Source organism: Capra hircus, chromosome 6 (assembly GCF_001704415.2).
Source record: "Capra hircus breed San Clemente chromosome 6, ASM170441v1, whole genome shotgun sequence".
NCBI lineage: Eukaryota > Metazoa > Chordata > Mammalia > Artiodactyla > Bovidae > Capra > Capra hircus.
The window spans coordinates 35,178,116-35,322,294 of NC_030813.1; the positions used below are offsets into that span (position 1 = coordinate 35,178,116).

The 144,179-nt window shown below is 37.4% G+C and overlaps 1 protein-coding gene across 1 annotated transcript; it reads right to left on the reverse strand.

The window, feature by feature from the left end:
* MMRN1 (multimerin 1) lies at positions 20,062-118,505 on the reverse strand. The gene is made up of 9 exons (XM_018049309.1): positions 118,380-118,505; positions 102,084-102,920; positions 69,884-70,003; positions 66,692-66,798; positions 54,558-54,659; positions 52,746-52,919; positions 39,872-41,857; positions 22,510-22,662; positions 20,062-21,206 (listed from the first exon to the last, which is right to left on the reverse strand). Exons 2-9 carry the CDS (start codon positions 102,671-102,673, stop codon positions 20,785-20,787), a joined length of 3,654 nt encoding a protein of 1,217 aa, XP_017904798.1. The 5' UTR covers positions 102,674-102,920; positions 118,380-118,505; the 3' UTR covers positions 20,062-20,784.

The following is a 144,179-nucleotide window of genomic DNA, read 5'->3' on the forward strand; positions in this document are numbered from 1 at the left end:
TCTCACATTCATACATGACCACTGGAAAAACCATAGCCTTGACTAGACGGACCTTTGTTGGCAAAGTAATATCTCTGCTTTTGAATATACTATCTAGGTTGGTGATAACTTTCCTTCAAGGAGTAAGCGTCTTTTAATTTCATGGCTGAAGTCACCATCTGCAGTGATTTTGGAGCCCAAAAAATAAAGTCTGACACGTTTCCACTGTTTCCCCATCTATTTTCCATGAAGTGATGGGACCAGATGCCATGATCTTCATTTTCTGAATGTTGAGCTTTAAGTCAACTTTTTCACTCCCCACTTTCACTTTGATCAAGAGGCTTTTTAGTTCCTCTTCACTTTCTGCCATAAGCGTGGTATCAGGCAGCAGAAGAGGGGGATACACATCACGGAGGATAACACAGATATGAGCTTTTTAGCAGTATTAGCCAAAGTAGTGTGTTGCTAGTGGGGGTTCTGCCTCCCCACTCTATTTCCTCTCACCCCCACTAGCAACACACCACTTTGGCTAATACTGCTAAAAAGCTCATATCTGTGTTATCCTCCGTGATGTGTATCCCTCTCTTCTGCTGCCCAACTTCTTTCTTGCCAATACTCATAACAACCCTGTTCTCTTATCCTTTTGATGCATTAATTTGGCAAAATGACAACCCTAAATCAACATAATCCCACCTTTCTTTTCTCATTCAGGAGATACTGAATGCTCACAACTACATAGACTAATACTATAGCAAAATCATGGTGTTCAGTCTTGATAGAGCAGACTCCCGTTGTTGACTGCCAGTGATTCTATGAGTAATTCTGTAAATATTTCAGTTCAGTTCAGTTCAGTCACTCAGTCATGTCCGACTCTTTGAGACCCCATGGAAGGCAGCACTCCAGGCCTCCCTGTCCATCACCAACTCCTGGAGTTTACTCAGACTCATGCCCATTGAGTTGGTGATGCCATCCAACCATCTCATCCTCTGTTGTCCCCTTCTCCTCCTGGCTGCAATCTTTCCCAGCATCAGGGTCCGTTCCAATGAGTCAGTTCTTTGCATCATGTAGCCAAAGTATTGGAATTTCAGCTACAGCATCAGTCCTTCCAATGAATATTCAGGACTGATTTCCTTTAGGATGGACTGGTTGGATCTCCTTGCAGTCCAAGGGACTCTCAAGAGTCTTTTCCAACATCACAGTTCAAAAGCATCAATTCTTCAGTGCTCAGCTTGCCATACACGGCTTGGAAAAACCATAGCCTTGACAAACGGATCTTTGTTGGCAAAGTAATGTGTCTGGTTTTTAATATGCCGTCCAGGTTGGTCATAACTTCTCTTCCAAGAAGTAAGCGTCTTTTAATTTCATGGCTGCAATCACCATCTGCAGTGATTTTGAAGCCAAGAAAAATAAAGTCAGCCACTGTTTCCACAGTTTGCCCATCTATTTGCCATGAAGTGATGGGACCAGATGCCATGATCTTAGGTTTCTGAATGTTGAGCTTTAAACCAACTTTTTCACTCTCCTCTTTCACTTTCATCAAGAGGCTCTTTAGTTCTGTGCTTTCTGCCGTAAGGGTGGTGTCATCTGCATCAGTAAATATTTATCAAGTCTCTATTATGTACCAGGAGTTATTCTATGCTCTGGTCAGGTAGCTGTCATGAAAACATAAGCAGGTCCCTTCCTTCATGACACATTCCAGTTGAAGAGATAGAATATAAATAAGTGAACCAAAAATAAAAGGAGGTGTCAGCTATTGCTGAGTGCAATAAAAGTGGTCCCCAGGATGACAGGATGGAGGTGGAGGTGTATGAAGAGTGCCCGTGTTGGTCATGGTCAAGGAGGGCCTCTGTCTTAGAGGAGACAGCATTGAGTTGAGCCAGAAAAGCAAAGAACACAGACAAGACATCTCTAGAGCAAATAACTAGATTTGTAATAGAGCCAGGACTTGCAAAACAAGGAAATGAGGCCAATGAGCTTGGAGTAGAATATATAACAGCAAGCTGAGTGAGCAGGACTGATCAATGAGAATATTATTCTGAGTACAAGGAAAAGCTTTTTAAAGGGTTTAAATAACATTTTCACTGTCAAAGGAAGAGTTTACCAATAGCAAAAGGTGAATGCCAGAATGAACCATGTGGTACTGAATTAAATAGAAATCAGCACGAACTAATTGCAAATATCTATCTGCAAATAGGTAGATAAATAAACATAATTGTATGTGTGTGAGTGAAGGTTCAGTGTACATACATATATTATCTAGCTCCAAGCAATGAGAGGATCTAGAAGCAGTGACTCTTTCCAAAGAGTACACTTAGTGTTAAGATCTTGATTTTGAATATATTCTCCAAGAAGAGAACCAGAACTCCTTGGAGAAACTGTGATTCCAGCGCTGTGTTGAGAAAAATGCAAGAGAAGCCTAGAGCATCTCATTGTGCCAGCATCAAATTGTGCCAGTTTGTGTGTTTTACAAACATGCTAAAAGAAGGAAAATAAAAAAAGTTTGGGTCAGATTGAAAAGACATAAGATTCAGTCTGAAAGAGTTCCTGATGGCCATATCTGGACCTATTGGGGCAGTAATGTAATTAACTATGGTATTGGATTAAAATCTGTAAGATTATTAACCACTATGGGGGCAATCTGGTTTTAAGGCTGTTTATGGTTGACCTGTGTTTGATGCTGGTTTTCACTCTTGGAAGTTTCTGTGAGGAATTGCATAATGTACTTTTTTTTTTGCATGAGTGGTATATGACTTAATGAGCTGTTGTTGCATCCCCTCCTCACATCTATCTTTTTACTTCTGTGGTTCCTTGTCTTAGGCAGTCACACTCTCACGGAAGGTTCCTTTCAAGATGACTCTGGCTCAGGGAAAATATTAATCCTGAGCTCCCCTGCATGCCTAGAGATGTAGTTTCTGGTTTTGTTTCCAATAGAGTCACCTCTGTTAACTCTAAGATCAGAAATGCCACCTGTCTGTAATAGTTCATTTAAAACTTTTCCAGATGTGGATAACACTGACTTAGTAACTCCCTGAAACTCTGAGCAGTACAAATCAAACTCTCTGAGTAGTCCTCCTGACTGCCATCTCGATTTGCTCATGGTGAAAAATGAATAGTCTGATCCTCTCTTTTGTTAACAGAAAAGGGAAAGGGAGAAAAAAATGCTGCAATGCTTCACCAGCTTTCCTCAAAGAGACTCTGTCTCTTCCGTTCATTCAACTTCAGACGTTTAGAACTCAAAGAGGGAACAGCATAGGAAGAGGTATTGGCTAAGTGTGTAAATGGATTTTTGACCACCTGCCTTATATGTCTTGCATAGATGCCCAGCACATCACTATGCAATGCGGAAATACTTGCAACCTATGTGTTAGTCCATAAACTATCAACAAATTCTCAAGCTTTTGCATTCCTAGTATCTTTCAGACCCCAAAAGTCCTGTTTGCTTCTTATTTTTAAAAACATTTTTATTTGCACACAGGATAATAAACTGTTGTGGCCTGTGAGAACTTTAGTTGTGGAATGTGGGATCTAATTCCCCAAACAAGGATCAAACCCAGGCTCCCTGAATTGGGAGTGCAAAGTCTTAGCCACTGGACCACTGGGGAAGTCCCTGTTTTCTTATTTTTTCACATAAAAATAAACTTGTCTAATAAGAACTAAGTTCTGTTCTCCACAATTCAGAATTGAATAACTTTCCAAAAAATTCTGTGGACTTCAGTAGAAGACCTTACCTTATTAGAAAAATGAAATCCGAGAGAAATTACTTCAATTTTTCCAACTCATCTACTTTTATCCATCCCTTCTTTTCATGGAGTGTCCAAATTAATGATTTAAATAAATCAATACCTAGACACATAGTGAATATTCAGAACACTTCTGGAGAAAGAGGAATATCTGTAAGCATCCAGAGAGGAAGAGAAAACCAAAAAATAGAGGGCCGCTAATAAAGAATGATGGGTCAAAACAATTTTGAATTTCTCCATGCTCACACAGAAAGCTAACAGGGTCATGGATAGTATACTAAGAGAGCTGAAGGAAATTGCTTTAAATTGAGAATTTTAAATCAAACAACTCTGCAATCAAGGATAGAATAAAGATATTTAGTCATGTGGAGTAGCAAAGAATTATGTCCCTTGTACACTTTCTATGAAAGCTGGAGAAATTGATTCTTTCAAATGAGAGGCAAAAAACAGACACAGGAAAACACTGAATAGATTCTTTTTGGAAAGACATGAAAAGAATCCCCACAATGAGAGTACAAAGAGTCCCTTGTATGACAGCTGTGCATCAGGCCTAGAGGGCAATGAGACTAGAGTGGAGCAAAAAAATGAAACTAACATAATGACTCATAAATCTGATCATTTAGGAGAAGATATTTAAATATTTGGCAAACGGTTTGGGATTGAATTAGTGAAGAGTATAGAGAAAACTAAGCAAACAAACAAGATGATTAACTCTAGAGAAAACTCATTTGTGACTAGCATTTGCATAATCATCATAATGTAAACAAAAATATTAATCTAATCAACATACGACATAGCTATTTGGGAGGGTTAGTGGTGGGATGGTTGTGTATTTGTGGGGCACGTCTTCCACAGTAGCAAGTGATCGAATGATTCCTAAAACTGAAATGTCAAGAAGTAAGATTACCAATATCACTGCCTATGAAAAGGAGAAATGTGTGAAAGACATCCAGGGGATTGCTTTGTTACCAACCTTATGCACTTATTTCTTTTTAAAACTTCTGTACATGTAAAAATGTTAATTACATACAGTAAAAACAACACATTACCAAAGGCAGGTTCAGCAACCCAGAATTTCTTCAAATTCCTTTGTTTAACCATTCTCCAAGACAGGCTTCAGCAATAGGTAAACCGTGAACTTCCAGATGTTCAAGCTAGTTTTAGAAAAGGCAAAGGAACCAGAGATCAAATTGCCAACATATGCTGGATCATTGAAAAAGCAAGAGAGTTCCAGAAAAACATCTATTTCTACTTTATTGACTATGCCAAAGCCTTTGACTGTGTGGATCACAATAAACTGTGGAAAATTCTGAAAGAGATGGGAATATCAGACCACCTGACCTGCCTCTTGAGAAACCTATATGCAGGTCAGGAAGCAGCAGTTAGAACTGGACATTGAACAACAGACTGGTTCCAAATCTGGAAAAGGGGTACGTCAAGGCCGTATACTGTCACCCTGCTTATTTAACTTATATGCAGAGCACATCATGAGAAATGCTGGACTGGAAGAAGCACAAGCTGGAATCAAGATTGCCAGGAGAAATATCAATAACCTCAGATATGCATATGGCACCACCCTTATGGCAGAGAGTAAAGAGGAACTAAAAAGCCTTTTGATGAAAGTGAAAGAGGAGAGTGAAAAAGTTGGCTTAAAAGCTCAACATTCAGAAAATGAAGATCGTGGCATCTGATCCCAACACTTCATGGCAAATAGATGGGGAAACAGTGGAAACAGTGTCAGACTTCAGTTTTGGGGGCTACAAAATCACTGCAGATGGTGATTGCAGCCATGAAATTAAGACATTTACTCCTTGGAAAGAAAGTTATGACGAATCTAGATAGCCTATTCAAAAGCAGAGACATTACTTTGCCAACAAAAGTCCATCTAGTCAAGGCTATGGTTTTTCCAGTAGTCATGTATGGATGTGAGTTGGACTGTGAAGAAGGCTGAGCACCAAAGAACTGATGCTTTTGAACTGTAGTTTTGGAGAAGACTCTTGCGAGTCCCTTGGACTGCAAGGAGAGCCAACCAGTCCATCCTAAAGGAGATCAGTCCTGGGTGTTCATTGGAAGGACTGATGTTGAAGGTGAAACTCCAATACTTTGGCCACCTGATGCAAAGGATTGATTCATTGGAAAAGACTCTGATGCTGGGAGGGATTGGGGGCAGGAGGAGAAGGGGACAACAGAGGATGAGACAGCTGGATGGCATCACTGACTCAAGGACATGAGTTTGAGTGAACTCCGGGAGTTGGTGATGGACAGGGAGGCCTGGCATGCTGCGATTCATGGGGTTGCAAAGAGTCGGACCCAACTGAGCAACTCAACTGAACTGAAGGTTTTTATGGAGATTCTGTTATTTAGGCATGATTGATCAAATCACTGGTTGACAGTGATTAGTTAGTCCCTTTCCCTTCCCTGTAGGTCTACTGGGTAAGATTGTAAGTTTCAGCCTTCCTCTGGTTCTAAACAGAACCTTATCTGGAAAGCTATCCAGGGTTTCAGTAACTAGTCATGTAATTAGCATATATACTCAGATATAGTTGAAAGGGACTTATTATGAATTACAAAAAACAATCTGCTCAGCCTTATCACTCAATAAATCTTGAAAGTTTTAGAAGCTCTATGCCATAAACTGGGGACAAAGACCAAATATATATATTTCTTTTACATCACATCATCATAAATGGATTTAATCACTCTGTATAATAATAAGGAGATATTTTCTGAACTTCTGTTTGAGTAAGTCATCACTAAATCAAGTATGCAGGAATCCATGTGGACAAAGTCTGAAATCTATGACTTACCTGTACCATAGACTAGATATTTGAAAAGATTCAGGAGGGCAATAGACATAGGAAGAAGTCATTTTAGCACTATTTGAATGTTTATGTTCTACATTAACTTACTCAAGAGATTCTTAATAAAATATTTCCTGTGAGAAGTATTTCAAGTGAGGTTATTATAAAATATTATAAATTATAATAATAACCATGAAATATTTCAAGTCAGATTTTCTGAGAATCTCATAATCTTTGTTTAAAGTGAAATCGCTTTGAGATTAGAAGTAAATAAATGTTAGATAATGAATTGAGGTATACATCTCTGGGCAACAGTGTACTGATGCCAAAGAAGTTTTTTTAAACTTTGAGATTATTTCAATTATTTTACCTTTAAGTGAAATTACAGATACCATAGTGAATATTTCAAGAATACCACTTATGTGCTAATTAGTATTCTCAGTGCTATAGGTCTATTAATTTAATCCCTGCACCAATCCTATGAGGTAAATAGTATTACTGTGCTTCACAGAAGATGAAACTGAGCCTCACAGAGGTTATTAACTAACCTAAGGCCACACAGCAAATGGCAGAGCCAGGTTTTGAGCCAAGCAATCTTACTTATAACCACTATGCATTCTAGTTCCTTCATAAAAGCTTTTATTTAATTGCTCTGCTCTGCTTTTACGTTAGGATTTTTTCTAATGTCCTTGGAAGAAAAGTTATGACCAACCTAGATAGCATATTGAAAAGCAGAGACATTATTTTGCCAACAAAGGTCCGTTTAGTAAAGGCTATGGTTTTTCCAGTGGTCATGTATGGATGCGAGAGTTGAACTGTGAAGAAAGCTGAGCACCAAAGAATTGATGCTTTTGAACTGTGGTGTTGGAGAAGACTCTTGAGAGTGTCCTGGACTGCAAGGATATCCAACCAGTCCATCCTGAAGGAGATCAGCCCTGGGATTTCTTTGGAAGGAATGATGCTAAAGCTGAAACTCCAGTACTTTGGCCACCTCATGCGAAGAGTTGACTCATTGGAAAAGACTCTGATGCTGGGAGAGATTGGGGGCAGGAGGAGAAGGGGACGACCGAGGATGAGATGGCTGGATGGCATCATCGACTCAATGGACGTGAGTTTGAGTGAACTCTGGGAGTTGGTGATGGACAGGGAGGCCTGGCGTGCTGTGATTCATGGGGTGGCAAAGAGTCAGACACGACTGAGCAACTGAACTGAACTGAACTGAACTGAGAATAGGGGAAAATATTTTAAAAATTCTTACTTTAGATAAGACAAGAAATTTTGGTGAAGCATTTTATGACTACTGAACTAAACAATTCTGAGCAATATAAAATTATTTTCTTAAGCTTCATGGGATTTTGATGCATTAGAACAGTTCATGAAGTTCAATAGCTTTAATTTCTACATGTTATATGTGATCTGTCATTTTGACACTATGGTTAATATAATCTAAGAAGGCTGGAATACTGCTACAGTAAAACTGATTTTAAAAAGCCATTTTTCCAGCCTAAAACTGTATTTAACTGTTTATACACTTGAAACTAACATAATATTATATGGTGATTATATCTCAATTTTAAAAAACTTACTTATGTGAGAAATTCTTTTTCATTTTGCCATTTTTTCATATCCTTTTATAGTTAAACATTTTTGCACACCTTTGCAAGGTCTGTGTCACTGTGACATACAGGTGACAAATTAATACAGAATTTGAAATTCAGCAAATAATTTTCTGCTACATTTTTTTCTTCACATGACCTCATTTTCTGTTTCCCCCAAACACTGATGTATTACCTCAGGCTAAAGATATACTTCCTTTCAGAATTATTCAGTCCAGTGTGCAAGGCTTGCTTTGTATTTCTTTTCCCTTTCAGATTTTCAGTCTGTCACAGATGAGTATGCAAGTTTATTCTGGCAAAAGGGCATCTTTTGTCCTATCCCTTTTCATAAGCTTACTCTCATTCTGTTTACTGCTTTTCGTTTTCCTTGTTAAAAGTTGAAAACAAGAATAAGCAGTGCTTGAGAGCTTGCCACTTGTCTCCTCCCCTCCTCTGGGCCTTCCCCTTTACTCTTCATGATCTTTCCAGCAGCACGGTGTTAGCCCATCATTTAGTGAGTATTTCCTAGGTGCTAACCGTGGCTTCCACGGTGGCACAGTGGTAAAAAATATGCCTGCCAACACAGGAGACGCAAGAGATGTGGGTTTGATCCTGGGGCCAGGAAGATCACTTGCAGTAAGAAATGGCAAGCCACTCTCCAGTACTTTTACCTGGAAAATTCCATGGACAAAGGAGCCTGGCAGACTACAGTCCAGCGGGGTGCAAAGAATCAGACAGGACTGAGTACACAGCCACACAGCCACTGTGTTTAGTGTTTTACAAGCATTGTCATAATTAATCTCTATAAAAATCTTAATAATACATGGGAACTGTTTTTATGTCTATTTGCAGATAAAGAAAATGAAGCACAAAAGAGTCCAATACTCATGACTGAGTTTGAACTTAGTAATTTCTGCCTATAAAACCGGCACCCATAATAGACAGCCTCTCCCATGAAATAGATGTGACCTCTGGGATTGACTGATAACTGATTTCAGGCCTTGTTATCAAAGAAACCTCTGACCATCTTGGGACCTAAATCTGTGCTTCATTCTGGTCAGAAAATTTGATTTAAGGTAAATAAATAATAAAATTAGAAATTTTAGTTAGCAATATGCAAATAGTCAAGGCTTCCCTAGTGGCTCAGTGGTAAAGAATTTGCCTGCAAGGCAAGAGCCACAGAAGATGCAGCTTCAATTCCTGGGTTGGGACGATCCCCTAGAGAAGGAAATGGCAACCCACTCCGGTATTCTTGCCAGGAGAATCCCATGGATAGAGGAGCCTGGCAGGTTATAATCCATGGGGTGGCAAGAGTCAGACATGACTTAGCGACTAAATCACCACCAAGCTGTAGTTAACAAATGATTTTTATAACCTTTTATTCAGAGTTAACATAGTTTCATAGATTTAATTGTTACATAGGCAGATTATGGGAAACATCAGTTATATGAGAGAGATTGTTTTCATAAACTTCAAATATTACACTGACTATTTCACACTCTTGCATTTATAAATTATGTAATATGGCATCATTCTGTATGAAATAATTTTAGCTTCTTTCTTAGACAATGTGAAACATTTGTACACACCTAAAACTTGTGCATATGGACATATTACTCATTTATTTTCGAGTTAAGTGTTCAGTAAACAAATACTAAATAAATATCTACTATACATGGCCACTGGGTTAGTCCTTGAGGATATTATAAACAAGAAAAACCAATATTAACTCTCTGTAAAATAGCTTTTATAAATATAAATGTAAATGAACATTAAACATTTTTGATTCTGGGATTTTTTAATAGTAGTTATGACTGAATGAAGATACCAAATATGAGAGTTTCTTTGAATGAAAAGCAACACATATAGGGTTTCAGAAATCTTTTTCTGTTTTAAAATCTCATCCACTTGCAAAATAGGTTTGATTATTTAGAGAGGTCTATAAATTACCCTTTATTCAAAATGTCTATAGTTTCAATCATGCTATTTTAGTTCCAATAGATTGTAAATTTGCAATAAAATAACAAGAGGGGAGGTTGTAACAGATGTTCTGTCAGCACAAGTGATTTCATCTGAGATAATCAAGTATTCATCTTGCTTAATCTTCATCAATTGAAACATACAGATTTTCAATAATGTGAGCTCTGTACATTCAAAGGGCTTCTGATACTTAGGAAGAAATTTTTTTTTGACTAGGACTTTTTTGTATAATGGCTAATTAAACCCAAGGGTTGCTTCATCTCCTATTACAAGTCAAATTGTTTTATTTAGTTGTATTTTTTTTAACTTGATTATAAAGGTGGCTATGTACAGACTTTTTTTTTTTTTTTGTAATTCATTCCATACGTTTATTTGCACAAGACAAACATTTCACTTAAATAAGCAAGGTAAATAAGCAAGATAAATATTTCATTTAAGTAAAATCTATGCTTAAACTAATGGCAATTTGTAAATAATGATGTGAAATAATTTCCTTTAAATATAATACTCAGATGGCAGTTTAATTGGTTTAGATAACTATAGAATCCTGTTGAACAGAATATTAATAGTAACATTTTCAAAAAGAAAATATAATTAGGCCTTTCTCAGGTCTATATGGACTTCCCTGCTGTCTCAGAAAAGAGTCTACTTGCAATGTGGGAAACCCAGGTTCCATCCCTTGGTCAGGAAGGGCCCCTGGAGAAAGGGAACGGCTATCCACTCCAGTATTCTGGCCTGGGAAATTCCATGGACAGAGCAGCCTAGCGGGCTACAGTCCATGGGGTTGCAAAAAGTCAGACACGACTGAGTGACTAACACTTTAACTTTCAGGATAATTACTACTTTTCTTTCAGGTCTATATACAATGAAAATAAATTTCACTGAAAATACAGTATTTCCTAGAAAGTGTTTTAGAGTATTCTTGGACTTTACAAAATATGGGGCAAAAAATAAAATAGGAAAGAGTTGGAAAATAAAATACTTTTCAGAATGTCTTTCCATTTATTCTGAAAAAAAATTCTCACTTTAATCTGGATGATGTTATGAAATATTTCAGAAGGGAAAATCAGAATTATGTGCCTCTGGTATCTGTTCTGAGATTTTACAAAGAACTTCCTCTCCCAAACTCCACCTCTGTGATTATTTAGTTATATATTTGTTAATCAAATTCTCTTTTTCTAAAAGAGAGGCAGGCTGAAATCAATGAAATTTTATTTTAGATGGAAATTTATTTCTTTTTATCTTTTAAGAAAAAAGAGATTTGGGAGGAGAGAAAAATGCATATTATACATATTATGATAAATTATTTTATGATTAATATTTATACAGAACATACTTTATAGTAAGAGCAATCTGAATTAAATACAGATTCATTTTAAAGCCACTACTCTAATTAAAAAAAAATTCTGCAGCATTTTCTTTGCTTTTAGAGCTCAGAAACACATAAAAAGTTTAAATATATTTGCCAACTTCCTACACTTATCAGCAGCAATGCCAGTATAGAAACTTGGCAGTTCTTGGTATTACCAGAACATAAGCTTAATTTGTTGAAAATGTGACCAATTTACGCATTCATGCCTTTTGTTTTAAAGTGCAGACCTTTAAATGGGACTTCAAATAATATGCTGAATAAACACACTGACAATCGTTTTATACTAGGAAATAATCTTAGAATTCCACTAAAAGACAATTTGTAGGAATGCTAACTTTTTCTCTCGTTAGACCCATTGCCAAGTTTTAAGAACAAAAAGGAAGAATATGAGAACACTATCATTCAGAATTTTTGGAATGAGAAAATAATTCCTTTTCCCTTTGCTTCCTATTTTGTGAAGCTGGTATTACATTACTCAGAAAATCAGTTCAGTTCAGTTTAGTTGCTCAGTCGTGTCTGACTCTTTGCAACACCATGGTCTGCAGCACACCAGGCCTCCCTGTCCATCACCAAATCCTGGAGTCTACTCAAACGCAGGTCCATTGAGTCAGTGATGCCATCCAACCATCTCATCCTCTGTCGTCCCCTTCTCCTCCTGCCTTCAATCTTTCCCAGCATCAGGGTCTTTTCCAATGAGTCAGTTCTTCGCATCAAGTGGCCAAATTATTGGAGTTTCACCTTCAGCATCAGTCCTTCCAATGAATATTCAGGACTGATTTCCTTTAGGATAGGCAGGTTGGATCTCCTTGCTGTCCAAGGGACTCTCAAGAGTCTTCTCCAACACCACAGTTCAAAAGCATCAATTCTTTGGCACTCAGCTTTCTTTATAGTCCAACTCTGACATCCATACGTGACTCAGAAAATAGCACTCCACAAAGTTCAAAGGACAGCGTTAAAATTTTTCAAGACAAAGTTACTGGTTTTCTAAATGGCAGCTGGAGCAAGTAGATACAAATAGGTTTCAGGCTTTCTCTGTGGGTTTTCCCTTTGAAAATAGTGCGTGAAACACTGACCAGCTTAAACTGGTGTTGCCTCCTTATATAGTTGATTAATCAAACTTTGAATTATTTTACATAGACAGCTCTGGGTGTATACTGGATGGGAACTCATATTTCCAGGATAACCCCAGAACCAAGGGTCTTGTTCACTCTACCAACTCAAAGAATAGAAGCATTGCCATCAGATCCTTTTCAGGTCAGTTCAGTTCAGTCGCTCAGTCGTTTCCCAGTCTTTGCAACCCCATGGACTGCAGCACACTTTAGGGATGAAGAATTCCTTCAATAAGGAAAATGTGGCTTCCAGCAGCATGAGTGGCTTATATGTACTGATTTGAGACTAGGCAATCAGCTTCCAAGTTTGAAATTCCCCTAACCCCTAACTATTATTTTGAAGTCTGAAGCAGAAAGACAGCTTTGAGCCCTGTCTCCTTGCTGGTGGACCTCAAAATAAAATTCTTTTCTTTTTTCAAATATTAGTGCCAAAGCATTTGTGTCTACTTGTGAGGGGTACTAAGCTCTTGCTGGGTAACAATGCCATCTGGTCTGGGCTCAGAGGTAAGTTGATGACAATATACTGTTATCTTACAACTCAGATGGTTTTCAGTCCCCAATGCTACATCACTCTGTGTCTGACCATAGTCTATCTCTCAATACTAATCGATTTGGCTCTTTAGTTGTTACTTCTGCTCCCTCTCATCACTCTCCCCCTCTCAAGGGCACCCTCCTCCTCCTACTCATCTTCCTTTTCCTCATTCTTACTTCTCTTTTGATCTTTCTTCTTTCTTTTGTCTCCATACATTTTCTGTCACATAGTTGCCAGAAAGAAGCAAGAGGGAAAGAAAATATTTAGGAGCTTTCTCTCTGTAGCTGGTGTTGTGTTTGATTTTACAGTTCTGGGGAAAAAAATGATGTTACAATTTTTAAACTTTAGTGATATAAAGGCAGTGAGTAGCTTATGTGATGTGTACTTCAAGAAGAGAACTGCAATTCAAATTCTGTATAATTACTTACTGGTGAGAGAAGTCATTCTTCCTGAGGTAGTAGCTATTTTGCCTTCTTGAAAATAGTCTCCTCACAAGGTCACTTGCCAAGATCATTTTTCCATTGGCATGAAGAATACAATTGTTGGCACAACTGCATCAGTGTGTTAAGTATGTAGCTAGGGCAGGTAAGTAGCTATTTGTTACAGCCCAGAATGAGATTATTTTAAGAAAATTCAATGCTTTCATCACAGGCCTAAAACCTGTGTCTAACAAAGATAATAGCCTTAGCCAAATGTAGATGTCACATATTAATTTTCTAATTAAAAAAAAATAGAACTAGTTTTCGTACTGGTGATCACAAACTTGAATATTCAAATTATTTTTGTTCCATCAAATTAAATAAAATGAATTTTACTAGAAAACTTTCTAAATTAGTAAAATGTAATTAATAAATTTAAGACATTTAGTCCTATTCAGTTCCCAGTATGTTCTGTATATTTACTGATCTCAGTGATCTTCCATTAGTTGCAGTGCCAAGAACTTTATTGATGGGCAAATGGTACCCAACCTCACTGGGTACCATTTGGAATTGATACCATTGGGTACCAATGGGTACCATTGGAATTCTAAGATTCTCTACAGGCATCTTTGTCTGCCCATTTTTCAGAATACACTACAAAATCAGTTTTCAGATACCAATACTGCTCCAGTGATATTTAAAATATATTTCTTAAGTATAAAAGCAGAGGTTCTTTTGTGATACCCAAGAATGCCCTTAGGATATTTTGGTAGTGGTTGTTGATTATGATGATGCTGTTGTTGCTTTGTCGAATATGCCACATGGGATGAAAGAAACCAAAAAAATAATAGAGAAATTCAGTAATGGTCTTTGTTCATTGCATGGGATAGAGTTCAGTTTGCTGTTAATACGGAGCTCTGTGAAAAGGTAAAACCCACGAATAACCTATCAGTTTGCTGACCATTTAAAGGAAATAGAATTAGTGTTTATGAAATAGAATCATGATTAAAAACCTTAATGACAAGCTTCAGAAAGGACAATGAAAGTAACATTAAAAAGACATGTAATCCCCGGAGAGTCTTTTAAATTTCTTCTACAGAATAATTTCCACACTATTTAACTGCCTCCTCAGTAGGATTAAAGAGATCTAAACATGTTCGTTAAACAGCAAATCTATTAATACAATGGTGGGATATGGAATCAGGTGCAGAAGGGGGTTAAAAAAGGGCTTGAGACAGTGGGAGGCATCTCTGTAGATTTTTTCTTTGTTAAACACAAGGTGACTGTGACAAATAATGAAAATTAGTGCTTATGAGTATATCTAAAAAATTAGGATACAAAAAGCACATGTTCTTGACATATAATGGATGTTTAAATAGCAAGTATGTTTGTCAAAGTTAATATTTTTCCTATCATATTATTCATCTAGCTATCTCAAATGATTTTTGGAAATGGTTAGGTAGTACAAAGGTATTTTTCTACATACGTGTTCTGGTAAATTGTCATCCTTAATTCACAATTTTCATATAGATGAAGAAATAGATATGTGGTCCTCTTTATACAGATTCTGCACAATTAAATGCTTTGGTGATGGTGACAGCAAAGATCAATGAAGGGCAGTAAGTTACCAAAACAATTTTAACACTATCTGCAATTTTAGAAACTCTCTGTAATTGTCTTTTTCCTGGTAAGAAGAATCTAGTCAGTCAGTTTCTTCTCTGCTGGCTAAGTAAGCAAAGTAGAGTAGTTTTTATAAGAATGCCCAACCCTCGGGTTGTGTAATGTAGTATTTTCATTCTTAACTTGAGTGGACTTGATACAGTAGTTGTTCAATTTTAAAAGATAGGGAATTCAAGTATTTTAATCCAAACTTTTGGATATAGATTTAAATACACTGGAAAAAACACTGACTCCTAGATGGTGGTCTTATAGCATTTTAATTGTAATCTTCATTGGGCTTGCTATAAGTATTTATTTGAATATAATAGGAAATCACTCCTGGGTGTTCTTTGGAAGGAATGATGCTAAAGCTGAAACTCCAGTACTTTGGCCACGTCATGCGAAGAGTTGACTCAATTGGAAAAGACCCTGATGCTGAGAGGGATTGGGGGCAGGAGGATAAGGGGACGACAGAGGATGAGATGGCTGGATGGCATCACTGACTTGATGGACGTGAGTTTGAGTGAACTCCGGGAGTTGGTGATGGACAGGGAGGCCTGGCCTGCTGCAATTCATGGGGTCACAAAGAGCTGGACACAACTGAGCGACTGAACTGAACTGAACTGAATAGGGAATCATGTTACAAACCAAAATCTGCTATAGATTGATATTTTTAAAATATGCAAATAACATTTTAAAATATTATAAATATTACTACATCTGACCCTTGTTTTCTGGGAAATGTTTTGACCAAAATCTGGGTTTTGATATTTCATGAAGAAACCCATGAATAAAAATAACTAAAAATCCTAAATTTGGGCATTTCCAGAGTTTGGGATTGTTTAATTAGCATGGCAGCCCAGAGAAATGAACACTACGTTGTTATTGTTTTTCCCCCCAGCACAAATCCAATATAGCTGACTGAAGATTCTCACTGATCTCACAGATCAGTGAGAATCTGCATTATAGCACTTCTCGGCTCATTGATGAAGCACTGGGTTTGAAACCACTGGGGCAGCAAACATCTCTGCCTCTAACAGGGAAGATCAACCAACGTAAATGTGCAATCTAGAAAGAGTGGGCTATCATTTCTGCTCTGAAGTGTCCCACATGTGCTTGCAAAGATAGAGAATAGGAAAACAATTTTGAGAAAGGAGTGTTTCATTGCATTAAAAAATTGCCCTTGAAAGCAAAGATTATTACTCAACTAGTTTCTAATGTGAAAAAATTGACAGTAATAAACTGTAGCAGTTATTAAAAAAAGTGCCAAGTTGTCAACCCATTTCCTTCAGACTTGGATGAAAAGTTCATGATAAAAATCTTAAATTTTATATATATGATACAAATAATGTATATATATAGATATAAAAGTATTTAGACATATATTAGATAAATGAAAACCTGAATTTACATATGACCAAATGTATGTGTAATGTAAATATCTATATATAAATAATGTTTATATATAACTGAACTTCTACCAATTAGAAGTTCATTCAGTTCAGTGAGTTTATATTTTGAAACAGATGAACAACATTAAAAAAAAATTCCCTTTAAGAGCATTAATTAGTCAAGTGAAAATCAGTTTGGCTTATTTTTAGCATTTCCTGATGCCCCAATGGAGAAGGAAATGGCAACCCACTCCAGTATTCCCATGAACAGAGGAGCCTGGTGGACTACAGTCACAAAGAGTTACAAAGAGTCACAAAGAGTCAGCATGGGATCACAAAGTGTTGGATGCAACTAAAAGACTGAGCACAGGGCCCTAATGATCCTAGCCCGTTCTCCAAAATGAGCAGTTTGGTAAGATAGTAAGAGAGAACAATTTAGGCTCACTTGGCTTTGAATATGAAGTTTCTTTATTCCTGGAGTGAGCCAAAAACAAGTAATGGAAGTTTATCAGAGGTGTAGAAAATAGAGGGAGGTTGGTTATTCAGTTCAGTTCAGTCTCAGTTGTGTCTGACTCTCTGTGACCCTATGGGCTCACAAAGTTGCCATCACCAACTCCTAGAACTTGCTCAACCTCATGTCCATTGAGTCAGTGATGCCATCCAACCATCTCATCCTCTGTCGTCCCCTTCTCCTCTTGCCTTCAATCTTTCCCAGCATCAGGGGCTTTTCCAATGAGTTAGTTCTTCACATCAGGTGGCCAAAGTATTGGAATTTCAGCCTCAGCATCAGTCTTTCCAATGAATATTCAGGACTGGTTTCCTTCAGGATTGACTGGATTGATTTTCTTGCAGTCCAAGGGAACCTCAAGGAGTCTTCTCCAACACCACACTTCAAAAGTATCAATTCTTCAATGCTTTCTTTATAGTCCAACTCTCACATCCATACATGACTACTGGAAAAACCATAGCTTTGACTAGACAGACTTTTGTTGGCAGAATTCGTTATTAAAGATACATTTTCCATTCTTATGGAACTATTCATGATTTTGGTGAGAGTAAATCTCAGCATGACTCTGAATAATGTATTTCGAATGCAGTTATCTGTCTGTACTGATTTACTTGATATTTATCTTTACCTTACTTTAATATATGATTTATCCTGTCTGTTACAAAGTGGCTATTTATTAAATAATTGATGAATGAATGGGTATGAAATTGTCATCACTAATTAGGGTCTGAGTATACTTTGGGAGTTTGCTAGGCAGGAAGGTCTGGTGAGAGAGAATAGCTCTGGAATTCAACCTGAAAAATAATATCCATTAAAGTCTACTGTGTGCATAAGAAAAATCAAGAAAATCCCAGTGTTCTTTTTTAATATATGGAAAAATTTGATCATGACAGTTACAAATATGTTGCTAAGCTGTCCTGAATAATATTGTATGGCTTTTAAAAAGATACACAAAGAAGTTCACAGAAACTTAGTGGCCACAATGCCTTTTGGTAATTGTTGGCAATTTGTCATTTAATTGTGCATTTCTACAAATATGCGTAAAAATATAGGATAAAATTGGTAATTAAAACCCAAACACTAAAGCATTATTTAATGCTAAATGTTCTAAATTATCTAATTACAAAATCAGAAATTAAATTGTGCGTGGCAATGACAAATATTATCAAATGACTCACTTCCTACTGTTCTTGCTCTTACAGAAAAGGCAGTGCATTGAAATCACTGGTATCTGCTGAAAAGTATAATTGGAAAACAAAAATTCTGTTTAATCTAGGAGTATTTGAAGTAATAAACATTTCAGATTGTGATGTTATTTTAGGCATGGACTAAGGAAATTATCAAAATTCTCCGAATACTTTTGAAAATAACACATTTACACATAAGAGGAGAAACTGTCAGTCATTCAGCCTTCGTTTGTCAGCAGTTGACTTCCACTCTTCCTGGTGTACTGAGGCTGGGCTGTGAGGTCACAGCAGTTTTGGCTCAACATGACACATTCTGCTGGGCAATGCACACTTCACACTTACCTGCAGGGCTGTCCAAGTTTCATTAGGCTGCAGGTTGGAATCTTGACAGATTGGCATAGAGTATGTGCTGTGGGTTCCTTCCTTTATACTGATTGGCAGTCCTCTGCTGTGTGGATGTATCTGAGTTTGCTTAAATATTCATCTGTTGCCTAACATGTGGGTAAAACCTAGTTTTTGGCTATTACATACAAAGTTACTGTCAACATTTGTATACACCTCTTTGCTTGGACATGTGCATTCAAGTTTTAGAAAATTTGAAAAAAAAATTGTTTCTGCTCTGAGGAAATAATATTTTCACTTTTAAGATTGGCAGCAGTTTTAAACGCTGTAAGTTTTGATTAGTATGTCTTTCTTGGGGGCAATGAGTACTCCTTAACATGAGTAAACTGGATAACAATCTTCTCAAGGGCCTTTTGATAGAACTTTTAGCAAAGTAGAAATATACGCTTATCTTTTGTTCTTGAAATTCTCACAATTTCCTGAACTACTGTGAAACTTACTCACTTATGTGCCTCTGTGTCTCACCAGTGTAAAGAGAATAATACATGATACATATCTCATAAGGTTAGTACATTATTCATAGGATTATAATAAGCATTAAATAAATTAATTGATGAGGAATGTTTTCCATGCCAAAAACTTTTACTTCTTTCTTAGAATGTCTTACAGGAATTTCTTCTTCAGAAATATCTTGTTAAATATATAAGGAATGTATGTTTAAGAGTGTTCACTACAATAATATTGTTATAATGAAGCATTGGAGATAATCCAAATGAACTTCAAAGGGATTGTTAAATCAATTATGGTACATCTGCAGGAAGTAAGATAGAGAAAGGATGCAAGTGGGTGCTAGAGAAGAAGGTTCTAAATCCTACCTTAGTCCTTCTTAGCTGTGGAACTTGGTTAATACCCATCTTTTAAAAATGTTGTAAGGAGTCAATGAGATGTTACGTATTAGCTGCATAGAAGAGAACCAGGGCACAGGACGCATACCATAAGTCCATACATCATAATATCACCATGGAATATATGCACCTGTTATAAAAATGCAATCAGGTCTGCATGTGCTGCCATAGGATACTCATTAAAGAAAGGTGTTTTTTATTTTTCCCCTGTGTATATTGTATGGGCTTCCTTGGTGGCTCAGTGGTAAAGAATCTGCCTGCTGGTTCAGGAGCCCCGGTTCGATCTCTGGGTGAGAAAGATCCGTTGGAGACGGAAGTGGCAACCCTGCTCCAGTATTCTTGCCTGGGAAATCCCATGGATACAGGAGCCTGCTGGGCTGCAGTCCATGAAGTCACGAAGAGTTGAGTGTGACAGAGCGCACACATGGTTATTGTATGATGAAAGAAAGATAAAATATCCACTTCTGTGTCTTTAGACTTGGGTGTAAATGTTCGTGTGTTAACTATTTCTTTATTCTCTAATTATAGGAAGGAAAAAATAATCTTTTAGAAAAATTTTATTGATGTATAGTTGGCTTACAATGTTGTGTTAGTTTGTGGTGTATAGCAATTGATTGAGTTACACACATATATATTGTTTTTCATATTCTTTTCCTTTATGGCTTTTCACAGGATATTGAATATAGTTGAGGAAGGAAACAATAGTAAAACATATTTCAAATTTCTAATTCAAGTTTAAAATTTTTCATTACAAGTGAAAATTTCAATATGTAAAATTTTAAACCAACAGAAAAAACTGAAATTAAAGTTAAAGGAAGACATCTTGGTCTTTGAGTACTTTGAACTTGTGATTTTAAGAAACATGTTATATATTTATGTACACAAAGAATCACAAAAGTTAAATGTTTTGTGGAAAAGATTACTGTGACTGGCAATATTGACTGATTGTCATTTTATAATATTCCTTTATATTGCATTGCCTTAACATGAAAGAGCAAAAATAGGAATGGTTATGCTAAAAACTAATTTTGTTTTCTATGCTACTAAACCTCTTTAGGAGCAAAAATTCCTTCATATATGGGTTGTCTAAAAGATAATTAAATAATTTTGTGAAATAAACAAACTTAGAGCCTTACTCAGATTTTATAAAGAGGTTCGTTTTCATTTATGTTGAAAAACCAAAAACAGAGCAGATGTGCATGAAAAGATAAATAAAAACCCTGGCTGCTTCTCAGTAAAGGTGACAGTCTGTCTTTCATGCTAATTTATGTACGGTATAATAAGTAACCACTAAATGTAGTGGCAGGGGGAAATTTGGCTGGAATTGTTCCTTTTACAAGGCGTAACCACACTTCCTGCCCGTAATTTAATTCTAATAAGGCATCCCCAGTCAAAACCCTATCACAGTGTATTTCACTGTTTCCATTTTCAGACTCAAATGTAAGCTTGTCTACTCCATCAACCACTAAAAATCCAGAGATATGAGCACTAACTGACTCAATGGTATACTTAAAAACATACACCCCAAGATAGGGGATTCTGAATTTTCCAGTTCTTGGCGTATATGAGGCTCCGTAGTTGACATCCAAGTTATTAAATAAGATAGGACCAGGTGTAGTCATTCCGTAAGTATGAGATGCAAAAAATGCCACCATCGGTGCATATCTGTAAGTTCCTTTTGAAAAATCTGTTAGCGGAAAAAAATGGAAAGAGTTGATTTTCATGTTTTGATCTTGTTTATATCTTTATTCTTTATCTCAGTTATGAAAAGGGTTAGTAGAAGTAAAATGGTCACTCATTGGACTTAACAAGGGCATGTGTGTCTGGATGTCTGCCTCTTTTCCTGCCTGAACTACCCAAAATTGCTTAGTCTTTCTGAGACTCAGTTTCTCCACTTAGATCATGGTAGAATGACAGTAACACTCAATATATCATTCACAAAAATGCCTCAAAGATTAATCTGTGTGTGTCTTTGATCTCTCCAGAGATGAAGGGATTCAAAGCATTTTATGATTATTATGGTATGCCAGAATGTTTTAAAGCCTCTTGCATGAATTAAAGCTGACATGATGTAGAAACAATTTTTTCTGCATGTTGTCAAACAGTTTCTGGAGGCTAAAACGGAAACCCAAGGAAATCATATGCACTATACAGAGGTAGACAAAAGCAATCTTCTATGTAATGAATGCCAAACGTACTTACAAAGGCTGAGATTTAAGAGCAGACTAAAAAATTCACTCTTTATTATGCAGCATATTATTAAGAAAAACCTGATTTGAAACATATTTTTGCCATCATTTTGAAGAGAATATATATTAAGCACTGCACACATTTTTCTTGTGTGAAAATAAAAAATGATACACTCTGGAAGTAAATCTATAGCAACCAATACTCATGTAAGTAAATGGACAAAAAGGCATCTTGCTCTACTCACTACATTTTAGCATAGTCTAACAGCCCTCAGCCAGTCAGAACGGTATTATGACCTTCATAGAAGACACTGCTATACACTTATTAAAGCTTTATTCAAGGGATCAGGTTTGATATGAATCAAAGATGTTTTCTTGTTTGAGGAGAAAAAGTTTATATATATGTATGTATGTATATACACTATGTATATATATATGTATGTATATACACTATGTATACATATATATTATATGGCATGTATATAATATATATTTTCTTTTAAGAAAGTATAATTTATATTCTCTTATGCAATATATATTTTAAGATGCACTAAAAAAAACAAGTTGGGGGATTTTTAATAAACTGCTTCTATTAAACCAACATTGAAAATTTCAACTAGTGTATATGAATTAGTTTACCTGACAAAACCATGTATGTTATTCAGTGAATTTCAGACGTAAAAGGAATTAATCCTGAAGTGAGTCCAGATTAAGCAGGTCTAAACATTCATTTGTAAACATTTCAAAAAATATTTTTGTTTAGGACATTGAGCAAATCCAAGGACACAAGCTCTTTCTTACCTGGAGCTAAAGCATTTTCTCCTGCCACCTTGACAGTACAGTTGTCACCAGTAAAAGGATGTCGGCAAGCACAGATAAAGCTAGTTCTTGCATTTATACACGTACCCCCATTCTGGCACGGGGATCTACTACAGTATGAATACTCCTCTGTTACTGAAAAAGAATCAAGACAAAAGAGGGTAAAAATGACCTGTTTTTCTGTTGATGTCAAATTAGAGTTTGCAGCAGAATGGGAAAAACACTGAGTCAGAAATAGGGAAAATGCATTCCCAGGCCCAGATCACCCACCAATGCAGTCATGGGATTTCACGAAATATCTGAACTCTCTGAGCTGCTGCTTCTGAAGCCCTTTCCTGCTTCTTGGAAGTGAGAATAATTCTGTGATCCACTGCATTTATTTGTGTTAAATATTAAGATTTTTGTCAACTGTAGAACTAATAGGCTATCTGGACACATAATCACATAGAATTGAAACCAGTGCATGATGAGGGTAATATTTCAAATCACAGAAGGAAAACAAAGTCTGTTCAATAAATGGTGCTAAACTAACTGTATTTTCATAAAAATATAAATTCCATGTGCATAAAAATACTAAATGTGAAAAATGATTACATTATAATCAAATAAACAGAATATCTTTGTTGAGCTTTAAAATTTTAGAAAGGTCTTTCAACACAAAATAAGAGAAAAATCCTGATGTTTGACCACCTAGACTCAAAACTCATTTGCAATGAAAGCCACACATTATGAAATTTCAAAGTGCTAGGTGAAGAGAAAATTTTTTTTTACAGACACAACAATCTAATGACTAATATCTATAATAAATAAAAAGTTCTGACTAATCCCCACAAAAAAGAGTGTAACGCTGTAAAAATTGTGGCAAATGAGCAAGTAATATGAGCTGGGAAGTCAGTGAACAACTATAGTTTAAAACTTATTCAACCTCATTACTAATTAAGGAGTAACAAATTACCATCAACAACATTTTATATCAGGTGGCAACATTTAAAAACAAAACAGTCATGCAGAAAAATAAGCATTCTCATATAATGTTGGTTAGACCGTATATTGTTGGAACCTTTGAATAGGACAATTTGACAGAATTAAAAATGTTCATTTGCTTTGAGCCAGAAATTTCTCCCAGGAGAATATATATTCCAGACACACTTGCACAAAGATAATGTTCAAGAAACTTCTTCATGATATCATTTACACTAGTGAAGAATAGTAGGACCCCTAAATGACCACTGATGAAGGGACTTGTTAAATGAATTATAGTATCTTTTTAGCAGAGCTTCCCTGTATTTCAGACAGTAAAGAATCTGCATGCAGTGGAGGAGACCTGGGTTCTATCTATGGGTCGGAAAGATTCCCTGGAGAAGGGAATGGCAACCCACTCTGGTATTCTTGCCTGGAGAATCCCATGGACAGAGGAGCCTGGCTGAGCTACAGTCCGTAGAGTCACAAAGAGTCAGACAGGACTAAGAGACTAACACCATTACTACCACTCTCTTTTCAGCAAGGAATATTCAGTTCAGTTCAGTCGCTCAGTCGTGTCCGACTCTTTGTGACCCCATGAATCGCAGCACGCCAGGCCTCCCTGTCCATCACCATCTCCCGGAGTTCACTCAGACTCATGTCCATCAAGTCAGTGATGCCATCCAGCCATCTCATCCTCTGTCGTCCCCTTCTCCTGCCCCCAATCCCTCCCAGCATCAGAGTCTTTTCCAATGAGTCAACTCTTCACATGAGGCGGCCAAAGTACTGGAGTTTCAGCTTTAGCATCATTCCTTCCAAAGAAATGCCAGGGCTGATCTCCTTCAGAATGGACTGGTTGGATCTCCTTGCAGTCCAAGGGACTCTCAAGAGTCTTCTCCAACACCACAGTTCAAAAGCATCAATTCTTGGGCGCTCAGCCTTCTTCACAGTCCAACTCTCACATCCATACATGACCACAGGGAAAACCGTAGCCTTGACTGGACGGACCTTAGTCGGAATATTAGACAGCAGTAAAAGAGTGGGATAAATCCCCAACATACTCAATTTGCTGAAGACAGTGTTTCAGTTCACTTATTAGATATAGAATAATTTCAGTTATTTAGAAAGCCTCAAGTTATAAATATGGTCATAAACAATAAATATGGTTATAAACGTAATACATAATGTGGAAAGAAAAGGTTGGAAGAATACATTACTGGATACAGTTACCGCTATGGCTCCACCTTGTGGAAACAGTGTAAACTGTTTACAATTCATTCACTTCAAAACATGGTCATTGATGATTTTTAAATTTAAGGTTATTTGCTTTAACATCTATCTAGAGTGAGATCTATAAATATTTTAAATACATTATACTTCATATTTAAATAATTAAAATTCACATAAAATGTGACCAAACTGCATGCCTGTGTAATTAGAATGAAAAAAATTTTTTAAGTCCGGTTGATTTGCAGTGTTATGTTATTAGTTTCAGGTGTACAGCATAATGATTCAATATTTTAATAAACTATACTCCACTTAAAGTTATGATAAGATATTGGCTATGTTCTCATTTTGGAAAAATATTTAATGGATACTTGTTAAGTACAGAACCTTGTAACAAACAACTAAAGATGGGTTGGCACTGATTTGTCAGTTGAAGCTATTTCTACTTCATTATACAGTCAGCTACAAATCTACTTTTTTTTTTTAATTTTATTTAATTTTATTTTTTTTATTTTATTTTTTTTAATTTTTAATTTTTTTTAAATTTTAAAATCTTTAATTCTTACATGTGTTCCCAAATCTACTTTTGTATATCATCTGATTTGTATTTTTTTTTACTTTATTACTAAAATATTTTTAAAACTTTATAAGTTCCAGTACATATTTGTGTTCAATGGGCAATTTGTCCTTGAATTAATAAAAATCAGACTCTAAATAAAACATCATTTTCTTTTTTTTTCATATCTTTCCTGTCCGTAGAATTGCATATATTCTCTTAATTGTCTGATGCTCTGAAGCTCCTGTTGACTTTATCAGGCCTGTGTGTGCTTAGTCACTCAATCGTGTCCAGCTATTTGTGACCTCAGGATTGTGGCCCACCAGGCTCCTCTGTCCATGGGATTTCCCAGGCAAGAAGACTGGAATGGGATGCCATTTCCTTCTCCAGGGGACCTTCCCCGCCCAGAGGTCGAATTCATGTCTCCTGTGTCTTCTGCGTTGCAGGTGAATTCTTTACCCACTGAGTCATCATATGATTGCACACTTGTTCCTACTTTCAATTAGAGTGTGAGCTTTTGTGAGGACAGGACTCAGGGTTCCCACTTCTTAAACTTTGTGTCACTACTGACCAGCACAGTGCTTGACACGTAGAAGTACTGAACTGTCATTTTAAAGACGAATAAACAAAGCGATGGAAGATTGAGTAGATGATCTCAGCCTTTATCTAATACTCTATTTCTTTCACTTTTTCTCAAAGATCAGGTAGAGTTTGATCCTATGATGTCGTTGGCATGTTTTTCTAGAGACATGGAATTATTTCAAGCAAACTTTCCACAACTTCTATCTTGGGTAGAACTTCAAACTCCTTCTAGTCCATTTATTTTCTTCGATGAAGATCAGTACAATTAAGTTTGGCCAAATCAATATTCTCTCATTTTGTGCAAATAGTGTGACTAATCTGTTAAGATTCATTTCCCTGCTCTGAACAGAACTAAAATTCCTTTACCACTGTATTGGAATGTTTCATAAGTCTCAATTTGTTCTGATCTTTGCTTTCTGAACCCTGATATGTGCTCAAGTTATACTTCTGTATTAATCCTACTTCCACATTTTATAAAGTCTCTTGTTAAATTTGAACTGCTTGAAGAACTCCTTACATTTTCAAAGCCCTCTGTCTTTGCCAATATTTACCATTCTTTATTTTAATTGCTTGTTTAATGTCTGAACTCCATGAGAAGAGAGGTTGTGTTTAATTTACCCCTCTATCCACTTAATTTTTCTCAGTGTTCATTCAGCACTTATTCAATAGGCATTTGATGAATAATGAAGGGACACTTCATACTGATGTCTTCTACTTCTATTTTTGTTTATAGTACACTTAGCACCATACATGTTTTATATACTATTTTATTTTTATTTATTACTTATTTAAATTATTTTTATTTTTAATGCCTAGTTCTAGAATAGCATCAGGATTTTATTTTTTTATTTCATCATTTACACAGTAACATTGTGCAGGACCGATAACTCTGATCCCTGCTGAGGTCAGAATGGAGTTTCTAACAGACCTGTGAGAGGACCTCTCAGGGCCTCTGGGCAACTTTCGTCATGCACAGAGGGAAGCACTATATGAATCCACCAGGATCTGCTCTAGAGGCTTTGTCTACACGGCATTATAACTTTTCTCTATCTGTCATCCTGGTGCCAGTGCTAACATGTTTTCACCCTCATACTAATGTATGTATTAATTTCAGTGCTATTCTGTTTCATTTATCAAAACCATATCTATCAAATAAGTCGTATCCTTTCATTGCTCTAAAAACACTTCATCTGTCCCTTTCCAACAACTTCTAGAAATGTGAGCAGTTGTTTATATTACTTTTTCAGATTCATTGCCTGTTCATTAGTTATGAACAGGCACTCATACTCTGTTCATTAGTTAGAGATGGGTGGAAACATTGTTTTCAACCATCTTTACTACTTTTCCTTCAATTATCAGTTTTTATTCTGTACTTTTAAATTCACGTCTGTGGTTATTGATCTTGTTTGTGGGATCATTTTCTCAACACTTCAAATATAATTTAAAGCTCTTTTAATCACATCAGCAATCTTTACCAAATAGATTAGCCCTGTCTCACATGATTTACTCTAACACTTGTCATTTATATTTATCCTAAGTCACCATTCAGAAAACAAAATATTTTTTACTCAACATTATCATCTGTTTTTGCCTTTTTCTTTAGAGTTATAATCTTCAATCAAAAGAATATTAAAAATGGCAAAGGTACTGAAATATGTTCAACAATGTTAGTCATTAAGAAAATGCAAAATAATATCACAATTAAATACAATAATAATCTATTAAAATAGTAAAATAAACAATATTGGCAATGCCAAGTGCTGACAAGATCATGGAGCAATTAGGATTCTCATACATTTCTAATGGAAATGGCGAGTGGTTGACTAGTTCTTACAAAGTTAAAACTATATTTATTTTATAACTAAGTTATGCTACTGCTGCATAACTCAGGAGAAATGAAAACTATGTATGCACAAAAACCTGTATGTATGAATGTAAACCTGAATGTTTACAGCAGCTTTATTCATAATCACCTCAAACTGTAAACAGCCAAAACATCCTTCAATTGCTAAACGGGTAAACAAACTGTAAGTCCATCCATACAATGGACCACTATTCAGTGATAAAAAGGAACACATGCAACAAAGAATCTCAGATATACCAGGTGAAAGAAGCCAGGCTCAAAAGCCTACACAGCATGAAAGATAAAGAAAAGTTATAATGTTGTGGTGGACATAGTATCTAGAACAGATACTGGTGGATTTGCATAATGTTTTACATGATTTAATGTAAAAGATACTCTGCAAAAGATAAAAAGGCAAGGGGAGAAAACATATCACTGTTGACAGTGACTGGGAGTAGAGGTAGATTTGATTAAAAAGGCACATAAGAGAATTTGAGGGTGTGATGGAAATGTTTTTCATCTTGACTTTTGCAGAGATTACATGACTACCCATCTGTCAGAATTCACAGACTGCATGTCAAAAATAGTGAATTAAAGAAAAAAAAACCAAGTGAATTTAACTCCATGTAAATTATATCAACAATAAATAGACATCTCCCCAACATTTTTATTTCTATTATTTTGTTTGCACAGGTCCTCCTTCTACATCATTATGTCTTTTTAAAAAATATTTTCTTTTTTCTTAAAGACTTTGATTCAGAGGCTCATGTCCTTGCCTGGTTCTGATTGCTCCTTTTTCTCTCTCCCATGGTTCTATCTTCAGTTCTCTACTTTTTCTCTAGCTACCTAATTTACTTCTGTGCCCCCAACTATCATCTCACTGCAATAATTTCCAATTTTTATCTACAAACCCTTTTCTGGTTCCAGACCTACATTACTCATTGACTTTTGGACATTTCCATAGGGATAGAGGTGGCTTAGTGGTAAAGAATTCGCCTACCAATGCAGGTGATCTTCCCAACCCAATTGGGAAGGAGGGTGTGGCAACCCTGGAGGAGGGTGTGGCAACCAACTCCAGTATTATTTCCTGGAAAATTTCATGGACAGAAGAGCCTAGCAAGGGGCAGTCCATGGGGTCACAAAGAATCGGACATGACTGAGTGATTGGGCATGCAGAAGCTCACACACACACACACAAGGATAGAGAGCTTTAAACTAATGTATCACAGACTAAACTTCTCTTCCCCTGTGCATCTGTAGTTCCTTCTTAAACTTTCTCTTTCCATTAATGGAATGACTGACTTCTTATCCCTGATACTTTATTTAAATGTTGGTGTTATTTTTATTCTAAGATTTTGTGTTTTCAATTGGCTGTTTTCTGTTAAATATATATTCACATTTAACTAACGGTCCCAGTTTTCATTTTGTTCCTTTCTCTATCACCTATTGAGGTCTTAATATATTCCAGTCAGGATAGTTGTAATTTTGTGACTGATCTGTGGAAGAACTTATAATAAATCTTAATAATGCACACACATGATTATGCTATCAGTCAGTTCAGTTGCTCAGTCATGTCCAACTCTTTGTGACCCCATGGACTGCAGCATTCCAGACTTCCTTGTCCATCACTAACTCCTGAAGCTTGCTCAAACTCACGTCAATTGAGCTGGTGATGCCATTCAACTATCTCATCCTCTGTAGTCCCCTTTCCCCCCTACCTTCAATCTTTCCCACCATTAGGGTCTTTTCCAATTAAAAGGGTCTTTTCCACCTGTTCTTCACATCAGGTGGCCAAAGTATTGGAGTTTCACCTTCAACATCAGTCCTTCTAATGAATATTCAGGGCTGATTTCCTTTAGGATGGACTGGTTGGATCTCCTTGCAGTCCAAGAGACTCTCAAGAGTCTTCTCCAACACCACAGTTCAAAAGCATCAATCCTTCGGCACTCAGGTTTCTTTATGGTCCAACTCTCACATCTAAACATGACTACTGGAAAAACCATAGCTTTGAGTAGATGGGCCTTTGTCAGCAAAGTAATGTCTCTGCTTTTTAACATGTCTGGGTTGACCATAGCTTTTCTTCCAAGGAGCAAGTGTCTTTTAATTTCATGGCTGCTGTCACCATCTGTAGTGATTTTGGAGCTCAATAAAACAGTCTGACAATGTTTCCATTGTTTCCCCATCTATTTGCCATGAAGTGATGTAACCCGATGCCATGATCTTCATTTTTTGAATGCTGAATTTTAAGCTGTCTTTTTCACTCTTCTCTTTCACTTTCATCAAGAGGTTCTTTAGTTCCTTTTCACTTTCTGCCATAAGGGTGGTGTCATCTGCATATCTGAGGTTATTGATTATCTTACACTCTTGCTCAAATATCTTTCATTGTTACTAACAGAATGAATTTAAACATATGATACTCCACACAGCGTATAAATGGTTGATTTAATGAATGCTCAGCCCAAAACTACTTCTTTCATGAGATTTGCCCAAACATCCAGTTCTTAATAAGACGCTAAACTCTTATGATAATAAACTCCTATAACCCTCATTTAGTGCTTAGCATATGCTGTGATGTTTCTCTTCTTTCATGTTCAAAACAGCTATATCAACATGGTGTTCAGAAGCACATGGAAAAAACTTTTAAACATAAAACATAACAACAAAATACCACAGTACTCTATACGTACATCTTCCACTGTCAACTTGTGTTACAACAAAATTACAAAGTTTTCTTTATGTTATTCCCATTGCCTTCAGGGTTCACTATTTTTCCAGATATTGAACCCTATCCCATGATTTTATTTACTAACACTACCCTTGGCTCCCTATACACATGCAGCACATCCCAGAGTACTCTGATTTTCTACCTTTCTCTACTTTTTCTTCTATGCATAACATTTATCACCTTTTACCAGACTATATAATTTACATTTTTGCTTATCTTTCTCTATCCCTGACAGAGTGTAAGCTCCAAAAAATAGGAATTTTTAAAAATGTTATATATCCCAAATATCTATAAAAGTACCTTATTTTATTGGCACTTAATATTTGTGCAGCTACCTCTTGAATCTATTATAAATATCGCTGAAAATTTTTAAATTTAACACTTAAGATTATAAAGTCTAGAAAAGAGTTCTTAAGGCACTGTTGATTATAAAAATGATATCCTTTTTGGTAAAAGGTAGATGTGTATTTTAATTTCTACATGACTGGCAAAATGAGACTGAACAATTTTCTTTCACTGACTTCTTTAGTTCTCCAAACACTGTATAATAAATTTTTGGGTAATTAGTTTGAGAGGTAAAGAGACTTGAGTTTACATTAACCAATTATATCAACAAAACAAAATGCCATGTTATATTTCCCCTGAAAAACAGTGATGTTCAAAATAAGTAGATTTGAATAATTCAAATTAAATTTACAATAAAATACTTATTATTTCTCTTAAAAAATATTTCCTATTATTTAAAACCAAATAGTGTTTATTATTAAACATCTCAACTAGCCACTCTGGGACCATGAGAAAATATTAATACTTATTATTTATGAGAAATAATACTGAGAAAATAGTTGTTATTTCTTTTCAGATCCACTTTGAAGCTATGCATAGTAAAACTGGCAATTGTAAACTTTTAGGGTACGTTTTTCAAATTTCGTGTGCAGTTAACATATGGCATAACTATTTTTTTATGTTGCAATTTTTTGTCAAGATGCGAGAAATGTCCACTCAGACAGCTGTGCAACATGCTCACAATTTGTGGTTTAATAATCCCAACAGATTATTCCTCATGCTTGACAATGAGTACAACACAAAATAATACTACAGTGTCAGGTGCAGTTTTGAAACTTATAGTGTTGTTAGCAACGAGTGGAAAGACATCCATTCACTGTATTTAATCACAGGCCAGTTAATAATTAGATCTGGTGTAAAATCTTTGGTGTCAAAGAAACACCAAAGATGTTGTTGAAAAATAGCTGTTGTGCTTCTTGTCAGGAGACTAATCTTAGCATATGTAGTGACTATGTAAATGAATCCTGGTATCCTGTCCCATTTCTTTTTTATCGTCAGATGCATGTGTTATAAATTTGGCTCAGATGAGAATGTCAAGCACATAGCGTTCTGACTGTTCACCTAGATTCCATGGTCACTTTATGACATGAGGCAGGAAAGAATTGTCAGTTTTGCCAGCATCTCCTCTTCAACTGTCATCCTTCCATACACAGGGGAATCCTCTGAAAAGCTAGGGGATTCTTTTCTTCTTCTTGGGAACAATGAACAAAAACTACTTCATTTAATATTCTCTTTGACCCTGCTTTATTGACACAAACTGGGGATGCTATCCCCCGAGACAGGCTTGCTAACCAACTCTGGCACAAAGAATATCTTTAAGATCATGAGCAGAAAAGAGTTTATATAGCAGGCCTGAGACTGCTACCTTTAGAAATGCTGACTTTCAAGGATTTGCCCTTGATCCATATCTGGGAACTTGGCTTCTCTGATTAAAAAGTGTCTTCATAGTGCCCTGACTCATTGTACAAATGATATGTTTTAGGCGGAACTTCTGCTTTCCTTTTAGAGTTTTGATATGTGCTTATGTGACCAGCCCTGTTTAAGATGAAACTTTGTGTCCCCCACAAACTCATATGTGAAATTTCTAACTCCCAAAGGGATGGTATTAGGAGGTGGGACCTGTGGGAGGCATTTAGATATTTTGGGTGGAGCCTTCATGAGTAGGATTAGTGCCCTTTTAAAAGGGACCCCAGAGAGCTCTCTCCCTCCTTTCCTTTCTGTAATGTGAGAAGAAAAGAAGTTGAGTCTGCAGTCCAAAAGAGGTCTTTCATCAGAAACTAACCATGCTGGTCTGATCTCAAAACTGTGAGAGGTAAAGTTCTATTGATTATAAGCCACCTTACCTATGGTACTTGTCATAGCAGTATAGCAGTGTGAGCTGACTAAGACAAGCTCCAGTAAAAACCTTAGGAGTTGGATATCTGGTGGACTTCTCTGGGCAGAAAAATTGCATGTTACTGCATGTTTTGGTGACTGGGAAAAAAAAAAAAAAGATCCCACACACAAGTGTGACCCCCTTATAGAAGGGAGAGAGCCTAAGAAAGCCTATGCCTGGATTTCTCTAGATTCTGCCTGGGTCCTTTTCCCTTGCTGATTATATCATGCATAATTTCACTATAATAAACCTTAGCTGTGTGTGTAGCTATTTTCTGGGTACCATGAGTGCTTCCAGCATATCGGCAAACTTGCGTGACATTTTGGATACCTTATGAAACACATTGTAAACTAAATTCAAGCAACAATCCTTCAAACTTTAATTAGCTTATAGTCACTATTTTGTATAGAAGTCAACTTATCCTGAGGCATATGTGAGAATGATTATTTTTTATAACATGGAAAAGTATATCAAGAGCCGAAATACGGTGGAGAAAACTCTAAAACTTCTGCAGATCTCTTTTGTGCTTGTAATGCACAAGCATTTTTATACATTAAAGCCTTTACATTTTTAATCTTGTTCTTTTTGACTTATTGTTATGTGATAAGCTTAAGCTCATTTATAAACATGTTGAGTTTAAAACACACTGAGACTTATAAATTAAAAGTAGAACAATGGAATACCATGAGCATTTAAATTATGTTAATACATGGAAATAATTAAATATCAAATATTAAGTGAAAATATTAAAGAAAATAAAATATAAACTGAATATAGCTGAGAAAATTTTATCATATAGTCATAACCATGTTAATAATACACTGTGTTCTAGTTGATTTCTTTGATCCTTAAAATAAACTTTGTAAGGTAGATATGTTATTCTAATTTTATAAATGAGGAAAGTATATTTTAGGAAAAAAGGCTTATTACAAATAAGTCTTGCTAGGCAATTCAATACTTCTTAGTCATCCACAACTGCCTCTATGCTGTGTCAAAAAATTTATAAATGATTTTAAAATGATATAACAGTTAAATGTTCACAAGTTTCTTATTTTTCTTTTAAACTGCTTATATTCACAGCAATGATCATTTTAAAAGTTGTATATCATACACTACCAAACCTTTTACAGAATCTTTCTTAAAAAGAGTAACTAAAGTGATCGTGATGAATGAGAGGTTTATTAAGGAGAGTTAAATATACCTGGTAAATACAGGGGAAATAGTTAAAGTAGAAAGCCAGTGGTCTCACAAGCGGAGGACACAGCCTCAGCCATGCTGCTGACATTGTTACCACAGGATTCAGCTTCTCTTGGAAGGCAAGCAGCCAAACTCTTTCTGTAGGGACAAGTCTGCCAACTGTACAAACAAATCTTCAAAGCGGAAATGAAATCCTCTTGATGTCTATTGGACTATTGTTTAGAAACAAATCAAATATTTAGGGATTCAACTGAAACAGTTTATCAGCATTGGCCTAGGAGGAATCATAGTCAGCATAACTGAATGTGGAAATGGCTCAGAAGGAAGTGGGGGAAGAAGACTCTCAATTTTACCTGCTATTGCATCAGACCCAAGAAGATCTTGTGAAAAACAAATGGTAACTTTCAATTACAACTGCCCACTGGCCATTATCATGGAAAAGCTACACTGAAAAACAGCCACTTACTTCTCTCTGATGAGAAGCAGAAAAAAGTGATAGTATTTGGATTCTCAAGAAAGCAAACTCCCTGGGAGTATCAACTCTGGTCACACGGAATATTCAGATGTGGCCAGACTCTGAAGTAGGTATGATGCATCAAACATAAGCAGAAGGAAGAGAAAGGTGGGTGAACACACTTCAGAGTCTACTTGAGTACCGTGGTTCAGCTGAGCCCTGGGTCCAACAGACCAGGAGTCAGGCTGTCTCATTTACAAGGCGTGACCTTAGGCAGAGGGTTAGTTTACTCATCTTCGAAATAAGAATAATGATAGCTACCTCATAAATATCAAATGAAGGAACATATGTAGAATAGTTTGAAAAGAGCCTGGGATGTAGTGTTATTAAATAGTATTCAATATTATATCATTATAGTATTCCTATTACTAGGCTTAAAAGGAGGTTCTCAGTTATTAAGATTAAACAGAAAGAGACTCACAGATATAGAAAACATTTATGGTTACTAAAGGGGAAAAGGGAAAGGGAGGAGGGATAAATGAGGTTGTGATTAATATATATACACTACTATATATAAAATAGATAAACAGCAAGGACCTTCTGTATAGCACAGGGAACCATGTTCCACATTTTATAATAACCATAAGGCGAAAGAGTCTAAAGAAGAATATATATAATCTAAAAAAGAATCTAAAGAAGAATATATGTGTGTCTAAGTGAATGCTATGTTGTACACATGAAACGAAAAATATATTATAAATCAACTATGCTTCATTAAAAAATTAAATTAAAAAAAGTATGTTTATGTGGATTTTATTTCTACAAATTGTATTTATTCTGCAAATGACAGTGGCTCAGTTCAGTTCAGATCAGTCGCTCAGTCGTGTCCAGCTACTTGTGACCCCATGAACTGCAGCACGCCAGGCCTCCCTGTCCATCACCAACTCCCGGAGTTCACTCAAACTCATGTCCATCGAGTCAGTGATGCCATCCAGCCATCTCATCCTCTGTCGCCCCTTCTCCTCCTGCCCCCAACCCTCCCAGCATCAGGGTCTTTTCCAATGAGTCAACTCTTCGCATGAGGTGGCCAAAGTATTGAAGTTTCAGCAATAGTCCTTCCAAAGAACACCCAGGACTGATCTCCTTTAGGATGGACTGGTTGGATCCCCTTGCAGTCCAAGGGATACTCAAAAATCTTTGCCAACACCACAGCTGAAAAGCATCAAATCTTCGGCAATCAGCTTTCTTCACATTCCAGCTCTCACATCCATACATGACCACAGGAAAAACCATAGCCTCGACTAGACGGACCTTTGTGGACAAAGTAATGTCTCTGCTTTTGAATATGCTATCTAGGCTGCTCATAACTTTCCTCCCAAGGAGTAAGCGTCTTTAAATTTCATGGCTGCAATCACCATCTGCAGTGATTTTGGAGCCCCCCAAAATAAAGTCTGATGTTGTTTCCACTGTTTCCCCATCTATTTCCCATGAAGTGATGGGACCAGATGCCATGATCTTAGTTTTCTGAATGTTGAGCTTTAAGCCAAACTTTTCGCTCTCCTCTTTCACTTTCATCAGGAGGCTTTTTAGTTCCTCTTCACTTTCTGCCATAAGGGTGGTGTCATCGGCATATCTCAGGTTATTGATATTTCTCCCAGAAATCTTGATTCCAGCTTGTGCTTCTTCCAGTCCAACATTTCTCATGATGTACTCTGCATATAAGTTAAATAAGCAGGGTGACAATATACAGCCTTGACGTACTCCTTTTCCTATTTGGAACCAGTCTGTTGTTCTATGTCCAGTTCTGTTGCTTCCTGACCTGCATATAGGTTTCTTAAGAGACAGGTCAGGTGGTCTGGTATTCCCATCTCTCTCAGAATTTTCGACAGTTGATTGTGATCCACACAGTCAAAGGCTTTGGCATACTCAATAAACCAGAAACAGATGTTTTTCTGGAACTCTCTTGCTTTTTCCATGATCCAGTGGATGTTGGCAATTTGATCTCTGGTTCCTCTGCCTTTTCTAAAACCAGCTTGAACTTCTGGAATTTCATGGTTCACGTACTGTTGAAGCCTGGCTTGGAGAATTTTGAGCATTACTTTACTAGCATGTGAGATGAGTGCAATTGTGCTGTAGTTTGAGCATGTTTAGCATTGCCTTTCTTTGGGATTGGAATGAAAACTGACCTTTTCCAGTCCTGTGGCCACGGCTGAGTTTTCCAAATTTGCTAACATATTGAGTGCAACACTTTCACAGCATCATCTTTCAGGATTTGAAACAGCTCTACTAGAATTCCATCACCTCCACTAGCTTTGTTCATAGTGGTGCTTTCCAAGGCCCACTTGACTTCACATTCCAGGATGTCTGGCTCTAGGTGAGTGATCACACCATCGTGATTATCAGGGTTGTGAAGCTCTTTTTTGTACAGTTCTTCTGTGTATTCTTGCCACCTCTTCTTAATATCTTCTGCTTTTGTTAGGTCCAAGGAAATCCAACCAATCCATTCTGAAAGAGATCAGCCCTGGGATTTCTTTGGAAGGAATGATGCGAAAGCTGAAACTCCAGTACTTTGGCCACCTCATGTGATGAGTTGATTCATTGGAAAAGACTCTGATGCTGGGAGGGATTGAGGGCAAGAAGAAAAGGGGATGACAGAGGATGAGATGGCTGGATGGCATCACTGACTTGATGGATGTGAGTCTGGGTGAACTCCGGGATTTGGTGATGGACAGGGAGGCCTGGTGTGCTGTGATTCATTGGGTCACAAAGAGTCAGACACGACTGAGCAACTGAACTGAACTGAAGGGATTAATGTGGCTGAACTATATTTACCATATCATAGCAAAGGTCAAAGGAAACAGCCAAATTTAAGTAGTGTTTCAGTGTGCCTCACAGCTGGTATCAAAGCAAGTAGTATATTTTGCAATTGGTTTATTCTTATAGGAGAATTTAGCCTGAATCCACTGATTTTATTACCTTACGTATATTTTACCTGCTCAGCTGTCCAATGAATGCCACTAGCTTCATGGCTCATAGAAGCACACCTGGCTTAATGAACCTGAGTATCTATGCATCCACTTTAAAGGGCCCCACATATTACGTTGCTATTCCTGCATAAAGTGAATATCTACCCCACATATGAAATTAGGCCAATAAATCTCCATTGCCCTGACATCATTATGGGTTATCTTTACAAAGATAAAATAAAGAACTTTTAATTAATTATTAACTTTAGGTCTATAAAAATTCTACTTACAGTAAATAAAGAAACCAGAAGTAATTATATCAAAGCATCAGTAAAAAAAAGAATCAATACTAAGTTAATTATTAGCCCATTAATATACTGGTATATAAATACTCAATGCAATTTTTATAAGCTCCTAGCATGCATTCTTTATAATGAAAGAATATGAAACTGTTAGTTTTTTGTTTTCTATTGAATCTCTTAATTTTGAAGCTATTTAAATGTATAGTTGCTATATTGATACAGGTATTTTTTTGATTTAAGGGGGGAAAGACATGGCTTACCTGGTGTATGATCACACATCCTATGGAGCTTAACAAACTCATTTGCAGTGTCCACAGAGGAAAGACCAAGGATTAAAATAGTATGGAGGAAGAACAGCTTATTTTTCCTAAAATTATTATTATAAGAACATCTTGTATTGAAACACTGCCTTTTCTTGGAAATATGTAAAGCCTAAATAATTGTTCTGTGATCCCATAGGGTGGGATTAGTTCTCCTGAGTCAGATTAATTTGAAAGGAGTCATACATAAATAAATGCAATAGTTTGAATAGTGAAGAGATATCTCAACTTTGTATTATTCTGTGATTTTTAATATTATCAGAACATTCAGAGATAAAACATGAACGGTCATATTATTCTAGGATAATGATTATCCCTTTGTAATTAAAAAACAGTAAAGTACAAAATTCATCCAAATGAGTGTAACAGCAGACTTGTATGAGAGGTACACTGCCATTTCTTTTAGGAATAGTATTCTTTTCATTGTGAAAAGATTATTTAATGTTTCTCATATGCCAAACATCTCAATAAAACACTTCTTTCATACAGAGAGACTATTAAGTAGTTTATATGCACTACAATAAATTCCTGTTTTCTCTCAAATGTATGTTTCCCCTCTGGTGTTTACAATATTTGTCAATGGTACTTCTACCCTCTCATTTCCCAAGTGCAAAACCACAGAATATTCTACTTTTCTCCCCTTCCCAAGTGCCATGCATTCAGGCTGTGAATGGCTCACATTTTTTTTTTTTTTTAAAATGATCCAGTCTGTGACCGATACAGTCTGGGACTGGATATTTCTGCTAATGAGCTCAGCAAAATACCTATTGCAATTCCATCACATGAATGGAAGAATCTGAGATTCAGAGAGGTGAACTTACTCAAGGCTACACAGACATACTGAAACAACTAGGACTGGAACTATGTTTTGTTGTTCCTTAGACCATTAATTTTCCCACTATCTTTTCATTTCTGCTAATATTACTTTTACATTATTCATACCCATCTCCTCTGATTCAGCTACCTCTTCCCAAGATCTGGTTCTTACGATTTTGCCAATAATGTCCTAACTGGTACTCTAATTTCATGCTACACACAACTATTGGCTTCATGCTCCTGAGACACACTTCTCACCACACCCCAACCCTTTGCCCGAAATTTCCAAAGACCACTCTTTACAAAATCATGTCTACCTGCCTGAAATGTATCTCCCAAAATTTATAGGTTGAAATACTAACCGCCACCATTGATGATATTAGGAGGTGGGACCTTTGGAGGTGCTTTGGAGATGAGGGTTGTGCCCTCATGAATGGGATTAGTGTTCTTATCAAAGACCTCACAGGCTCCCTCACCCCTTCTGCCATGTGAGGATACAGCTAGTGATTACCAGAATCAAGTGAACCAGGAAAAGGGCCCTCACCAGATTGTTACTATGCTGGCACCTTAATTTTAGTTTCCCCAGCCTTTACAATGTTGAGAAGTAAATTTCTGTTGTTTATAATCTACCTAGTTTGCAGAATTTTGTTAAATAGCCCAAAGGGACTAAGATACTTAGCTTGTCATTCAAGGCCTTCTGTCATCAGCCCAAACTGAATTTCTGCTCACTGTACATTCACTGGGCCAGTCATTCAACAGATATACTCTGAGTTCCTATGGCATACCAAACATTTTGCCAGGTAACACCAAAATGAACAGGACACAATCTAGTCTTATTCATCAAGGAGCTCATTGTCTAATAAAGTCCTTTAATTACATATGCAAAGAAAATGTTCTACAAGGGCAAGCTTGATTGTTTTATAGGGGGCCTGTCAGAAAAAAAGTTAAGACATATAGAACAAGTATTTACACTATAAGCATTTGTTTTGTATTGATAACTGCTTTACACAGGATGAAATAAGATTCAAATAATATATCAGAGATCTTTGAATTACTTAGCTATTTGTCCAAGCTCAGTTAAGTGCCAAAGCTTATGATCTTGCTAAACCATACATATCTACTAAATAGACTTATATAGGAAAATGATTAAAAGTTATTTTTTGATAATAGCTTACCAGGAAGTAGAATGTTGTCTGTGTTTCTTTGGGCCCGGCCTATCTGGACAGTTGTCAGGTTCACTGTTGTTTTAAGAGTATTTTGTTTCTTCAGTGATGTTTTTATCTGCTTCTGTGACTTGACAATATTTGCAAGACTACTGGACAATGATTGATTTATATACCAAGTTAAATTAGATAGGACAATTTGAGTTTTTATTTCAATTACTGATTCCACATATTCTGTCAGATTTTTCTGAAGAAGTTGTATATTTGGTAGGGAATCTTTTATCCTCTTGGGTATGGTAGCATTCAGTTCTGATATACTTCTAGAAGCATCATGACATATTGTTACTACTTCATAGAGAGTCTTGTTAATAGAAGAGAGATTAATAGAAGGATGGATGGATTTTGCTTCTAGTGCTTTAAATCTGGAATTTAAGACCTGCAATTGTAGAGCCTGGTTGCTCTCATTTGTCGCTGCACTGTCTTTTTTCAGTGAAACATAGTAAGGTATGAGCATCTTGGTCACTTTAGACTCAATGCCTTGCAATCGAGTTTCAAAATTTTTGGAAATTTTTGTGGCTGAGAGTATTTTTTCCTCCAGATGACTTATATTTTGCTGGAATTTTATCACTTGGGAACTGGTTTCATTGAACATTTGGGAAATCTTTTGAAAGTTGGATGGCCTTAGTTTTTCATCTTTAGGAATATATGCAAGGGCCTTGGCAACTTGCAGAATGAAGTTATATCTCTGATTGTCATTGATCAAAATCTGAATAGAGTCATTCAAATGTTGGAACTGAGAAATAAATGTCAATATAGTGTCCATATTTTGGGTACATTTATGATGGCTCTCTGGATCATAGTTTATTCTATGTAAAGTTTCTTTTAATACATAGTTGTCTTGAATGAAATCAATGGCATCATTTACAATAGTTATTGTCTTATTTATACCATCTTCCGTTTCTAAGGCATGTTCATCAATACGTCTCTCTAAGGCAACCCCACGACTCTGTACTTCATTTCTAAGTAAGTTGTATCTTCTTGTAAGTTCTTTGGTAAGTACATTAAGACTGTTAACAGCCCTAGTCAGACTTTCCACTTTTTTCTTTGTAGCTACTACTTCCTTTGGTTGTTCATAAGTCATTGTCTCTCTCAAGGATGCTCCCTGCTCGAGCAAAGGTTGAAGAATCTCCATATCATAAGTCAAATCATTTAGTTGCTCATTCATTTTATCCATTTTATTGTCCATTGGAAAGAGAAACTCAACCAATGTTTGGTTTAAAACTTGTAAATTCTCTTCTGTATCCTTAATTTGAACTTTAATATCATCTCTGTACTTGGATAACATGTCTTCACATTCCTCCCTGACAGATTCTTTTTCCATCTCCAAAGCAAGGGTGAGATTGTTTATCTTGCTGTCTTGGGCATGCAAATCATCAGATATCTGCAACAACATCAAACCTTGCTTCTTTATATTCTGATGTAGAGTAGATACGTATTCAGTGATGTTATTGCTAACTGATACAGGAACTGGAATAGTCTTCTGATTTGATGCTTGTTCAGTTGATAAAAGATGCTCTTGCACTTCCTTCATTTTAGAAAGGGTCTTGTTGAGGGATTCATAATGTAGAATTCTCCTGGAGCGCTCCTGTTCTAGAGCATCTTCTAAATGAGTCTGCTTTGCTTCTAGTTCTTTAACAGGCCTCTCACACATAAAGGTCATTTCTTGTCTTATATTTACAATGTGATCTTTCAGGTCCAGTATATCAGTTGAAGTAGGCCTATTTTCTTGCATTAAAACAGACTTTTGCTGGACTGCTACTGAAATTACAGATTCATTAACTTGTTGAATTATTTGTCTGACATTTTCAAGTTCCTTGGAGACGGTTGATACAGTCTTGAAGAGCTGGGCTACGGTCTCTTCTATGTCAATTTGAAAAATTTTAAATTGTTCTCTTACTATTTCTTTTACCAGATCATTAATGCTTTTGGACTTTAGGCCTGGAGAAAGAAATAAGAAACAACAATAAATGACATACGATTTTAACTGTGTAAACTCTTTATATCTCTAAAAAGATAAAAGTTTGTGACTAAACATTAATGACATGAAATAAAAATATTTCTTAACTACATTGCTTATGAAATTAAAAAAAATTACTGGCGTTCCTACAAGGTGATCATTTCTTAATTGGTAAGTCTTGAGGGGGAAAAATCAGTTGCAGGTAGCATACACTAGAACTGTAGAACTAAGCTTCTTTGAACAAAAAGACATGAAGCAAATACGATGGACTTCAGTTAACAGACCCTTGTATGCAATGATTCTAGCCTTAGTTTTATATGAAAATAAACAGTTTGGGGCTTTCTGTCTTAGTACCTAACATTAGCTCATGGCTGTTTATTAGCTTTCTAGTACAGTTGACCCTTGAACAAAGCAGGGATTGGAGCACTAGCCCTCTGCACAGCCAAAACTCCACATATTACCTGTAGTGGCCCTCCATTATATCCAAGGTTCCTCTGAATCCCTGGTGGCTCAGTGGTAAAGGACCTGCCTGCGAAAGCAGGAAACATGGGTTTGATCCCTAGGTTAGGAAGATCCCCTGGAAAAGGAAATGGCAACTCACTCCAGTATTCTTGGCTGGTGGAGTTGGACATGACTGAGTGACTAAACAACAAATCTCTGAATCCACAGTTCCACATCCTTAGATTAGACCAACTGACTGGATTGTGAGGCATGGTAGCAAGTACTACTGAAAAAAGTTTGCTTATGCTTATGTAAGTGGGCCCAGGAGATTCAAACCTATGTTGATAAAGGGTCAATTGTAATTAGGTTTCAGAGCTTGTATTTTGTGCTTCTAAAACTTAATATGTTGACTGCAGAAAGAAATTTCATGAGGTTCCCAAAGGAGGAGCAATAAGAAGTAATAATCAAAATTCAACAATAGTTCATAATAAGAATGAAATAAAAATAATGAGATGTTTGGGGAACCACAAAACTAAGTCAAATAAAGAGAGAAATTTAAGATATACATGACCTATCATAACATGATGTTAATTCTTTTTTAGGTGATTTTATTTATGTATTTTTAGTTTGATAATTCTTTCTTTAATTTTTTTATTGAAGTATAGTTAATTTACAATATCATTACATTAATGCTTAACAAAAAGGGGAGAGGAAACTTGCCATTAATAAAATACATACTAATACCTCCCTTTTAGAAAGAACAGATTGATCACAAACCAGAATTATGGACATCCAAAAAGCAGCATCAAAAAAAAGGAAAAGAGGAAAAAACTCTTGAACTATTCAGAATCATTTAAAACAGGAAATAAATATTTTTAAAATGTAAAAACAGACAAACCAGTTACATACAAAAAAACAAAGTGGAAAAACTAAAACATATTTGAAGCGTATTTATAGTATGTGGCAATGAAACAGATATAAATGGAAGATATGTTCATTCAAATCCAACAAGTAGCCAGCATTTATAATGCAAAATACAGGTAACATATTACAAAGTATTTTAAATTGTAGGTCTGCACAATGGAGTATTGTGAAACAAGTTATGGCTACTATGAAGACTATTCAAGAAAAATGATTAGCAAATAAAATATATAGTCTCAACATGTCTCTTTTTTAAGCAAGTTTTAAAAAGTATTTAAGTTGCTTGAGAGACTTACATAAAGCATATTGTGAAACAGCAATTATATCAAATGGAATGATGTATTGCTTGAGCATCTTGATACTTGATAATTAATGTGGTACAAAGACAAAGCTGTGAATGGATAAATATTTCCTTAGAAATCCTAAACACTAAAGATGAATGTTGTTAATAGATCTTTTAGGGTCTAGGATATCTAGAGCACAAAATTTACATTTCTAAACCTATTGGACACTGAAATGAACTTAGTCTAAAAACTATAAGTAAGTGAAAATCAACTTGCATGTAATAGAAAAAAAAAGTATATGAAGTATGAAATAGTAATCAGTGACACACAGCACCAAAATACTAAAGAAAAGCTAAGTTTATTAGAAAAGATTAAATAGCTGCAGTTAAGATAAATTATACTGAAACAGTCTAGCTTTTGCATTTACTAACATGAACAATTATACCAAGAAAGGTTTTAAAGTATTTTTATTTTTTAAATTTTACTTAGCATTTGACACACCACTCATTTATACAACAAATCTTCACTGAGTATATTCTAGATGCTACATAGAAAATGAAATTTGGCCAATGAGATTTATGACATTTAAAACAGAATATGGTAGCTTCGCTGAGTGTAAGGCACCACTTAATAGAAAAGATATTTTTATGGCACTTTATATAGATATTTATATGGCACTTTATTTAGTCATTTCCTGTTAGTTAAAGTCATCTTTAATTCTCATGGCAACAACTAGATGAAACATAATAAAATAATTAAGGTTAGGAATCAGACTTCTCTGAAATTTATAACCTAACAATTTTGGCTTTAAAATGTTTTTCAAGATTGACAAGGTCGGGGCAGCGGTCCTAAGGTGGCGGAGGAATAGGACCGGGAGACCACTTTTTCCCCTACAAATTCATCAAAAAAACATTTGAGCGCCGAGCAAATTTCACAGAACAACTTCTGAATGCTGGCAGAGGACATAAGGCACCTGGAAAAGCAGCCCATTGTATTCAAAAGGAGGTAGGACAAAATATAAAAGATAAAAAGAGAGACAAAAGAGGTAGGGACGGAGATCTGTCCCGGGAAGGGAGGCTTAAAAGAGAAGTTTCCAAACACCAGGAAACACTCTCTCCGGCGAGTCTGTGGTGAGTCTTGGAATCTCAGAGGGCAAAATAACCAGGAGGAAAAATAAATAAATAATTAAAACCCACAGATTATGTGCCTAACAGCAACTCCCAGCAGTGCCACAGCCCAGATGCTCACATCCCCCACTAGTAAGCGGTGGGTGGGGAGGGGGGGAAGAGAGGAGGGCCTGGTGGGGGCAGGAACAGGGAGGGGTGGGCGACATTGCTTAGGATAAGGACTGGGCCTGAATGCCCTGAGGGCAATCTGAGGGAACTAGCTTGAGATAGCAACCCAGACTGTGGGATAGCTATCCCATGATCCAGGGAAAAGCCTTAACCACCACCAGGCATGCTAACAGAACAAAGGACTGAGCACAGCTAGCAGGCTGCGGACTAGCCCATTCCCCTGCCAGCCGGGGTGGGGGTTGGGGGTTGGGGGTTGGGTTGGGGGAGCCAGAGCCGGAAGGGGGTAATTGCGGCCCCAGAGAGGCATCCTATACCAAACTGAAAGCAGACTTCGTTGTTAACCAAGACTTCTTGGGATTCTGGACAGTCAACATCTGCCAGGAGGGTCGCAGCTAGAGATCAGCTTCTCAGAAGAGACACATGGCACACCTGAGAAGGCGCGCCCGTTGTACACCCACAAAACTGAGTGGCAGGGATGGGGGAGGGGATAAGTTGCAGCCTTCAACTGGGGGCAACTATGTGCGCCAAGGACCTGGTCACCTGAGATGCTCGGACCTGGGACGGGCACAAAACGCAGGCCCAACCAAGTCTGCGCCTTTGTGGAGTACCCGAGAAACTGAACCTGAACCTGAGCTGCTTAGACCTGGGAAGTGCATGCAAACCAGGGCCCACATCAGACAGTTCCCAGCAGAGCAACCTAGAGTCTGAGCAGTGTAGACTGGGAAAGCACACACTCCGTGAGCGGGGGCAAACCCAGTGTAGCTGAATCACTGTGAATACATGCCAGTGATATTTGTTGGCAGTGTTCCTCCCTCCCCAAAGCACGACTGAACAAGTGAGCCTAAAAAAAGCGACCACCACTGCGCCTCTTGTGTCAGGGTGGAAAATAGACATTGAAGAGACTAGCAAACAGAAGAAGCTGAAATAAACAGAGGGAATCGCTTTGGAAGGGACAGGTGCAATAGATTAAAACCCTGTAGTTAGCACCGACTACATAGGAAGGGGCCTGCTGCTGCTGCTGCTAAGTCACGTCAGTCTTGTCCGACTCTGTGTGACCCCATAGATGGCAGCCCACCAGGCTCCCCCGTCCCTGGGATTCTCCAGGCAAGAACACTGGAGTGGGTTGCCATTTCCTTCTCCAATGCATGAAAGTGAAAAGTGAAAGTGAAGCCGCTCAGTCGTGTCCGACTCAGCGACCCCATGGACTGAAGCCTACCAGGCTCCTCCATCCCTGGGATTTTCTAGGCAAGAGTACTGGAGTGGGTGTCATTGCCTTCTCCGAGGAAGGGGCCTATAGATCGTGAAAAGTACAAGCTGGACCAAGGAACTATCTGAAAATGAACTGACCCCACATTGTCTGCAACAGCTCCAGAGAAAGTCTCAGATATATTTTTACTATTATCATTTTTTAAAGTAAAAAAAAATTTTATATTATTTTATTTTTTTGTTATTTTTAAGTCCCCATTACTCCAATAATTTTCATTTTTATAAGCTACTATTACCTTGCAAAAAAAAAAGAAAGACCCTATTTTTAAAGCAAACTTCAAAACCAAAAGCTGGTTCTTTGAGAGGATAAATAAAATTGACAAAACATTAACCAGACTCATCAAGAAACAAAGGGGGAAAAATCAAATCAACAAAATTAGAAGTGAAAATGGAGAGATCACAACAGACAACACAGAAATACAAAGGAACATGAGAAACTATTATCCACAACTATATGCAAATAAAATGGACAACTTGGAAGAAATGGTCAAATTCTTAGAAGAGTACAACTTTCCAAAATTGAACCAGGAAGAAATAGAAAATCTTAACAGACTCATCACAAGGACGAAAATTGAAACTGTAATCAGAAATCTTCCAGCAAACAAAAGCCCAGGTCCAGATGGCTTCACAGCTGAATTCTACCAAAAATTTCGAGAAGAGCTAACACCTATCCTACTCAAACTCTTCCAGAAAATTGCAGAGGAAGGTAAACTTCCAAACTCATTCTATGAGGCCACCATCACCCTAATACCAAAACCTGACAAAGCTGCCACAAAAAAAGAAAACTACAGGCCAATATCAATGATGAACATAGATGCAAAAATCTTTAACAAAATTCTAGCAAACAGAATCCACAACATATTAAAAAGATCATACATCATGACCAGGTTGGCTTTATCCCAGGGATGCAAGGATTCTTCACAAATCAATCAATGTGGTACACCACATTAACAAATTAAAAAATGAAAACCATATGGTTTTCTCAATAGATGCAGAGAAAGCCTTTGACAAAATTCAACATCCTGCAAATTTATGATATAAACCCTCCAGAAAGCAGGCATAGAAGGAACATACCTCAACATAATAAAAACCATGTATGATAAACCCACAGCAAACATTATCCTCAATGGTGAAAAATTGAAAGCATTTCCCCTAAAGTCAGGAACAAGACAAGGATGCCCACTCTCACCACTACTATTCAACACAGTTTTGGAAGTTTTGGCCACAGCAATCAGAGCAGAAAAAGAAATAGAAGGAATCCAGATTGGAAAAGAAGAAGTAAAACTCTCACTCTTTGCAGATGACATGATCCTCTACATAGAAAACCCTAAAGACTCCACCGGAAAATTACTAGACAAGGCTATGGTTTGGCCAGTGGTCATGTATGGATGTGAGAGTTGGACTGTGAAGAAAGCTGAGCACTGAAGAATTGATGCTTTTGAACTGTGGTGTTGGAGAAGACTCTTGAGAGTCCCTTGGACTGCAAGGAGATCCAACCAGTCCATTCTGAAGGAGATCAGCCCTGGGTGTTCTTTGGAAGGAATGATGCTAAAGCTGAAACTCCAGTACTTTGGGCACCTCATGCAAAGAGTTGACTCATTGGAAAAGACTGTCATGCTGGTAGGGATTGGGGGCAGGAGGAGAAGGGGATGACCGAGGATGAGATGGCTGGATAGCATCACTGACTCGATGGACGTGAGTTTGAGTGAACTCCAGGAGATGGTGATGGACAGGGAGGCCTGGCATGCTGCGATTCATGGGGTCGCAAAGAGTCGGACACGACTGAGTGACTGAACTGAACTGAACTGAATCAATGAATATAGTAAAGTTGCAGGATGTAAAATTAACGCACAGAAATCCCTTGCATTCCTATACACTAACAACGAGAAACAGAAAGAGAAATTAAGGAAACAATTCCATTCACCATTGCAACGAAAAGAATAAAATACTTAGGAATATATCTACCTAAAGAAACAAAAGACCTATATACAGAAAACTATAAAACTGGTGAAAGAAATCAAAGAGGACACAAATAGATGGAGAAATACACCACGTTCATGGATTGGAAGAATGAATATAGTGAAAATTAGTATATTATCCAAAGCAATCTAGATTCAATGCAATCACTATCAAGCTACCAATGGTATTTTTCAGAGAACTAGAACAAATAATTTCACAATTTGTATGGAAATACAAAAAAACCTTAAATAGCCAAAGCAGTCTTGAGAAAGAAGAATGGAACTGGAGGAATCAACCTGCCTGACTTCAGTCTCTACTACAAAGCCACAGTCATCAAGACAGTATGGTACTGGCACAAAGACAGAAATATAGATCAAGGGAACAAAATAGAAAGCCCAGAGATAAATCCACACACCTATGGACACCTTATCTTTGACAAAGGAGGCAAGAATATACAATGGAGAAAAGACAATCTCTTTAACAAGTGGTGCTGGGAAAACTGGTCAACCACTTGTAAAAGAATGAAACTAGAACACTTTCTAACACCACACACAAAAATAAACTCAAAATGGATTAAAGATCTAAATGTAAGACCAGAAACTATTAAACTCCTAGAGGAAAACATAGGCAAAACAATCTCCAACATAAACCACAGCAGGATCCTCTATAACCCACCTCCCAGAATATTGGAAATAAAAGCAAAAATAAACAAATGGGGCATAATTAAAATTAAAAGCTTCTGCACAACAAAGGAAACTATAAGAAAGATGAAAAGACAACCTTCAGAATGGGAGAAAATAATAGCAAACAAAGCAATGGATGAAGAATTAATCTCAAAAATATACAAGCAACTTATGCAGCTCAATTCCAGAAAAATAAAAGACCCAATCAAAAAGTGGGCCAAAGAACTAAACAGACATTTCTCCAAAGACATACAGATGGCTAACAAACACATGAAAAGATGTTCACCATCACTCATTATCAGAGAAATGCAAATCAAAACCACAATGAGGTACCATTTCACACCAGTCAGAATGGCTGCGATCCAAAAGTCTACAAGCAATAAATGCTGGAGAGGGTGTGGAGAAAAGGGAACACTCTTAACATTGTTGGTGGGAATGCAAACTAGTACAGTCACTCTGGAGAACAGTATGGAGATTCCTTTAAAAATTGCAAATAGAACTGCCTTATGACCCAGCAATCCCACTGCTGGGCATACACACCGAGGAAACCATAATTGAAAGAGACACATGTACCCCAATGTTCATCACAGCACTGTTTATAATAGCCAGGACATGGAAACAACGTAAATGTCCATCAGCAGATGAATGGATAAGAAAGCTGTGGTATATATACACAATGGAGTATTACTCAGCCATTAAAAAGAATACATTTGAATCAGTTCTAATGAGGTGGATGAAACTGGAGCCTATTATACAGAGTGAAGTAAGCCAGAAAGAAAAACACCAATACAGTATACTAACACATTTATATGGAATTTAGAAAGAAGGTAATGATAACCCTGTATGTGAGACAGCAAAAGAGACACAGATGTATTGAACAGTCTTTTGGATTCTGTGGGAGAGGGCAAGGAATGGATGATATAAGAGAATGGCATTGAAACATGTAAAATATCATATGTGAAACAAATTGCCAGTCCAGGTTTGATGCATGATGCAGGGTGCTCTCTTGGCTGCTGCACTGGGATGACCCAGATGGATGGGATGGGGAGGGAGGTGGGAGGGGTGTTCAGGATCGGGAACACATGTACACTCATGGCAGATTCAAGTCAGTGTATGGCAAAACCAATATGATATTGTAAAGTAAAATTAATTAATTAATTTAAAAAGAAAAAAAAAGATTGACAAAGTAAAGTAAAACTTAAGTGTAACTGAATTTATTAATTGTGAATAATAGCAACAATAACAACAGATTTTAAAAGAGGAAAGCAGCATGATCTGAAAACCAGGAAAAGAATGAAAATAGGTGAAAACACTGTAAATAGGTATAAAATTTAGTATAGAATCCTGAACAAAGTAATTATGAAAAAAATAAACAATAAAAGTAACAATTCATGCTTTAAAATTTTAATGGAAAACTACATTGGGTAAAGGGTAAAAATTTTAGCTAGTGTCTGAAAAGGAATCACAGATTATTAGCTTTAAAAACTTGTTTCAAGAAAACAAGCTTTTCAGATAATATTCATATAATTTGTTACTATAGAAACATCTGTGCAAGAATCTAACTTTCGCAAAAATATGTCAAAATGCCTTATGTCAATATCTGAGGGAGCACATCATTTTAAATGTAGTTTGATTCTGTTTCATGTGACTCAATGTGCTACTGCTGCTGCTGCTGCTGCTGCTGCTAAGTCACTTCAGTCGTGCCCGACTCTTGTGCGACCCCATAGATGGCAGCCCACCAGGCTCCCCCGTCCCTGGGATTCTCCAGGCAAGAACACTGGAGTGGGTTGCCATTTCCTTCTCCAGTGCATGAAAGTGAAAAGTGAAAGTGAAGTCGCTCAATCGTGCCCGACTCTTAGCGACCCCATGGACTGCAGCCCACCAGGCTCCTCCATCCATGGCATTTTCCAGGCAAGAGTACTGGAGTGGGGGGCCATTGCCTTCTCCCAATGTGCTACTACTTCCTAACAATTCAATATTGTATATGGTAACTTAAGAGATATATCTGATATCAGATACCTTGGCATGTCCCTCCTGTGTCTGTGAACGCATGGCCTATTCATAACATTTAGATAACTCTTTAAGTGTTGGGGCATTTGATTTTAAACAGTTTCTCCAGCTCCTAGCAGATAAAGCAGTGCTTCTCAGTCCGATGTAGTTTAAGTGAGAGAAGGGTCATGGTTTTGCTGGGAAAGTGCAGTACCTGCAGGGTGAATTTAGCTCTTGTTCCCTGTATGAACGTTTATTAACGGCAAGCCCTCTGGTTCTTTTAACTGATTGGGCTCAGCTCACAATTATGCCTCCTATTGAAGAGGGACTGTTGTTGTTACTATGAGTGCATATTTTTCCTGTGTCAGGGCATTTTTTTGTTAGTGGGTTCACAAAGGCTGTTGACAGGCCTAATTCTCTCAGGTTATGATAACTAAATTTTGCTAAACAAATTTTATTACCATGGTTATAGTTGATTGTGTACTGTTCCTATTTAACTTCTTTCTCATGCTATCACTTCAGGGAAAATATATTCCTTTCTCATTCTTGCTATGAGTTTTAGCCATAGGGAACATACCAGAAACGTAAGACAGAGTCTTTCTTTCAGTTGGTTAATAGCACTAATAATTTACATGACTGAAAAAATAATGATGGCTCTGTACTAGTAAATAATATGGAAATCTTCACCTTTTTATTTCCTTTATTTGTGAACCACATAAAATAGAGAAAAAAATAACATGAGTGGTAGAAATGGGATGCACAGTGAATATTTTTTATGTACAAAATAAAGTGAAAGGGACAAGTAATCCTAAAACTTGGAAACATACAATAAGCTCAGTGAATTGAGATGCTCCTAGTAACCAAAACACATGTCTAGAATATCCATGGCCTACCTGAAATCTCTCTGCCAAATTAAGTCCTCCTGATCCATTACTTATCAGTTGACTTGGTTTTTCTTTGTAGAAGCCTTCCCTGATCCCTTTAGATTGGATTTATTGAAATTATCAAGGGGTCCTATTGTATTGCTACCATACCAATTACTCACTATACATAAAACTCTCTGGTAGGCAGAATAATGTTGCCCCCTAAGATGTTCAGCCCCTAATCACCTGAACCTGTGAATATGTTACCGTCTATGGAATCTTGACAGATATGATTAAGGTTAAGAACTTTGAAATGAGGAGATTATCCTGGATTATCCAGATGGGTGCAATGTAATCATATGTGTCCTTAATGAGGAAGAAGGCAGAAGAGTGGATCTGAGAGCTGCCATGAGGACTCAACAGCTGTTGAGTTGGCTTTTGCAAATGGAGGAAGAAGCCCATGAGCCAAGAAATGCAGTAGCCTCTAGAAGCTGAAAACAAGTTTAGTCATCAAGAAAATGGACCCTTAATCCTACAACTGCAAGAAAATGAATTCCAAAAACTCAAATGAACAGGAAATGGATTTTCCTGCAGATCCTCCAGAAAGGAACAGAGACTGCTATTTCAAGAGCACAAAATTCAGGCAAAACTGACTCAGATTTCTATGAATAATGACCTGTGGAATTTAGAATATATTTTATTGATTATATTTTATTGATTTATATTCCATGAGCTAGATAGTTTCTGGGGTAATAATATATTTTAGATTTATCCTCAATATCTTTATCAATATTGAGACAATCATGGATCTATGTGCCTTGATAAGCATCCCTTGACCTCATCTTTATCTTGAACTGGAAACCACAATGGAAGCAGATTAAGTATAGCTCCTTTTAACTATAAAAAATACAAGTAAGGCTATAACTAGGTACACAGTGTCAGTAGGTCAGATGAAATATTTAAAGATTTGTCTGTATTAGTAAAATTATATTTAGATGGTTCAAATTATTTCAGAAATTAAGGGATTTTAAAGTATCTTATTCCCCCCAAAAAATCTGTTTTAGACTTCTCTACCTCCCAATCTAAAGAAAAGATCTTAAAATGATGTGGGAAAATATAAATGAGTCATTTGCCTTCTGTCTCAACTAAATGAATAATTTACTTTTACCTTTTAGAAAAGATTGAAATTCCCCAGTTTTGTCTTCATTGATTTTCTCTTCTAGTGAGGAATATGTGCTCCTTACATCACTCACGGCCAAAGAAATATTGTCAATCTTCTTCTGCAGAAGGGTTAGTTTCGTTGCCTGGTAGTTCATCTGGTCAGTCATTTTTTGTGTCACTGCTGATATATAAGATGAGAACATAGGAAACATTTAAAAATTCATATTTAAAACCACTCAAATCTCATGATAGATTGTGTGGTAATTCAGATAAACCGTGTTTGTGCTTCATATTTGAAAATATAGATTATATACACTTGGCAAATGGCATCCTAAATTTTATACTATTTAGGGGAAGAAATTTATAAAAAGCATTCTAATATCTTAGAAGTCTAAAATGTTTTAATTTTGCCCAGAATTTTCAGTCTCTCTTTTCTTAAAGAGTGTCTGTTAAATTTTCAATAGATGAGGAAATTGAGAGTCAGAAAACTAAAATAACTTGCTTGAGGTTACCAAGCTAATGTCTCATCTTCTGCTTTCAAATCCAATGCTCCAAAATTGAGCAGATGTAACTTTATATATATAATTATATACATATACATGTGCATACATACTACATACACACACCTACATATGCATATATTACATATATATGTAGTTTGTATCTATATTCTGAGAATTTTTTATTTACTGCTGCTGCTGCTGCTGCTAAGTCACTTCACTCGTGTCCGACTCTTGTGTGACCCCATAGACGGCAGCCCACCAGGCTCCCCCATCCCTGGGATTCTCCAGGCAAGAACACTGGAGTGGGTTGCCATTTCCTTCTCCAATGCAGGAAAGTGAAAAGTGAAAGTGAAGTCACTCAGTCATGTCTGACTCTTTGTGACCCCATGGACTGCAGCCTACCAGGCTCCTCCACCCGTGGGATTTTCCAGGCAAGAGTACTGGAGTGGGTTGCCATTTATTTACTGAGGTATTCTTTAATGAGAGATAAAGAGATTCAGAATTTGGTTAGAATCACTTTATAAAGCAATGATACTTTCCATACCTTTACATGTGATTTCAATAATTCAAGGAGGCTTTCATTGTATTTTGTGAAAATACTGATGTTTGACCCCTTAACAAAAATTGAGTACAGTTTATAAGCTATATTCACCTGAATTCTTAAAGAGATTCCCTTAAATCAGATTCCTCAATTTGAGTGCCTTGTTTTGTATGACTAGATATATGCCAAATATAGATGTTTTTAGCAGTAACAAACTTAATGTTTCTAAGAGATGAAGCCTAAAAGGAATGGTGAAGTATTTATGATTAGAAAGATGAGAAAGTATGTGACATGCCAACTTTAGATCAACATGATATTCTTGTTGATTCTGAGCCACAATTCTTTGCCCTAGTCTGTCATCAATACACCTTGGCAATCTCTTATCAAACAAAGGAAGAAAGCCTTCTTGGCTGCTTTAAAATGATCAAGTCCTTCCATCCATGCCAAAGTTCTTCCATAATTGTACTCTTTGGAGGACAATAATGTGATTTAAATTTGAAAACCTGTGAATTCCTTACAACCTAGTGTGACAGCATTTCTATTCCCTTCTGTGTCTGTACAGAGAGCTCCAATAATTACACACATTCCCTTCATGTTGGGAACCAGCAATTCATTCAGTTTCACCTAATACACAGCAGCAGTAGAAAAGGGTCAAGAGGTACATTAATGTGTCCTCATCAAACATTTGACAGGCAAGTGATGTATTGTTTGTAAGTCTTCATAAATAGAGTTGACAATGATTGGGTTAGGGACAATAGTAATTGCAATCTGTGACCTGGGTCACCACAGTCTTGGGGCTGCTGCTCCGATCTTCCTCTGCCAACAGCCGCGTGACTTTCAGCCTGTTTGCTGTGTATCAGCTGCTGTTGTTCCTGGGCTAGATAGAAGCAAAAAGAGAAGAGAGAGAGTTAAGCACTGGGTTTACCTCATTTTTTTTCCAGTCCTGAGCAGCAACATGGCTAACATGCATTTTCACATGTACTGAAGCACGATGGTCATGGTCCAATATGACTGCAGAGTGAGCGGCTCTGCCCCTATCCACAGGGTGGTGTGCTACCACACTGGAAGTGCAAGATTCTAGTTCTCTTTGAAAAAAGTAAAATTATTCAGGTTTCCTTGTAATTGAAAATGGGTGATAGTTTGGGGGAAGCTGTGTAAACTGGGGGATGTATACTATCAATATAATTGAGGGGACCTTAAACTCAGCTGTGTTAAAAGCTGTAGCAACTTTCTAAGTGGACTGTCTCAAAGATGGTTTGCTAAAACAAACCAGTTTCCAACTGGTGGCCACTTGAAAGTAAGGGAGAGCTACAAGTGTTTTACTAAGAGAATATTTGCTTAATAGTGCCACTTAGAAGGGTTTTCCCCAGATTTTTAAGAAATACATAGGTTCAAAACAAAAACACTGTAAGTAAAAGCAAACCATTACAGGGCACGTCTAAAGGGGATCAAGCAGTAAAATCAGTGAAATTTCAGAAAAATAGAAATTCTTATAAAATAAATTTACTCTCTTAAAACCTTGCTTCTTTTTTCCCATGAATCAAACAATATTTTAAATGGGAATATAATTTTTCACTGGGGAAAACAATTTAGAGGAAGATTTATTAAAAATATTCAACACATTAAGTAATATATGTCTGTAATTTGCAGACTTCTAATGAACAAATTTATTCATTGAGGTCTGAATATCAGACACGAGAAAACAAGTGCTTGGTGTCTGTGTTTCTTCCCATGTGAAATTATGTACCAATGAAACTGCACTTCTGGCATATGTCAATTATGCTCTGTAAGGATATGTCGCTGTGACAATAATACTAAATCATCTCTACTCCATAGAAAGTATACATATTTGGCGCTAATTTGACTTAGTCTCTATTGTTGGATTAAATTTTGCATTGCTTTCTTTAGAGCACTGAGCTAAATTAATGAATCTCCATTCATGTCTGGAGTTTTTGTTTTGATTTTCTTCTCTCCACTGATTAATAGATAGCCTGGCATAATTTTTTATTTATTTGGAGGAAGAAGACAATCTGTAGCTTGTGGAAAAGTGTATGCATTTAGAAGCTATGGTAGGTGGTGAAGAGTATTAACTTTTATGCCAAATAATTGTATAATTTTTAAAATCAAGATACTTTCTTAGATGTAATAAAGCATTTTCTTGGCAGCTAAAATCTATCTACTTAAGAGTGTTACCAATGAGTAAAGTATTGGTTTTCAAACCAGGGTCCCTGAATCAGCAGTATCAGCATCACCTAGGAGTTTTAAAAATACAACTTCTGCGCCCCCCCCACGACAGACCTGCTAATTTAAGAAACCCTGGAGTGAGGCAGAAATCTGTGCTTTAACAAGCTCTCCAGTTGATTCCAATGCACACTGAAGTTTATGAATCACTGGAATTAAATCCATCTATCAAGATAAATCATTCTTAGCAACTTTCAGCCTCACTACCTTACCCGTTCCTCTTAGCCATGGAAGAGTGTTCTGGATATAGGCTTGTATTTATAGCAAAAGGAAAAGGTGGGTTTAGCAAAATGAACAAATGGTCTTTTCATTTTTTTACTGCTAACCTTTCTGAGCCAGATCATAGGAGAACAAAAAGAACTGGTGCATTGGAATGCACGCCACAAACAGAGGATTTTGTTAGGAAGTAATGTGTGATTATGGTAAAAACAAAGACCACATATTTTGTGGGATACAAACACGGCTGCTCTTCAAACTTATTTTTCTATTATTAACTTGTAAAGCATATTATGTTCTTGCTTTTCTTCTTTTTTCCTAACATCTCTTTAGACTAGTAGTTTTTTGTCATGGATGGAAATCAGAAGTGATTGTTAACTTTGAAACTAAGTGTCAACGTTCTGTCCGTCATCCTTGCCCCATCTGAAGATTATGAATCATAGCTTGTTCCAGGGAATTGAGAATGTGTGTATATATAGTTCTTTAAACTCTGCATGTGATTTCAATGCATGACCATGGTTAAGAACCATTAATTTAGAACAAATTTCAAAATTTTCTAATTCTAATAAATAAAGTCAATGTTATAAGGCAGAAAATACCAGATTTTTCTTTTTCTTTTTTTTTTTTTTAGAAAACACCAGATGTTTTTAAGTTAAAAATTGCAGTCCAGATTGCAATTGGATTGATCTTTCAGAAATTTTTAAACAACCGCTAGCTTTGTTGATAGCAAGAGAACATGCTAAAGACTTGATTTAATAAGTGAATAAAAACCTTTAGTCTCCTACCATTCCATAGACAAGCAGACCTTTATAAGGAGTAAGTGAAGTGAGGTGGAGGTGGAGAGTGGTTTTCACAGTTCCCATTCCCTACTATAGATAATACTATTCTCAGTGTTAGGATACACAATCCCCGAAGAGAGATTCCTAAGTGTGTGCATGTGAAATCTTTGAGACACCTACCCAGCAATCAAATCTAGAGCCCAATGACAATTTCAGTATGTCTCAGAAATAAAAGGGCCTTTCCACTCAAAGCCTAGGCTATAGCACCTCACTTTTATCTGGTAACATCCCACAAAGCCCTAACTCCAAAACTGTATTCAATCAGTATGCACCAATGTGACCTAGCAATTATTAAAATATTGAAATACAGCCATACATACTGGAAAATATATTATGATAAAGTGTAATAACTCATAAGCACTTCCCTAGTGCCTCAGTGGTAAAGAATTTGCCTGCCAATGCAGGAGACATGGTTTTGATCCCTAGGTCAGGAAGATCCCCTGGAGAAGGAAATGGCAACCCACTCCGTTATTCTTGCCTGGGAAATCCCATGGACAGAGGACTAGACAGACCTTTGTTGGCAAAGTAATGTCTCTGCTTTTGAATAGGCTGTCTAGGTTGGTCATAACTTTCCTTCCAAGGAGTAAGCATCTTTTAATTTCATGGCTGCAATCACCATCTGCAGTGATTTTGGAGCCCCACAAAATCTGACACTGTTTCCACTGTATCCCCATCTATCTCCCATGAAGTGATGGGACCGGATGCCATGATCTTCGTTTTCTGAATGTTGAGCTTTAAGCCAACTTTTTCACTGTCCTCTTTCACTTTCATCAAGAGGCGTTTTTGTTCCTCTTCACTTTCTGCCATAAGGGTGGCGTTATCTGCATATCTGAGGTTATTGATATTTCTCCTGGCAATCTTGACTCCAGCTTGTGCTTCTTCCAGCCCAGCGTTTCTCATGATGTACTCTGCATAGAAGTTAAATCAGCAGGGTGACAATATACAGCCTTGATGTACTCCTTTTCCTATTTGAAACCAGTCTGTTGTTCCATGTTCAGTTCCAACTGTTGCTTCCTGACCTGCATATAGGTTTCTCAAGAGGCAGGTCAGGTGGTCTGGTATTCCCATGTCTTTCAGAGTTTCCCACAGTACATGTATTTTACTAAATATTATTTAGGAATTTACAATAAATTATTAACAACACTGGAAAAGAGACAAAAGTTTAAATTTTCAAAGTATTTTAGATATCATGAGTGGGAATTTTTTGAACCTTAGAAAAAAATAAAAATGTTATCAATAATGAGCCAAGTCCTGGATTGTCTAATGATACAGTGCAAATATCAGTCTGGAACATCTTTTGCTATATAAGATATCAAAATCAAAAATAACAAATCAATATCAAAAATAAATTATATTTTAAAATATAATCTGTATATTTGAAATAAAATCTACTTGATTTTCAATACAAATTAGTGAACTGTTTTGTTTTCTTTTTTCAGTCCCTATGTTGTGTCCAACTCTATTGTTGACTCCATGGACTGTAGCCCATCAGGTTCCTTTGTCCATGGAATTTTCCAGGCAAGAATACTGGAGTGGGTTGCTATTCTTTTCTCCAGGGGATCTTACTGACCCTGGGATCACACCCTCCTTTCCTGCATTGGCAGGTGTGTTCTTTACCACTCAACAACCGCAGAAGTTCATCAGTTTTCACTTAATATATAAATGTTGACTTCAAATAATGATCTAAATTTGTATCATTAAAAATTACTAGACTTTTTTGTCTTCAATGACATTTGATTTCTATTAAAATTAATTTGTGATCAAGAGAAAAATATTAAAGAACTTTATGAAATTGCATGTGTGCTAAGTCACTTCAGTCATCTCTCTTTCAGACCCTATGGACTGTAGCCTGCCAGGCTCCTCTGTGCATGGATCCTCCAGGCAGGAATTCTGGAGCGAGTTGCCACTTCCTTCTCCATGTGATCTTCCTATCCCAGGGATCGAACCCATATGTCTTATGTCTCCTGCATTGGAAGGTGGGTTCTTTACCACTAGAGCCCACTAATTAGTTTCATGAAATAAGCTTTTGTAACAATAAAAATTTTCAAGTAAAGTAAAGCCTTTGAAATAATAAAACTTCAAAATGCTTTATCAAATATCTTAGCAAAATTCAATAAAATAAGAATTTTAGAAAAAATTAGAACTTTTAACATCATCATGAAATTCAGATCAGTTTTATGTTTAACATTTGGAAAACAAGGTTGTTTTTTTTTCTACAGAAAGGAAAAGGAGAATTGGTTTTCATAAATGACATTCTAAATCTTTTTTAAACTTTATAAGGAAAAAATTATTTCCCTTTTAAACTGAAAATAACATGAAAACTGATAAAAGATATTTTAGATATGAAAAATGTTTACAGATACTACTTAATACAAAAATTAATAAGGGAGAAATTACATTAGAAAATACAGATTTTCTAATAACATGTGAAAATGAAAATTTTATGACAAAACTCAAAAGTATAATGTTTAAGCACCTTGATTTATGATGCCCTGTTTGATTAAATGTTTGCAGAGCTCTATGAATTGATTAAATAGGACACTCCTATAAGAATTTTTATGATTTAGTTAATAATAAATATATTAAATATTTAAAAATACACATAGAAATAATGAAAAAACATAATGCAATCACTGTTAACTCAGTGGTGTCTAGTAGATAATTCAGTCACATGGCAATACCATTGATGTTAAAAGAAATTATAAACTTACTGAGATCATGTCACTCATGGCTCTAAATCTGATGAAGAAGTCTTTAAAACAGACCGAGGCAGACCTATATTAATCATATCTCTGATGGGGAGATCATTTAGCTGGTGTCATCCATGTCAAAAAAAAGAGCACATCAATAATTTATAGAAATTACTAAATTGCTTAGAATTTACTTGAATGATACAATGACTGATTTGTGTTATGATTTATATTACTAGGCATATAGTTTTATAATATAAGTAACATATGCACTGGAGTGGGTTGCCATTTCCTCCTCCAGGAGTAACTTAAGAAAATAAAGTAATATTCTTAATTTTTTATTTTTATATTGATTTATATATTAATTGATACCAAGTTAGTTGTCAATTTTTTGAATATAACCCCTGCCCCTTGCCATAATCAACAGGCAGATTAATTGAGGCAATCATGATCCTGACTAAAGTGGAGTAACCTCAATAAAAATTGCAATAGCTTTTTACACAGTACATTCCCAAGGGTTTAAAATACGATGCTAAAAGTTTTCATTACAAATTATAAGGCATTATTTTATATTGCATTATATTTTAATGAAATTGGGTGTCTTCTCTGTACAAAGTATTAAATCTTGCATATTTAATGTGGAGATTGTAACATTCTATTTCATTGAATGTTCCTGATTTGGAAAGTACCAGCAAAAAGAGAGTCGTCCACACACACACACACACACACACACACACTCACACAAAAGGAAGTGAACAGTATGCTATGTGTGTTGGGTCTTATTTGAGGCAGACTATTTCATCCAATTATGGTTGTCTCTTTGCCACTCACTCCAGGCCAGATCCTGAATGTGCAAGAAGTGAAAACAAACCTAGGTAAGAGGTAAAGGGTCAAGAACAGAAAGGAGGTATACAAAAAGAATTTAAGTGTAATTTTCTATTCACCTTAGGGTCAAAAGAATTTCAAGTAAATTTCATTCATGCAATCTGGAAAAATGCCATTGCATTGCCAATGAGACAATAGTAAGTGACACACTAGAGCAAATCAGCAAATTAGAAATAAAAAGACATAAAAAACTTTAGAATAAGAAAATGGGAGAAGAGAATTAAATAAAGAAAGCTTTCGGATAGTCTCAGATGGTAAAGAACCTGCCTGCAATGTGGGAGACCCAGGTTTGATCCCTGGGTCTAGAAGATCCGCTAGGGCAGGGACTGGCTACCCACTTTAGTATCCTTGCTTAGAGAATTCCATGGACAGAGGCTACAGTCCATGGGGTTCGCAAAGTGTCAGACATGACTGAGTGACTAACACTTCAGGAAGAAAAACAGAAATAAACCAAAAAGGATAAGGATTAACACAGAAATATTGACTGAAGCCTTTAGTTTTCTTGCATACTCATCTTTGGTGCTTCATTCCTCAGCATCTGGAAATATTTTTATGAAATAACAGTTAATATTTCTCCATATTTATATTAATTAATTTTTTATTTAATGATAATTGCTTTACAGAATTTTGTTGTTTTCTGTCAAAACTCAACATTAATCAGCCATAGGTGTACATATATCCCCTCCCTTTTGAAAATCCCTCACATTTCCCTCCCCATCCCACCCCTCTAGGTTTATACAGAGCCCTGTTTGAGTTTCCAGCCGCTATGGAAGATGGAATGGAGATTCTTAAGTAATCTAGGAATATTTTTCTATATTTTTAAAAGTTTTAAAAAGATTGATTTGAAAGAAAATGTAAGTGGATAGAAACCCTTTCAATATTGAATGACAAAAACTAATGTGATTGCATGTGTGTGTGTGTATGTGTGTGTGTGTGCATAAAACTTCGCATTTGCTCTTAGCTATAGTCATTTTTAATTAATTGTTTTAGGAGGAAATGGATGAAGAATTTTATTCCAAAGTAAAAGAAACAACCATTAAGCACCACAAAAGATCTTTGAGATCCAATTGTTGTATGAACCTCTTTTCTGTGGAATTCATTGGATGGGGTCTCTGCCAAGGCTGTTAAAAACCTGAAATGCCTGTTTAACAAATTCAATAGTTTGCTATCTTTTCTTAGCTCTGTTTGTTGACTGGAGTTCAATACTTGCATTCATCCCAATTTATTTCTCTGGATTTAGATGGTGGAGAAGCACTGATAAGATCTCTGAGAGTGGCGTCAGTTACTCTCCTGTGATAAAATTCCTGGTTGATCGATGCTCTTTTATTTTTTCATTTAGCAATCTTTCTGTCTTCCTTATGTATTCTCTACCACAGGACTGCCACGATTCTAGGTTTTCCAGGCAATCATCTTATCTTGCACTTAAGCAGAGACCTTTGTTTTGTTCCATAGGTACAAATTTCTAAGTCTTTTTTTCTTGATCCTTTCTAAGAGATTGGTACTGAGACAGAAGGACATTTATTTAGAATAATTCTACCCAGATCTTTATGTTCTTCTGATTTTTAAAAAGTTCAATATATTTTTAAAATTGTATTTCTTTTTTCTCTTTTCCAAATATAATTACTTTTTTTCCCCTTGCATTAGAATCTCTGATCTTAGTGGATCAGGGCTTAAGAGAAACAAGGTCAGCAAGTGTCAAGAGCAACCACTTCTTTATTAGGTGGTTTTCCTTTCTTTCTTTTAATTACACGGGTGTTATTTTTGAGTTTTTCTTCCTTCCACGCTTTTGAGGCATATGGAGGAAGTCATTAATGGCGTCTCAGTAATAGGAAGCTTGCTCTCTCCACCTTAGACCCAGACACCTTCCTGTGTGGTTTGACAAGGCCAGTTTCCAGCTGATCCTTTGATATCAACTCAACACTGCATGATGATGTTGAGTACATACGTAAACATTTACTGAGATTTAGTAGCTAAATAGAATACAGTTTGATGCAACAAAAGTACATTGTGTTTTTTGACTAAACGTATCATACTATTATTGAGCAGAGGAGGTAATGTTCTTTTTCAGGGGAAGGCGTTAATCACTACCAAGAACTAGATATGCAAAAATATAAGAAATATAGTTTTATTTGTTTCAAATATTGTAATGAAATATTTAACTATTTAAAATTTAAATATTTATTTAATATGTAATGAAATATGTAACTTTTATGGCATATTAATTGAAGTAATTTTCAAAATAATCTTACTAGAGAAGCCACATATTTAAAATAGTACAATAGCTCTTACATAATTTATTGAGTTAGTGCACACTTATGAAAATAAATATTTTTATATATTCATAACATATGGCAGGGCCTGTTTATTCTAATAACCAACTAATTACATTTTTCAACATTCATAGTAACTATGATATATTTTAGAAAAGTTTTATAAAATACCTTTTTACTAGATAGAGGATCTGATTAAAGCTGACTGGATTTTTTTGAAAACAGATTTTTAGACGTTTTTTTTCCCTCCTCTCTAATCTAACATTATTTGAACTTAAATTCCTGTCCTTTGTGATATTAGAGCAAGCCAAAATTTCCTTTAACTACTTAAGAACATTTTAGAGACATCTACTGGAAAAGCACATTATTGCAAAATCTATAAAATTGTTTTAGAAAGTATGTCATTACTGATATTTCAAAACATATCTTGGATACCATATCAGAAATCTAGGTCACTTTGTGAAGACAAGCTTGCTGACCCTCAAGAAAGCTGTAACAAATGTAAAATATATAAAAATGTTACTTTGATATTGGACTTGGTGCTCCTTTTTCTTACCAACAAAACTCTATTCACTTACGCTTTTTAAAACTTAGTTTCTTCTTAAGAATGTGACTATTATTTTAATAGCTAATCTAGAACTTCTTGCCAGAATTTTGATTCTCTGAGTTGCAGCAAAAAGAGAATGTGTGGAAAGTTAGTAATAATATAAATAGTATGTTGGAGAATAAGACCACAGAAAGAAATGCTCCATGGGTTTTGTTTTTTTAATGCTTTATCTTATATTGGTGTATAGGTGATTAACAATGTTGTGCTGGTTTCAATTGTACAGTAAAGTGATTCAGTTCTACATAAACATGTACCTTTTTTTTTTTTCCTAATTCTTTTGCCCCCATGGATTTTGAATCACACATCCTTTCCTAACAGGTTGGGGATTGGTCTACTGAAAGAGACAGAAAAAGAGAAGGGTAGAAAGTGAAGCAGGAGAAATAAATGAGAGTATAGTTGCCAGCAATTCCATTTTCTGATCTATTGATTATATATTTAAAAAGACCTCCCTAGAGCAATTTAAATTAAAATTGTTTCTTTTTCTATTATGAAGTTAATTTTGTTGTGGGAAGGAAAGTTGTGGGCAAACAAGGATTTATGACATTCATGTAATACTTTACAAATTTTCCATGAATAAAATAATTCCCTCTTGTTGTAAAGGACTGACACGGAAGTAATTATCATCATAGCTACACAACCAGGTTATTTCAAACCCTTGAGGGCTCTGAAAGGATTTAAAGAATGGATCAGCCACACTGATTGTTCTTGCCATATTTGGAGCTGCTTGTCATGTGAGACAGCATGGAGAGTGCTGTCAAAGGAAACCTGACAATTTTATCTCCCACATATGAATAAAAGACTGTTGGCACACATATAAGGTGTGATGAAGGGGGAGGAGTACCTTGGTATGTAATTGGGTAGCAATCAGAAGGAAAATGTGTGCACTCCCCCCTCACCCCAAACCCCTGCCCCAAGGACAGACGAGATAATGAAGAATGGTTCAAGGGACGAAGGGACACAGTACTTCTTGAAACTACCAGTGCATCAAATGCGCTAATGAAAAATTCAACAGCTTTTATGTACTGCGATGTAAAGTGAAGACTGGGATGGTCAGGATATTGTAGGCAGCAACAGTAGGTTCCCTTGGAATCACAGTTGTATTAGGGTTGATTGTATGACAAAATGACACAATGGGCACATCTACCATCAGAAAATTATTCCTACTATAGATTTCAATGGAAAGAAGACCTTCCCATAGCAGCTTAACCAGCAGATACCTGCATAATTCTAGTTACAGTATTGTGACAGAAAGTCAGAGTCAGAACTGTTGTGGAATGTGTTTGTTAATGGGGATTCAAGATAACAGTTTGTGAACTAGTTTTAAAGGTATCCACAGGTTGCTTCCATTATACCAGAGGGTGTTGTTAAAAAACAAAGCAAATCCTGTTTGGATTCAGCTTAAATATTTCATATAATACTTTGAAAAAAGGGGAAAACAGTACATAGTAGGTATGCAAAATTGTCAACTAGTCTCTTTGTTTTTAAATTGTGTGTGTGTATATTTATAATGATGGAATTCTGTGTTTTTCCCTCCTGGGCATAAACAGTCCACCTTTAGTGATTAATAATCCATTAGCAGGTATAAAAGGAAGAAGCATGAAGGAACATAGTCCTCATCAGCTGGAGACGATGACACCCTTTGACATACAGGCTCCTCTTCCTGCTACACGTCTGCATTCAGTCTGTTAGGTACAATAGAACGTGGAATGACATTCAAAATTCCTAGAAGGGTATATTGTGAACCCTTCTGAACAAACACTATATTTAAGAAATGATAATGGAATTAATAATCTTAAGGATCTTTTTTCATAAGAAGAGAAATATAAAAATGAACTGTAAACTTTAGAGTAGAGTACTACATATTCTCCAGAACTCTTAACCATCTGACACACACAGACTATAAACAAATATGTTTTACCACAGAGAGTATGTCTGTGTACCTGATGGAAATCAGAAATCCTTTGAAAGCTGGATCATATTTTGAGTTTTTTTAGAACATGCTAAACTACCTTCTTTGCAAATATTTTTGGTATAGATTATATTTTGCTTAAAACTTTGTTTTACCTGATGCTATACTCTGAAAATGTATTAAATAACATTTCTGAAATTCAGCCCAGATCCAGAATAAAATAGCAGTACAGTGAAATTTGCCTACAGATTCTCAGTGAATGGGCTAGAAGAACCATATATAATATCCTTAACTAAACTGCAAGTTTCCTAGAGCTTTTATATTATAACTTTCTTTTTTTTTAATGTGAATCATAATGGTTTCTCCACACTTACATTAATTTTTAATCACAGTCTCTTACACTGTTGATTGAATTCCCTGCTACCTCTAATGGCCTTTCTTGAAATATTCATTCATTTAAAATATATATTCTGATGCAGTATTTTATTTTTCAAAGGAAACCTATTTAAAGCCCAAAGCAAAATAATAGTCACATGGATGTTAGACCATAGCAGGTTACCATGCATTTGATCAGGCTTGTCACCAGAAAATCCTTAAACTTTGTTGAAAAATGGCTCCATTAGGATATGTTTTAAAAAGGAGAATTTCACTTGTAGATGATATTATTTCAAATGATTGAACTGGAACAAAACTAGAAGGTGATTTTATTTTTACATAGGGTCACTTCTAAGACAGTTTACTTAAAAATATAAAGTTAGGATTCCTGATATTTTAATAAGGCATTGTTGATACCACAGAGCTAAGGGAAATTAAAATATTTAGACAGATCTCCAATTATTCATCATATGAAACCAATACAAAAATGAAAGAATTTAAAGGATAGCTTATGAAATTTTACGGTGCTGGAATAGCTCCCATATTAAGAAGCTCTAAAATAGTAACTCTTGGTAGTTTTACTTCATGTTAATTTACTTGAGTTCAAAAGAGAAAACACAACTCCTTTGGAATCAGTTGCTTATTCTTTAGTAGTTTTACGCTTCTCATTGTGATTATGAAATTATTATTAGAATATACCCTTTTAAAAATTTTAATTAGAGGCTCCTGGGTTTTGCCATATATTCACATGAATCAGCCATGGGTGTACATGTATTCCCCATTCTGAACCTCCCTCCCACCTCCTTCCCCATCCCATCCCTTAGGGTCTTCCCAGTGCACCAGCCCTGAGCACCGTCTCATGCATCGAACCTGATACCTTTTAGCTGGCATTTTGGTCCGCTGAATCCAGGACAGCACTTCCATTCTAATGAGGTAACAATCTTATGTTGCATCCTGTACACAGAATTTGGTATCTTCTGAGATCTAGAGGAGAGGAGCCCAATTGGGGGAAAACAGATTATTTGTCTCACATTAAATTATTAGTTGGAATAAAAGTGGGATGATGCCTGGAATATAATAAACTTATGTTAAATGTTATCTGTTATTCTCCTTATTATAATAATGTTCATCATCAATATTGCTGTCAAACTTAGAGTTCTTTAAATACATTATAAAAAATTAAGGTTTATACTCTTTGGTATTTAAAATTTATACCTATCATTATGTTTTCTAAAGATACTACAATTTTTCCCTTGATAATGCTTTTCACTAAACCAATGTTAAAATCTATTTTAATTCTAATGTTTAAATAGCTTATGGGAATAATTAGTTTTAGTTCTTACTATTCCTTATATCATTAGGGTTAAAAGAATCCATTTTCCTCCAGATCAATATTAAACAACTTGAAACAAGTTAGATATCGGTGATCTGATTAAAAATATGATAGCCACTATGATTTTAACCTGTACTTTCTTATCTCTTAAGTTTTTAAATTAAACTACCTATTATTTCTCTTATATAGTATCTCTCTTAGAGGGAGAGAGAGAGGGAAGAAGGGAGGGAGGGGAAGAGGGGGAGAGAGAGAGAGAGAAAAGGATCTAACATGAGAAAGTGTTTCTGAGAAGAAACCATGAAAGGGAAATGAAGACACTCTAGCATTTCAAGTTAATAATCAATATATTAATAAACAGTGAATGGTACTAAATTGCAAGCTTTAAATATGTAAGTGTAAATCATAAATACAACTTGGTCACGTGATTCTTATCCCTATGACTTTAATGTTTAGGTAATACTTCTTATTAAATGGGTCTGTGAAATTGGTTTGTATTATCTTGTTTAATCCCCATATTAGTTCTATGAGGACAGTATTACTTCCCTGGCTTGGTGATGAGGAACCTATTATTATCTTAATTTGTCACATATGATTATGTGGAGACAACAGTAGCCACTATCATGGATAAACCCTGATTATGTGGGGAAATGTATTATAACAGGCTGGCTCTTCGTTTCTATGATAACTTCAGTGATTAATTATGTGTGAAATTATTTCTCAGTTTTAAAATGAGCTATAAGACATCTTCCATCTCTGAAAGTAGGCTAATCATTTATCTGTATTTATTTCTGTAAATTATAATCAGCAAATAACTCTGTCCAGGGAAAGAGCATCTCTAGTCCAGCAGCTAATGCTAAACAGGGAGTAAGGCAGTTTGGGAGAAGACTCTAGAGTTTATCAGGGTAAACTCAAGCAGTTAGTTTCATTACTGTTGGACTCAACCGTTCCTGCTTTGACAAACTGTATCCCTGGTGCATGTGGCTCAGACAAAGAAAAACTGACAAATGTTGCATTTGCACTGAAATAGAAAGTAAAAGGAGAGATTCACTCAAATGTAAAGAAAGATGAAAAAATGGGAACAAAGATACATATTTCTAGTTTGTTCAAAGAGAAAAAAAAAGCTCACCTTAAACTCAGAAGGGCAGTGTGATTGGGGTTACTGTAGTGATATTTTCACTACTAAAGAATTAACAGTCCTTTCTTTGTATTGCACATTGACTAGGAAATTGTCATAAAGGGAGTAAATGCCGGAAGAACTGGAGCTCAGGTCTCCCAAATCCCTAAGATGTGCTTAGCTCTTTGGACCTTGGACCTTAGCTATGCTCTTAGGGACTAAAAAACACCCTGATTTTATGTATCCTTACTGCACACTGTTCCAGACTAATTCATTGCCCGAGTTATTTGTATGACAATTTGCATAACATTAGCCATCATGGCCTGAATAACAATTTTAGTTTTTATTGCAGGCTTTCCTGAAACACCCCCAGCTGAGCTACTGTGACTGCATGAATTCAGAGAATTTATCACTCAGCCTCACATTTTAGGAAAATTACATAATTAAAAAAACAACTCTAAGTAATATAAGTCATTAAAATAGACACAAGAAGAAAGAACCCACTTAGCTGCTTTACCAAGCATAATTGCAATTAGTGGCTTGCCAAGTTATGGGTTTCTCTTTAGCCTAGTATGAAAGGGAAATTATCAACAAACCTTTAGAACCATATGAATTTCATGGAATTAAAGGATTGTTGGCCTAGTCATAGAATATAAGTAATAGTAATAATAAAAATAGAAATAAACATAAGAGTTAACATTTATTAAAAACCCACAAAGTACCAGGCACTGGGCTAAGCATATTACTCCATTTATCTCAGATATGCTAAAAACACCCATAAGGGGCAGTTCAGTTCAGTTCAGTTCAGTTGCTCAGTCATGTCTGACTCTTCGTGACCCCACGAACCACAGCACGCCAGGCCTCCTTGTCCATCACCAACTCCCGAGTTCACCCAAACTCATGTCCATTGAGTCGGTGATGCCATCCAAACATCTCATCCTCTGTCGTCCCCTTCTCCTGCCTTCAATCTTTCCCAGTATCAGGGTCTTTTCAAATTAGACAGCTCTTTGCATCAGGTGGCCAAAGTATTGGAGTTTCAGCTTCAATATTAGTCCTTCCAAAGAACACCCAGGACTGATCTCCTTTAGGATGGACTGGTTTGATCTCCTTGCAGTCCAAGGGACTCTCAAGAGTCTTCTCCAACACCACAGTTCAAAAGCATTAATTCTTTGGCACTCAGCTTTCTTTATAGTTCAACTCTCACATCATACATGACTACTGGAAAAAACATAGCCTTGACTAGACGGACCTTTGTTGACAAAGTAATGTCTCTGCTTTTTAATATGCTTTCTAGGTTGGTCATACCTTTCCTTCCAAGGAGTAAGTGTCTTTTAACTTCATGGCTGCAATCACCATCTGCAGTGATTTTGGAGACCCCAAAAATAAAGTCAGCCACTGTTTCCACTATTTCCCCATCTATTTGTCATGAAGTGATAGAACCGGATGCAAGGATAACTAGTTTGTGCATTTTAGCTAAAGATCACACATTTAGTTTAATGTGATGGCTCTACCCTGACCCTACTGTACATACATGTACTTGGTATGATTAACTTTCTTTGCATATTCCAGGCCACACATGATTATGGTATAAGCAGTGGGTATTTTCAAGAAACACTACATACCTTTGAGGACAGGGTCCACTGGTCCAGCCACAGGGCCCTCTGCCACTTGGAACATAAGTGACTTGGCTGTCCAGTATCACAGTTGGAGATAATCTGGTGTGTACATAAGCACACCAGTTCCTAAGGAAGAGATCATTTACATTAGGAAAATATTATTGTCAGAGAGCATTCTTTTCATCAAGATTATTTTCATAGACCTATGTCTACTGCCACTAGTGTGTATTAGATACATTGAAAATTTGATATCTAACTTTAAATTACCTAGAAATGAGAGAAAATATGCCTATTATTGCATGACTGTATTTATGGATAATAAACATTGTAAGATCAAAGTAAATTAAGAATAAATCAGAGCTAAAACCAGAATCTCTACTGTTCACCTTTAAGCTAAGTCAAAATCCAAGATTGCCCTTATGCAAATTATCAATACTGGACTGAGATAGTGACTCAGACATAGATCCATTGAACAATATGCAGTAAGACAAATGTAAGCAAATGAATGTTGTAAGGTTCAAAAGAGAAGAAAAATTGTTATTAGCTGCAAGCGATACGATTGCAAATGAAAATACAGCTGTCTAGGTTGGTCATAACTTTCCTTCCAAGCAGCAAGCGCATCTTTTAATTTCATTTCAATCACCATCTGCAGTGATTCTGGAGCCCCCCAAAATAAAGTCAGCCACTATTTCCACTGTTTCCCCATCTATTTGTTATGAAATAATACAATTTAGGAAAAACATTCATAATCTTTCCCAGGTTCAAATAAGCCAAAAATATTAACATTAGATGAAAATGATCTATGGAGTTTTAAGCTAAAAATATGTTCAGTATTTATATTATGATAACTAAGAACTATAGAACTTAAATGAAAGTCTTTAAAATACACACCAAGATATATTAATGTGTTTCTGTTTCAGCTCAGTCTCTCAGTCGTGTCTGACTCTCTGTGACCTCATGAACTGCAGCACACCAGGCCTCCCCATCCATCACCAACTCCTGGAGTTTACCCGGACTCACTCTTTTAATTTCATGGCTGCAATCACCATCTGCAGTGATTTTGGAGCCCAAAAAATTGTCGGCCACTGTTTCCCCATCTATTTGCCACTGAAGCATAGCTGGAAAATCCAGCTGCTCTCGCATCTGTTTGGCATGACCTTTCAATCATCAGCAAATACTTCTGCCTCTAGGAATGGAAGACTGGGTAGGATATGGCTATGTGACTTTCTAAGCTATCACTATGGAAAGCATATTGAAACAAAATTCACGCATGCCATGTACTGTACCCAGAAATTAGAGACTTGTCTAGATGGTGTTAAGGTTTTGACCTATCTAGAGTGCTCATACCTGCTTCTTACATTCATGTTGTTAATCTTTTGTTCATAAAATGAGACATATTATGAAATATGTGAATGGACTTCTCTGGCTGAAGTCTTTAATGTTTAGGCTCCTAAACTGGTTCAAACTAAAATAACATTCATGAAATAGTGTCTTTTAGACTTCTAATGATTATATTTATTATATGCAGATGCCTATGTGATTTTACTTAACTCTCTGCTTCCATGAGAGCCCTGACTTGATTACAGTACCTGAGTTCTTGGTTGTAACAAAATGTTCTGAAAATAGGAAAAGAAGGGAAAAAATGACTAAAGAATTCCTTGAAAGGACTGTCATGAAGTTTACTCTTACACTAATAAATTTCATTCTCACACTAATTTGATGAGAAGCCAGTGGAATAGGTGCAAGAACACAGTTTGGTTTATATCAAGACCAACTTTAGCTGTTGTCAAAGAGAAGCAGTTATACTGAACATAGTAGTTATCCATAAATATTTGAATCGAGTGTTTAAAGAGAGGGAACTTTGTTTAGAAGGAATATTGCAGGTGCTGGCATTTGATAAGTCTCTCTGAGCTGAACTTTGATTTTCCTGGGATGAACTTAGGGCTTCCCTGGTGGCTTAGATGGTAAAGAATCCGCCTGCAATGTGAGAGATCTGGGTTTGATTCCTGGGTCAGGAAGATCCCCTGAAGGAGGGCATGACAACCCACTCCAGTATTCTTGCCTGGAGAATCCCATGGACAGAGGAGCCTGGTGAGCTATAATCCATAGGGTGGCAGAGAGTCAGACAAGACTGAGCGGCTAATACAGAACAGATTGAACTTATTTGTAGGATTGCCACAGGCAGGCTAATAAGTTGGATAAATCAACAGTATTGAGTTTTAAATTTTTATTCAATATTTATGTGGAGGGAAGGTTGAGTACTTTGTTCAGGGAGAAGAATGGGTCCAGGATCCCTAGAGATCAACCTTCTAGGATGCTCTGATCCACTTAACTCTGCCCCATACTTGTCCACCCTGCTCAGCAAAGCAGCCCTCAGCCAGGACTAGCTGGTATTGTTCGAGAGTCTCCCTAAGGAGTCACTCCCTGATGCTGTGCTACTTATTAAAGTATCTCATTCAACCCCATGAAGTTCTCTCCCCTAAAATTACCCCCCAAATCACAGTTTTCTCCCCCTCCCAATATTTCCAGTGATGTTCAGAGCTTCTCATGGATGGGCACTCTGGGCAACTGGCCACTAGACCAAATTCTTAAACTGGTGTTCCCTCCACTGAGGAACCACTGATCTTGGAAAAGCTACAGAATTTCGTTGAGTCTATAAGAGAAGAGTGAAAAAGTTGGCTTAATGCTGAACATTTTGTTCTTCCCATTTTTCCCCTATAATAGGTCTGAAATCTTGGTCTACGCCTTGCTCATAAGATCTATGTCTTTGCTGTTTCCGTAAATTGAGGGACTAACACATCAAGTCAAGAAGTCTTTTATTTTCAAGTAAAATCTTAACCAGAAGGGAAAATAAATAAAACCTATTAATAATGGAGTTCTCAGAGATAGAAATGTATGTAAGGCAAAAACTCTGCTGGCTTCCCTCCAGGGTAACTGAGATGGCCCTGCTTATGAGAAAAGTTTGAAAACAAGTAAGTAAGAAACAAATCAATACTGTTAAAATTTTCTCTGCCACCGGAAGAAACAATGAGTTGTCTCAATGTGATCTTCTGGTGCTGGACTGTAAGCAAAGATGGGACAATAGCATCGTGGCTCTTTTTTTTTTTTCTTTTTTTGAAGTATTCCATATCAAGGAGAAATTCAAGCACCATGAATCCCTTCTTTCTTTCATTAAAATGCTGAGCAGCTAAATGCAAATGGTCCATTTAACTCCATATAATACAAGTGGATTTTTAATGTCACTAGATATAACACTCCAAAAATAAGCTAGTATTTTCATAAGCCTATTCTACCAGAGAAATTAAATATGGCTTTGGCTGTACTAGTATTCTGATTTTCTGTTCTATTATATCAACACTCCAAATAGTTAATCTGTTCACCCGTATGAATCAAAAAATGGTACTTCTATCATAAATGGATTGGAAACGTTCTAGAGAAAGCTTAATCAGATCTTCAGTAGAATTTCCCAAAATGTGACAATCTACCCATCTGTAAAAAGCAACTAGCTAATCAAAGTTTTGCCTCAGTTCAGTTCAGTCACTCAGTTCTGACTCTTTGCAACCCCATGAACTGCAGCACGCCAGGCCTTCCTGTCCATCACCAACTGCCAGAGTCCACCCAAACCCATGTCCGTTGAGTCGGTGATGCCATCCAACCATCTTTTCCTCTGTGGTCCCCTTCTTCTCATACCCTCAATCTTTCCCAGCATCAGGGCCTTTTCAAATGAGTCAGCTCTTCGCATGAGGTGGCCAAAGTATTGGAGTTTCAGCCTCAACATCAGTCCTTCCAATGAACATCCAGGACTGATCTTTAGGATGGACTGGTTGGATCTCCTTGCAGTACAAGGGACTCTCAAGAGACTTCTCCAACACCAATTCTTCGGTGCTCAGCTTTCTTTGTAGTCCAACTCTCACATGCATACATGACCACTCGAAAAACCATAGCCTTGACTAGATGGACCTTTGTTAACAAAGTAATGTCTCTGCTTTTTAATATGCTCAACATTCAGAAAACTAAGATCATGGCATCTGGTCCCATCACTTCATGGGAAATAGATGGAGAAACAGTGGAAACAGTGTCAGACTTTATTTTGGGGGCTCCAAAATCACTGCGGATAGTGACTGCAGCCATGAAATTAAAAGACGCTTACTCCTTGGAAGGAAAGTTATGACCAACCTAGATAGCATATTAAAAAGCAGAGACATTACTTTGCCAACAAATCTAGTCAAGGCTATGGTTTTTCCAGTGGTCATGTATGGATGTGAGAGTTGGAATGTGAAGAAAGCTGAGCACCAAAGAATTGATGCTTTTGAGTTGTGGTGTTTGAGAAGACTCTTGAGAGTCCCTTGGACTGCAAGGAGATCCAACCAGTCCACTCTGAAGGAGATCAGTCCTGGATGTTCATTGGAAGGAATGATGCTGAAGCTGAAACTCCAGTACTCTGGCCACCTCATGTGAAGAGTTGACTCATTGGGAAAGACTCTGATGCTGGGAGGGATTGGGGGCAGGAGGAGAAGGGGACGACAGAGGATGAGATGGCTGGATGGCATCACTGACTTGATGGACGTGAGTTTGAGTGAACTCTGGGTGTTGGTGATGGACAGGGGGGCCTGGTGTGCTGCAGTTCATGGTGTCGCAAAGAGTCGGACATGACTGAGCAACTGAAATGAACTGAACTGAACTGATGCTTTATTATTTCCCAACTACTGTGTCCTACGTCTTGGAGAAAGATTATTCTCCAATGTCTTGGAGAGTTGTTGAGACATATGGCGTAGTACATGTGAACATACCAGAGCTACAATCCAGTCTTTTTTTCGAGGAGACAGTAAGCGATATTACTCAAAATACAAATTCACATTTTTAGTCCTTTGTCCAGAAAATGAGTTGTATTTTGTAATATCTGGATGGACCATTATAGCTTAAATCTCAAGTGTTCTCAAATAGGTTTGAAACTTGCCATCAACTATCTCAGAGACTCACAATGCACATTTAAACATATTTCTGTGAAAAAGAAAAATAATTAATAGTTTAAACTATGTTTTACTTAAATATATTTGACCATGAATGCTTTTACTTAAAAAAACTTTTATGTATCCTACATAATACAATTTGGGAAATATTGGCTCATCTTTTTTCTTTTTTTGGGTGCATACCCTTAGTCATGAAATTAAAAGTCTCTGGTGTTGGACAAGACTCTGAGAGTCCCTTGGACTGCAAGGAGATCCAACCAGTCCATTCTGAAAGAGATCAGCCCTAGGATTTCTTTGGAAGGAATGATGCTAAAGCTGAAACTCCAGTACTTTGGCCACCTCATGCGAAGGGTTGACTTATTGGAAAAGACTTTGATGTTGGGAGGGATTGGGGGCAGGGGGAGAAGGGGATGACAGAAGGTGAGATGGCAGGATGGCATCACTGACTCGATGGACGTGAGTCTGAGCGAACTCTGAGAGTTGGTGATGGACAGGGAGGCCTGGCGTGCTGCGATTCATGGGGTTGCAAAGAGTCGGACACGACTGAGCGACTGAACTGAACTGAACTGAACTCCTTGGAAGAAAAGTTATGACCAACCTAAACAGGATATTAAAAAGCAGAGACATTACTTTGCCAACAAAGGTCCGTCTAGTCAAGGCTATGGTTTTTCCAGTGGTCATGTGTGGATGTGACAGTTGGACTATAAAGAAAGCTGAGCACAGAAGAACTGATGCTTTTGAACTGTGGTATTGGAGAAGACTCTTGAGAGTCCCTTGGACTGCAAGGAGATCCAACCAGTCCATCCTAAAGGAAATCAGTCCTGAATATTCATTGGAAGGACTGATATTGAAGCTGAAACTCCAATACTTTGGCCATCAGACGCAAAGAACTGACTCATTTGAAAAGACCTTGATTTTGGGAAAGATTGAAGGCGGGAGGAGAAGGGGACAATAGAGGATGAGATGGTTGGACGGCATCACTGACTCAATGGACTTGAGTTTGAGTAAACTCTGCGAGTTGGTGACGAACAGGGAGGCCTGGCGGGCTGCAGTCCATGGGGTTGCAAAGAGTCGGACACGACTGAGCAACTGAACTGAGCTGAAACTTTAGTCATGCTTGCCTTCACATTTTAAACCAGAGGTTCTCAAAATTCTGTGCATATTAGAATCTTCTAGAGGGTCTGACTCCTGGAGTTTCTAACTCAGGTCTGGAGCTGGTGATTATCTTTATTTGTACCAAGTTCCGGGTGAAGCGGACTCTCACCACCTGAATACCAGTCTATGACTAGCACCTGTTCTAAATCTCGGACCCCAGGCTTCTCGCGTTAATATGCAAATGCCCCGAGGATCTTGTGCCTGAGCCCACCCTCAGAGATTCTGATTGGGTGACTGGGATGGAGTCAATAACCCCTCATTTCTGAGTGGCTCTGATGGTATTCCTGGCCCACAGACCGCGCTTGAAGGAGATGTTCTCTCGCTTGGATCTCTCTGAAGGTGAGGGACCTTAAGAGAATACAGGTAGAAACCAGCGTTTTTTAACTTCCTCCTGTGTCTAAGACCAGAGACACCCACTTCAGTTTCTGAAAATTAGTCAGTGTAAATGATTATAATAAATGAGTTCAGCAATTTAGTGAAGATTAATATAAACATTTTTATAATTAATAAGAAGTTTAGACATATGGCTAAGATCAATTATAGTTACAGTAGCAAAAATAAGATTCAGTTCAGTTCAGTTGCTCAGCCGTGTCCGACTCTTTAAGCTTATTAAATTTTAAACAGCAGGTAAAATGTTGACTGGCTTAACCTAGTTTCATATTCTTAAATATATCATTGATTAATCAAATGGAAATAGCACCAGCTTAAAGGGGTCTTGCTTCCTTGAGTAGACTGTTGGTTAATGAAACCTTGAGTTATTTCACAGAGACAGCACTGGGCATGTGCAAGACAGGAACCCTCATCTCCAGAATAACCGTAGGATGACGAATCTTTGGTTTGTGGAACTCAAGAGGATAGAAATGTTGCTACTTGAGGCTTTCATGAAATGAGAAGTTCTTCAATTGGGAAAATCTGGCTTCCAGCAGCAGGGGGAGCTTACATGGACTAAGCCAATCTGGTTCAAGACTAGCCAATCAGGTTCCAAGTTTAAAATTCCTCTGAAAAAGTGAAAGTGAAAGTCAAGTCTCTCTGTCGTGTCCGACTCTTTGCGACTCCATGGACTGTAGCCTACCAGGCTCCTCTCTCTATGGGATTCTCCAGGCAAGAGTACTGGAGTGGGTTGCTATTTCCTTCTGCAGGGGATCTTCCCGGCCCAGGGATCAAACCCCAGTCTCCCTCATTCCAGGCAGACGCTTTAACCTCTGAGCCACCAGGGAAGCCCCCAATTCCCCTAATCCCTGAGCCCTGGATGCAAGAGATGGCCAGTCAACCTTGCCATACACTTTTATCTTCTCAAAAGCTGGTACCTTGGTATTGGCTTCTGTGCACAGTGGGCAGAGAGCCCTTGCTAGGTAAAGATTTTGGTGACCCTAAGGGACAGAAATCTTGTGACTGTCTGTCAAAGGCACCAGGGGCACTATGGCCCCTGGCAGCAGGTGGACCCTTGCCACTGACCCTAAGTGGCCACCCAGACCAAAGGGGTCAGCAGTCACATTCCTGTATCCTGCTGCTGCTCTCCAGGCTCCTTGGTGCTGCTTTCACTTTTGAGAGAAGAAACTGCTCCAGGATCAGATGTCTTTCTGGTGAGTAACCTCATTAAAAGGTGCCTGTGCTGAAATTGTGCTGAAACCTTCTCAGGATTGTTAGATTCCCACCCTAAGGGAGGATGGTGTGGCTTCCCTGGTTGCTCAGACAGTAAAGAATCTGCCTGCCATTCAGGAGACCTGGGTTCTATCCATGGGTCGGGAAGATCCCCTGGAAAAGAGAATGGTAACCCACTCCAGTATTCTGGCCTGGAGAATCCCATGGACAGAGGAGCCTAGTGAGTTACAGTCCACAGAGTCGGACAGGACTGGGGGACAAACACTTCCACAAGTTAGGGTGGGAATAAAAGGTTATAGCTGCTGAGGTACGCAAAGGATTGAGTCCCAGGCTTTTGGATTTCTTTGTCCATGCTTGTCTGTGTCTATTTTGTTAGGCTTGGTTAATAGCCATTGGCTTTTGGAATGACTGCAGCAAAGTATTAAACTTGATATATTAAATTTTTTTTTTATTTATCTATTTTAATTTGGCTGTGTCCTGTCTCCCTTGCAGCTCACAGGCTCTATAGTGCAGGCTCAGTAATTCCGGCTAATGGCCTTAGTTGCCAGAAGGCATGTGGAGTCTTCCCTGACCAGGGATCAAACCTGCATCCTCCGCATTGGAAGGTAGTTTCTTACCCACTGGACCCCCAAAGTCCCTACACCTGATGTTAATGAGGGTCTTCTGATTCAGGAGAAGATGTCACTCTCTGACTAGAAATTTTGCTTTCTGCAGGGGTTGGTCTTTCACTCATGCCTATATGATTGCCTGGAGGTATAGATGTGTGTTCTTAATGGAACCAGCCCTGATTACTCTCTTAAGTGAGAGTGTAAAGAAGAAATGAGGGACTGTAAATCAGGAAAACTGCCCACTTCAGAAGAACAAAGTCTGTGCCTGGGTTAGAGGAATTTTCCACCTAAGACACATCCTTGGTATCATTTCCCTCTAGTCTTCCTGAGGTGTAGGGGGGAAACTTCCAAAATGGGGTATCTCAACCATTTACTTGCAAATTTAATGGGAAAAAAAAAAGAAGTATGTGATCATACCAATCAGCCTAAGGAGCAAGCATAGGAAAAATAAATGGGAAATACATGAAGTAAAATTAGTAAAATGGGAGCTAGAAGAAAAATCATCTATTTCCAAGTTGGTCAGCATGATATAAGACACCCATGCAACTTCAGAGTGAGTTAATGAAAGAGATTAAAACAGGTGGGGGAATGTTATTAGACAAATAGTAATTTAAGGAAGGTTGAGATAGTTAAAGCAGTAACAGGAAAAAAGAATTTTATATAATTACTTGCAGTTTAAATAAATATGGTAGTCAATTTGGCCTACATTTAGCCACGTATAAAACAAAGCAAAAAAAACACCTTCCAGAACACAAATAAAACTTTAAGAGGATGCTTGGTAAGCTCATTGAAAATAGCAGTTGCTGCTGCTGCTAAGTCGCTTCAATCGTGTCCAACTCTGTGCGACCCCATAGATGGCAGCCCACCAGGCTCCCCTGTCCCTGGGATTCTCCAGGCAAGAACACTGGAGTGGGTTGCCATTTCCTTCTCCAATGCATGAAAGTGAAAAGTGAAAGTGAAGTCGCTCAGTCGTGTCCAACTCTTAGTGACCCCATGGACTGTAGCCTACCAGGCTCCTCCATCCATGGGATTTTCCAGGCAAGAGTACTGGAGAGGGGTGCCATTGCCTTCTCCAGAAAATAGCAGTTAAGTAGTATTAAATACATTTAAGAGTGGCTGGAGAAGGTTGAATTATCTCAAAGATGGAGACACTTTCTAATGGAGATATCTAAGAATCATTTGGTTACAGAACTCTATCAGTAAGTTTGTACCTGTCCTTTCTTATAACATGGCTCTTTCAATTACGTGCTTTTATTCTTTAAATGGTAACATGTTCTTGCAATTTCTATATAAAACTTCCTACTGTATATATAGTAAAATGAAGTTATGAAAAACAACAACAAAGAAGAAAATGGCTTTCTTTTGTTACACAGCATAGTTCTATCAGCTGGAGTCAGAGGAAAATGCCAGAGAATGGTCTTTGAATTATAACACTCATTTACAATTAGACTTCTTTTGTAAAAGAGGAAAAATGGGAAGAAATTTGCTTTATCCCTGTTTGTTGAAAGGGAAGAAGCCTTTATACAATTAAATACATTTTGGTTTTTCCTCACTGACAATTTTAACCTTCTTTTGTATGAGCCAAGCTAGCAGGCATTAAACTGGTTTTAAGGGTGTGTGTGTGTATGTATGCAGGGCTTCCCTGGTGGCTGAGCAGTAAAGAATCAGCCTGCCAATGCAGTAGACACAGATTCCGTCCCTGGGTCAGGAAGATGCCTTGGAGAAGGAAATGGCTACGCACTACAGTATTCTTGCCTGAAAAATCCCATGGACAGAGGAGTCTGGAGGGCTACAGTCTCGGGAGTTGCAAAACGTCGGACATACTTTGGTGACAGACAACAACATATGCATTTAAGAAAGGAAACTCTGCCAGTAGGAACAACCATTGGTGGTGGTGCTCAGGGCCACGGACTGTAATGTGGAGGCGGCTTTGAGGTGAATGCTTCCTACCTGGAACTTGCCCAGATGTCTGTGGTCTCGCTGGGGAGGTAAAATGCTTTGATTTTCTACTGGGAAGATTAAAACCCAACATGCTCTGACAGAAGTGAGCGCTTGATTATTTCAGCCTGTTTAGTTGTTCAGTTGTGTCCAACTCTTTGCAACCCCATGCACTGCAGCATCTCAGGCTTCCCTGGCCTTCACTGTCTCAACCTGTATCCTCTGTCAAATTCAGCTTTGAATCTCAGGCAGCCTGCTCACTTCACTTTCTTCAAGGTGATATGGTCACCTCTTCTACCCTCCTCATCAGGTAAGCTTTCAAGGTGGTGAGTGAGACAGAGCCTGGGCTTTCCTAGGATCCTCTGCAATAGGCAAGCCCACATCCAGCAAGTTGGAAAAAACTACTAAGGATCCTCTGACCAAGCTGGCGGTAGTCTTGGGAATGCATGGATGGATTTCCTTGGCAACTGGGTAACACCTGTGTACACTATACTTCTGACAACCATCTCTAATGGAAAGCTTTCCAGTGATCCCTGAATGAGTCCTCACATCCGAGCTGGTCACCTTTGAGACTGTCATTCTCTTCAGTGGTGTCTCGGGGACTTCTTATAGCCAAGTCACTGCTACGTTGGCTTGTTTCTTTCCAGAAACCAAACCAGACTAGGGACTGGTTTCTAAATCCTAAGGTTCTTCTTACTTTCTCTCTCATGCCTATTGAGGCTGTTTCATTTCCTTCTTTTTGAGGGGAGTAACAATCCATTTGCAATCCATTTACAATCCATTCTCAGCTCTTGAGTTTAAAACTTAGGATATTGACCAAGCTTTGATATAGGGGTTGCATGCCCACCCAGGTGCTCTCTCTCTCTTTCTAAACGTTCACTCTTGGAGAGGTGGGCTAACCCCTCAGAACCAGCATTAAGGTTAAGAGATGGTGAGGAGGGCAAGGCTCTACTGTGCTCAGGTACTTCCTATAAAGGAAAAAGTATGCTTTGAACCCCAGATTGGTGCCTTCCTTCATCTCCTGTGAACTCAAGGGTGCAGCCAACGTTGCATCACCCAGACCTTGAGTTTCTGCCTGTTGACACCAGACCCACCCCATGAATGTGAGGAAAGGCCTTTCTAGGCTCTTGGTATTTTTGCTAGCAAATAAGCAAACTATTTTGAGCACTACTATGGAGGAAATCTTATCAGCCAACTGCAGAGCTCAGTTTCACTAAAGGGCTTATTTTTCCTCCAGTGATGGAGGACTCCTGGTTGTTCTACCATCAGCTCTGCCTTGCACTGTGGTTATCCACTTTCCTCAGATTAAGAATAGGCACGTACAAGTAATGGGGTCACATATTTCACTTCAACTGGTTTTTCCAAGTTATTAAATACATTTTTCAGCAGCAAAACCAAACTGGGTATTTATAGAAGAAGGAAATGGCAACCCACGCCAGTATTCTTGCATGGAGAATCCCATGGACAGAGGACCCTGGCAGGTACAGTCCATGGGGTTGCAAAGAGTCGGACACGACTGAGCGACTTTCATTTACTTCACTTCACTTCAAGGATTTGCAAAAGAGATGTAAAATTCTGATTCAGAGGGAAAACCTTCAGAAAATGCCTTGTCTTGCCTGAGTCAGAGCCTAGTGATGACCTTGACTCTTCCTGTGGAGTTTCCAGTAGTTTTCTCCCTATATGAAGGGAGGAATCTCTTCCAGTGCCCCTGAGGTTTTCACCAATCATCCTAGAGCTGCAGGTCAAGCTCTGGACTTGTACCCTTCCTTCCAGATCATCAAAAGGGATTGGTCTCCCTTCCCCGTACTCACCAGAGTACATGATTTAGTCCAGGGAGTCCTCTGCCTCAGGCAGGGCAAAATCCCTCGAGACAAGTTCCCACAGACCTGGATGACCAAGGTCTACCCCAGGGGATTTGTGTATGTCACTCACTCTTTTCTACCTTTGATCTATGATGGTGGTGGTTTAGTCCCTAAGTTATGTCCGACTCTTGCTACCCCATGAGCTATAACCTACCAAGCTCCTCTGTCCATGACATCTTCCAGGCAAGAATACTTGAGTGGTTTGCCATTCCCTCCTCCAGGGAATCTTCCCAATCCAAGGACTGAACCCAGGACTCCTGCATTGCAGGCAGATTCTTTACCAACGGAGCTACCAGGGAAACTCATATAATTTGATAAATAAAATGCTGTCCTACTGAGATGATCCTAAAAAGATTAAACTCTCCAGGCTATTCTAATTGGGAGAAAAACACCAACCTGAAATTCCTGAAAAATTTCAGGAAGGAAAGTCTAGATGTTTGGGATGACAGGAGGGCAGTAAGAACCAAGATAGCTGACCCAATAGTAGTAAAAATTAGTCCAGGTGCCAGGACTCCAAATTCAAAGCAATAGCCTTTAAAAGAAGCATGTGGAGGAAAATATAAAGCCTTTGATAGCCACATTTCTTATATGCAAAGTAATCTGACTTTCTTAACCCCCACATAACCCTCCAATCCTGCTCGTACAAAAACTCAGAGAGGGGTCCCTAGCAGGCTCCTGGTTAGGATTCCAGGACTGTGATGTGTGAAAGAAAGTGAAAGTGAAAGTCGCTGAGTCACGTCTAACTCTTTGCGATCCCATGGACTATATAGTCCATGGAATTCTCCAGGCCAGAATACTGGAGTGGATAGCCTTTCCCTTCTCCAGGGGATCTTCCCAACCCAGGGATAAAACCCAGGTCTCCTGCATTGCAAATGGATTCTTTACCAGCTGAGCCACAAGGGAAGCCCTGTGATCCTGGTTCAGTACCTGGTCAGGGAACTAAGAGCCTACAAGCCATGTGACATGGCCAATAAATAAATAACAAAAGCTCAGGATCAGAGATTATCATTTTTGTACATTTGAAAGCCATTAACCAAATTGTAGAGGGTATATATCCTGTGGTGCCAAATACATATGCTTTGTGAAGAACTTTATCTAGAGCCTACTGCTGGTTTATAGTTCTGGATTTAAAAGATGCTTTTTACTACATAGCCCTGAGTCCCAAGAATTGTTTCCCTCCGAATGGGATGATCCAGAGACTAATATAAAGCAATATTTTTTGGATGGTATTGCCACAAGGATTTTAGCATGCCCCTCCCTGCTGCTGCCTAATTTGGGGGAAGCCTTAGCCAAGAATTCAGGGATCTCCAATTAATGGAGTTTTAATTCAATATGTGGATGATATACTAATTGCTAGTAAAATTAAGGGAGCTTCAGACCAAAATACAATCTTCACTTTAAACTTGTTGGTAGACCAGGAATATAAAAGCATACGTTTTCAACCAATTTTAAGATATATATGATTTGAATTATCAAAAGGGCAAACAGATTTACTGCAAATAGAAGGAAAGTATTACCTAGAGTAGCCGTACTCACTACCAGATGGCAATTGTGTGGATTCTGGGGAATGGCGGGGTTTTGTCATATTGGGATTCCCAAGTTTGGACTTACGGCTCAGAGCTTATATGAGGCTCTTAAAGGAAATGACAGTGAGCCTTTAAGATGGAACTTTCAACATTTTACTGGAGGTTTTATTCAGGGTAACTGGGGAAGAGTAAAAAAAATGGATCCATACTAAAAAGGAAGTAAAACTTATATTTGCATATTTCTTGCATGTAGGAAATTGAGTCCACTGAAACACTATTAGAGCTAATATGCAAATATAGCAAGGTTGCAATATATGAGAAATAGTTTTGTTTATACACATTAGAAACTATTCAAAAAATGAAACCAAGAGAGCAATTCCATTCTCATTAGTATCAAAATAATCATATCCTCATGAAACATTTAACAAAGGAATTACAAAAATTACAAAATATCATGGAAAGAGCTTAAAGGTGACATAAATAAATGAAAAGTGTTTACCAATTAGAAAACTTAACATTGTTAGATCAATTTGGTGAGTATTGCCATCCTATCTCTTAAACACAATCTTGATCAAAATCCCAGCTGGCTTTTTCACAGAAATTTTAAGCTTAAAATTCATATGGGAAATGCAAGTAACTCAGAATAGCCAAAGCATACTGGGGGAAAAAAAATAGAGCACTCTGTACTTACCCTATCCAATTTCAAAGCATACTACAAAACTACATTAATTAAGACTTGCATTTGGCTTAATTAATTAGATAGAGATCAATGGATCAAAGTTAGAGTCCAGAAATAAACCTTTACATTTATATTCTGTTGATTTTTGTCAAGAGTGCCCAGCACTTTATTATTATTTTTTTTATTTTTTTATTATTTATTATTTTTTATTTTTTTTAATTTTTAAAATCTTTAATTCTTACATGCGTTCCCAAACATGAACCCCCCTCCCACCTCCCTCCCCACAACATAAAGGAGAAAAGAAAACTCTTTTCAAGACCAGACAAATAGATAGCCACATGCCAACAAATGAAGTTGAACTGCTATCTTAAGCCAGATATGAAAATTAACCAAATAACAGGTCAAAGCTCTCAAAGGAAGAGCTAAAACTCTAAACCTCTTGAAAGCATAGACAAATATCTTTACTACTTGGGAACCTTTTCTAGTATAACAAGATAAAAGAGAGAAAGGCACATAGACTGAAAATAAGTAAATTATATTTACCTGCAGAAAACATGTTTTATGTGGAAGATTGTGATGTGTTTACAAAAATATTTTGGAGGTAATGAGTGAATTTAGCCATCTTGTAACATATAAAGTACAAAAATAACACTCTTGTTTTTCTTTGTACTAACTAAAATACTTAAATATATAAAATTTTAAAATTTCTATTCATGTGAAAGCACCAGAAGTAATCTAAAAAGAGACACTGTGGATCAGAAGAAAATATTTGACAAAGACAAAAAAAAAAATCCAAAAAATATAACAAATTCCTACCAATAAGTAATATAAAGACAAAAAAGTAGAACACTGAAAAATGGATAAACTACTTGAACAAACATTTTATACAAAGAGATACTAATGTCTGTTATACAAGTAAAAAGGTCAGTCTTGTCAACATCAAGAAAATGCAAATTAAGATCATAATGGAATAATACTTTATACCTCCAAAAAGCAAACATTGAGGATTTGACAGTCTCATGTGTTCAGAGGAGATAGAGAATTGGAATCTCATACATACTACTGGTGGAATTATAAAGTGGCACAACCACTCTGAAAACCAATGTATTAATATCATGTAAAAATGAACTTGGAATCCTCTGATCCAGTGGTTAGATAAACACTTTAGAGAAACCATAGCACATATGTACCAGGAATCATGTATCTGAGTATTTATAGCAATATTATTCATAATTATCAAAGCTTAAAAGTAGTTTCAATGTCCATTTACCACAGAATGGTAAAATGCATTCTGAAATATTTACACATAGATTTATTCATCAATACTTTAACTTGTGATGCAAGCAAGTTACAGAAATAATACCATGTGATGCTCTTTTCTTACATAAAGCTAAAAAATAAATCGATTTTTTATCAAATATCACACAATTTTAAGTATCCTTTAAGAATAACATAAAAATAAATCCTGCCTTACAGAAAGATTCAGTTAATTGCTGTGCTGATCCATCTCTTACCAATTAGACCATATAGTACCTATAACTTTTCTCAAGGCCATTTCTAAAAAACTTTGTTTATATCCAGGCATGTATGCTCACTCTCTTCAACATATAAGATAATAGAGGAATGTGAATTGACCATTCTCCAAGGAGGCTAAGAAACTGTAACAACATTAAAGTAGGTCATTTGCCAAAAATGCCATGATCAGACAAAAATGGCTTTTATTAAAGTACCTATTTTTAGTTGACATTCTGGCAGAAACCATCCAAAATGATATTTAAAGATATTCCACACCTCAAGGAATCTTAAATTGAAGATATATATTAATGTTACAAATTAAGTTGTAGGGGAATGGAGAGTTAAATATTAATAGTTAAATGAGTATAGATGCAAAAAAATTATTTGCAATTTTATAAAAATAATTTATTAAACAAATCATATGAGAAAGAAAATTATCTAACATAAATGGATGAAACTTAGTTGCTATAAGCAGAAGTCTGGAAAATGTTTTTACTGTGCTTATAAATCTGAAAAATTATTTTTCTAATTTTTAACGGAATGAGACTGGAATATATAGATACTATTTGGGAAGACAAAAATCAGCCTCATTTCTGGTTATAATACCAGTTATTTTATTATAAGAGAGATCCTATACTAAACTGTAAGAAAGTTCTTAATAACTATATAACTATATAACTTAATAACTATATAATAACTTAATAACTATATAATTGAATGATTGGATTATATGATTTTTTCATTCTTAGGTTTCTATTTCTATCATTTTCCCTATTTATAAATATAATAAGATACATATTCCAGCTCATTTGTAACTGAGACTATTTTTCTTGAAGGTAGAGGCAGAAATGATTTACAAAGTAGCAAAGCTCATGACTGTAACATCAAACAAAAGAGCCTCTTGATGAGGGTGAAAAAGGAAAGTGAAAAATCTGGCTTAAAAACAACATTCAAAAAACTAAGATCATGGCATCTGCTCTCATCACTTCATGGAGAATAGATGGAGAAAAAGTGGGAACAGTGACAGACTTTATTTTCTTGAGCTTCAAAATCACTGCGGACGGTGACGGCAGCCACGAAATTAGGAGATGCTTGCTCCTTGGAAGGAAAGCTATGACACACCTAGACAGCATATTAAAAAGCAGAGACATCACTGTGCTGACAAAGGCCTATAGAATCAAAGTTTTTCCAGTAGTCATGTACAGATATGAGATTTGGACCATAAAGAAGGCTGAGTGCCAAAGAATTGATGCTTCTGAGATGCTTGAGAGTTCTTTGGATTGCAAGGAAATCAAACCGGTCAACCCCCCAAAGGAAATCAACCCCGAATATTCATTGGAAGGAATGATGCTGACGCTCCAGTACTTTGACCACCTGGTGCAAAGAGCCAACTCATTGGAAAAAACCCTGGTGCTGGGAAAAATTGAGAGCAGAGGAGACAAAAGATGAGATGGTTGGTTGGCATCACTGACTCAACAGACATGAGTTTGAGCAAACCCCAGGAGATAGTGAAGGACAGGGAAGCCTGGCATGCTGCAGTCCATGGGGTTGCAAAGAGTTGGACACAACTGAGCAACTGAACAGCAACAAATGAGTTCAAATCAGTATGAGACGTATGTCAGCAAATCACCAGAATATAAGAAATCTATGCTGCTTAAAATTATTAAAATAATACAACAATCAACCTAAATGTTAAAAACCAAAGAAGGAGCGCATTTTTCCCCAGAGTCGCTAAATATCTGCTTTGAAATATTTAGGTCTTCTACAAATAAAGCTGACTCAGTCATTCATCTATCTAAGGCAGATAAATTGAGCATTATACAGCTTATTGTGCAAGGTTCTTTTGAATGAGAAGTTTGACAATTCAGTTCCGTAAAGACATAAAAAGACATGTTAGCAAATTTTGTTCAAGTGTGTTGATACTTGGAAAAATAATGTGAAACAAAGAACTGGCAAAAACAGGTAACAAAAATTTAAAAATTAAAGACTACAATAAAGGGATATTTTAAAAATAGATTTTTCATGCAAATCCACTGATTATCCTAATTACAGAGAATGATTAACTTCAGCTGAAGCCCAGTTAAATTGCCTGTTACGTAAGCATTGGCTGAATGATTATGGAGGGGACAGTATGAGGCAGGAAAAAAGTACCACTGTCACTATATAACCTGGGTTTTGGGGGGGAAAAAGATGATAGAAAGATAGCTAGATATCGTTTGTGAGAGTAAATCAGCATCACCTGCAGTGATTGTTTAAAACTCTAAATAGTAAAACCATTTCTTGACTAAAATAGTGTAGTAGGCAAAAAAGCAGATCAGTAGATTGCTTATGGCCCAGCAATCTTTGATCCAGTGTAAATTGGGAGAACTATCAACAGCCAAAGAGTCCCTGGTGTGACTCATAATTAGGTTTATGCTACCAATGAAATAAGCTCATTAAGGGATATTAAATATGTAAATATAATTTTAAAACCGAATAATTTGAAAATATAAGTTTTAAAATAGAAAATTCAGCATGGTGAAATGGTGACAGGCAAGTTTAAAAGCAATGTAATGATCCCAGACAAGCATTTTGCTTAAATCTAGAAATCCTTTGTACCTTTCCAGACTGATTATGGCAAACAGAGAGCAGTTTCTTTGAAGTGTTGAGCTTTCCGTGGGGTCCTAACCCTCCAAACAGCAGACTGCATTTGGGATTCTCTTTAAGGATAATAACTTACTTTTGTGCAGCAACATGTACTGGAAAAGGCTTGTATTGATCCTTTGGATTTTCCAAGTTAATAGGCAAAAGATTTGTCTGAGGGAAAAGCAGACATCTTTGGCTATTTATGAACATGAGATGCACTTGCAGAACTTAAAAAAGTAATGATAGAAGCAGATTCTATTTTGATTCAGACAACTTGAAGTCTTGTGGTTAATGAACTAAGAAAAGCAATGTAAACAAACAGTCATTCTATTCTGAAACATTTTAGAAATCCAGTCTTCCAAGGAGCCAGTGAAAACACTAAATTAAAAAATCCATGAGTTGGTCACTTGCCATTTGCTGTGCACACTGACCAAACCATGGCCCACACATATCCATTCTTATCCTGAGTCGAGAGTGGACTGAAGCAACAAAGGATTCATTTAAATAATGGCCAGGACACATATTTTTCTTAAGAAATAGAAAACACCAATCTAAAAAGATTAATGTAATGTATTTATACTAGTCCTTAAAATTCAGATTAATAAATTGCTTGTCATCCTGTTCATAGAAGACAATGTTTAAAGGTTTATATTCACACCCTGTGATTTGAATTGACACAATACCATGAAAATACCAATTCCTGAGACTATACACTAGAAATCAAAGTCAACCAGCAAAATTCCCACCATAAACTAGCCAATGGTATGTAATTTTCTTTTGTAAATTGGATAAGATTTTGTACTTGGGGAGACTATGTATTTACAATAAATTTAATAATGTTACCTACCTCACAAATTGTCGTGAGATTAAGTGACTTAATATATTTAAAACAGTTGCTGCTGCTGCTAACGACTACATGCTTCAGAGAGTTCAATAGGATATTTTTATGGAGGGAATAGATACCTATATAGCTGTATATATGTATGTATAAATCACCCACTTTGTTTTTTGCCTCGTACAGTAGTAGAGATCACTCCTTTTTCCTCTCTAATGACCTGATAGATTCATCTTAACCATAAATGCTTATGTATATCAGGTCAATACAAAAGATTATTATTCTTGTGGTTCAATGCATATGATGAAGCTTAGCTCTCAGAAGAAATATATTCCAGATGTCTCTATAGTCCCAAGAAGACATGAACCTAAATACTTCCCAAATGTTATGTAATCTTTATAGGAATCTTTATTTTCATTGGGCTTCCCTTGTGGCTCAGCTGGTAAAGAATCTGTCTGCAATGCAGGAGACCTGGCTTCCATCCCTGTGCTGGGAAGACCCCTGGAGAAGGTAAAGACTACCCACTCCAGTATTCTGACCTAGAGAATTTCATAGACTGTATAGATTAGGATTTAGAGGTAGTGCACATATTACAAAAGAGAAAGTAGTCCAAAGGAAATATACAATGTGAAAGAAATATTAACAGAACTTGGAAGTAAGTATTTATATTTAGTGAAAAGATTCTTATTATGTAAATCAAGCACAAATAAAGCATTAGACATTTTATATTTAGTTTTGGCAGTTAGTCCATCTTGATAATAATCTCCTTAAGAAAATGACTATTTTCAAATTTTAAAAATTGTGGCTCATTTTATTTTAGTGTAATACAGCGGTGGCGGCGGCCGGTGCACTAAGCGCAGGGGGCAGGCGGTGGCCGAGAGCTACCCCACATCCGAGGTCAGGGCAGCGGCCTAGAATGCCAGGCTGCGACGGCGCAGGAAAGGCTGAGAAGAGCTACCCCACGTCTGAGGCCAGGGGCGGTGGCGAGAGGAGCCACCCTGCGACCGAGCAACCCCACGTCCAAGGAGTGGTGGCTGTGCGGGTGCAGGAGGGCCTAGAGGAGCCATTCCACGTTGAAGGTCAGGAAGGGCAGCGGGAGGAGATACCCCCTCATCCAAGGTATGGAGCAGCAGCTGTGCTTTGCTGGAGCAGCCATGAAGAGATACCCCACGCCCAAGGTAAGAGAAACCCAAGTAAGATGGTAGGTGTTACAAGAGAGCATCAGAGGGCAGACACACTGAAACCATACTCACAGAAAACTAGTCAGTCTAATTACACTAGGACCACAGCCTTGTCTAACTCAATGAAACTAAGCCGTGCCCGCAGGGCAACCCAAGACAGGCGGGTCATGGTGGAGAGGTCTGACAGAATGTGGTCCACTGGAGAAGGGAATAGCAAACCACTTCAGTATTCTTGCCTTGAGAACCCCGTGAACAGTATGAAAAGGCAAAATGATAGGATACTGAAAGAGGAACTCCCCAGGACAGTAGGTGCCCAATATGCTACTGGAGGTCAGTGGAGAAATAACTCCAGAAAGAATGAAGGGATGAAGCCAAAGCAAAAACAATACCCAGCTGTGGATGTGACTAGTGATAGAAGTAAGGTCCAATGCCATAAAGAGCAATACTGCATAGGAACCTGGAATGTCAGGTCCATGAATCAAGGCAAATTGGAAGTGGTCAAACAGGAGATGGAAAGAGTGAACGTCGACATTCTAGGAATCAGCGAACTAAAATGGACTGGAATGGGTGAATTTAACTCAGATGACCATTATATCTACTACTGTGGGCAGGAATCCCTCAGAAGAAATGGAGCAGCCATCATGGTCAACAAAAGAGTCCGAAATGCAGTTCTTGGATGCAATCTCAAAAACAACAGCATGATCTCTGTTCATTTCCAAGGCAAACCATTCAGTATCACAGTAATCCAAGTCTATGCGCCAACCAGTAACACTGAAGAAGCTGAAGTTGAATGGTTCTATGAAGACCTACAAGACCTTTTAGAACTAACACCCAAAAAAGATGTCCTTTTCATTATAGGGGACTGGAATGCAAAAGTAGGAAGTCAAGAAACACCTGGAATAACAGGCAAATTTTGGCTTGGAACGCGGAATGAAGCAGGACAAAGACTAATAGAGTTTTGCCAAGAAAATGCTCTGGTCATAGCAAACACCCTCTTCCAACAACACAAGAGAAGACTCTACACATGGACATCACCAGATGGTCAACACCTAAATCAGATTGTTATATTCTTTATAGCCAAAGATGGAGAAGCTCTATACAGTCAACAAAAACAAGACCAGGAGCTGACTGTGGCTCAGATCATGAACTCCTTATTATCAAATTCAGACTTAAATTGAAGAAAGTAGGGAAAACCGCTAGACCATTCAGGTATGACCTAAATCAAATCCCTTATGATTATACAGTGGAAGTGAGAAATAGATTTAAGGGCCTTGATCTGATAGATAGAGTGCCTGATGAACTATGGAATGAGGTTCGTGACACTGTACAGGAGACAGGGATCAAGACCATCCCCATGGAAAAGAAATGCAAAAAAGCAAAATGGCTGTCTGGGGAGGCCTTACCAATAGCTGTGAAAAGAAGAGAGGCAAAAAGCAAAGGAGAAAAGGAAAGATGTAAGCATCTGAATGCAGAGTTCCAAAGAATAGCAAGAAGAGATAAGAAAGCCTTCTTCAGCGATCAATGCAAAGAAATAGAGGAAAACAACAGAATGGGAAACTAGAGAGCTCTTCAAGAAAATTCGAGATACCAAGGGAACATTTCATGCAAAGATGGGCTCAATAAAGGACAGAAATGGTATGGACCTAACAGAAGCAGAAGATATTAAGAAGAGGTGGCAAGAATACACAGAAGAACTGTACAAAAAAGATCTTCACGACCCAGATAATCATGATGGTGTGATCACTCATCTAGAGCCAGACATCCTGGAATGTGAAGTCAAGTGGGCCTTAGAAAGCATCACTACGAACAAAGCTGGTGGAGGTGATGGAATTCCAGTTGAGCTGTTTCAAATCCTGAAAGATGATGCTGTGAAAGTGCTGCCCTCAATATGCCTACAAATTTGGAAAAGTCAGCAGTGGCCACAGGACTGGAAAAGGTCAGTTTGCATTCCAATCCCAAAGAAAGGCAATGCCAAAGAATGCTCCAACTACCTACAATTGCACTCATCTCACATGCTAGTAAAGTAATGCTCAAAATTCTCCAAGCCAGACTTCAGCAATACGTGAACTGTGAACTTCCTGATGTTCAAGCTGGTTTAGAAAAGGCAGAGGAACCAGAGATCAAATGGCCAACATCCGCTGGATCATGGAAAAAGCAAGAGAGTTCCAGGAAAACGTCTATTTCTGCTTTATTGACTATGCCAAAGCCTTTGACTGTGTGTATCACAATAAACTGTGGAAAATTCTGAAAGAGATGGGAATACCAGACCACCTGACCTGCCTCTTGAGAAATCTGTATGCAGGCCAGGAAGCAACAGTTAGAAGTGGACATGGAACAACAGACTGGTTCCAAATAGGAAAAGGAGTACGTCAAAGCTGTATATTGTCACCCTGCTTATTTAACTTCTATGCAGAGTACATCATGAGAAACGCTGGACTGGAAGAAGCACAGGCTGGAATAAAGATTGCTGAGAGAAATATCAATAACCTCATATATGCAGATGACACCACCCTTATGGCAGAAAGTGAAGAGGAACTAAAAAGCCTCTTGATGAAAGTAAAAGAGGAGAGTTAAAAAGTTGACTTAAAGTTCAACATTCAGAAAACGAAGATCATGACATCCGGTCCTATCACTTCATGGGAAATAGATGGGTAAACAGTGGAAACAGTGTCAGACTTTGTTTTGAGGGGCTCCAAAATCACTGAAGATGGTGATTGCAGCCATGAAATTAAAAGAAACTTACTCCTTGGAAGAAAAGTTATTAGCAGCCTAGACAGCATATTCAAAAGCAGAGACATTCCTTTGCCGAGTAAGGTTCGTCTGGTCAAGGCTATGGTTTTTCCATTAGTCATGTATGAATGTGAGAGTTGGACTGTGAAGAAGGCTGAGTGCCAAAGAATTGATGCTTTTGAACTGTGGTGTTGGAGAAGACTCTTGAGAGTCCCTTGGACTGCAAGGAGATCCAACCAGTCCATTCTGAAGGAGATCAGCCCTGGGATTTCTTTGGAAGGAATGATGCTAAAGCTGAAACTCCAGTACTTTGGCCACCTGATGCGAAGAGTTGACTCATTGGAAAAGACTGATGCTGGGAGGGATTGGGGGGCAGAAGAAGAAGGGGACAACAGAGGATGAGATGGCTGAATGGCATCACTGACTCGATGGGCGTGAATCTGAGTGAACTCCGGGAGTTGGTGATGGACAGGGAGGTTGGTGTGCTGCGATTCATGGGGTCGCAAAGAGTCGGACACGGCTGAGCGACTGAACTGCACTGAATACCTTTATATAGCCCATCCATTTTCTAAAGTCTGTATAATATTTAAACTGCGATAGAAGTATTATAAATGTTTTATAGAAGTATTTTATAAAACATTATAGAAGATTTATAAAAGAATCATAGAAATATTTGAAACAGATCTTGAGAGGCAATCATGAAAATCTCAGATGATAGGAAATTTCTGATACTTGCATTTTCTGGTTAATTTAGGTTTTAAGAAAAATAAAAAAACCTTTTATATACCATCCTTTGCAATGAATTTCTTTTGTCAGGTCCACTGATTTTCCTTCCATGGTGGGTACAATGTAGTGAATATAATTGTGTTTTTAATGACATATGCTCAGAGTCACAAATTATTGTGTATATACAATAATAATAATAATAATAGTAATTTTCAGTGTAAAATTTTAGGAGAATGAGCTGAGGGTGCCCCCTGCCCAAGATATGCATGGAGTTTGCCTTTTGGACCAAACCTATTTTTCAAGTTTTAAAGCCAAAATATTCTTAAGAGGTACATAACATATGCATTTTTATAAGTAGCAATTATTAAAGGAACCTTAAACTTTTTTTCATACATTTGTTTTATTTTACCTCGTTTTATGTTATTGTTGTTTTCCCCATCCTGTGACTTGAGTGTTTTCAGGGATATTGTAAACTCTACTCCAGTAGGTGTCAGGCTTTCCCACTGTGCAAAGTGCAGGGCCTCAGGAAAGGCAGGCTAATAGATACTGTGATGCTTAATGCTATACTTAAACCAGTTGTTCCTGGAAACTGACTCTTTTAGCATCCCCTCCAAATAACACATTTTTAAATTAATTTCATATTTAAGTAAACAAAGTATACAAACACTTTTCATCTCATCACCTGGATTATATAAGCACTCCTTAAAATCTGGCATGTATCATACAAAATGTGTATATATTCAGCAGCAACTTAGTGAGTAAAAATATCAAAGAAATAAAAGAAAATGATTAACAAGAAAAAATTGAGATGCGGAATATACTTTGGTATTTTCCCTGGCAATAATGTAGTAGATACATTTATTTCTCAAGGACGTAAATGGTGTGTTTCCTTTTAGATATTTACAGCACGAGAGAATAATCCCCTTGGATGCTACTAGGCCTTTGATAAGAACTTTGCAAACTACACATGGTACAGACTGAATGTTTGTGTCCGCCTCCAATTCCATTTGTTGACATCCAGATGCCCATTATGATAGTATTGAGAGATGGGGGCTTTGGGAGTTATTAGGTGTAAGGTATTAGTGCCCCTATAACAGAAGCCCTAAAGAGATCCCTCATCCCTTCCACCATGTGGGGGTAAAATGAGAACTTAGGGACCTGAAAAAAAAACCCCTCAGTGACCATGCTAGCAACCTGTTCCTGGGCTTCCAGCTTCCAGAACTGAGAAATAAATTTCTGGTGTTTATAAGCCACCCAGTCTTTCATTTTGTTATAATAGCCTGAATGGACTAAGATGTTATCTGAATTTAATTGACCAGATTTTTCACATCTAAAACCTCATAATTTGCAGAATTAAGCAGAAAAATGCTTATTATGATAAGCAATAGAATTAATTAGGTGGTTAGTTTTTGCGAGTTTAAACCTTTAAATTTTAAAATTATATTTAAAATTTCTATTTACAAGTGGCCTAATTAATAAAAGACTCGTCATATTTACTATTTTAGACATACTGTGCTACGGTTAGTCGCTCAGTTGTGTCTGACTCTTTGTGGCCCCATGGGCAGCCCAGCAGTCTGCCCAGTCCATGGCGATTCTCCAGGCAAGAATACTGGGATGGGTTGCCATGCCCTCCTCTAAGGGGTCTTCCCAACCCAGGGATTGAACTCAGGTTTCCTGCGTTGCAGGCAGGTTCTTTACTGACTGAGCCACCAGGAAAGCCCTTAGACATACTAGAAATCATAATTTATTTAACTTGAGCCACCTGTTTGTACTTAAAACAAGTTATATAGCTTTTAGAAAGAATAAGCAAATGAAATTCTAAAATAATCAAGTTCCCAGTAAACTCAGCAGATGAAGTATTCATCTTGTTTCATAGTCAACTTTTCCCTTCTGGCCTTTTCATTAACATTTTACAATATTTATGGCTATTCTCTATGCAAAATAAAATACAATGGCAACAAGACAGTGGGAAATTCAGGGCCAGCTCTGATTTATGCCCTCTCTCCCTTTTCCTTTTCCTTTAAAAAAAAAAAAAAAGAGAAAACTCCTCAATTGATTATCCATATTTTTATAGTTCTCATATTTTCCAAACTTATGTCTCTAGCCTTGATCTCCGCTTCAAACTCCAAATCCATCCAATAAGCTGTCATTCCGCAGAATTTTATTTGGCTTTTTCTATGTGCATGGCACTTATGTTAGCAGCTGAAAAGAATAATAATTGAAAAGGGCAAGGTTCCTATTATCACAGGGTGTATTTTTGACATGAAAAAATATAAAATACATGAATGTCTATATTAATAAACCCAATAATTTCAAATAAATGCTTTAAAGAAAAAAGTAAAGGTGATAAGGATGGCAATTTTACATTGGGTTGTCAGAGAAGGTTTGCTTGAGAGAGGGACACCAATGCTAGAGCTGCATGAAGAAGAAGAATCCATCATTCAAAATACTGAAGTTAGAGCATTCTATCAATAGCAAACAGGAAATTTCCTTGAGATAAATATTAACTTGACATGGTCAGTGACCAGAAGGAAGCCCACTGTGGCTGGAGAAAATGAAGTAGAGTGAACTTGGAGCATGGTGGAAATTTAGATCGTAAAGATGGGGGGTCATGAGCAAACCCAGTGTGCATAGTGAGGATTTAGAATTTTATTCTATAGGTAACGGAAAGCTACCAAGTGAATTTGAGCATGTGAGCAAAATACCAAGTTTCACCGATTTTTAAGACACATCTCTGAAATCAGGAATATGTTTTGAAATCAATGGTATCTTTTAGTCACTGTTGGTCAGACAGTAGGTATTATTACTGCTTTGCATTGGAGAAGGAAATGGCAACCCACTCCAGTGTTCTTGCCTGGAGAATCCCAGGGACAGGGGAGCCTGGAAGGCTGCCGTCTATGGGGTCGCATAGAGTCGGACACGACTGAAGCGACTTAGCAGCAACAGCAGCAGCAGAAATAGCTAAACCAGTTTTATTTATATTTTCATTTCAAGGGGCATAAGTGATATATAATAAAACTCTAAGAGATAAATCTAAAAACTTTAATGTCATACTTTCTTATATGAATTCTTACATTCAATGAAATTTATTAACCTGAGTTAAAAAGTTTAAATGCCTTGAAGTGAAGTGAAAGTTGCTCAGTTGTGTCGAAGTCTTTGTGACCCCATGGACTATACAGTCTGTAGAATTCTCCAGACCAGAATACTGGAGTGGGTAGCCTTTCCCTTCTCCAGGATATCTTCCCAACCCAGGGATGGAACCCAGGTTTCCTGCATTGTAGGCAGATTCTTTACCAGCTGAGCTATCAGGGGAGCCAATTTTTCAAAACCTCAGGTTTTCTCTATTTTCACTTGCAATCCCTAGCCCTTTTCAGTGTTTTTCAGATGGCTACCACCACATCCAAACTGAAAATATCCAGGCACAGCATTATCCAATAGAACTTTCTGCAACAATGCAAATACTCTGTGTCTACACTGTCCCATATGGCAGCCACTAGCCCCAGGTGAACAGAGTGCTAGACCATGTAACTAGTGTGACTGAGGAACTGAGTTTTTAATTTCACTTAATTTTAATTAATTTAATTTTAAATAGACACCTGTGCTTAGTGGCTTTCACAGTAGAGAGTGCATGTCTAGAAGAAGAGAAACCTCGAGTGTCAAGAGTGGGCAAGTTTTCCCTTGAGGTCCCCCTGTGGTTTTTCCCAGGTGTCTCTTTGGTCAAAAGCTGGTCACATGCCTACTTCTAAGTCAAACATTGCCAAGGGAAACCATTTCCACAGTTTGCTTAAAATTATCAGGATTCAGTGCGGGCGCAGTGGCCCCGGCCCTGGCGGCACCTGGGTGGGAGCGGGTGGCCAGGCACAGAGGGACTCAGAGGAGCCGAGTTCTATGTCAAACACACAATGTTCTACACCAAATTTACTCAATAAAAAAGTTTGAAAGATCTCACACATGTGGAGGCAAGAGTGGAAATGTGGCCAAGGTAAGAGATTGGTGGTGGATGATGGTGGTAAGAATGGGATGGAATGGTAAAGGTGGAGAGAGGCTAAGGGTTTGAAGGATGGTGGAGAGGACACTGAGACTTCTTAATTGATTATATAAAGGCCAGGGGAGAAAATGTAGAAGATATACCAAAAGTTTTTAGTTATGGAACTAGCCTTTCACTGAGATGAAGATTCAAGTATACATGTGCAGGCGTTGGGACTGTGAGAGAAGTTATTAGGTAGGCAGTTTATGCCTCTCGATATCTCATTTTGCCTACTATATTCTTAAGAACTTCATTCAGAATGTTGATCCCCATTTTGATTCCACATCAGTATTTGTGATGCAGTCTTTTTCCTCCCCATGCCCTCCTGAACTGCAGGTTCCATCAGGGCAGAGCAGGTGGGAGTTTGTTTTCACTGTTTTACTCTCAGCACAAGCACAATGCTGGGGACGTATTGAAAGTTGAAAGTGTTAGTTGCTCAGTCTCGTCTGACTCTGCTACCCCAGGAACTGTAGCCCGTATTAGTCCTCAGCAAATATTGGCTCACTGCATAGATACACTAATTCTAATTTCTCCTTTTTATCCTGCCTGTTTAAAAGTGCTTGGTCACTGACCAACCTCCGTTGTGCTAGACAGGAAACCACAACTTTGGTGGGGCCAGGAGTTCTGTGGTGCTAAGATGAGACAAAATACAAGATGAGACAAAAACATGCCAGAAAAATTCTACTGATGTAACTATTCCTTTTAAGTGGAATCACTATAAAATTCCAAGAGTAGTAGGGGAAAACCCCCAAAAGCTAAAGATGAGTTTATCCCCAGTCAATCAGGTTTTCTTATACAGAAATAATAATTCTTTAGGAAGGATTTGTTTATATATTCACATATGGATCCATAAACTTTACATTCAGTTCATTAAATATTTTGTACTTATTATAAACCAAATACTTTACTAGCAATGAAAATATGTCCCTAAATGCAAGATCAGGTATATAATTATAATACACTACTGTAAGTGTGGCGAAAGAATTCAGAATATATGTACAGTCAGAGAGCCCACCTGACTGAGTCTGAGAAGGCTTCCTGGAGGTATTGTTATTAGGTATAAAAGAAGTAGGTGATAGGAAAATAAGACTATGCTAGCCAGAAGGGACCAGAGATGGGTTTAACAAACAGTATACTGTGGACTAGAAAACTACACGTTTTAGTGGCCAGAAAGTGACAGAAGATGAGGCTGGGGAGATAGGCGAGAGCCAGGCCAAGGATGGCATTGTGTGACTGACTGGGTAACGAATCTGGACTCTATTATGGAGCAAAGAATATGGAGCCACTGAAGCCTCAGAAGTGGGTAAATTTACTGGCCACTTGTTTTTTCCAGTTAGTATAGTAGACTGTGTTCACTGAGGGAGTATAATGTAGGAATAGAATGCTTTGTCTCTGAAGACAGTCAGCCTGGGTTTGCATTTTCGCCCTGCAATTTACTAGCAATTTACTAGCAATTTACTAGCAAGTGACCCTAGTTAAGTTTCTTAACCTCTCCATAATGAAATAGTAAAAGAATCTTCTTCATAGAATTACAGCGATGTTTAAAGGATTGAAAATTATGTATTTTCATATATACACACACTCAGAATAGTACAGTACTAGGGAAAATACCATAAAGTGTTTGCTACTATTATTGTTTGTTAATCAAATGAAAATATGAAAGATCTCTTTTGACCTTGTTAAGGTTTCTTTCATCAGCACTGTGTCCATAAGAGATGGGCCTAAATTTTCTCTAAACCATTATCAATTGCATGGCTTAGTGAGTAAGAAGTCTGGGACTTAATGAAAAGTTTACCAAAGGGAAACCTCAGGACCTCCCTGGTGGTCCAGTGGTATATAACTCGGTGCTCCAATGCAGAGAGTTTGATCTCTGGTTGGGGAACTGAGATCCTGCATGCTGTATGGTTCAGCCAAAATGAAATAGAACCTCAGCTCTCCAGGACTTCAGGATGTAGACTTTCTAAGTTGTTGTTTTTCAGTCCTCCACTGTCTCCTGGAGTTTGTTCAAGACTCTCTAAGTACATGTGTGCTAAGGTGCTTCAATCATGTCTGACTGTGCAACCCTATGGACTGTCCTCTGCCAGGCTCCTCTTTCCATGGGTTTCTCCAGGCAGGAATACTGGAGTGGGTTGCCTTTATCTTCTCCAGGGGATTCTCCTGACCCAGGGATCAAACCTGCATCTCTTGCATCTCCTGCACTGGCAGGAGGGTCCTTTACTTCTAGAGCCACCTGGGGAGCCCCAGAAATAAGATTATTGTCATTGGAAAATCCAAGGGATGGAGTTCTGCTCAGCAGGTTACAACTTTAATGTCTTGTTTCTTCCTAACATATAGTGAATTTTTAAAAATCTGAGACATGTTGGTGCTTACTTTTTATAGAAAATATTCCTTGGAAGCAGGAATTATTTTAAAAATTCTCTATTTCCCCAGAGATCAGTACAATGTTAGGCACATAATAGGCAATATATAAAAATCATCAAATAAGTAGGTATTCATAAGCTTTGACAGTGAGGTCTCTGGGTAAAACAATTAGCATGTATCTAGTATTCATCAAGTTATCAATTACTACTTCTAATTATGAAACAACTATATGCCATTTCTATATGCCATGTAAAACTTTAAAAAGTATTTTAACTAGAACTGTTTCGTTTTTCTTTTGGTTGTATTTACTAGTCTATTGAAAAATCTTGACACACATCTCTAAAAAGTTCAAGTCATTTTCTATGAGTGCCTAAGGTTTCTATACAACTTATTTAAAAAAATTAAATCATAGAATATTACAAAATATTAATAGAGATGATTTTATAAGTGACTATGACTCTCAATAGTTTACATTTTGCTATTATTTGATAGTCCATATTCTGTTGTTCATAAATGTGAGAAAGTTTAATTTATATCTGTTAAAATGTCTGTTGTAGACAAAGTATATCCATCCCAAGTTAAACATTTTGTAATCTGTAGTATTTATTTTATAGTACATTGGCATGTTCTCCATTCCAAGTTAATGTTTTTAGTTAAAATCACATTTACTTCCATATTTAAAAAATTCTATAACCTTTGAAATACAGTGAAAATGGAATTAAATAAATACAAATCTATTGGTTTACATTCCCAGTGTGTCCTCATCTTTATATCAAGAACATCTTTATATCATTAACACAATGCCTTTCATATAGCAGGTGTAAGTTGCTATTATTAACTTGAATTAGTTTATATAGTCAGGTGTTTAACTCAAGCTTCCAAGGCATTATTTGGTGTCTTGAAATTTTTATTATAAGCAAAAGATATTTGAAAGTTTAATTTCATAATGCTAAACATCTAGTATTCCAAACATAGAAATAATTCTGGACAATAAATGAATAGAACATTGACTTGCATTTCTCAGTGTTTTGTTCTTGTTTTTTGGGCCTTTTAAAAAAGTCTTTAATGATACTGTTTTAAGCTTTGTTTTATTGTTTTGTTTCAACAATTCAAATTGAATTTTCTCTAATTTTACATCAAAATCAATTTGAAAAATTGGCCTTTCTAATCAACACATTAATAATAATAGCATAACTCAGTATAACAGTACTAGTAAAATATGATTTGTTGAGCACCCATTCTGTGAGAAGTATGTGTCTAAGCACATTTCATTACTTTGAATCTTGCATGATAACCCTGCAAAGTTGGTGTTTTTATCTGTATTTCCTATCTGTATTTTACAAATGAAGAAACTTAGATTCAGGAACATCACTTGACTTGCTCAAGTCAAGGATCTAGACAGTACGGGAGCCAGGATTCCAATCCATCTATGCCTGGTGTGTTCTTGATAACTGTTTAATTTCCACAGCACCAGACTGTTTTAATTTTTAAATCTGTTCATACCTTAACTATATTGACATTTTTTCTTTCACCTTGTGGGTGTAATTCTGAGCACAAACAGCATATGCTTGACGTGAGTTAACTAACAAGTCACTGTAGGGTTACACTGTAGGGTTAGTGACCATCTCCAGTTAAAGTACCTCTATTTAGTAACTTGGACCACTTCAATTAAAACAAATTGTTGCATTTTGTTTGTTCGGCTTTTCCTTTTAAGATAAGGTAATGCTCAATTCCCTCATCTAACTGACATATGATCTGGTTTCCTCTTGAACATAAAATCCTTTCTGGAAATGAGACTGTTTAACCGTTAGCTTGCAATCTTATAAACCATATCATTAGAAGGGGGGAAAAAAAGAATTTTCTTACTTTCCTCTAGTTGTTTCAAAACTTGATTTTTGTTTGCTGGTTCTTTGGCTTCCAGGGCGGTCACCTCTGCTGAGATACGTTTCCCGCGGCGATCGATTTCCCACGCCTCCAACTGAGTTTGGAGAAATGCCTTGTTCATCCGTCTTTCTGGCAAAGCTCTGAAGAAATTTCAGGGTGGAGTTGGAAAGAATCACTGACTCTGCTTTAGGACTGAACTTGAGGGTAGATTCCGTCTGGAGGGCAAGAGTTTGTAACTTCAGCATCCCTTCTCCTGTCTTCTCTGTGGGTGTAAGAGTTCGTTTTCTCACACCCTCAGGAGATCCACTTGTCTCTGAGGCCAGTGGTATTGATTTCAGAAGACTGTCTTCGGAAGTGCTGGAATCAGGAGCTGTGGCCACCTCAGTTGATGTGATCTGGGGTGTCGGCAGCACCTGGAGACTTTGTCCTTTGTTTGGAGGAACTGAAGCAGAGGTCGCATTCTTCTGGGAATTCTCATCCTCAGTTGTAGTCCAAGCGTGCATAGGGCCATTAAGCCCAAAGCCTCCACTCCATAAACTAGAAAGCAGGATAAATAGCCTTACTCCTTTCATTTCAGTAGTTTGAAGCTAGAAAGCTCAAGTACAATTGGGGGATAAAGTCCTTCTAGCCTTTCTGACAGCTGCTTCCACACTGAATCTGCTAAGAGAGAGGTTTGCCAATTTGAGATGTGAAGAGGAAACAGGTTTCTATGTATTGTAGTGGACTCAGGAAGTTTGATTTCCTGTTTCTGTAGGTTCTGTGTGATCTGTGACCTCTGGTAGGATGATCTATGGAAGCAGTAAAGCGTGTCCGATGAAGCTGAGGGTAAATGGAAAAACACAGGCAATAATTATCAGGAAAACCCATGAAAGAAACCTTCCCAGGTCCACTTATATTTCATGTGTTGTTCAGTTTTGAAGAGGAATTTCATGGTGATAATGGAATTTTGTTTGGATGGGTTAAGTCAAATAGTTTACATTTTGTTCTACTATGCAAGGAAATTGAGGAAAAAAAATGTGATACTTCCTTTCAATGGTGCCACATCCAGAGAGCCACGTTTTGTTTAAGGACATATACGCATGCACACGCACAAATAAAAACTTGGTCTGCAGTGCCTTTGCCCTTTCACACAGCACAGGCTGAATTGTGAAAAAATAAAAACATATCCCTATTTTTCTATCTACACTTTAGCTGTAGCATTATTTGAAGTCAATCTCAATGATGATAATAAAAAAGAAAAGCATAAATTACTGAATTATGTGAGTATACAAGAAACTTACTATAAATTTTGCTCTCAAAATTCCTATTAGAACCAATTAATGGAATGAAGCATCAGAAATTTAATTCTTCTATTTTCTAATGCTTATCTTCTCATGGTTGAGACTGATTGGTATTTTACCACTAAAAAAGGATGAAGAAAGAGTAGACTCATATGAAAATAAATTAAAGTAGAATCATACATATTAGTTTTTTTTTTTTTTTAATTTTTACTGTAGTGACAAATGTATCGGCAGAAGAAAATAGGGAATTGCATTGATCAGAGACTTTTCAATGGTGGTTTTCCCGGTAGAGATGCTTCATGGGATTTATGATTTCACTGTTCCAACAAATGTCTGATTCTCAGGCTTCCATTAAGCTCTCTGAACTATAAAAAAATTTTCCATAGCATACCCTTCGGACATATAAGTAACAAACTAGAATAGTTCATCCATCCATAAGTTTCTACTCTCTTTCATTCATTCAGTAATAACCCAAATCACCAGTCAGCTTTAGTGAGGTGCTCTCTTAGATGCTGAGATTATAAAGCAAGAATATTCTTGGGTCTCTGTACTTGTGTTCTGTTATATATTACCTGAAGGCTAGATCTCTGTGTAATTAATCTTTTTGTCAACTTCAATGCCTGGTATTAAGTTCTTGTTAAATATTCAGTCTTGTAATGTTTTCTTTCAGAACCAAAAAACTGGAAACCTCATGACTATTTTGTTATATATTATTATAGATATATACATCCTTTATACATGGGGTTGCAAAGAGTCCAGGGGGTTACAAAGAGTCAGACACAACTGAGCGACTGAACAACAACAACAGATATACATTCTTGTCTCTAATCCTACATACAGGACACCAGGTTTTGAAAGAAGACCTAAATTTCCTCTGAACTACTAACTTTTTGGTCTTAATACATTTCCCCCCTTCATTTCTGTCATTCTCTTATACAAGCTATTATTGACATTTAGATAAGATCTGGTGCATTCAGAGTGGTATGGCTGTAGACTGTTGTTGACATTCACAGAGTATATAACATGAGGTTATTTAAACTACTGACACACATTAGTCAGCAGCAACCCAACTGATTTTGATATGTAGTATCAAAAAACATCTGTTTCTCAGATATATCACAGAGCAACTAACTAAACTTTGCATTTGTAAAGGAGCAAATAGGTTCAGCGCAGACAATCCAGGCAGCAATTACTTACTAAAAAGAGTGATGAAATGCATAATTTTCACAACACAAGCATAGTTGTCAGTACTAAGAAAAAGACATTACAGCTTCTTTATCTGGAAAAGACACAAGCAACTATCTTTGACTTAGAACAGAATAGTAATTAGAAAGCTCTAAGTGAAGTATTTCTATTTAGTGTACAATTTTAAATCATTTTCTTAGATTTAGTAAAAGTAGATGAAGAGACCATCTTGAAAGTTTAAGAAATAATCAGAATAATGACGCACATACAATTTTTTTGTTTCTATGATTTGAAAAAAAAAAATTGGTCCTATTCAGGACAAATGAACTTGAGTGGTAAAGGGTCACACTCATTGGATCTATAAGAGATAACAATGGCTCTCAAATGGTAGTAAAAACTGAGCTGAGCTGAAGCAATTCATTTCTCCTCCTGTAACATATTGACCAATAATGATTTTTATTACCCCTATCCTAGCTTACAAGTGACCTTGTGATCAGAAGGCTAAAGGTTCTGTATCTCATTATCAATCCAATAAGCCATCTTCTGCTGTAACTCCCTAGAGAATCACCATCTCATCTGAGGGATTTAGATGTATTAGTCCTTAACTGGAGACATAAAGTAAGTATCTATACTTAAGAAACTGTCAGAAGTCTAGCCTCAAATTCTGCTTTTTAAACTCATTAATATTCATCAGCTAACAATTAAGAATAATAATATTCCTGGAATTAATGCCTAAATATTCAGCCATTCTTCTAATTACTACAAAAACTATCCCTGGATTAAACTATATTGTCAGAGTTTTTACACCTAGACCCAGTCATTTTGCTATACCCCTGTGGTTGCTAAATTGTTTAAGTTACATTGTTTTACTCTATTGCCAGTTTTGTTCATTGAGTAATTTATAAGAAGTGAAGTGAAGTTGCTCAGTCGAGTCAAACTCTTTGAGACCCCATGGACTATAGCCTACCAGACTCCTCTGTCCATGGGATTTTCCAGGCAATAGTACTGGAGTGGATTGCCATTTCCTTCTCCAGGGGATCTTCCCGACCCAGGGATCGAACCCAGGTCTCCCACATTGTGGACAGATGCTTTACCATCTGAGCCACCAGGGAAGTGCTAATTTATAAGAAAGCAACTATAAAACTCATTATATTGTGTACTACAAATAGATCGGAGAAGGCAATGGCACCCCACTCCAGTACTTTTGCCTGGAAAATCCCATGGACGGAGGAGCCTGGTAGGCTGCAGTCCATGCGGTCGCTGAGGGTCAGACACGACTGAGTGACTTCACTTTCACTTTTCACTTTCATGCATTGGAGTAGGAAATGGCAACCCACTCCAGTGTTGTTGCCTGGAGAATCCCAGGGGCGGGGGAGCCTGGTAGGCTGCCGTCTATGGGGTTGCACAGAGTCGGACACAACTGATGCGACTTAGCAGCAGCAGCAACAAATAGATGGGGAAACAGTGGCAACAGTGTCAGATTTAATTTTTCTGGGCTCCAAAATCACTGTAGATGGTGATTGCAGCCATGAAATTAAAAGATGCTTACTCCTGGGAAGGAAAGTTATGACCAACCTAGACAGCATATTCAAAAGCAGAGACATTACTTTGCCAACAAGTCCGTTTACTCAAACTCATGTCCATCGAGTCAGTGATATCATCCAGCCATCTCATCCTCTGTCGTCCCCTTCTCCTCCTGCCCCCAATCCCTCCCAGCATCAGAGTCTTTTCCAGTGAGTCAGTTCCTCGAATCAGGTGGCCAAAGTACTGGAGTTTCAGCTTCAGCATCAGTCCTTCTAATGAACATTCAGGACTGATTTCCTTTAGGATTGCTGGATTGATATCCTTGTATTCTAAGGGACTCTCAAGAGTCTTCTCTAACACCAGAGTTCAAAATAATCAATTCTTTGGCACCCAACTTTCTTTATAATCCAACTCTCACATCTATACATGACTCCTGGAAAAACCATAGCTTTGACTATACAGACCTTTGTCAGATTTGTAGATAGTGCTATGTATTATTTAAAAGCTGTTTTATGGCTGCAAGAGTTATTGTCCTCTATAAAATATTGGGAACAGGGAATAGCTTCAACTAGATTAACAGGGTTTCTTGGCAGCATCTTTCTTTCTCACAAAGAAATTCTTATCTTTAAAATAGTATTAAATTTTGAAAATAATACTTCACTATAGCCCTTCTCCATAAGTTGGAACTGTCATGCCAAGTAAGTATTTAACTCTCATTTTACTGATGGAAAATCAAGCTTAAAGGATTTAAGTAACCTCCTAAAGTAGCACATTGTTAATTGATGCATAGTATGTCCAATTCTTTATTGTGCCCATTTTGCATGAAATGTTCCCTTGGTATCTCTAAATTTCTTGAAGAGATCTCTTCTTTGCATTGATCACTGAGGAAGGCTTTCTCATCCCTCTTTGCTATTCTTTGGAACTCTGCATTCAAATGGGTATATCTTTCCTTTTCCTCTTTGCCTTTAGCTTCTCTTCTTTTTTCAGCTATTTGTAAGGCCTCATCAGACAACCATTTTGCTTTTTTGCATTTCTTTTTATTGGGGATGGTCTTGATCACTGCCGGTTTTACAGTGTCAGGAACTTCCATCCATAGTTCTTCAGGCTCTCTATCAGATCTAATCCCTTGAATCTATTTGCCACTTCCACTGTATAATCGTCAACGGATTTGATTTATTAAGAAGAGGTGGCAAGAATACACAGATCAATTATACAACAAAGATCTCCACGACCCATATAACCATGATGGTATGGTTATTCACCTAGACCCAGACATCATGGAATGTGAAGTCAATTGGGCCTTAGGAAAAATCACTACAAACAAAGCTAGTGGGGATGATAGAATTCCCGTTGAGCTATTTCAAATCCTAAAAGATGATGCTTTGAAAGTGTTGCACTCAGCAAATTTGGAAAACTCATCAGTGGCCACAGGACTGGAAAAGGTCAGTTTTCATTCCAATCCCAAAGAAAGGCAATGCCAAGGAATGCTCAAACCACTGCACAATTGCATTCATCTCACATGCTAGCAAAGTAATGTTTGAAATTCTCCAAGCCAGGCTTCAACAGTATGTGAATCATGAACTTCCAGATGATCAAGCTGGATTTAGAAAAGGCATAGGATCCAGAGATCAAATTGCCAACATCCGTTGCATCATCAAAAAGGCAAGAGATTTCCAGAAGCACATCTCAGTTCAGTTCAGTCACTCAGTCGTGTCTAACTCCTTGCAACCCCATGGACTATAGCATGCCAGGCATGCCTGTCCATCACCAACTCCTGGAGTTTACTCAGACTCATGTCCATTGAGTAGGTGATGCCATCCACCATCTCATCCTCTGTGGTCCCCTTCTCCTCCCACCTTCAATCTTGCATCAGGGTCTTTTCCAATGAGTCAGTTCTTTGCATCAGGTGGCCAAAGTATTGGAGTTTCAGCTTCAGCATCAATCTTTCCAATGAATATTCAGGACTGATTTCATTTAGGATGTACTGGTTGGATCTCCTTGCTCGCCAAGGGATTCTCAAGAGTCTTATCCAATACCACAGTTCAAAAGCAGTAATTCTTAGGTGCTCATCTTTCTTTATATTCCAATTCTCAGGTCCATGTATGACTAAAAACATCTACTTTGGCTTTATTGACTATGCCAAAGATTTTGACTGAGTGGATCGCAACAAACTGTGCAAAATTCCTGAAGAGATAAGAATACCAGGCTGCCTTACCCGCCTCCTGAGAAATCTGTATGCATGTCAAAAAGCAACAGTTAAAGCTAGACATGGAACAACAAAATGTTTCCAAATATGTAAAGGCTGTATATGCAGCCTACTTATTTAATTTATATGCAGAGGACATTATGCAAAATGGAGAGCTGGATGAAGCACAAGCTGAAATCAAGATTGCCAGGAAAGTATCAGTAACCTCAGATATGCAGATGACCCCACCCTTATGGCTGAAAGCAAAAAAGAACTGAAGAGCATCTTTTTGGAAGTGAAAGAGGAGAGTGAAAAAGTTGGCTTAAAACTCAACATTCAGAAAACTAAGATCATGGCATCTAGTCCCATCACTTCATGGCAAATAGATGGTGAAAAAATGGGAACAGTGACAGACTTTATTTTCTTGGGCTCCAAAATCACTGCAGATGGTGACTGCAGCCATGAAATTAAAAGACACTTGCTCCTTATAAGAAAAACTATGACCAACCTAGACAGCATATGAAAAAGCAGAGATATTACTTTGCCAACAAAGGTGCATCTAGTCAAAACTATGGTTTTCCCAGTAGTCATGCATGGATATAAGAATTGGACTATAAAGAAATCTGAGCACTGAAGAATTGATGCTTTTGAACTGTGGTGTTGGAGAAGACTCTTGAGAGTCCCTTGGACTGAGAGGAGATCCAACCAGTCCATCCTAAAGGAAATCAGTCCTGAATATTCATTGGAAGGACTGATATTGAAGCTGAAACTCCAATACTTTGGCCATCAGACGCAAAGAACTGACTCATTGGAAAAGACCCTGATGCTGGGAAAGATTGAAGGTGGGATGAGAAGGGGACGACAGAGGAAGCGATGATTGGATGGCATCACAGATTCAATGTACATGAGTTTGAACAGGCTCTAGGAGTTGATGGACAGGGAGGTCTGGTGTCTGCAGTCCACAAAGAGTCAGATCTGACTGAGCAAATGAACTGAGATTGATGTCCAATTCTTCTTTCTATCATCTAACAGTAAACTCTGCTGCCCCCCAACTCCATGCCAAAAATAGAAAACTAGAAGCCTAGTTTACAAAAATCTAGAGAAAATAATTTTCAAGTTGTCATCATTCATTTTCTCAATTGTTTTAAACTGTATATTTTGCTTTTATGTCACAGCTAAAACATATAATGAGATACTGCTGATAATATTGTGATTTATATTTGTTTAAATTTATGGAATTAGAGAGGAGATTCTTTTGTTTGTAAATTTGCTTTTAGTCTAATCTTTACAACTTTATTCTCTCGTTTGGTGCCATTTTCAATTCCTGTTCAGTATTGTAAGTGATATCACTGATCATTTGCTAAGTCATGTCCAACTCTTTGTGACCTCATGGATCCTCTGTCCTCTAGAGTTTTCTCAAATTCATGTCCATTGAGTCAGTGATACTATCTTTCCCAGCATCTGGGTCTTTTCCAATGAGTTGGCTCTTTGCATCAGGTGGCCAAAGATTGGAGCTTCAGCTTCAGCAACAGTCCTTCTGATGAATACTCAGGGTTCATTTCCTTTAGGGTTGACTGATTTGATCTCCTTGCTGTCCAAGGGACTCTCAAGAGTCTTCTCTAGCAACACATTTCAAAAGCATCAGTTCTTCAGCACTCAGCCTTCTTTATGATCCAGCCTTACATCCACACACGACTCCTGGAAAAGCCGTAGCTTGGACTAGATGGACATTTGTCGGTAGTGTTGTCTATGCTTTTTAATCCACTCTCTAGGTTTTTCATAGCTTTCCTTCCAAGGAGAAAGTGTCTTTTAATTTCATTGCTGTAGTCACTGTCCACAGTGATTTTGGAGCCTAAGAAAATAAAATTTGTACTGTTTCCGCTTCTTCCCCTTCCATTGGCTGTGAAGTTACAGGACCAGATGCAATTGCCTTATTCTTCACAAGCACAGATAATAGGCTCCTTCACTTGCTAGAGCGAAACCTCCAGGACAGTAGGAGTGCTACATCCCCAGCATCTGGAATAGTGTTTGGCAGACATTCAATAAGTGTTTACTAAATAAATGAATGAAGGGAGAAAATGATGAAGTACTTCTATATAGCTGTAGTAGCACCTTTCAGGGGTTAGAGGGGAGGATCCATTCCCCAACTCATGGCTAAACAAAAGAAAAAAAAAAACAGGTAAATACATGGTATTCCTTCTATGAATACAACTTTAAGAAGTCTCCTAGAATACCCTTTTAATAAGATTACCTCTTGCATGCAAATCCTTCTGAAATAAAACTCAGAAAGCCCACTGTTTCTACCTCATCTGTTTTCAAAATATGTTTGAGACAGTTTTTCTTGAAACCATCACAGGCACATGAGAACTACAAAGCAAAGTCTAAGAGCTGTATAATAAAGGGTAATAAAGAAATAGTTATGCCAGAAAAATCTCAGGTGTGCAAACAAACCAAAATTAACTATAAAATTTAGGTTCAGTAGTCTGGAAAGGAAATATGGAAGTAGAATGAGTCAAATAATTGTTAATATTAAATGAGACAAGCTTATTAGTTTGTCAGGAAAGAACATATTCTGTCCTAATATAAAAATTTTAACTCTATAATTAGGAAAGTTAAGAGCAAATTGATAAAAGATGACCAAATAACCCTCTTAGGAAATGTTTATGTTGTAGTTTGAAAATTTTCCTACTGCTTATTTTATATTTTCCGTGTAAGCAGAGCAATATACTTGAAAGTATTAAAAAGTCTTCAAGACTAATTCCTTTTGCACATTTTAGAAATAGCATTTTCTTTTCCTTCATGAAAGTTACGGCTAATTATTGACCGACTTCTGCTTCTGGAATTATAGAAGCATATGTTTCCCTCTTCCTCCTACTAAGCACATCTAAAACTCCTGGCCACTATGTATAATACAAACATAAGAAGACTCTGGAAGGTGAGGGAGGTGGATGGGCTAGGAGACCTGAGGAACAACTGCACTGGGCTCTCTGGATTTTCTTTTTGCCTAATATCTCCCTGACCACGTATGAGAGGATTTGACAAACTAGAAACACTGATGGCATAAACAATAAAAACCTCAAGAAAATCCAAAGGCCCAGAAGAAAATGGTCAACCTAGAAAGACAGAAGTATTTTTAGACAGTAATTGCTCTACTCCCACCAAACACCACGGAAAGAACTGTGGTGCTGCCCTTGTCCCTGCCTGCAGAGGCTGAATGGAGAGCTTAGAGTCTACACTCACAGGATTGTTACAAGCAGCCTCAGCTTCCATCCCTTTCCTGGGGTAGTGACAAGAAGAGGCTGATAGAGGAGGAATTAGTTTTCACTAAGTCACTGCCATAATCCTCCAAAGGCTGCATAAAGGGCAAGAGGACTGAAAATAAAAATGGTTTTGAGGTATGCTAGTCTTCACTGAGCACACTTCAGTGGTCTCCTAAAGGCAGAACAGAAGGCAAAAGGTGGGAGAAATATCCTCCAGAGTGTAGAAATCCAGGGGTGGTTCTGGAGAAGAAAGAAAACTCGCTAGAGATAGATTTCTTACTGTAAAACAGGAGATCTCGCATAGCATTTTAATCACCTCCTCTTCACTAGTGGGGAATTCCCACCTTATGATGGTAGGGATGGATGACACATGACACCTGACAATGGGCAAATGAGATTGGTAGTCATTTGTATATATACTCACAGTCCTGGGAAATAAGACACTACACGCCACACTAGTATGCACCGAGGTTGTACCTGAGAACAGAGTAAAATAGCCAGGGGCTGTAAGGGGCCGGCTTTATAAAATCAAGAGTGTAGGTTGCCCCCTGGCTCTCACTGAAGGCGAAAATCAGCTTGTTTGAATAATTCTACAAGCTAGCAGCAAACTGAATCCCACTACTCAGGGATGAGGAGGAACTGTGCTTGGTCCCCTTGATAAGGAGAATTATTCGGCCAGGGGACCTTATCCACTGGAGCAGAAAGGGGAAGGGAACTTGTGGTTAGGGCCATAAGAAGCCCTCTAGGTTTCACATGTTGAGGCAGCATATAATTGGAAACCTTATTTTTAGGCCTGTAACACACAAAGTTCAGAGATATTTTTTCTGTATTGCAAAGAATAAAGAACTCTTCAGGGCTTTGTTTGTGCTCTGATCGCAAGCTTAATTGAAAGGAAAATCCTGATCATACTCAAAGTATGATCAATTTTAAAACTGTATTGAGTTAAAACAATAAAAGATGTAACAACTTTAGCTTAGATTAAACCTACCTCAACTACAAATTGGTGTGACTTAGACCCCATATTGGGGCTTCCCTGGTGGCTCAGTGGTAAAGAATCTGTCTGCAATGCAGGAGACCAGGGTTCCATCCCTGGTTGGGAAGATCCCCTGGAGGAGGACATGGAAACCCACTCCAGTAATCTTGCCTGGAGTATTCCATGGAAAGAGAAGTCCATAGGGGCACACAGAGTCAGACGCAACTGAAGGGACTAACCAGCAGGGGACCTCATATTTGAGGCCTGACAGAAGTATGCCCCTCTCTGAAGTAAATATTATTTACTACAGTTCTTTTACACATAATACTCTCAAAAAAACATGAGACAAATGAAGAAACAAGAAAATGTGACCCATAGTCAAGAAAGAAAACGTTAGTAGAAAAAGATCCAGAAAAAGCTCAGCTATTATATGTATTGATATAATTTAACTTAAATATCCTAGAATGAGAACAACATGTCTGAATACAGAAGGAATGTCAGCAGAGACAAAAACTATTAAAAAAATAGAAATAATAGAAACAAAAATATATGAGAAATAATTTGATAAGCTTAATAGCGCAGTGGAAATAGAAAGGGAAACAACTGTCTAATATGAAGACAAGCAGGTTAAAAACTGGGAACGCATGTACACCCATGGTGGATTCAAGTCAATGTATGGCAAAACCAATACAGTATTGTAAAGTAAAATAAAGTAAAAATAAAAATTAAAAAAAATTAAAATAAAATAAAAAAAACAAAAAACAAATCGTCCAAACTGCAACCCAAAATGATAAAGGTGTAGACAAACAAAACCATATCTGAGATCTGTGGAACATTTTCATATGGTATAACATAGATGTAGGATTTAATAAAAGAAAAAGAAAAGATTAGGACAAAAGATACAGTTTTAAAAGATAACATAAAAATTTTCCAAAACTGATGAAACAAATTAATCCAAATGCTAAAGAAGTTCAGAAAATCCTGAGAAGGAGATTGTGCCTGGACATATTGTAGGTAGAATTCTGAATAGCCAAAGAAAATACTGAAAGCACTCAGTAATTTTTAAAAATAAGTTACACAAAGTGTACAACTATTATGGCTGACTTTTAATTAAATACAATGAATGATATCTTTAAAATATACAAAGGAAAAAAAGTTAAGTTAGAATATTCTATCTATGTAATAAAAATATCCTTAAAAGCAAAGGAGAAATAAAGACATCTTCAGTAGGCAAAACCTAATAGGATTTGTCTCTCCAAAAGACCCACATGCCAATATACTTGTCAATTTAAGTGAAAGGACATATTATATTTTTATAAAAACTTGATACATAGAATCAAAAAACTCTTAAAAGCTACATTCATAATAGACTTTCCAACAACAACAAAACTCCAAGCCCATATGGATTCATTAGTAGGTTCTTTAAAACATGTATCATGTCTTCATGAACTCTTTTCAAAAGTAGAAGAGGAAGTAATATTTTCCTACTCAATCCATGAGGTCGGAAAAACACTAGGACAAAGTTTTTTTAATCCAAATATTTCAATAAAAATAAAACCACAGGCTAACATTTTGCATGGACATGTAAACAAATATACTCTAAATGCACTATGTAAAAGGCTAATATATCATGACACCATGATGATTATTTTAAAGAATTCAAGGTTAGTTTACAGTTAGTTTACAGTCAGAAATCAAGCAATGTAATCCATCACATTAGCTAAAGAAAATACATAATGAAAAAATGTAGATATATATGTCTAAATAGATGCTGGAAAAATGTTTGACAAAATTAAACACCAGTTCATATTAAAATCCTTTGTATACTTGGACTAGAAGGGAATCAATAAAAACCTACAGATAATATCTGTATTAATCATAAAACATTTGAACATTTTTCCTCTGATTTAAAAAACAAGCAAAAATCTTTGATCCTAGTCACTGTTACAAGGCAAACAAAAAAGACAAAAGCAGAGTGACTGAAAAGGAAAAATAAAATGCTGCTACTAGAGATAACATACCTATGTACACAGCAACTCTGTGTAATCCTCAAAAAATTTTTAAAAACTTCTAATTAATGAATTTAGGCAAGTTCACAAGAAAGTGAATCTAAAGTGTTCAACCAATTTTCAAAAAGAACTAAACTGATTAACTCTCACACCTGATTTCAAGACAACCTATAATCTAAATAGAGCCGTTTTGGTATTCCAAATAATATAAGACCAAGAGAGTTTTTTTCCTAAAAATGGAACAGTTAAGGAAGTAGTGAGTCCAATAGTCAATCAACAATGATTTGGAAGCAAAAACACTGTCAATTCTATGATTAAAAAATCTTACTGATAAAAGATACTGGAGCAAATAAATATATAATTTTAAAAAATGAAATTTTACCTCTATTTGACTCCAAACCCCCAATTAATTTAAGGTGGATCGTGGACTAAATTTAAAACCTAAACCATAACTTTCAAAAAAGAAATGTAAGAGAATATCTTCATGACCTTGGTGCAGAGGAAGATTTCTTGGATAGGACACAGAAAGCATGCACCATAAAAAATTGATCCATCCAAACCCTTCAGAAGCTCATCAAAAGATACAGTTTTCTTAAATGAATAGCAAGCCTCACATTGGAGAAAAATGATAGACACTCAGATATTTGAATAAGTTACCTATCCAGATTATAAAATGTATTCCTGTAAATAAATAATAAAAAGAATCCAATTAATAAATTGGCAAAAGCCTTAAACAGACATACAACAAAAAATATGTATAAGTGGCCAACATATGCATGAAAAACTGCCCAGAATTTATAGTTATCGGAGTAAAGCAAAACAAAACTCTAATGAAATACTGCTGGCGACGGAATGAAACACCAACACTGCAGAGTGGTTTAAATCTTTATATTTTAACACTTGCTTCTTACAGCTGCTTTATTTTATATCCCTTGCACAACAACCTACAGAGCAAGCTGCCAAGCACTATGATTCAGAGACTATACAGTGCGCAGGTGCAGGGCGAGATAACCTTTACCTTGACTTATTTACTGCAGCTAAGACTTTGCTTTGGGGAACTTCCTTATCAACTTAGAATCCGTTTTGTCCCAGGGTCTGTTCCTTTTGAGGAATCAGAGAAACATCCTTGTGTGCAAGAAATGTTCTTTTCCCACGGGAACAAACAGGATTCTTAGCTGAACATCTCGTTTGCAAGAATGTTCAGCTCAGGTTGAGAGTCTCCTTTGCAAGCACTTCTCAACCTTCCTTAAACCTAGTTCCCTACACTGGGCAGAACATCTCGTTTGCAAGAATGTTCAGCCCTGGTTGAGAGTCTCGTTTGCAAGCACTTCTCAACCTTCCTTATACCTTGTTCCCTACATCTCCCCCTTTCTTTTCTTGTAGATGCTGAATAAGCGCTTGAATGCGCAAAGCTTCTTCTTTCAATTGTTTCCCTTTTCACCATCAAAGCAATGAAACAATGAAACATAAAGCAACAATTAACAAAGTATTCACAAAGGATGTTGTTAACAATGTAGATACATGCCCTAAAGGATTAAGGTTATCTAATCCTTCTTGAAGACTCTTCAGTATATCAGAACCAAGAATATCAGGCAGCGTCTTTCTAAAAGTTGACAATATAGTTTGTTCCATTTTCATAATTTCAGCAGTTAAATTCTGGTGTCCCACTAAAGACCTTTTTACCTTTTCTTAACCCTCACTCATATTAAAGGGAACAGGGGTTACACACAGGTGAGATGAGTTCCAATCACATTTTAACACACTCTGTAGCTAACACAGTCACTTGATCTCCTAACCAGGAAACAGTGTGTTGTAAATTCAATACATCAGTAGCCAATTGAGCGTCCAAATCATGCTGTTGTTGCCACAATAAATGAGCATCTTTATACCATTCCCTGACAAAATCAGCAGTCTGTATGCCTTGATGCAAAGCAAGACCTGCTACAGTTGCTGTTGCTGTTACTGAAGCCACGGCGAGAACTGATGCGATGACAATGCCAAGCCACGGCGAGAACTGATGCGATGACAATGCCAAGCATTCTTCGAGATCAATGGAGAAGCGTTTGCACAGCGTTCACAAGACGAGCGACAGCAAAAGAGCCCGACCACGGCCGAGTGAGATTCGCAGGCAACCAGAGTCCAGCCCGTGCTTTCACAGTGACCGACGAGTGATTACTGGAATGGACCATCTTGTTTTCAACATTTTCCCACCAGGAACGATTTATACATTGAGTCAAGTTACAATCAGAACATGATGTAACTCCCAAAATTTCATTCCAAATCCATTGCCCATACAATAAAGAATAAGGAAATTTTACACATGCTATAGCAGAGTAAGATTTATTAATATGTAAATGAACTTGAAATGGCCCCTTAGGATCATTAATATTTAAAGTAAAGTTTCCCGTCCATATAGTAAGGTTACCTGACACTGCCCATAATTTTCATATATCTCCTTGTAATTGAGGGTGCCCATCCATTTGCCAGATTTTTTCTTAATGACAAAAACAGGGGAATTCCAAGGAGACATAGAAGGTTCAATATGGCCAGATTGAAGCTGTTCCTTTACTAATTGTTCTAAAGCCTCGAGCTTCACTTTTGGAAGCGGCCACTGCTCAACCCATTTAGGGACATCAGTTAACCATTTCAATGGGAGAGCTCGAGGAATTGGAGCAGTGGCTACAAGTTTTCCGACGAGATGGTGAGCGTTGTTCCTAAAGAAAATAAAAGATCTCTTCCCCAGATATTAATAGGTATATTAACAATGTAAAAAGAAATAAATACTTTCTTTCCATTAGACAATTGGCATGACAAAGGTTGAGCGCTTTTCCACACATCTGCTATTGATCCTAAGCAAGCCTGTTAAAACAAGAGGAATTTTTTCTTTTTTCCAGTCATTAGGCCACTGCTGGAGAGAAATAACCGAAACATCTGCTCCTGTATCCACTAATCCTTCAAACTGTTTACCTTCAATAATCAGTGACATTAAAGGACGAGAGTCATTAATAAGCATTTCCCAAAATATACTTTTTCCGTACTTCCAAAACCATTGACTTTCTCTCCCTACCTCAGCCTTGTCGGCAGCTACCGGAAATAGGGATGCGTAAGGTGGTGCAGAAGGGTTAACAGCCTTGGAAGTTCGTTTTTTATTTAATAAAACCTTTCAAAAGGCAGCAGTCATTGCCTCTACAGAATCTGAATCTTCCCCAGAACTCACATCTCTATCTGACTCAGTGGATGAATCTTTACTATCATCCGGAGGTTTGGGCGGAGGCCGAGGTGAAGCCCCCTCCTCAAGATAATATGAGGCGGCCTCACTATCAGCAGCCATTAATTTTAAAGCCTGTGTTATAGTGCTACATAGAGTCCACAGCCTTAAAGGAATCACATTTCCTTTTTGATGCTGCCTTCTTAACTCTTTTTGCACCACTTTCCATTCCTTCAAATTTAGCTGTACTTCTGTTTGATATTGAAACCAATAGCAATGCTGCTCTATAAGACAGAATAACTCACTCAAACGGCGAGGCGAGTAGACGTTTTAATTTCTATAGAATGCAGGAGCCCCTTAACCAGCTCCATGTATTGTGACTTTAAAGACGGGGAATTCTCCATAGTTTTTTCTTTTTCTTTTCTCTTTTTTCTGTTCTTTTTCTCTTATTTTTCTTTTTCTCGAAAGCCCCCCTTTCAGTGTTTCGCTCTGGGGTGCTCTCCGTTTCGGATTTTTATTCTTTTCTCTTTTTCTCGAAAGTCCCCCTTTCAGCCTTTTGCTCCGGGGTGTTCACCCTTTCGGATTTTTATTCTTTTCTTTTTTTCTCTATTTCCCGAAAGTCCCCCTTTCAGCCTTTTGCCCCGGGGTGCTTACCCTTTCGGTTCCGTCGAGCCTCACGTTGGGCGCCAGATGCTGGCGACGGAATGAAACACCAACACTGCAGAGTGGTTTAAATCCTTATATTTTAACACTTGCTTCTTACAGCTGCTTTATTTTATATCCCTTGCACAACAACCTACAGAGCAAGCTGCCAAGCACTATGATTCAGAGACTATACAGTGCGCAGGTGCAGGGCGAGATAACCTTTACCTTGACTTATTTACTGCAGCTAAGACTTTGTTTTGGGGAACTTCCTTATCAACTTAGAATCCGTTTTGTCCCAGGGTCTGTTCCTTTTGAGGAATCAGAGAAACATCCTTGTGTGCAAGGAATGTTCTTTTCCCACGGGAACAAACAGAATTCTTAGCTGAACATCTCGTTTGCAAGAATGTTCAGCTTAGGTTGAGAGTCTCGTTTGCAAGCACTTCTCAACCTTCCTTAAACCTAGTTCCCTACACTGGGCAGAACATCTCGTTTGCAAGAATGTTCAGCCCTGGTTGAGAGTCTCGTTTGCAAGCACTTCTCAACCTTCCTTATACCTTGTTCCCTACAAAATACCATTTCACTACCATTAGAACTAGAATTTAAAAAGAGTCACAACACCCAATGTTGGAAGAGAGTAAAGCAATCAGAACTCTCATGTATGTCCTGTAGAAATGTACAGTGGTGCTATCACTTTGGAGAACTGTGTGACAGTTATAAAGTTTAAATATGTATCTCACCCTTGACAAATAAATTTTACATGGAGATATTTATCCAAAATAAATGAAAACGTGTCCACAAAATGTCCTGTATAAGAGTATTCATGTGTGCATGCTCAGTCATGTCTAATTCTTTGTGATGCTATGGACTGTAACCCACCAGGATCCTCTCCATGGGATTCTCCAGGCAAGAATACCGGACTGGGTTGCCATTTCCTCCTCTAGGGGATTTTCCCAACCCAGGGCTCAAACAGTGTCTCCTCTGTCTCCTTGCATTGGCAGGTAGATTCTTTACCAGTGAGCCACTTGGGAAGTCCCTTATAAGTGTATTCTGAATACAAGAGTAGTTCAGTTCAGTTCAGTGGCTCAGTCGTGTCCAACTCTTTGTGACTTCATGAACCAGAACATGCCAGGCCTCCCTGTCCATCACCAACTCCCAGAGTTCACCCAAACTCACCTCCATTGAGTCAGTGATGCCATCCAACCATCTCATCCTCTGTCGTCCCCTTCTCCTCCTGCCCTCAATCTTTCCCAGCATCACGGTCTTTTCCAATGAGTCAGCTCTTCGCATCAGGTGGCCAAAGTATTAGAGTCTCAGCTTCAACATCACTCCTTCCAATGGACACCCAGGACACCTTTTAGGATGGACTGGTTGGATCTCCTTGCTGTCCAAGGGACTCTCAAGAGTCTTCTCCAACACCATAGTTCAAAAGCATCAATTCTTCAACACTCAGCTTTCTTTATAGTCCAACTCTCACATCCATATTTGACTAATGGAAAAACCATAGCCTTGACTAGATGGACATTTGTTGGCAAAGTAATGTCTCTGCTTTTTAATATGCTATCTAGGTTGGTCATTACTTTCCTTCCAAAGAGTAAGGGAATTTCATAACTGCAATCACCATCTGCTGTGATGTCGGAGCCAAAAAAATAAAGTCAGCCACTGTTTCCACTGTTTCCCCATCTATTTCCCATGAAGTGATGTGATCAGATGCCATGATCTTAGTTTTCTGAATGTTGAGTTTTAAGCTAACTTTTTCACTCTCCTCTTTCACTTCCATAAAGGGGCTTTTTAGTTGTTCTTCACTTTCTGCCATAAGGGTGGTGTCATCTGCATATATGAGGTTATTGATATTTCTCTCAGCAATCTTTATCCAGCCTGTGCTTCTTCCAGTCCAGCGTTTCTCATGATGTACTCTGCATAGAAGTTAAATAAGCAGGGTGACAGTATACAGCCTTGACATATTCCTTTTCCTATTTGGAAGCAGTCTGTTGTTCCATGTCCAGTTCTAACTGTTGCTTCCTGACCTGCATATAGGTTTCTCAAGAGGCAGGTCAGGTGGTCTGGTATTCCCATCTCTCTCAGAATTTTCCACAGTTTATTTTGATCCACACAGTCAAAGGCTTTGGCATAGTCAATAAAGCAGAAATAGATGTTTTTCTGGAACTCTTTTGCTTTTTTGATGATCCACCAGATGTTGACAATTTGATTTCTTGTTCCTCTGCCTTTTCTGAAACCAGCTTGAACATCTGGAAGTTCACAGTTCATGTACTGCTGAAGCCTGGCTTGGAGAATTTTGAGCATTACTTTACTAGTGTGTGAGATGAGTGCAATCGTGCAGTAGTTTGAGCATTCTTTGGCATTGCCTTTCTTTGGGATTGGAATGAAAACTGACCTTTTACAGTCCTGTGGCCAATAATGAGTTTTCCAAATTTGTTGGCATATTGAGTGCAGCACTTTCAAAGCATCATCTTTTAGGATTTGAAATAGCTCAACTGGAATTCCATCACCTCCACTAGCTTTGTTCATATTTAGAGCTGCCTTATTCATAATAGTATCCCCAAACTGGAAACAACCCAAATGTCCATCAATAGAAGAAGATATAAATGAAGATTGAAATGTTCATATGGTGGAACACTACTCTGCAATAAAAAGAAATGAAATACTTACGTGTACTATAACATGGATTAATCTCAAAATCAATACATTGAGTGAGAAGTTTGAGGCAAGAAAGATAGAAAAGAGCACAGTTCTAATTATAGGATATCTAAGAAAAGGAAGTACTAAATTATGGTGGTAGAAATCAGAAAATAGTTTTTCTGGGATTGGGAGGACTTATTGGAAAAGGACATGAAAGATCTTTCTGAGATGTTGTAAATATTTTACATTTTGCTTTGGGTTGTGAGTACTGAGGATATACAGTTGTTAAATTACTGTGAATTTTAATGTATGTAATTTACACATTAATTTTTTATAAGTAGGGAAAGAATTTAATAAGTGTAAATCAAGAACATTTGCCCCTTCTTAGCAGTGTGTTGAACTTTCTTAATGTAAGTGTACAGTCTTTCTTTTATCAAATACAACAAATCTAGTACTCATATTCATTTGTAGAGCAGATATGATCTCCAGGATAGAAAGTCAACTTGAATTGATATTAACCAAAAATTTAGTATGTCTGAAGGAGGAAAGGAACAGGCCAAGCTGACTCCATCTTGAAAAAGAAGGAAACTCCATCTTGTACTTTCGGTGAACTTTGGACTATGTATGTGCCCGGTAGCCATGGGGATAACATACCTAGGGCTGAACTGGCCTCCTGGACTGATCAACACCAGACTTCATAACAAGATTTCCCATTGCCAAAAAGAATATAATAACCCCCTGTGTAGTCAATCACCTTTGTAATCTTTATGGCATCCATTGGTGCAGGCTACAATGTATAAGCAGCTGACCCTTCTGATTATTAACCATGGCTTTAACCTGATTATATCTCCCTTTAACATTTTCCAGGCTAGGTTTAAGGAATTTGGGATGTGGGCTTGAGCAGTACACTTAAGGTATATAAGGTTTTCACAAAAGTCGGTCAGGGTCCCTGGCTAAAGAGGAGACTCTGCCTCAGACCCCCTGGTGTAATAAACAGCACTCCACTATCCATGCGGTCCTTCTGAGTGAGTTTGTTTCCTGGAGCATTTGGCTATAACATGTCTAGAACATGAAATGAAAGAAAAAATACAGTGGGACACAGTGAATTCTGCTGTTAGAATCAGGACTAAAATCCAGAATTTGTAAAACGAAATCAATAGTCTTTTTATACCTAATTCTGTCTTCATACACATTCTCTTAAAAATACCTTAGTAAAGTTTACAGAGCTTAGATGATTTTGTCTAATTTTAATACTGGGAAAAATGTTAAGTGCTCTTTCCAGCTGACTAACCATGATATATATGCACACGTGTGTGCACACACACACACAGAAACTTAATAATAAGTGATGATAAGTAGTTGACTAACAGTCAAACAATTCATTTTTTTTTACCAGAACAAAATTTCCCTAAAATAGGAAAATAAGCCAATAATTTTGTCACATCTTAGAGGAATTAACTAAAAGAAATATGGTCATTCTGCGGACTTGATTGTAACACACAGAGACAAAATATGAAAGTAATTTTCCTAAGAAGTTTACTTTTCTTAAGCAGCAGGAAAATGGTTTAGTATCCTAATTTAGATAAACTTAGCTTAAATTTAGAGCGATCCCAGCTGCTAACAAACTCTCATTAGTAATAAATTTAGGAAATGACCAGATGTTGTAAACAGTGTTATAATCAGAACAAAAATAGCTCACAAAGGACTTTGCATTCATCTGAAGGATTCTCAGCAGTTGTGATGCATGACTTATTATACTCAACTCCTTCATTAGTAGTATCATTACTGTTATGTTCCCCAAAGCAAAACTGTAAGTTGAAAAGAAGACCTGCAGAAATATATTAGTCACAAAAATACAATGTATTGAAGAAGGTATATAGTATTTGACTGGATAGATATATAAATCAAGGCTAGTAGAACCATTATCAGAGTAGTGATAACAGTACTGAGTAGAATAAGACATCTTATGTTCACCATGGGCAACTCTGAGAAACATAAAACAACTTTAACATTTCTGTCTCAATCTTTCATTTTAAAAAGGCATATAACTCATTCATACACCCATAAGCATTTACACAAAATGAAAACACTTTCATTTCATTTCTAACACTTTTATAGTTAAAGGAAATCGTTTTAAGAAAACAACTGTATCTAACAGTAATTCTCAAGTTTTGAAGATTTTTACATGTGACAACTAGAAAACAGCCACATTACCTTGGGTTCTTTAATATCTTAGAATAAACAATTCCTATATTTAAGACATATATTCCAAATGCATTTGCTTCAACTTCACAAATGGAATTTTGAAGTATGTATTTGCCAGATTGTAATTTAAACCTTAACTAGATATTAGCCTACATGCCAGTAAAATTAAGAACAGAGAGATGTTGTGGGGAGGGAGGTGGGAGGGGGGTTCATGTTTGGGAACGCATGTAAGAATTAAAGATTTTAAAATTTAAAAAAAAAAAAGATTAAAAAAAAAAAAGAAATTGCCTCCATTGACATTTACAGTTCATTGCTTAGCATAGAGTATGCAGATCTGTGTATTGTTAGTTAAACTGAAGAAATAGAAAAGGGAATTACCCATTCAAAACATCCCTATGACTGTAAGCAAAGGACCTCTCTGGATTTGCATTGAAGCAGCCAACAAATGGCTTTCCCTTAAATTTACCAGCACTTCTGCTCCTGAATCTCAGTAAATAAATCTCTTTTCTAAATGCAGCTACCTCATAAAGCACATAATTTTTCTCATATTATCATGAACTCTTTCTCTCCAAATTCTTTACCTATTTCTTTTAGAACCATAGGCAGTGCAGTGTAGAAAGAAGGCAGCATGGCAAAAGGTCTCAGGTTTGAACCTGAGATCTTTCTCATCCATGCTCTGTCATGGACTGATAGTATGATCTTAGACATGTCCCTTAATCCTGCCAAGCTTCTCTTATCTCCTCTCTAGTGCCAAGCTTCTGTTATCTCCTCTATAGTCTCCTTCTGATGATTTCATGGGTCAGTGTACATGAGACTTTTTATACAATGTAAAGTAATATGTTGGTCAAAGTTGAGATGTTATATCAAGAAACCAGAGTTACACTTGATCAACCCAGTGCTTAATTTCCATTATATTTTCTGGTGGTGAAAGAAAAGTCCAGTGCTATAAAGAACAATATTGCATAAGAACCTGGCATGGTAGGTCCATGAAATAAGGAAAACTGGATGTGGTCAAGCAGGACATGGCAAGAATGAACACTGACATTTTAGAAATCAGTGAAATAAAATGGACAGGAATGGGTGAATTTAATTCAGATGAGCATTATATCTGTTACTGTAGGCAATAATCACTTAAAAAGAATGGAGTAGCCCTCATAGACAACAAAACAGTCCAAAATGCAGTATTTGGGTTCAATCTCAAAAACAACAGAATGATCTTGGTTTGTTTCCAAGGCAAACCATACAATGTCATGGTAATCCAAGTCTATGCCCCAACTGAAGAAGCTGAACAGCTGACCTGTTCTATGAAGACCTACAAGACCTTTTAGAGCTAACACCAAAAAGTAGACGCCCCTTTCACCATAGGGAATTGGAATGCAAAAGTAGAGTCAAGAGATAACTGGAGTTAACAGGCAAGGTTGGCCTTGGAGTACAAAATTAAGCAGGGCAAAGGCTAACAGAGTTTTGTTAAAAGAATACACTGGTCATAGAAAATACCCTTTTCCAACAAACCAAGAGTTCACTCTATACGTGGACATTGCCAGATGGTCAATACCTAAATCAGACTGATTATGTTCTTAACAGGCAAAAATGGAGAAGCTCTATACAGTGAACAAAAACAAGACCTGGAGATAACTTTGGCTCAGATTATGAGCTCCTTACTGAAAAATTCAGGCTTAAATTGAAGAAAGTAGGGAAAACCTCTATGCCATTCAGGTATGACCTAAATCAAATCCCTTATGATTATAGATTGGAGGAGGGGGAAAAGAATAGATTCAGAGATAAGATCTGGTAGACAGAGTACCTAAAGAACTATGAGTGGAGGTTTGCAACATTGTGCAGAAGACTGTGACCAAAATCATTCCAAATAAAACGAAATGCAAGAAGGCAAAGTAGTTGTCTGAGGAGGCCTTACAAACAGCTGACAGAAAAAGAGAAGTGAAAGGCAAAGGAGAAAAGGGAATGATATACTCAACTGAATGAAGAGTTCCAGAGAATAGCAAGGAGAAATAAGAAAGCCTTTTTAAGTGAACAAAGCAGAGAAATAGAGGGAAAAAATATTGGGGAACACAGGAGATCTCCTCAAGAAAACTGGGAACACCAAGGGAATATATCATGCAAAGATAAGCAAATAAACGATAGAATGGCAATGACCCAACAGAAGTAGAAGAACTGAAGAGATGCCAAGAATACACAGATGAACTATACAAACAAAATTCTTAATGACTCATATAACCATGATGGTGTGGTCACTCCCCTAGAGTCAGACGTCATGGAGTGTGAAGTCAAGTGGGCCTTAGGAAGCATTGCTGCAAACAGAGCTAGTGGAGGAGATGGAATTCCAACTTGAGCTATTTCAAGTCCTAAAAGATGTTGCTGTTAAAGTGCTTCACTCAACACAGCAGCAAATTTGGAGAACTCAGCAGTAGTGTCCACAGGACTGGAAAAAGGTCAGTTTTCATTTCAATCCCAAAGAAAGGCAATACCAAAGAATGTTCAAATTACAGTACAGTTCACATGCTAGCAATGTAATGCTCAAACTGCTTCAAGCTAGGCTTCAGCAGTATGTGAACTGAAAACTTCCAGATGTACAACCTGGATATAGAAAAGGCAGAGGAAACAGATATCAAATTGTCAACATTCACTGGATCATGGAGAAAACAAGAGAATTGCAGAACATCTGCTTCTGCTTCTTTGACTACACTAAAGCCTTTGGCTGTTTAGATCAATAGTCAAACTGGAAAATTTGACTGAACAAATTTTCCCGTCCAAATTGGAAACTGGAAAATTCTTAAAGAGATGGGAATAAACAGATCACTTTAACTGCCTTTTGAGAAACCTGTATGCAGGTCAAGCAACAGCTAAAATCAGACATGGAGCAACAGACTGGTTCAAAATTGAGAAAGCAATATGTCAAGGCTGCATATTGTCACCCTGTTGATTTGAGTTATCTGCAGAGTACATCATGTGAAATGCCAGGCTGGATGAAGCACAAGGTGGAATCAAGATTGCCATGAGAAACACCAGAAACCTCAGACATGCAGATGACACCACCCTTATGGCAGAATGTAAAGAGGAACTATAGAAACTCTTAATGAAGGTAAAAAGGAGAGTGGAAAAGCTGGCTTAAAACTCAACATTCAAAAAACTAAGATCATGACATCTGGTCCCATCACTTCATGGCAAATAGATGGGGATAAAATTGAAACAGTAGCAGATTTTATTTTCTTGAACTCCAAAATCACTGTGGTCTGTGACTGCAGCCATGATATCAAAAGATGCTTACTCCTTGGAAAGAAAGTTATTACAAACCTAGACAGCATATTAAAAAGCAGAGATATTACTTTGCTGACAAAGGTCCATGTAGTCAAAGCTATGGTTTTTCCAGTAGTCATGCATGGATGTGAGAGTTGGACCAGAAAGAATGCTGAGCACCGAAGAATTGGAGCTTTAGAATTATGGTGCTGGAGAAGACTCTTGAGGGTGCCTTGGACTGCAAGATCAAACCAATCAATCCTAAAGGAGATCACCCTCAATATTCATTGAGAGGACTGATGCTCAATCTGAAGCTCCAATACTTTGGCCACCTGATTGAAGAGCTGATTCATTAAAATAGACCCTGATGCTGGGAAAGGAGAAGGAGGTAGCAGAGGATAAGATGGTTAGGTAGCATCACTGACTCAATGGACATGAACTTGAGCACATGCCAGGACACGGTGGAGGACAGAGGAGCACGGCGTGCAGCAGTCCATAGGGGTGCCAAGAGCTGGACAAGACTTAGGTACTGACCACCAACAACAATGCTTTACTTCCGTTATATTTCCTATACTCTTGACAAAGTAAGACTTGGACCTATTCTTGAATTCTCTGTTCTTGAATTTCTCTGATCTTCAAGGAAAGATTTTTCTTACTCAAAACACCAGAAATCCTTCTGTGTGGTTCATCTCTTTTTAAAATTTTTGTTGGACATATTTATACATTTTTCTGTTTCCTCTTATGGCCTTAGACAGACGAACAAATAACCTCTCCTGATAATTGCAGTAATACTTTAACTTTGAGGCTTTGCCCTCTTCCCAGGTTATCCTGATATCATGTATTATGCTAGATTCATAATCTTTGTTGACACACAGAGGCCAGTTCCTGTTAGAAAACTGGTTGAAATAATTAACATGGAGCTTGGTTTCAAAAGGAAAGAAAGCAGTCAAATTTGCAAATGGACAAAATGTCCTTCATGATTTCTGTGTCCAGAGCAATCAGAATATCTGTAAAATTACGGCAGCAGCAGTCTTTTTCCAAAATATTGACAGCTTCACAGTACAAAGTCTATTGATTTAGTTTATCAACTAAAGAAACACTTAAGTAATTGTGCCATAGGCAATAATAGCATGAAAACAGTTTTCACCATAAATGCTTTCCTTCAGTCTGTATTGTTAAATTCTGCCAAAAAGATTTTTTCAAGTTCCTGCTGAATTAAAAGTGCCACACATTTTTAAGGAAAATCGATGCCTTAAAAATAAATTTATTGTGTGTTCAACAAAATACTAATACTGTTAATACTCGAAATAAACCTGTAATCTCATTAGAGTCAACAATATCAAACTTCTGTTTAAAAAAATTTCCTTTAAGTAGAATGCTAATTTAGAAAAACTCCTTGATAGCTCTTACCTTAAAATTCTTTGCCCAGGGATATTAACTAGATGGTAACGTGTGGAAATTTCTGTTGGCCTCTTTGTAGTCTGTTTCCAAATAGTCACTTATTTCAGAACCAGAGAAACAGGAGCTTAAGAGGGAAAGGGGGAAACCACCCTTAAACAATAGCCCTGCCTTTATTCTCTGAAAGTGCCTAGCAACAGAAGCCCAGAGAAAGAGAAACTAAGATGCCTGAAGGCACTGACCCCCAGTCTGCTCCTATCCTTTCAATGCTGATGTGATCCTAAGGCTGTTACTAAGAAGTGTTATCCAACCTGGAGATTTAGCCACTGTAATGGAAGTGTTCTGACTGATATAAGGCTAAGAGAGTTTTCTCAAAAAACTTGATGGCATTATACTTTGGTAATTAATAACATTTAAGTCAGCATTGAAAACAGGCATAATATATCAATATATATAAATCTTATGTATTACAATTTAGTCTTATTCTATCAGATTTAGGAAACAAAACAAAAAGGTGGAGAAAGCTAGGGAAACCTGTTCTAGCTTTTTGATTAACACAATTGCTGCAGGCCTGGGTTACTTTACTAAGAGCATTTCATAATCAGCCACCCCTCGCTGATAAAATCTGCTCTAATTCTTTGCTAAAGTGATCTCTACAGTTTCTTATACAGCTCTAGGGAGTGGAGAGAAAATTAGTTCTTGAGAGTTCGCCTCTGACAGAATTTTTCTAGAGTCTAAAAGTTTCAGTCAGCTAAATCTCTTTACTCTTAGCATCTGCCTCTGTTTCAGCATGTGTTACATTTCTCCTGCTGAGTAGAAAGATTTTCCTCCACAAGCTGGTGGGAAGGGCCATGTGCATTGTTATCTTTTGAATCCCATAGGCTTAGTAGTGCACATGATTAGTGATCAGTTCATGGTGTTCCTTCTGTAGCTCAAAGGAGTGAAAGCTTTGACATCAGTTTGATGTGTGTTTTGCTCCCTTAAAGATTTTTCTCTCCCTGATCAGCTCAGACTCCCCAACTAAATGCATGGTTAACAACTGAAAAACAGTCTCCAGGTTATAGTACATTCAGATCTCTGTCTAAAATACGTTTGAAAGTTTAGAGGCATATGGATGGAAGTGTATCGAGATTCCAGTGAGTCTTCAGTGTTCTGCTTTTGACACACACATATACACACATACACAGTCTATTTGAGAAAAAAACAACAAAAAATATAAACCCTGACTAGAACAATGTTCTTTTTAAAATTTAAAATCCATTTATGCTTCAAATATTTGCATGCTTCATATACAAAAAATGTTTATAACCTTTGGAAAAAAAAATGGTGTTCTTTTTTCTTTAATGATGTAAGCATTCCAATAGTTACCCTACTCTTATGAAATGGGTAGAATCATAGCAAAGTATCATAAATCTCTCACATGAAATACTCCAAAATTCTATCACAGATTTTGTGAAAATACAACACATAAAAGAGCATTGCATTCAGTTCTATGTTCCACTAAGCTATCCTATTCAGAGTCAGTGTAGAAAACTTCTGAGTTGTTTTATAAATATCCGTTAGGTAGTTAGAATAGGACAAAGGAGTCCAGAATGGTGGTGGCCAAAAGACAAGGAAGAGAAAAGCCTGCAAAAACAGAACAGAGGAAGGTCCGAGGACCTGAGTGAGGACCTCAGGTGGAACAAACAGCAGTCCTGGCTAGCCCAGTTTACACAGGGCAGGCCCGGAGGGAGGAGAAAGCATAGAAAAAGAGGAGCCAAAGGGCCGGGGGCCTCTCTCTCCCTCGCGCAGGAGCACAGGTATTCTCTCTCTCTCTCTTCTCTTTGCGTCTTTTGGGTCAGCATGGCCTCACGTCTTGAGGATGTATTTTCCTTTTATTTTCTAAATAAAACTGAGCTGTAAGACAGAGCTGTAACTCTGATCTGATCAACAGCTATAACATGGTCTGTCTGAGAGCTGTGACACGCCAAGGGCTTTAACGTCCGTCACTTCAAATTTTTGTTGTGATGAGACAGAACCGAGGAAATGACCCACTCCCCTGACATATCTATCACAAATAGAATGAGTTAAATAATAATTAGTCATAGGTAAACAAAAATATTTTTGCCTTGACACTAACTTTCGACATATTTAAAAATAAGAAATGTTTCTTTAGGTATATTTCACATAAAATAGGAAAAAATATTTAAAATAATTATTTATTAAAATAAAAATATAAAATTATTTTTATAGAAACATATAAACAAAAGTTTATGACTTCACAAAGAATGTCCTGTGGTATATTATATAGTATTGGGCATGACAAAATTGAGATTACACTACAAACTATTAAAGTTACTGCTGCTGCTGCTAAGTTGCTTCAGTCGTGTCTGACTCTGTGCAATCCCATAGATGGCAGCCCATGAGGCTCCTCTGTCCCTGGGATTCTCCAGGCAAGAACACTGGAGTGGGTTGTCATTTCCTTCTCCAGTGCATGAAAGTGAAAAGTAAAAGTGAAGTCGCTCAGTCGTGTCCAACTCTTCACGACCCCATGGACTGCGGCCCACCAGGCTCCTCCATCCATGGGATTTTCCAGGCAAGAGTGCTGGAGTGGGGTGTTTTCAGGTTTGTTAACTATTTGAATAAAAGTAGTAACTTTAATTATTACTATGTTAATTACTACTAATAAAAGTAGTAGTAACTAAAGTTATTACTTTTATTCAAATAGTTAACAAACATGAAAACTCTATGTATTAATGCATAATTTAGCATGGGCATATTATATATAACATCTATATAGTATTCTATACACATATATACTATATATACTATATATACATAATATATTCTGAGAGAGATGGGAATACCAGACCACCTGATCTGCCTCTTGAGAAATCTGTATGCAGGTCAGGAAGCAACAGTTAGAACTGGACATGGAATAACAGGCTGCTTCCAAATAGGAAAAGGAGTATGTCAGGCTGTATATTTTCACCCTGCTTATTTAACTTATATGCAGAGTACATCATGAGAAACGCTGAACTGGAAGAAACACAAGCTGGAATCAAGATTGCCGGGAGAAATATCAATAACCTCAGATATGCAGATGACACCACCCTTATGGCAGAAAGTGAAGAGGAACTAAAAAGCCTCTTGATGAAAGTGAAAAAGGAGAGTGACAAAGTTGGCTTAAAGCTCAACATTCAGAAAATGAAGATCATGGCATCCTGTCCCATCACTTCATGGGAAATAGATGGGGAAACAGTGGAAACAGTGTCAGACTTTATTTTTGGGGGCTCCAAAATCACTGCAGATGGTGACTGCAACCATGAAATTAAAAGACACTTACTCCTTGGAGGAAAAGGTATGACCAACCTAGATAGCATATTGAAAAGCAGAGACATTACTTTGCTGACTAAGGTCCGTCTAGTCAAGGCTATTGTTTTTCCAGTAGTCGTGTATGGATGTGAGAGTTGGACTGTGAAGAAGGCTGAGCGCCGAAGAATTGATGCTTTTGAACTGTGGTGTTTGAGAAGACTCTTGAGAGTCCCTTGGACTGCAAAGAGATCGAACCAGTCCATTCTGAAGGAGATCAGACCTGGGATTTCTTTGGAAGGAATGATGCTAAAGCTGAAACTCCAGTACTTTGGCTACCTGATGTGAAGAGTTGACTCATTGGAAAAGACTTTGATGCTGGGAGGGATTGCGGGCAGGAAGAGAAGGGGACGACAGAGGATGAGATGGCTGGATGGCATCACTGACTCGATGGACTTGAGTCTGAGTGAACTCCGGGAGTTGGTGATGGACAGGGAGGCCTGGCGTGCTGCGATTCATGGGGTCACAAAGAGTCAGACACGACTGAGTGAGTGAACTGAACTGAACTAATGCAAACATAATCGTGCTCATGCTCAGTGGCTCGCATGCCCATGTTCAGTAGCTCATTCATGTCCAGCTCTTTGCAACCCCATAGACAGTAGTCTGCCAGCCTCCTCTGTCCATGGGATCTCCCAGGCAAGAATACTGGGGTGGGTTGCCATTTCTTACCCAGGGGATCTTCCCCAGCCAGATGTCAAACCCATATCTCTTGCACCTCCTGCATTGGCAGGTGGATTCTTTACCACTGTGCCATCTGGAACCCATACACACACATACATACATAATATACAGTTATAGCATATAGAATATATCTATATATATAATGTAGTATGCATATAGATAGTGTGTGTATGTATCACAATTAACTCTAATACAAAGTAAAAGAATGGTATTTTTAAAAAGCAAAAATAAATATATGAAGAGCTATAAGATTATTCAGAGATTACTTGTCATACATTTAATTTTATAAATTTGTGTTTGTGCATAGAGAAGTGATAGGGATAGAAAGAAAATCTCTTTATAGAAAATTAAGCTTCATTAAACAAGATATTTTGTCTTTTTCTCATCACTGTATTTCTAGAGTGTGGAACACTTCTGTATTTATTAAATAATTGTTGAAAGCAGTTCTCAAAAATAATGTCAGGTTTTCTGAAGTCTTTTTAATCCCTAAGTATCTGTTTCTCAACTGCACCCAGAGATAATTTATGTAGCATACTACTCTGATCACATGTGCTTTCACTGGTGTTAAATCCTTGTCTTCCATTGTGCCTAGAAAATAACCCAGATTCTCAGGCACTGAGTAATCTTGCCACTCTCATCTCATGTCACACAACTCTTTTGCTTACTGTGTCCCAGTCAAGCAGATGTTCTTCTAGTTCCTCCCTGAGGCTGCTTCCTCCTCATCACTAATTCTCACTTATATAGTTCCCTCTTTCCTATGAGCATCTCCTTCAAATACATATTTCATAATTAGTCATTTGTTTACTGTTTATTAATATTGTCTTTCTATCACATATCAAAATTAGCTATTATTTCACTTATTTACTTGTTTTCAATCATTCTTCCAAATGAGTCACTGAATGTCATGATGGCAAAGGAACACACCATCACATTCATTTGTTTTATCATGTTGTCTAGCGTGGTATCTAACATACAGTAAGGGCTTAATAAGAACTGTAAATGAGTGGATAAACTGTACCCTCTGAAACCCACCCCTCTTTGTTTGAGTTTTTCTTTAAATACTTAGTTCTTCCAATCTTGTGTTTGAGTTCTTTGGAATGTAACTAGAAGGTAAGGTCCTCATTTGGCAAATGAGGCAAATGTGTTTTCTGTTTCCTACTTTATCCTCCACAGCAATCATACTTCTAGCAGTCTTCAATGGTAGATATTACAAGGTCCCTTTACAGGAATGAAGATTTTTTTCCCCAAGTGCTGGCAAAGAGCCCTCAATTGTCACTTCTCTTTGGAAATTTTCTCAGCTGAAGAGAATTGTCTTGCCCAACATATCTTTCAGCAAGAGTCTGCAGCCTGCAGTAAGTGACCAAAGTTGAAATATGAAGACTGACTGCCCCTGCCCACTTCCAACAATGGACAACTCTGAATGGGATTGGCTTAGATCTTTGTTGGGACTGTGGAGCAGTTCAACATCTCCCACAGGCATTCTGTTCCCCAACCTTTCATCAGCTGTTGATCCCAAGAACACTCTCCAATAAACTTCCTTGGAAATAACCTCTATCTCAGATTCTGCTTCCCAGGGAACTTGAAATGTAACATCTGCAAATATTTATTTTCCTCTTTCCCATACCAATAGAACCTGTTATTTTTATCTGTATCACCCAGAATGAAGGCTGCATGTCCTCATTTTCTCTGCAGTCAGCCATGGCCTTGTGGCTAAGTTGAGTGGTTGCAAGCAGAAGTTGTGCACCTAACTGCCAGAAAGTATCACTAAAGGAAAGAAATACACTTGCATCTTCATTTGCCTCTTCCTCCTGCCTTCTAGATGGAACCTTTAGAGCTCTGATAAATACCTGGTATCATAAAAATAACAAGAAATGAAAATCCATGTAGGCCAAAACATTAGGACAGACATGCCTATGTGCTGGACCTCATCATTATCACCATTTGGATTAGCAACATTTCACATGGTTGGTGATGCCATCTTTCTAGAAACACTATCTTCACTTGGAATATGGAGAATGCGACTGTCTTGCTTTTTTATCTCATCTCATTGCGCATTTTTTCTCAGTTTTTTTCCTTACTCCTCCTACACTCCCAACATCTGATGTTAGAATTTCCCCTAGCTTAGTGCAACACATGGGCCTCTTGCATTCCCTATCTCTATTTAGTACTTGCTGCTAAGTCGCTTCAGTCATGTCCGACTCTGTGTGACCCCATAGACGGCAGCCCACCAGGCTCCCCCGTCCTTGGGATTCTCCAGGCAAGAACACTGGAGTGGGTTGCCATTTCCTTCTCCAGTGCATGAAAGTGAAAAGTGAAAGTGAAGTTGCTCAGTCGTGTCCGACTCTTAGCGACCCCATGGACTGCAGCCCACCAGGCTCCTCCATCTATGGGATTTTCCAGGCAAGATTACTGGAGTGGGGTGCCATCGCCTTCTCCGATTTAGTACTTAGAGGTCATCTATTTAAAGATTTTTAATCTATATCCAGTTGACTCTGACATATACTATCATGTAAGAATTGAATCGCCAGTCTATGTCTGATGCAGGATACAGCATGCTTGGAGCTGGTGCATGGGGATGACCCAGAGAGATGTTATGGGGAGGGAGGTGGGAGGGGGGTTCATGTTTGGGAACGCATGTAAGAATGAAAGATTTTAAAATTTAAAAAAAAATAAAAAAAAAATTAATTAAAAAAAATAATAAACACATTTACGTCTCTAATTCAATGTTTACCCTCTAAGCTCCCCACAGCCATAGAAAATTGACTAACTTTTCTATAAATCCTCATTTATATGTATAATGGGTAATTTCAAAACTGAACTTTTGATTTCTCTATCCCCATATTAACAAAATAAAAGTAAATATTTGTTCTCTAGCTGCTTCACTCATAGTAAATAATCATAATTCACCCAATTGCTTTCTCTCAAAATGTACATCTAATATAAAAACAAAAATGATAGCTTCCATTTTCAATATATATTTAGAATTAAACCTATTCCTATGACCTCCACTATTTCTAACTTAGCGTAAGTTCTCTTCTCTCTCCTAGATCTTTGTGTATCTCAATTCTACTCTGGTTTCTCTATTATAAGTACTGCACAGCTGTCAGAGTGAATTTTTAAATTGTAGGTCATATTATAAAACTACGTCTTAAAACTACACAGTTACTTCCTATCACAGTCACTATAAAATCTGAATTTTTTGTCATAATATTCAAGTCACTTCATGACTGTCTGCCTGATCTCATTGCCTATAATTCTCCATCTGGCTCACTTCTCTTAGCCATATTGATGTTCTTCCTGCTATAAAAACACATCAAGCTAATCCTAATTCAGGACATTTTATTTACTGTTTCTTCTGGTTTCATCTCTGTGTGCTTTTCTCCCTTAAATTTGTATGTTTTCTGGCAAATATCACCTTAAACATTTAAAAAAATTTATGTAAGTATGGTTGATTTACAATATTGTGTCAGTTTTAGATGTACAGCAAAGTGAATTAGTTATGCAGATATATATATATATTCACTCTTTTTTTAGATTCTTTTTCCATATAGGTTTTTACAGAGTATTGAGTAGAGTTTCCTGTGCTAACAGTAGGTTCTTATTAGTTACCTATTTTATATATAGTTGTGTGTATATGTGAACCCTTATCTCCCAATTTATCCCTCCCCCTCTTTACTCCCTGGTAACCATAAGTTTGTTTTCTACACCTGTGATTCTATTTTTGTTTGGTAGATAGGTTCATTTATACCCTACCCCCTTTTTTTAGTTTCCACAGATAGGTGATATTATATGATGTTTTTCTTTGTCTGACTTACTTCAATCAATATGACAATTTGTCTATCCATGTGCATCAGTCATAGTTCTTTGTTGCAAATAGTAGAATTCGTTATAGGCAATTTAAGAAGAGATAAATGTATTAAAAGATATTACATAGCATATTACACCAGCACCAAAACTCATACCAATGATGCTGGGACCCCATTTACATCAATATTTGGGGGAAAATAAATACCAGAAATGGCCAGTACTATTCTCCTGGACTGTGTATTACTACATTTATCAAGAAACTCAGTGTACTGAATGAAAAAAAAATCTTCAAGATGTTCAATTCCATATTAAAATCTATGTTAGTGAATATTATTTACAGAATCCAAGATACTGCCTGAATCTGAGAGAAAGATGGCTATGAAAGTAGGTTTTCTATTTTCCATTTTGGAAAAGGTAAAAACTCAATGTAGAAAACTCAAAATGTAATGCCAGTGCTCAAAAAGATTGTGTGTGTGAAGTCACTCAGTCGTGTCCGACTCTTTGTGACCCCATGGACTGTAGCCTATCAGGTTCCTCCATCCTTGGGATTTTCCAGGCAAGAATACTGGAGTGGGTTCCCATTTCCTTCTCCAGGAAATCTTCCTGACCCAGGGATTGAACCTGGGTCTCCCGCATTGTAGGCAGGCACTTTACCATCTGAGCCACCGGGGAAGCTCTATTGGTTATCCTTAAATGACATATTCATTGTATATGTAAATGACATATATAAAGGTATATACTGCTTTTATTAATCTTTTTTACTGCTCTATCACTTTCTGATGTTATAGGCACTACTTATTTATTGCCAGGTTTTCTGTCCATTGAGATATAAGCTCCACAACCCCCAGCCAGAGCAAAAACTGTATATTCAACTCCCAGTATGACACTCTTTGATATTCTATGATTTTGTTAGCACAGAGATAGACACATATTTTAACTTTGAACTGAATATCATGAAGACTTTTTTCATTTAGGTCACTGAATTTCTTGAAAGATATAGGTGTCTGGGTCTTCAGGAGCAGTATAAGTGAAGAATCTGCATCCAAGTTATGCTCACTTTGGCATCCTCAGTTGCCTCACCTGTAAACTGGGAATCCCAGTGGTTCTTGCTTCCTAGTATTGTAGTGAAGTATAAATGAAATAACTTAGGACTCAGCAAAGGACTTTTCTTCTAGAAAATATTCAATAAATATTAAAGTTATTAATAATATCTATCTTACCTCTATCTTTGTATATTATTAAACAAAATCTCCAGCCTAATAGGACAATTAAGCCATCTTATTTGAGAGATACATCCTTGAGCGAACACAATGACTCATTTTTAAATTGGACATGTTAGTTGAAAGAAAATATTTTTTCTATTGAATAATCCACAGAAACTTGTATAGAAAAGAATCCAGGAGCTGCACTGGGTCATTGGAAAGAAAAAATGATCAAACAACCAAAAATTAATTAATATAGAACATACTTATATTTAAAGTTTATCTGTAAAATTGGAAAACTGTACAATATTTTACAGTAAAGGTGGAAAAGCAATTCTAGCTACAGGAAGTTGATGGCATAATATTCAATGTTAGTCAGAAATCAACCTATATTATGAAAACTTTGTATGGTGACTTGAACATCTTAGAATTTTCAAACCCCCATCCCTCAAACTTGGAAAAACATGGATAAATTTATCATCAGTCAGCATATGATTAAGGGAAAAGGAGGAGAAAATAATTAAGGTTGAGTCTCTTTCATTCAGTTCAAGTTCAGTAATGTGCAATGGAAAAAGACATGTCATATTTTTTTAGTATTTAAAAAATGGGGTCATCAGCATCCAATAATTTTGATCATTCTCTACACCAACTGGTTTGGTTTTGAAGAATGTCTAATACAGAACATTAAAATGACACATACGTTAAGAGAGAGAGAGATGCTATTATTAATTTTGAGATAAAAAGGAAAGAAATGTTTAATTTTATAAAAACACAGGTGTACCTTTTAGGAAAACTTTTGAAGGAAAAATGAAAGGTTTTTTAAAAATCCTGACAGATTATATTGCTAAGTCTTCACGTAGCCAAAGTCAAATGCTGCTTTTTAAATGTGTTACAATAATATTGGAACTAAGACCTAACGTTTCTAATTGTAAAATGTCGAGTGAATGCTTATTTAAAAGAACACTGGGCTACCTTTAAACCTTCTGATCATTCTTATTTTCTATGCTGTTAACACTTAGCCTGCTTTTTCCATTTTCTTTTCTCTAGGCATTACATGTAATATTTAAATGTACCTAAACTTTATGTGTGTAAGCTAAGTCCTCTATGATTTAAAAAATAAAATAGCAGATATGTGATTTAGGTTCTAGTATAACAAATTAGTTGCATTAGTATTAATAAGAATCAGTTCAGTCACTCAGTGGTGTCTGACCCTTTGTGACCTCATGGACTGCAACAGGCCAAGCTTCCCTGTCCATCACCAACTCCTGGAGCTTACTCAAACTCATGTCCATTGAGTCGGTGATGCCATCAAATGGTCTCATCCTCTGTTGTCCCCTTCTCCCCTGTCTTCAATCATTCCCAGCATCCGGGTCTTTTCCAGTGAGTCAGTTCTTTGCATCAGGTGGCAAAGTATTGGAGTTCCAGCTTCAACAGGAGTATTTCCAATAAATATTCAGGACTGATTTCCTTTAGGATGGACTGGTTGGATCTCCTTGCAGTCCAAGGGACTCTCAAGAGTCTTCTTCAACACCACAATTCAAGCATCAATTCTTCTGGGCTTACCTTTCTTTATGGTTCAACTCACACATCTGTACATGACTACTGGAAAAACTATAGCTTTGACCAGATGGACGTTTGTCGGCAAAGTAATGTCTCTGCTTTTGAATATGCTATCTAGGTTGGCCATAACTTTTCTTCCAAGGAGCAAGCTTCTTTTAATTTCATGGCTGTAGTCACGGTCTGCAGTGATTTTGGTGCCCCCTCCCCCCCAAAATAAGTGTCACTATTTCTACTGTTTTCCCATCTATGGGACCAGATGCCATGATCTTAGTTTTCTGAACATTGAGTTTTAAACCAACTTTTTCACTCTTCTCTTTCACTTTCATCAAGAGGCTCTTTAGTTCTTTTTCGCTTTCTTCCGTAAGGGTGGTGTCACCTACATATCTGAGGTTACTGATATTTCTCCCAGCAATTTTGATTCCAGCTTATGTTTCATCCAATCTGGCATTTCACATCATGTACTATGCATAGAAATTAAATTGGCAGGGTGACAATATACAACCTTGACATGCTTCTTTCCCAACTTGGAATCGGTCTGTTGTTCCCTGTCCAGTTCTAACGGTTGCTTCTTAACCCATGTACAGATTTATCAGGAGGCAGGCAAGGTGGTCTGGCATTCCCATCTCTTGAAGAATTTTCCACAGTTTGTTGTGATCCACACACTCAAAGGCTTTGCTATAGTCAATAAAGCAGAAGCAGATGTTTTTCTGGAATTCTCTTAATTTTTCTGTGATCCTACAGATGTTAACAATTTGATATTTGGAGAGGAGTTTTAGTTAAGGGCTAATTTTGCTTGACTACTGAGACAAGAGCATTCCTCATACTCTGATGTCTTATGAAGTAATGTGGTTTTCCACTTTATGTGTTAGGAACATGCACTTATCCTGACCCTGTGTGAGATGTAGAGTTTGTTTCTTCTAACTATTCTGCATGGTTTTCCCCCAGCTTCAGATTGTTTCCTCAGATGAATATGCTCAACAGTACTCACCACGCACTTAAGGATGGCCCTCTGGAGAACTCTTGCTGCAGGTCTTTCTCTCAGTTTTCTGCCCTGCAAGCTCTTACCACCTTTACTTCTCCAGTCTCCAAGTTTGGCTCACTGGACTTACAGAGAACCTTCAGCTCCCTGTGCCATGGCTGGGTCCTTTCTCTAGCTTGTAATCTCAGGCACCCAAAAGCCTCACTGCCTTTGTTTCTCATCTATCAGTGATCACTACTGCCTGATATCCAAGGCCCAGAAAGCCATTATTTTATATTTTTTTCTGATTTTTTTAGTTGTATCGACCAAGGGAATAAAGCCAATCCTTGTTACTCCATGATAGATGTAATTAGAAGTTTGTTCATTCAACTTCCTTAGGGGCCTGTATCTGTTTAAGAGATGTAATACTGAGGACTTGTTTACATTTGTGTAACATACACTGATCTGTAAGGTTATTTTCAAAATACTCAAAATCAATTCATCATTGTGAGGTTATTATCGTTGAATGTCGTCTACAGCTAAACACAGAGAATAAAATAATCTTCTTGAAATCTTTCCTTATGTGAGCTATCAATAGTGTCAAGAGATGAGTATAATACTTCATTCTGGAAATAAATGGGATTTTTAAAAATTTTTTTACTATTTCTATTTCCACTCTTAGAATAACTATAGATAAGAGTGTAATTCTAAAAAGTAGTTTTATAATTCCACTAGTAAATGTAGTAACATTAGAAAAGACTCTGACTCAAGCAAATTTGAAATTACCTACTATTGAATGCTAAGCCGCCTCTGTGAAAAACAGTATAAAGTAACTTGAAATGTTGCTCAAACTAAGGGTTGTTTTATAACATCACAAACCTAAATTGTTTAGAAATTTCCTGGATACCCTTTTATCTATTAGTATGTAAACAAATTCATTATACCAACAAATCTTTTAGACAAACTGGGAAGAAGATGACAGAGATGTAGTAGTAAATAATTTATATGCACAGAAGATTGTTGTTGTTTTTTGAAATCTCATGAACTGCAGCACACCAGGCTTCCTGTCCTTCTCCATCTCCCAGAGTTTGCTCAAACTCATGTCTGTTGAGTTGGTCCGTCTAGTCGAAGCTATGGTCTTTCCAGTAGTCATGTATGGATATGAGAGTTGGACCAAAAAGAAAGCTGAGCACCAAAGAATGGATGCTTTTGAACTGTGGTGTTGGAGAAGACTCTTGAGAGTCCCTTGGACTGCAAGGAGATCCAACCAGTCCATCTTAAAGGAAATCAGTCCTGAATATTCATTTGAAGGACTGATGCTGAAGCTGAAGCTCCAATACTTTGGCTACCTGATGTGAATAATGGACTCATTGGAAAAGACCTGGATGCTGGGAAAGATTGAAGGCAGAAGGAGAAGGGGACAACAGAGGATGAGATGGTTGGGTGGCATCACTGACGTGATGGACATGAGTTTGAGCATGCTCCAGGAGTTGGTGATGGACAGGGAAGCCTGGCATGCTGCAGTCCATGGGGTTGCAAAGAGTTGAATGTGACTAGGCATCTGAACTGAACTGATTGAGTTGGTGATGCCATCCAACCATCTCATCTTCTGTCACCTCCTTCTACTCCTACCCTCAATCTTTCCCAGCATCAGGGTCTTTTCTAATAAGTCAGCTCTTCGCATCAGGTGGCCAAAGTATTGTAGCTTCAGCTATAGCATCAGTGCTTCCAATAAATATTCAGGGTTGATTTCCTTTAGGATTGACTTGTTTGATCGCTTTGCTGTCCAAAGGACTCTCAAGAGTCTTCTCCAGTACCACAATTCAAAAGCATCAATTCTTTGGTCATCGGCCTTCTTTATAGTCCAGCTCTCACATCCCTACATGACTACTGGAAAAACCATAGCTTTCACTATAAGAACCTTTGTTGGCTGTGATGTCTCTGCTTTTTAATACAGAAGATTAGCTGATTATGAAGGAAAAAATAGAGTGTTTAGACATATTTCTTTGGAATTCTGCTTTTATTTAACCAAGATACAGAGTCTACTGTAGAATTGTTTCATTTTTCAGCATGCTAAAATAAACTCAAAATTTTTTAGTAATAAAAAATCAAAGACAACAATCAAGTATAATTTTAATTTTCTCTTTTCCTCTGGAATACAAACATTTATTTAGTATGTTGATTTTGTTATTATCAGTACTTAAGATCTTCTGTAAGATAAAAACAAAAACTATAGTAATTAAACATATAATCACATAAAAATATTTTCCTTATATTATCCAAATAATTAAAATATATTTGTAAAGATTATTTTATATAAGAATATCAAAATGAATATTTTGATGAATGAATAAAGTCATTCTTTTACTTTTATCTGCTTCTATAATGTTAGTTACATAGAGTATTTGAAATTTTCTGATTTTTTTTTAAACAAAGAGGAATTATATAATTTGTGTTTCTAAACAAGCTAAATTCTCCAAGCCAGGCTTCAGCAATACGTGAACCATGAACTTCCTGATGTTCAAGCTGGCTTTCGAAAAGGCAGAGGAACCAGAGATCAAATTGCCAACATCCACCGGATCATCAAAAAGGCAAGAGAGTTCCAGAAAAACATCTATTTCTGCTTTATTGACTATGCCAAAGCCTTTGACTGTGTGGAACCACAATCAACTGTGGAAAATTCTGAAAGAGATGGGAATACCAGACCACCAGACCTGCCTCTTGAGAAACCTGTATGCAGGTTAGGAAGCAACAGTTAGAACTGGACATGGAACAACAGACTGGTTCCAAACAGGAAAAGGAGTACGTCAAGGCTGTATATTGTCATCCTGCTTATTTAACTTATACACAGAATATATCATGAGAAATGCCGGGCTGGAAGAAGCACAAGCTGGAATGAGGATTGCCGGGAGAAATATCAATAACCTCAGATACGCAGATGACACCACCCTAATGGCAGAAAGTGAAGAGGAACTAAAAAGCCTCTTGATGAAAGTGAAAGACGAGAGTGAAAAAGTTAAAGCTCAACATTCAGAAACTAAGATCATGGCATCTGGTCCCATCACTTCATGGGAAATAGATGGGGAAACAGTGGAAACAGTGTCAGACTTTATTTTGGGGGGCTCCAAAATCACTGTGGATAGTGACTGTAGCCATGAAATTAAAAGACGCTTACTCCTTGGAAAGAAAGTTATGACCAACCTAGATAGCATATTAAAAAGCGGAGATATTACTTTGCCCACAAAGGTCCATCTAGTCAAGGCTATGGTTTTTCCAGTGGTCACGTATGGATATGAGAGTTGGACTGTGAAGAAAGCTGAGCATGGAAGACTTGATGCTTTTGAACTGTGGTGTTGGAGAAGATTCTTGAGAGTCCCTTGAACTGCAAGGAGATCCAACCAGTCCATTCTAAAGATCAGTCCTGGGTGTTCATCGGAAGGACTGATGCTGAAGCTGAAACTCCAATACTTTGACCACCTCATGTGAAGAGCTGACTCATTGAAAAAGACCCTGATGCTGGGAGAGATTGGGGGCAGGAGTAGAAGGGGACAATGGAGGATGAGATGGCTGGATGGCATCACTGACTGGATGGACATGAGTTTGGATGAACTGCGGGAGTTGGTGATGGACAAGGGAGGTCTGGTGTGCTGTGAATCATGGGGTCGCAAAGAGTCGGACATGACTGAGCAACTGAACTGAACTGAAACAAGCTAAATAATTTAAAACATAAATTTTATTCTTCCAAATCAAAAATATAATTATGTATTGCCATAGTTGAATAATCATTCAAAATTGATTATCTTCATTGTTCAGAACAAAAACTCATTCTCTTCTTTAACATTTGTAAAAAAATTTAGGATTCATTATCTTTTGAAACAGTCTTTATTATCTCCTATATCTGCCTTTTTGCTTTTCATTTTTAGTTCATTTTCATTGAAATAATTATCTTTTAAAATAGTTAACTTTTAAATGCTTATATAATATTTATATTTTTAGCAATTTCAAAGCTATAACACATGTCATACAATATATTAATAAAAGAAATGTCACATTCACTTGAATCCACATTCAGAAATACAGTGTGAATAAAGGACCATGTTTTTCTCTTTTTGATCATTGATAAACTGGTCCTAATTAGCAAGAAAGAAATTATAGCTTTAAGGCATGTGCTATTTTGTTTTTAAACAACAGATGGCAGCACCAAATTCACTATTCACTTTATAATTTTTTTCTATGTTTTCCTTTTATAATCTTTTTTATTTTAAGCTCATGATGGCTTTCTTAGCATTAGAAACACTATCAGTTTTAATTCAAGAAATACAGTTTTACTGACATTCAGTCTTGAAGAATAATGTTTGCAGAGTCTTGAACAAAATACTGTTCTTTCAGAATTAATGACTGACAGTAGTTGAAGAGCTGATTGCTCAAATTTCAGACATTAACATCAAAACAAATGAAGTCAAACTCATAATCTAACAGATTACACTAATAGCTCTGGAATGCTCCAATGTTAAACCAGGATAATCTCCTCTGACGATCCCTAGGTTTTAGGAGGGTCCACCAGTTCATCCTAAAGGAGACCAGTCCTGGGTGCTAATTGGAAGGATTGATGCTGATGCTGAAACTCCAATACTTTGGCCACCTCATGTGAAGAGTTGACTCATTGGAAAAGACCCTGATGCTGGGAGGGATTGGGGGCAGGAGGAGAAGGGGACGACAGAGGATGAGATGGCTGGATGGCATCACCGACTCGAT

Bases quoted from the DNA above. Each gene is read 5' to 3' on its own strand.
- MMRN1 (XM_018049309.1), bottom strand. From the start codon at position 102,673: ATGAAAGGAGTAAGGCTATTTATCCTGCTTTCTAGTTTATGGAGTGGA. The intron at 66,799-69,883 runs GTATGTAGTGTT...CCTCTCCTCTAG, and splicing joins AGTGGACCCTGTCCTCAAAG to ATCTCAGAAGATACCAAATT. The intron at 41,858-52,745 runs GTAAAAGTAAAT...TTCTTTCTCCAG, and splicing joins ATTTCAATCTTTTCTAAAAG to GCCTAAAGTCCAAAAGCATT.